Source organism: Tamandua tetradactyla, chromosome 4, assembly GCF_023851605.1.
Source record: "Tamandua tetradactyla isolate mTamTet1 chromosome 4, mTamTet1.pri, whole genome shotgun sequence".
Lineage (NCBI taxonomy): Eukaryota > Metazoa > Chordata > Mammalia > Pilosa > Myrmecophagidae > Tamandua > Tamandua tetradactyla.
In genome coordinates, this window is record NC_135330.1 from 83,393,401 (window position 1) to 83,537,579 (window position 144,179).

A 144,179-nucleotide genomic window follows, 5' to 3' on the forward strand; every position below is an offset into this window, starting at 1 on the left:
CCAGGATGCCGGGAAGCAGGCAGTGGAGACCTTCCTGGTCTTCCCTCCTTTTCTGAGCTTAGGATCTCTGTTCTGGTGTGTCCTGCAATTTTTTTCATAATTTTTATCATTGTTATTATTCCATCTAGTATATTGTTTCCTTACAAGCATCCTCAGGTAAATTTTGTTCTTCTTTGTCATTTCCTTTCCTCCAATATTTCCATCTTTAGACATAGTATTGCTTATTTTTACATAATCCCTCTTTCTATTAAGTGAATTATTTTTCAACACCTTTCAGCTCAGAGATGAATCTACATTTTCTCCTTACAACAATAAATGATACATGTGATATCTGAAAACCTGGATTTCAATATAATAGTCACTGTTAATGTAATGTGGCTCTTTGATTTGAAAAAATCATTAAAAAATAAAAATGCAGTTAATATGAATTACCTACCTTTCAATGGGATACTTTTCAAGGGAATATATCAAGCATAATTGAGATATATGACTAAAAGTAATACAGAGCATTCACTCACTCCTCTTAGCAGATAGAACTTCTCAGATCTGGATGATTTGAGTGCCTTCCCCCACACTCATTGTATGCCTTTCTATCACCCCCAGACATACCCTCTTGCCTTAGTGTTTTATTAAATGTTTATCACATTTAAAAATTAGCAAACAATATATTGAATTGTTTTTAGATCTTCCTCATAACATGTTCTGCTGGTTTGAAACTATTATGTACACAATAAAAGCCATGTTTTAATCCTAATCCAATCTTGTGGGGGCAGCCCACAAGTTGGTAGCTCCAATGAAAGTCCTCAGTGAATGCTCAGAGAGGCTGGCTGGCTGAAGCAGGGAGAGTGATTGTCTTCTCTGAATCCTCCTTAAAAGCCTTCCAGTGATTAGATTAAGCATTACTCATTGCAGAAGACACTTCCCTTAGCTGATTGCAAATGACCAACAAGGTCATGATTTAAGTCCATGAGATGTCCTCACAGCAATGGACAGGACAGCGTTTGCCCAACCAGACTACCGAGTATTATCACCTGGGCAGGTTGACACGTGAACTTGACCATGACGCTGGTATACTGCATTCTGGTAGCTTTAGCAAACTGAAGCATCCCAACTGGAAAAACCAGACCACACTAACCCAGGCTCTGGGGTCATAAGCCTCAGACCCCACCTGACCAATCTTGTCTCCCTGCTCCCTGTCCACCCCCACCTGCCCCTGCCATGCTCTGCTAGAGAAAGCCTGGGTTTGGTGCCCAGAGTCCTGCACTCCAGTTCCTACAGGGGGATCCCTTTCCATGTGGTTTGTTTCCTGATCTTCCTGGGCATCTGGTTCCTGGTCTGTGCATTGGGCCAACTGCCTTCCAGTGGTGCAGGGAGGGCTGGGCAGGAGGTGGCTGTGAGCAGACTTCCTTAAGTGCAGAACTCAGTGCAGACCTGAAATGTTCCCACCATAAGCAGTGCTCCAAGAAGGATGGAGGACAGTTCAGAAGGGCAAGGCAGAATCACAGAAAGAGAGAGCCCCCAGCTCACCCACACTTGGAGCCTCAGGGGTAGGTGAAGTCCAGCCCATTCTGCTCTGTGGCCTTCCTCTTTTGCTGCCTCTGCTGCCCCTAGGGGATTGTCTCCTTACAGGTGCCACCAACACTTGGGGGAATAGGAGCAGGGAGGAGAAGTTAGAATTATCCTCTAACAGAACTTTCCCAAAGCCCACCCTCCAGTTTCAGGCTGACTTCACCCCATACCCAAAAGTGCTGGTACCAAGAAGTCCTGGGACATAGTCTTTATAGCAACTTGCTGTACATCTTGGGCAACAAACTGTCCCACTCTCTGCCTCAGTTTTCTCATCAGTGGAGGGTCTCTTCCAGGGCACTGACTCAGTGACATCTATAAAGATATAAAGGGAACCAGATCCTCTCACCCTTTTCCTGGAGGGGAACTGGGGGGCTGCACCCCCAGCATGGCCAGAGGAGCCAAGGGCATTAGTGTTCCTGGGGAGACAGTCCCTGACTCTGAGGATTCTGGAAGATTCCAGAACTTTGTCATCTCCAAAAGCTGGTACTTTCACCCTCTGTCCCTGACCCCTGAGTTCCTAGCAGTGAAGAGTTGAAGATGAGAACGGCAAGGTGGCTGGAGTCTGCGGACAGGATGGAGTGAATATAAAGTCAAGAAAACATGGGCCTAGACAACAGAATTCCCCAAGGGCGAAGGTGGAGTTTCGGGATAGAGAATTGGGCAAGGGACTGACCAGTAGCAGGCCTGTGTAGGGGAAACGTTGGCTGACCCAAGCAATAGCCTGGATCTTGCAGAGACACTTAGGGGATGTGCACCAGTGCTTCAGGAGACAAGGGCCCAGGTGGACCCAGGGGTTTTGTCAAGCAGCCAGGGTGTCTGAGTCAGGTGTCTGCTGAGCGGGACGGCGGGGCCCAACACTTCTGGCCCAGCCTGAATCCAGCCTTCAGCACATTTCAGGCCAGAGAGGGGTGGGCAGGCCAGAGTCGCAACTGCACCTGGTGGAAAGGTGCAGACCATCCCTCAGAGTCTCCAAGTTCCAGCCAGAAGTGGATGTCCCACTGTGGTCACCATGAGAGGATGTGTTCTGTGGTGGCATCTGCCCAGAGGCTGTGACAGGTGTGCGGGGCTTGGGCTTGGGGGAGGAGCATCTGGGATGGCTCCAGTAGGGGCAGCCCCTTCTCCTCCACAACATCTGGGCTGTCCCTGGGGGAGACCACAGTTTCCGGGACCTGAGAACAGGGTGAGTGTCTTATCACACCAGAGAGCTGGGGAGGGAGCAGTTTCTGCCTGGAGGTCTGGGGTTTTTTCTGCCCAGTCCTCAAAGTATGAGAAATCCAAGGTCAAAGGCAAGAGTGGGCCAGCACCACAGTGGATGGGGGAGAGGCTGGACTCTCCCAGGCACATGCATGACATCTGTTAGGATGCCCACACCCCAGTTCAACTCTTTACTCTAATAGCTCACTGAGATCAGGGGTCTCTGGCATTTATTTGTGTTACTCAACTCTCAGCACTGGGCCTGGCTCTCAGAGTGGACAGATCCAGCCCGGAGTTCTAATGTGTTGAGTCAAACCATTAGGTCATGATCACAATGATCAACTTCACCTCTTTCTTCCTCCTACTTCTTCTCAGTGTCATCATCATTGTTGAGAACTATGAAGGATCTGAGATCTTATCCTACTTGCAAGCTAAAAAGTAAGCCTGCCACAGTTTCATGGATGCTGGTGGAAGACACAAGACTCCTGGAGCAGAGACAAGGACTGTCTATTACTCACAGCACTAGCAGTATCATTTTCTCGCACCAGCTCCTCGAGCCCCAAATCCCCCCAGGGTGATGCAAGAAGGGCCAGGTGATACCTGCCCACCTGAGCTTAGGGAACCCCAATTTTTTATACTGGATTTAAGCATGCTTGGCCTTAGGGGAACACTCTATCTTCCAAGGCTGCAAGCATGTTTGCCTTTTGCTCTGGAAGGAGATGCTATCTCTGTCTTCCAAGGCTGCTTGATATACAAGCATCCTTGGAAAGACAGTCCAGAAAAAAGTCAGTCAGTGCCATTGCTCTTGATTCTTGCTGACATGCTGTGATCTTTGGAGAGCTGTTTCCCAGCAATCATTACTTGCATCAATGAAATGAAGTGAAAAGCTATTTGTTCCTGCCTCCCATGGAAATGGCTGCACTGGTCTTCATCAAACTTAGTAGGAAAGTTAAGGAGTGTCTGACTCAAAACATGGGCTGAGCAACTCTCAAAGGAGCAGGCCAGAAAATTCACTTTAGTACATCCTGTCTGCTCCTTTATGAGCTGCTGAAATGAGAGACAGAGTGAGCCCTCGCTGGGCTGAAGACCTGGAATCGAGTAGACATTTCAAAGATCTCACAGCAAAAAAGGCAGGTGGAAAGGCAGGAGGACACTTGATCAGTGTGAATGGCAGGAATATGCAACCTGCCACTTCTTTTCTGGGCAACTCTGCAGTGTCCTCCAGGGTCAGGTGGCAGCAGGATTTAACAAGAGCTGATGTTTCCCCTAACCACATCAGGTAAGGCAGGAGCAGTCATAGTGTGTCAATGACAAAAATAATGAGGATAACAACTACCAATAACCCATTACCAGCATGCAGCCCTTTGTGTCCATTATCTCAGGTTGCTGTCCCTCCCTGCAGTCCTATGTGGTAGCACAAGACCCTTCCCCACCAGGGTAGGGGGTGAAGATGATGGAGTGGGGAGGGGGGGTGTAGGTCAGATATGACCACAATGGAAATAAAAGAAACCTTGACTCACCCAGATTCAAACAGTGTTCATTGAGCAGTTACTCTGTGCTGGCCTCTGGATTTTGAATTTTCTCAATGCGCCCATCAGCCTGATCCCATGTGGATCTTCAGGATTAAGAGTCATCAACAACAAAACATGTCCTGGTGTTGTGGAGGAGCCATGCCTCAAAGTCAGACCCAGTCCTGCCCCCACTTGGCTGGGTGGGATCCAGAGAGTACCCAATCTTCCCCGTCATCAGATTCCTCATCTCCAGATGAGGAGAGACTCTTACCTCCTTGGATGAAAGCATAAAGCACCCAGCCGGCACCTGAATGGAAACAGCATCACTATCCTCATTATGCCATTATCCCCAGGCTTCAAAAATGACCCCAAACCCGAGTCCCCTGCCCTGCCCTCCCTTCTACCACCACCACCCACCTCGGACCACATCGAGCCCAGGGAGGATTCTCTGGAGCCAAGTACAAACCTCCCATGTGAACATATGATGCTAAAAACTCAGGGGCCATGCTCATCGCACTCCCTCTCAGGATGAGCCTGAGCCCTGCATTCATCTTCTATGGGCCTCGGGGTTCTCGCCTGTAAGACAGGGACACATGTCCAAGGTCACCCCAAAAGTCATTCCAAAGACCCACATCACAAGAGGGCAGAAAGGGGACTTGCATTCATTCAAAATCCACTAGGCAAAGAAATTAAAACCACACAAAAAATCCAACAAACAAAAAAATTACAAAGAAATATAAAATTACAAAATATAGCAAACAGACAAGAAAAAAACATAAAGCAAAAAAGATCAAAAAAGAGAAAAAAACAAAACAAAAGGGGGGAAAAACACAAAATGAAAAATTGAAGGAAAAAAAAAACCTAAAGCAAAAAAGAGAAAATATGTAAAATTAAAAAAACAAAAACAATTGAAGAGCAAACCAAAAAAGGAAAAAAGAACATTTGAAAAAAACACACAAAAAGTGGGGGAAAAAACAACAGCATAAACTCCACCCTGCGGCGGTTCGGCAGATACTTAGGTTCATTAATTCTGGAGAGACCCTCTCTGTCCATTTTACAGTTAAGGAAACTGAGGCACACCTCCTTGGTGAGGGGTGGGGAGTCTGTCCCCTGCAAACGCTGGCCTGGTGAGAAGCTGAGCCCGTGGGACTGGCCTGAGTGTAGCTTTGGGTCGGCGGAGGCAGCCAGAGGTTCTGGACAGAAGACCCGCCCCAGCCCCAGTCTCTGAGCTGAGGTCCTCTCAGCCGCTGCCACTGCCCCCCAGGGCCCCAGGGCGATGTCCTTGGAGAGCGGGGCAGGGGCAGGTGCGACCCCACCCGGGGCCCCATGGGCGAGGACCGCCATAGGGTGGTTGTCAGGTACCTCTGGGACAGTCCCTGGAGGGCCTGGGGACAGGGGCTAGAGCCAGCCCGGGCTCTCTCTCAGCCCGGCGAGAGGGACAGGGGAAACTGTGACTCCTCCCCCAGGGAGCGGTGCGGCAGCTCTGTCATGGGTGCCTCTGACCCCGAGACTCATGAGGCCCAAGACAGGCCGGATGGGCCTTTGCCCAGGGCGGTGCTGGCCTCTGCTGCTGCGGTCGCTGGGCCTGGCCGTGGACACCCACAGCCAGCTGCCTCCGATGGCAGCTCCCCCCAACCCAGCACCCCGGGGCCCAAAGGCAGCAACCGGTCTGGCCCCTGGAACCTGCAAAGCCTTGTTGGACAGGTAACGGTCGAGCGGTTGCGGAGGGACGTGGGGGGTCCTGAGACCCCAGCCCGGAACGGGGGAAGGAGGGGAAAGGGCGGTGACCTGGAGAAGAATGAGCAGGAAGGAAGGATGGCCAGGAGAGGCAGAGTCCTGGCAGAGGCTGTCTTTATTTGACACGTCGGTCTTTTGCTCCTTTGCTGAATTTGTGCATGAATCTTCATCTTTTAATGTCGCGTTAAAATATGATTTGTCTTGAAAACGAAGTTTTGTAAGTCCCTTCATGTTACGACCGAGGTTAGTGCCTTGCTTGCCTCACCCTAGCTCGGGTCCGGCTCCCGGAGGGCGGGGGCAGGAAGGCAGGGGCCGGACTGCCAGGAGGGTGGTAGCCTCTGCTCCCCTAGGGAGCCCAGGCATCTGGCTCCTCTCTTTGGACGTGCCACCCCTGCCCCCTTACCTCGAGGGCCAGGTTGGGTCTCATCTCCTGAAGCTGGAGCCCAGGTCACCCCAGGTTGCCTCTGTAGAAAGGGCTCGTGCGGGGGTCCATGTGGGGCACCCCACCCCCACCCCTGGCTATATGACCCCAGACAAAGCACAGAGCATCTGAGCATATTTGTAACCAGCAGCCAGGGAGGAAGGGACACTCTTATGGGTTGCAGAAGGAAGTTTAAACTGTGCAACTGTTTTAGCAACATGCATCAACTCATAACAAGTTTGTCTAAATGTTTACATTATGTAATTCCACTCTAGGAATCTAGTGTAAGGGAAAAAAAAGTGAGAGATGTGGCCAAAGGTGTGACACACAAGCCTGGTTAGTGCAGCACTATTTATAATGGGAGAAAACTGGAAATAACCTAACTAGCAGCAGAAAGAGTGTGATAAGATGCATGACTGGACATCCTTTATAAGGAACTCGACACAGAACTTCAAATTTATGCTTCTGAAGCATAATAGCATGGGAAAAGCTTTTTTTTTTTCCTAAAAAAAGTATCCAATAGTGTGAAGTTTGCTGAGTGCATCCAATTGTGTTTTAAAAGACCGTGTGCATTTTCAAAAGCCTCTTATCTGAAAACATGGAAAAATACTAAGGATGTATCTTTGGTGGGTTGGGGTCATGTTTGATTTTGATTTTTGCTTTATAATTGGCTGTATCCTTCAAATTATTCACAAGAAGATATACTTCATTTTTGTCTTCTACAATTTTTTTTTATTGCAAGAGTACCACGTGCTTGTTGCCAAAAGAAAAATTAAGCATGGAAATATATAAAATAAAAAGTGAATGTTTCACCTTAACATTGTTTCTTCTTCCCCCAAAACCCGGTCCTCAGAGATGACACTGAGGGAAACGTGTTCTACACACTTCTGGACATTTCCTATGTATGTGTCCTGAAACACACACACAAGTAGATATTGGAGCAGTTGGCATTAAAAAAAAAAAAAAGAGTTATGTTCTACATAGCATACTGCAACTAACTTTTTTTTTTAGTTTTTATGCTAGTACCGGATATACAACCCCAAATTTCCTCCTTTAACCATGTTCAAATATGTAATTCAAAGCAGTGGAACTAGCTTTTTAAACATTTGTTACTGACATTTTATAGGTCAATCCATGTGGATCAGGAGATCTTATAACAACTTTATGAGAGTGCAAAATCAGAATGAACAGGAATTTGTTTCATCATTCCCTTTTAATGGACATGTAGGTTACTTCCATTAAAAAATAATTACAGGTAGTTCAGTGGTAGAATGCTCACTTTTCATGCAGGAAACTTGGGTTTGATTCCCAGACCATACACCCCTCAAAAATAAAAATAAAAATAAAAATAAAATAATTGCAAGTGATTTTGCAATGGAAACTATCTTGTGTGTGTGTGTGTGTGTGTGTGTGTGTGTGTAAGGCACACTTACATACACCCACAGGTTAAATTCCTAGAAGTATATTTGCTGGGTCGAAGAGAACATGCTTTTGGAATACTCATAGGTTAAGCTTAGCTAACCTCCCAAATCTATTCCAATTTATAGTCACTACAGGGAAAGGCAGTGCCCTTTCTGTTCCACCCTTGCTGATCTTTTGTTTTGCTCATGTTGTGTGCAAAAAATAGAACTGTTTGCTGTTGCTTTGTGCATTATTTAATCATTGGTGAAACATATTTTCCTTTTGTGTTTTTATCGACTAAGTGGATTTCTTCTATGAATTAACTGGTTCTAATTTCACCTGATTCAGTTGCCTGTGTTCAGATTGTTTGGATTCTCTTATGGTTTTGTAGAAGCTCTTTATATATTTTGGATATTAACCCTTGGTCTAGTATATATGCTTGAATATTTTCCCCTAGTCTGTTTTATGACTTTTGTTTATCAGATCTTTTACTAGAGGGCAGTTTTTAATTTTTTTGGGGGGGAGGGTGCATGGTCCAGGAATCGAACCCAGGTCTCCTGCATGGAAGGTGGGCATTCTAACCACTAAACTACCCATGCACCCCCAGTTTTTTATTTTTATGTGTCTGATTGGTATAACTTCTCCTTTGTGGTTTTGGCAATTTGTGCCATGATTCAAAAAGTCATCCTCATTTCCATATTATAAAATTATTTTTCTATATATTATCCTGGTAATTGTATCATTCTGGTGTTTTTTGATTCACCTGGAGATTATTTTTTGTGGTGGTAAGAATCCAATTTTATTTTCCAAATGCAGAGCTGATCATCACATATTTGTTGAATATAAATGCAACTTCTAGTGAATACTAATTTACTGATTATACACATTTCTGCTTCTGAACTCTCTCTGTGGTTCTACTGATCTATTGGTCTATGTCTATATCAGATCCATATTATTTAATTACTTTAGCTTTATAGTATGTTTTGATATCTGGTTGGAAATAACCCATCATTAATATTTTTCAAAATATCTGTGTCATTCTCCAACATTATTCTTACCGCTGGATTTTAAAACCATTTTGCTACTTCACACAAATAATTCTCTTGGTGTTGTGCTTGTAATTTCATAGAATATATAGCTAAATTTGAGAAGAATCTTTACAATGTTCAGCATTTCCAAGCATGAATAGAGAAGTATCTCTATTCACTCACTTCTCTATTATGTCAAGCTGTTTTGTAATTTCTTCATGCAAACTTTAGACATTTTACATTTACACCTAATAATTTTTATCGAACTTGTAAATTTCCCCCCAATCTCATATATATACATGTTTACTGCGGGTGTTGAAGAGGAACATTACTCTTGTATCCAGTCACTTTAGGAACTTCTGTTTTAGTTCTAATAGTTCTTCTGCTGGTTCTCTTGGGTTTTTGTTATTGTAGTTTTTAAGTAGACTATCACATCATCTGAAAAGAACAATTTTCTCTCCTTTCTTCTAATACATATGACTCCTTAAAATTTATCTCATTTCATTGGTTAGAATTCCCAGAATATTTTGACTAATAAAAATGAGAGTGTGTGACTTTGCCTTTAACTCTTAATGCTGTTGTAAGTTTCTGGGAGAAGAGCCTCAACCAGTAAGCATTTAACTTGCTAAAATGCTGGATGTTTGCTTTCTTTAAGTTAGAAACAGGTGTTGAATTCATATTACTTTCATATTAAATTGTACTTTAAAAGTCTCATGTGTATATCATATGTACAAAGATATATGTATTTCTACCCTCCTCCTGCTAAGGTAGAAAATGTTGGCCTCAATGTGATGGGTTATCATATTTAAATACACAATTTAAATATACTATGTTTAAGAGAGAAATGAGAGTTGGCAAAACTGAGGATTCTTGCAGTCACAAACTCTTGGTGTGTGATTGGGTGGCTCTTTTTTTTCATTATTTTAATGTTATGGTAGAATGTTCAGGACAAAGAGGGCAATTCGATAAGTTGAAGCATCCTGGAGTGGCTCTAGGTCCCTGGCTTAGAGAGAGAGAGCTGCTAAAATGAGGACACTGCTAGAGAACATGATGGTGGGGAAATGGAACGAGGTTTGTTCATGGTCTGTTGAGTTGGAAGTGCCTACAAACATTCAGGCAGAGGTATGTGCAGGGGGTAGAATGTATGTGAATTTGGAGAGGCAAAGAGAGGTTAGGTCTGGAGGAACAGATCTGAGACCCCTCAGCCGGTCGCAGAGTGCAGGGTCAGATGCACAGAGAGGGGGACCAAGGCTGGCGGCCGTACATGGGCTGGGGTGAAGGGAAAGGCAGACCTCCTCAATGCATCCTTCAGGGATGAAGCACCATGGGGCCTGGGCAGGGCAGTGATCTTGGCTGTGCTGAGGGCCTTGGCCTAAGAGGCTTCAGAGAGAGATTTAACAGTGCCTGGTGCAGATGGGTGCTCAGTCACTGATGCCAGATGGCTGGATGGACAGATGGATGGACGATGGAAAACAGACAGATGGACAATGGATGGATGGATGGATGGGTGGATAGATACCTCAATGGATGGATAGATGGATACCTCGATGGATGGATAGATGGACAGATGGGTGGTTGGATAGATGGATGGAAAACAGGTGGATGATGGATGGATGGTTGGATGGATGGACGGATGGATACCTTGATGGATGGACAGATGGACAGGCACATGGGTGGTTGGATAGATAGATGGAAAACAGACAGGTGGAAGATGGATGAATGGATGGGTGGATGGATGGGTAGACAGACAGGCAGTTGGATAGACAGATATGGCCAAGCCCACACTCACCCCAGGGATACCCTGGCCTCTAGGGGCTGGCTGTTCACCCCACTGTACCCAGGACAACTCCACCTGCTCAGCCATGTGCCTATCATGCCCAGTGAGTTCCTGCTCAGGCCCAGTGTCCAAGGGGAAGGCCCCAGCTACTGGCCCCACAGGTTTTGGTCTTCCCTCAGTCACCATGGTATGTCTTTGGCAGTGGGGCCCAGCTCACCGTCCTTGGTGAGTGGCTGTCACAGCCTTTCCCAGCATCTCCCACTTCTTTCCTGTCTCTAAAAAGTCGGTGTCCTTTCTCTCTTCTTCTGGCCTCCCAGCCTGAGGACCGACACTCCCTTTCCTTTCTCTGTGGGGTTCAGGGGAGGCAAACTGGTCTTGGGGTAACTGGCAGGACAGATGCCACAGCAGGCACCTCTAGAGCCCAGCAGCTGCTTACTGCCTGGCCCCAGGGGCCTGAGGCTGGGAGTTTGGCCCCAGGACAGTTCCTTTCCCACCTCTAGGGCTGATCCCAGGGTGGGAGGTCAGAGGTGTTTGTGACAAGGGACCTGGGGGAGGTGTTAGAGAGAACCCTGAGCCCCCAGTCCTGGGCTGAGGACTGAGAAGGCTGCATGGGAGGCCTGGGGACCAGCCGAGGCTAGGCTGGGACCTTGGGCTCCGGGAAGGCAGGGGGCAGCCTGAGGGGAGACCACAGAGGGCGAAAGGGGATCTGGCTTCCTCTGGGGATGCAGAGACAGTGATACTGGGAAAAGGGGCAGCAAGCCCATCCCTGCCAGTACAGGTCAGAAAGGAGTGGGGCGGGAAGCCTGGGCACCAGGGTCCCATCAGGCAGAGGCTCTCTGTCCCCGAGCTCCTTTGTTGCAGAGGCCCTGCTGTCTCCCCTGCCACAGGGCTTGTGCCCTCTCCCTGCCTTCCACAAAGAGTCATTTGACCTGCGGGTGATGGCCTGGAGTGAACTGGGAGTGCAGAGCATTACTCAGCTGTAAAGTAAGTCAGGACTTGTAGGAGCTACAGAGGTGGAAGTGGGGCCACTGTGCCCAAGTTTGGGGGTGAACAACCCCAAAAGGCAGCCAAGGAAACGGATCTGAGGTTGGACAGTGTGGAGAGGAGAGGCAGGCACAGCCTGGCAGTGCTCCTGGGAGCTGTGACTGGAAGAAGCCACCCCACTCACCCCAAAAGCTGGGAGGGCCTGGCTGGGGCAGCCCCTGGTCCCCGAGCAGGATGGGGTGCTCCAGGCCATACCACATGCCAGGCACAGATTTGGGGCTCTATACACACCACCAGGACCATCCTGTGGGCTGGACAGGGCACCCCAGGTCAGACTGCAGGGGCCCGGGCACAGAGAAAATGGCATGGGGACACGTGGATGGCAAAGGATGGGCTCAGGCCCTGCAACACTATCTTGGGTGCTGGGACCAAGGCCCAGGGATACCAGGGACCAGGGAGGACCACCTAATCCTGTTAATGGGGAAATGGAGGCAGCCAGAGGTGGTGAGTAACCAGGTCCCTGGAGGGAGGACATTTGGGGAATGGCTTCTAAAGGGAGTGTGGGTTTTTCTGCTTTCCAAGGAGCTCCACAGAAGGAAGGAAAAGGGAGGAGGGGAATGGGAAAGGATGCTGTGAACTTCTACCGAGGTTTAGGAGGAAACAGGCAGGGGGCCACCAAGGCCCCTGACTCTTCCTCTGCACACCTCACATCACCTCTTCAACTTCAGGTCAGCCCAAGGCTTCACCCAACATCCATGTGTTCCCTCCATCCCCTGAGAAGCTGGTGACCAACAAGGCCACACTGGTGTGTCTCGTCAGTGGCTTCTTCCCAGGCAGCGTGAATGTGATGTGGAAGAGAGCTGGCAGTGCCATCTTCCAGGGTGTGCAGACCAGCAGGCCCTCCAAGCAGGCCAACCACAAGGATGCGGCCAGCAGCTACCTGTCCCTGGACAACACCCAGTGGAGGAGAGGAGACACCTACAGCTGCAAGGTCACCCAGGAGGACAGCATGGTGAAGAACAGTGTGGATGCTGCACAGTGTCCTTAGCTCCCTGCACCTCCTCCTTCCCAAGAGGGCCTGGATGCAGGACCCTGCCAGGGTCACCCCCCAACCCTTCTGCCTAATCCCAAAACTTTCTCAATAAAGGATCCTCATTTTCCATCACAACCCTCCTCTAGGCTCATTTCTTTCCATGCACTCGGCAGCTCAAGTCTCCTCTCTTCTAGGTTGAACAGAATCCATTCTTTCACTTAGAAATCCTCCAGGTGAGGAAGTTTGGACGTTTCCTTGTGAGGTCCTTTCATTGTCACCCTAGAAATTCTGAGAGAACTTTACAGAAGAGGGGCATTGAGGCCATAGGGTATGGCCCCATCCCCTGCCCGGGCCTCCTTCACAGTGGGGACCAGGCCTACCTCCAGATGCCACGACACCCTCTCTGTGGTCACCATGGGTTGTAGGACCATCTCCCCTCCCCTCCCTGGACATCTGGGCACTTGCCTTGGGTTCAGGTGGGCATAGGGCCAGGGCAGGGTCCATGGTGCTGCTGTTGGGCAGGGAGTACTAAGTGCCTCAATGGTAAAGTCAGGTACAAGGACAGAGGAGAGGACAGCTTTATGAGGAGTGTGGAAGAGTCACAGAGAGAATGGAGACATAGGCTGATCATGGCTGGTGGGAAAGAATCCAGGCCCAAGTAGTAATGGACATGCACAGGTTGTCTCTGAGAAGGTGGAGCAAAGACAAACTCAGGACTGGGTCAGACAAGGTCACTCTGGGTGGGTAACAGCCTAGGATTGGGGGCAAGATCAGTGTCCAGTCTCAGGAACACAGACCCTCTCACTCACCAGTAGTGGGACAACCCCTCCCCAACTTAGCACCTCTGCCCCCAACTCCACACCCCACTGTAAGGTCACTTGCACCCCAATAGCAGACACACGTTTAGGTCTAGCATCCTTGACCTCAAGGACTGTCACTCATGGAGATGCAGTCCCCATCTGTGGCCCTGCTTGGGGGATGCACCTGCCCTGGTGCCACTCGGATTAAGCCTGTCTTTAATGGGTTGTAAGTTTTTACGGGAGACCCATGGATACAAATGTCAGGACACAGAAGAAGAAAGTAACGCCATCCTCCAATCACCCATCCCTCAAAATGCTTCAAAATGATTGCTCACAATTAACTTCTCTCTTCCACAATAATTTGAAGCAAATTCCAGACATTATGTGCTTTCATCGACATGTGTCCTAGTGAGTTTCTCATAAGATGAAGATTCAAGCAAGTAACTGCAATGTCATCTTCAAACCATAATACGACAAAGGTCAGGTACTCACTCATGTGGCTCCTAAATGTCAGAAGATTCATCACTTGCTTAATTTTTGGACTTTTGTGCTGTTGTTGATGGGCTGTGTTTTAATTTTTGAAATGAATCCTTTATAGATGGAAGTTCCTTTCAGCTGCTTTTTACTCACCCAGGGTTATTTCATATTTTAGTAACTAAAGGACATACATTGGTGCTTTCTTTGCAAATAAGTCTTTGAATTGTGATTATCAAATAGGGTTCTGAATCTTTTTTAATCACTAGGCATCAACCAAATTGCTTGGCAGCTGAAGAGCTGAAGGAGCAGAGCCACTTGTCCTGGGGCCTCTTCTGAGTCAGATGAGGCTGTGGCCTTCCCCAGGTGTGACGGTTCTTTCTTGGGCGATTTTCTTCCTGTGGAGAGCTCTTGTAGCAAGAGGCTTAACTGGGTTCAGGTTTGAGTTGTTTTACACTTTTCCTTCATTTCCTGTCTATGAGTATATTTTATTAGAGAAGGAGTGAATTTGGCCCTTTGCATCATAACCTCTTGGGTGGCGCTGGGCACAGAGGCTCAAGCACACCCAACGTCAAAAGGGAGAAGGCCCAATGAGGGTACATCATGTGTTAAATACAGGATTCCCATATGATACCCTATAATTAACACTTTGCTGTGGGGGTGTACATTCATTCCAACTGATGAAAGCAAATTGTCCTGATGGGACTATTGACTAAATGCGATGGTCAAACTTAGGGTTCCCTGTTTCTTTTTTTTTTCTTTGTTTTTTTAAATTTATTTATTTCTCTCTGTTCTCACCATTCCCCAAAAGGGGCTTTGCAAATACTTTTCCAGTCACTGATTGAATCACTCTAGGATTCATTGGGCATCACTCTGGACAAACCAACAAAATCTCATGTCCTACCTGAGATTCCAAGTACTTATGGCATTCAATCAAACTCTCTACATAAGTTATATTAGGAAATGCACTAGTCAAAATATAAGTTTTGTAACAAATAAACATTTTTTGCTTTAGTCTCATATATAAGGTGACATTTTAAAATATTAATTACCATCTATTTTCAGCACCCTGTAACAATGACATTCCTTTGTTCTTCCTCATGCAAAAACATTTTTAAAATTTGTACATTGTACATTTCACTATTATTATACACTCTAGGCATTCCTAGATTATACCATCTCAATCTTTAACATCTTTCTTTCTGATTTCATTTATGTCCCCAGCCCTCCTCCCTCTATCATTCTCACATGCAGCTTCATTCAGTGTTTTAACATAATTGTATTACAGTTAGGTAGTATTGTGCTGTCCATTTCTGAGTTTTTGTATCCAGTCCTGTTGCATAGTCTGTATCCCTTCAGCTCCAATTACCCAATATCTTACCCTATTTCTATCTCCCGGTGGTCTCTGTTACCAGTGAAATATTCCAAGTTTATTCACTAATGTCAGTTCATATCAGTGAGACCATACAGTCTGTTTCTGTTGTGCAGTTCCCCTGACATGACATTTTCCCAAGCTCTCCCAGCACTGGTTGACCCGTGCTGTCACAGGTACCCTCGTTGGGCCTTCTCCCTTTTGACATTGGGTGTGCTTGAGCCTCTGTGCCCAGCGTCATCCAAGAGGTCATGATGCAAAGGGCCAACAGCTCAGTTCACCTGCACTTTGAGGTGAGGGCCGTGTGTCTCCATGGAAGGGTTCCCTTTGTTCACTGGAGGGTGTTTGTCACTTCTTTGTACTAGGAAGACATGTTGGGTCTTAAGTTCCCTGCTTTAAAAATTGGCATCCTGTGTCCCAGCTTCCCCTCATAGAGGACAATTCATGGTAAACATGGTGAACCCTTGATGGACCTGATGTGTTTGACTGCACCTTTGTAATGTTTTTCTGATCTTGAGAAGGTCCCCCCTTGTCCTCTGGATCCTCTTTGGTGGCTTCTGGGTCCTCCTGGGAGAGCTCCAGTGGCCCTGGAGGGCCCCCTGCTCTTGGAGCAATCTATTCTGAGCCCATCTTGTGCAGTCTAGCCCCAGCTCACATCCTATCTATTCTAGTTTGCTAGCTGCTAGAATGCAATATACCAGAACGAAATGGTCTTTAAAAGGGGGAATTTAATAAGTTGCTAGTTTACCATTCTAAGGCTGAAAAGATGTCCCAATTAAAACAAGTCTATAGAAATGTCCAATCAAAGGCATCTGGGGAAAGATACCTTGGTTCAAGAAGGCCAATAAACTTCAGGGTTTCTCTCTCAAGTGAAAAGGCACATGGCGAACACAGTCAGAGTTTCTCTCTTATCTGGAAAGGCACATGGTAAACAAGGTCAGAGTTCCTCTCTCATCTGAAAGGGCACATGGCTAGCATGGCATCATTTGCTAGCTTCTTCTCCTGGCTTCCTGTTTCATGAAGGTCCCCAGGAGGCATTTCCCTTTTTCATCTCCAATGGCTGCTGGCTGGTGGACTCTCTGTTTCTCATGGCTAAGTCATCCTCTGCTCTCTCAGAATCTCCCACTTTCCCCAAAATGTTTCCCTTTAAAGAATTCCAGTAAACTAATCAAGACCCACCGAAATGGGTGGAGACCTAATCCGGTTTAACAACCACTCTTGATTGAGTCACATCTCCAGGGAGATGATCTAATTACAGATTAAAAAATACAGTACTGAATAAGGATTAGAAGGAATGGCTGCCTTTACAAAATGGGATTAGGAATAAAACACGGCTTTTCTAGGTTACATACATCCTTTCAAACTAGCACACCATCCTTGAACCTGGTGCCCTGACTCTTCTTTCTGGGACGTGGCATTTGGAAGTCCGAATCGGGGTACACACTCACCTGTCCTCTGAAGAAGTCAACATGGACAACTCAACTACCAAAGCCACCCACCATAAAGCTGGTTTGTGAGGGGTTGGAGGGCATGTGCCATGTTTTCCCTGGAAGAAAGCAGGTGACCTTTCAGACTGCAACCAGCCCAGGCCAGCGCAGCTAGCAAACCCTGGCATATGCCCACCAAAGGGAGATGGAGCTGAGACCCTTGGGGGTCACATTGGTTGTCAGGGGGAGCTTCCAATGTCCACAGCACTCCAGCATAAACTCTCTGCCCTCTTTGAGTAGTGGGGGCTCCTGGTGCAGCCCACGCCATCCCCAACATCTATTCAAGATAATAGGTTCTTCTCAATCCTGCATGGAGGAGAAGCATTGTTCCTTCCATGGAACATCTCTCCTAGGTGTGGTTAAGACCGTCCTATAACTTGTGTCCATACTGCGAGACAGTCAGTAAGGCACAGAACATAATAAACTTCCTTCTGAATGTCTAACATCCAGGACTCCTGCTGTGCCCATGCAGGACACCTGTTCCCCACTCCTGGAGTCAGCAAGGCAGATGTGTGTGTCTCAGGGACCCAGCCTGGTTGGTGACCCAAGCTTCCTCCCACCCAGCTACAGGGGAAGAAGCTGCCCTGGAGGGGTGGGCACCGGAGCACCACAGGGAGGGATTTTTGTATGAGCCTGAGTTACAGTGTGGAGTGTTTGGTGGAGGGACCCAGCTGACCGACCTTGGTAAGTCCCTTCTCCCTGTCCCTCTCCCTTGATCCTCATGTTTTGGGACCATTTTCTGCTATTTATGTTCCTTTTCTGTGTCTGGACCATGTACTCAGGGTTGCCCCACAAGCAGATTTCCAAGTTTCCGGCTTCTTTGCCTCTCTGCTTGTACCTCCTGTATAATCCAGTTCACTTTTACTCTTCCCCTCTCTCTACAGGGAGGGACACTAAAAGGTGCCCATCCTTCTGTCATCTAGCCTTTCTCTAGATGATGTCAAGTCTTGTTCTAGAGAATGGGCTCTTCCTGTGCTCCACCAGGGCATGCCGAATCCCTAAAACTTGCAATGTTCTCTTCCTCCCTATTTGGGCTCTTTAGAACAGCATTTATGGGGCTGCTCTGGGGCTCCTATTGAATGGAGATGAGGGAAGAAGGAAGTCATTGACCCACTGGGAGATTCTAGGGAGCACAGACACCCTGTAGTCCAGCCTGGGGAAGCAATAGTCAGAGGCTGAGGACAGGGTCCTGGCAAATGAATGGAGGACCAGGGCAGGAGAATGGAAAGGGAAGGGAGAGCTCACCCTGAATCACTGAGGGCCCCCATGCATGGAGCCAGCCCCCTCAACAGGACTTAGGAGTCCTGGGCAGGAAGGAGAAGGGCACTGGACCAGAGACCAGGTGAGGGAAATGGGAGAAAAGTGTGTGTGTGGGAGGTTTCCCACAGCAGGATTCCAGGTCCTGGGCCTCTTCCCCTCTCTGCTTGCACCTCCTGTGTACCTCTATATCACCTTCACCCCTTCCCCTCTGACACCATGGGCAGGGACTCTACAAGATGTCCGTTCTTCTCTGTCATCTATCCCTCTTGCGGTGACATCTTGTCCTCTTCTAGAGAATGGGCTACCTCTTTGCTCCAGAGGGGATTTTCATATTCCTCAGACTTGCTCTTTTCTCCATCTCTATTTGGGACCTTGTGGAAAAGCATCTGCAGCTCACTTGGGACTCCTGCTGCATGGTGTTGAGGGAACAGGAAGCCAAGGGAATTTGGAGGAAACAGGAAATCTCGAGGCCAGCATGGGGATGCAATGGTCAGAGGCTCAGGTGGGGGTCCTGGAAGGTGGACAGAGGGCCAGGCCCTGGAGGTAGGAATGGGGAGGAAGCTCCCCTGGAACCAATGGGGGCCCCCAGCCCTGAGCCCGCTCACTCAACAGGACTCAGGAACCCAAGGGAGGAGGGAGAAGAGCACTAGACTTCGGAAGGTGGCAGGAAATGGAAGGGCAGCATGTTGGTGGGAGGTGGGTCACTGCAGGGGACATTTTCAGACACACGTATCCCTATGGAGAGAAATACAGGCAACAACCTGAGACAGAAGGCATCACCAGCACAAATGCCAAGACCACCTGTCCAGAATAGTGGAGACCCCAAGACAGGCAGACAGAATGCTCCCCCCCTCCGATGAGCACCTTATTCAGTCAAAGGCCCTTGAGGAGGGAGATTTAGGACAAGCACAGAGCCTTGGGGAAAGAGCCCAGAGCCTGGCAGGTCAGATGTATCAGCTGAGAAAGATCCCAGAGGAGACCGCACGGGAGGTCAAGGAGCTCAGATCATCCACTCAAGGACGCTTAGCACAGACCCATGATCCATGTCAGGAGGAATCAAGGGCAGGTGGGTCGGGGGAGGCGTGCAGGTGAGAGGCCAGGGCCCAGCCAGGTCTCAAGAAGGAAGATGGCAGGTTTCAGGTTAAGGGGGCCCCACCCTTCCAAGGCATGCACCCCTAGAGCTGAGGGGACCCCACCTCCCAGTTAGAGGCAGGGGCTCCCCAGGCAGGACCCCAGGATCTTCATCTCCTGCCCCACCCTTGCCCTGCAGGTCAGCCCAAGGCTTCACCCAGCATCCATGTGTTCCCGCCGCCCCCTGAGGAGCTGGCAACCAACCAGGCCACGCTGGTGTGTCTCGTCAGTGGCTTCTACCCAGGAAGCATGGACATGACATGGAAGAGAGGCGGCAGTGCCATCTCCCAGGTGTGGAGAACAGCAGGTCCTCAAGCAGGCCAACCACAAGGATGTGGCCAGGAGCTACCTGTCCCTGGACAGCACCCAGTGGAGGAGAGGAGACACCTACAGCTGCCAGGTCACCCACGAGGACAGCACGGTGGAGAACAGTGTCATTGCTGCACAGTGTCCTTAGCTCCCTGCACTACCCTTTCCACGAGGGCCTGGCTGCTGGACCCTGCTGGGGTCACTCCCAACCCTTCTGCCTGATTCCAAAACTCTCTCAATAAAGGATCCTCATTCTCAGTCACGACCTTCCTCTCGGCTCACTTCTTTACATGCACTCGGCAGCTCAAGTCTCCTCTTTCCTAGGTTGAACAGAATCCATTCTTTCATTTAGAAATCCTCCAGGTGACGGAGGTTGGACATTTCCTTGTCACCCTAGAAACTCTGAGAGAAGTTTCCAGAAGAGGGGCATTGAGGCTGCAGCGGGCCCCCAGGCCTGGCCCCATCTCCTGCCTTGGTCTCCTTCACTGTGGGAACTGGGCCTGCGTCCAGATGCCACGACACCCTCTCCGTGGTCACCACGGCCTGCAGGACAGTCTCTCTTCCCCTCCCTGGACATACGGGCCCCCACACGCCAAGACAGTGCCCACCTCCTGGACACCTTTTCTCTCCTCTCTGGAGGACCCACCCACCACACCCTCTTGGCTCAGTGACTCCATGAAACCCCCAGAATGTTCCCCATTCTAGGAATCTGCCAGTGGTCTCTCCAAAAACCTTAATTTCTATCAGAGAACCTGTTCTCTGATCATTTTTTGCTTGTCCCTTATTTAATTTGCATTCTCTCAGGGGTTCCCTGGTTTGGGGGGTCCTTCTCAGTCAAAGTGGAGCAGTGCAAAGAAATGGCCTGCCCCAACCAGTGCTCCAACCCCAACGGCAGCCTTGAAACTAGCCAGGCCATGATGAGCCAGGTTCCTCCATACCAACTCTTTCCCCCTGACTCTGTCCAGGTCCTTACAAATGCCCCACCTGCTCCTGCCTCCTTCCTGTATGGAGCTGCCTTGCAGAATGTGACCACACTGCACACCCTGCTCCAGGGGCTCTACCTCCTGCCTATCCTCCCTTCACTGCTCCTGGCCCTCCTCCGCCCTCTCTACCTTCTGGGTTCACTTCCTCCCCTGGAATGTCCTATGGATGGGGATGCCACAGCTGAGTGACCCTATGTGACCTGCCGAAGGGCCCACTTAGATTCTTCCCTTGACAGCAGGTTCAAAGGCATAGGAGCCAGAGGAGGAAACCAGGAACAAAATTATCACACAAAATGACTGCTTCGAAGCAGGAACTTGCCTGTGATCAACTCTGAGCTCCCCAGGAGCCAATGGGAAGAGGGAAATCAGGACTGCATAACTTCTGTGAGAATAAGTCTTTGCTTGAGGGAAATTGGGATTCTTAACATAGAGGACAGATGGCTTATGTCATCATTTAAACATGGAGGACATGTGTTCCCCGAGGCCCAGCGCTGCTGGGCTTCAGGTTCTAACACACTCCCAGGGGACAGCCTTGGGACACTACAGGGTTAATAAGCCAGTGCTATCAGCCAGGGCAGGTGAGTTACTCTCACTGTCATCACCACATTACATCACTGGGTCAAGGTTGGCACAGCCCCTGCCTCCCCAGTGGATTCTGACAAGATCGAGAAGGTGGACTCTGCCAGCCTCTCGTTTGCTCTAGTGGCCAAGCCTGGCAAGTCCCTGGGCCAGCATCCCGGGTTGGGTCCTTGGTATGAAAACCCATTGCCCAAGAACACCACACTGTTGCCTACCTCCCCTGTGGTGTCCCGGCACCCCGAGCTTCTCCCTGCTCCTTGGAGCCCACGAGGGATGGAGCATTCCAGCATGTGCGGTGAACGGCGTCACCCGCTCTCTTCCCCAGAGCACGTTATAGATGGGAGCACATTTCCATTCAACCCTGGACATCGGTGGGAAGAATAGCTCCAATACACAGATGTGCCTCCCCAAATTGTGCAAAGAGGCTCACCAGCTATGAGGGTCGAGGGTGCAACAAAGGGTGTGGGTACAAATCAGGGCCCAGCCCTGCCCAGCCCTGCCCAGCCCTGCAGGGTCCTGACCTTTAGTTCCCCCCTGCCCCCCACTTTTGGGCCTCTGTGATGTGGGTCCCCAGAAGTGGTCATGGAGGGGCCAGGCTGAGTGTTCTGGTGAGTCCCTCCTTTGGCTTGTTTCCTTTCTGAGGCTGTAACAAATAACCCTCAAATGAGTGGCTTAACACATCACACATTGTGCTGGTTTGAAAAAATGTATGTACCCTAGAAAAGCCACGTTTTAATCAAAATTCCATTTCATAAAGGTAGAATAATCCCTATTCAATACTTTATGTTTGAAACTGTAATCAGATCATCTCCCTGGAGATGTGATTTAATCAAGAGTGATTGTTAAACTGGATTAGGTGACAACATGTCTCCACCCATTTGGGTGGGTCATGATAAGTTTCTGAAGTCCTATAAAAGAGGAAACATTTCAGAGAATAAGAGATTCATAGAGAGCAGAGCAGAACGACACAGCCACAAGAAGCAGTGTCTACCAGCCAGCAACCTTTGGAGATGAAGAAGGAAAATGCCTCCCGGGGAACTACATGAAACAGGAAGCCAGGAGAAGAGAGCAGATGATGCCATGCTCACCACGTGCCCTTCCAGATGCGAGAGAAACTCTGTGTTTGCCATGTGCTCTTCCACTTGAGAGAGAAACCCTGAACTTCATCGGCCTTCTTGAACCAAGGCATCTTTCCCTGGATGCCTTAGATTGGACATTTCTATGGACTTGCTTTAATTGGGACATTTTCTTGGCTTTAGAACTGTAAACCAGCAATTTATTAAATTCCCTTTTTTAGAAAGTTTAGAACAGAATTGTTTCTGGTATATTGCATTCTGGCAGCTGGCAAACTAGAACACACATGTATTGTCTTACAGTTCTGCAGGTCAGAAATCCGAAATGAGTCCCACAGGGAGACAGTCAACAAAGGTATGGGCAGATTCATGTTCCTTCCGGGGGACCAGTGGGGGAATCTGCTTCCTTGCCTTTTCCAGCTTCGAGAAGCTGCACCCATTCCTAATCTCATGGTTCTCCCTCCATCTTCAAAGCCCACATGTGTGGCTTCTTCAAACCTGTCTCTTTCACACACACACACGTCTGCCCATTTCTCTACTTCCATCTTCACATCTCCTTCCCCCACTCTGAGGCCCCCTGTCCTCCCTTTCCCTTATATGGGCACTTGTGATAACATTGGCCCCAGCTGGTAATGTGGGATGACCTCCCCCACTCAGGGGTCTCAGTCACATTTGCAAAGTCCTCATTGCCATGTAAGCCAAGTTTCCAGGGATTGGGACATGGGCCTTTGGAGGCCATTCATCAGCCAACTCAGCTCCACTTCATGCCCTATGGATTTGGGAAACCTTCTCCCACAGTCCTCTTTCTTTCTTTGTGTCTTGCCCAGGCCCTGGTCTGGCCCAGTCTTGGGGGCTTCCCCAGCCCAGGCTCAACTTCCTCTTCTCCCTGTCTCCTGAGGCCCCTCTCCTCTTAGGGTCATGGAGAAGGGACTGATTTTTGCTACAGTTTCAGGGCGCTTCCTTCCCACCCAGCCTTAGTCTTCTCACTACCCTAGGAGGAAGACCCTGCGATGATCTTCGTCTGATGGAAGGGACGCCATGGCCAAGAGCCTATGTGACCTGCCCAAGTTCCCAGCAGGACCTGGAACACACACCTGCCCACTTCTAGGTGCCCAGCTGCCATCCTAAGCCAGGTCTTTCCACTCACCTGCTCACTCTCTGGCTTCTTCCCACCTCAGCTCTGCTCTGTCCAGCTGTATGTCCTGAGAACTCAAAACTCACCCAAATCGGAGCCCCTGCCCAGGATACATGGCCTCAGGAACAGAGGAGAACGAATTCCTAATGCCCCATCCACTTCCTCTGGGTCAAAACTCAGGCTTAGGTTAGGGAATTGTTTATGCATAATGGGCAGGGGTTTCTGTCTAGGGTGGTGGGAACTTCTGGTATTGGATGGTGGTGAGGGCACCACAACATAATGAATGTGACAAATCCCATTGAATTGTATGCTTGGGAAGGACTGAAATGTGATATATATGTTTCCACAGTTTAAAAAATAATAATGACTAAAGAAATGATAACAACTAAAGGCAATACATGATCTTGATGGCATCTAATAATGGAGGAGAAAAGACCCCAAAGAACATTATTGGGACATATGAAAACAGGAATCTAGACTGAAAGATTTATATCAATATTAAAGTTCTTGAGCTTGATAACTGCACTTAAGGTGATTACAAAAGTGAATATTCTTGTTCTTAGGAAATGTACATGGCAGAATTAAGTGTTCAAGGAGAATGATGTGTAAAACTTATTCTCAAATGCTTAGAAAATTGATAGAGATAAGTAATTAGATAGAAAGATACAGATAGATAGATATAGATAGAATCGATAATAAATTTGATGATAGATGAGATGATAAATAGATGATAGATGAGATAGATAATAAATGAGAGAGAGAGAGAGAGAAAGAAAGATGAGGTGAGAGATGAGAATTCCTGGATCCTGAGAGAAGCAGCTGGAACCAGGGTGAAGGAGAGTGGGCTGCAGAGGCCCCCTGCTAGGGACTGACCCTCCCAGGTGAGGGGCCACCGTAGTGCCACAGTGATCATCAACTCTCAGCACCTGGAGCACTGGACAGGTACCTGGTACCAGGCTCTGAGATCTGGAGTAGGGCAGGTCTGGATTTGAGTCCCTGCTATAGCCCTGGGCAGGTCTCTGAAGCCCATGGGGAAGGCAGGGTAAGGGCAAAGGAGACCTGACTCCAGGGATCATCAGACCCCAAGACAAATGTCCAGGAGGGAGCAGCCATCCCTGAAGTGACAGCTCATGGGAGTGACTTGCCCTCTCAGACCCACCTCCCTGAACCTCCCCTGCCTTAGCCCCTCAGTGAAACCTCAGTTGCAACTCCTGTCCTGGGTCCAAAATTGTTCCCCCAAATTCATGTCCACCTAGAACCTTAGGACATGATCTCACCTGGAAATAAGGTCTTTGCAGATGCAAACAAGTTAAGCTGAGGTCATACTGGATTAGGGTGGGCCATAAATCCAATGTGACTGGTGTCCTTATAAGAAGAGGGAAATTTGGACACATGGACACAGACTCAGAGGGAAAATGGCCATTTGAAGACCACAGAAGATATTGGAGTGATGCTGCTACAAGTCATGCTGGGGCTTGCAGGAACTGGAAGAGGCCAGGAAGGCAATGTGGTTGAATAATGCACCCCAGTTTGGACAGGCTCTTGGTCTTGATCCCCATTTCCCTGGGTGGGAACCCATTGTAGATAAGTTCTCCTCAAGATGCAACTTCATTTAAGGTATGGACAGGCTGAATCAGGTTGGGTGTTCATGTGGATGACTGGAGTCCTTTATAAGCAGAGTGAAAGCCAGATGGAGAGAGAAGCCACAGGGCAGCCAGAAGCCAGAGGTCTACAGAACCCAGAAGAGAAGGAGAAGACAGCACCAATGTGACAGAGAAGCCAAGGACCAAGGACGGCCAGCAGCCAGCTCCAGAACATCACAGTCTTCCAGGAGAATGCATCACCTTGCTGACACCTTGATTTGGGGCTTCTCTTGACTTCAAAACCATGAGCCAATAAGTTCTCATTGTTTAAGCTCACCCATTGTATGGTATTTGTTTTAGTTGCTGAGAAACTAAAGCAGAAGGCATTGTGGGTTGAATTGTGTACACTCCCCACCAAGAAATATGTTCAAGTCCTAACCCCCATCCTACAAATGTGACCTTATTTGGAAATAGGATCTTTTAAAGTGTGATTAGTTAGGTGAGGCCAAACTGTAGAATGGACCCTAAGCTAATATGATTGGTATCTGTATAAGATAAAGAGAAGTAACATATACGCAGAAAAAATCACATGGAGTTGGAGGTATCTAGAAGCATTAGAGTGATGCATCTAGAAGCCAAGGAACACCAACGATGACCAACAAACACCAGAAGCCAGAAGAGGCAAGGAAGGGTTCTTCCTCCAGGTTTAAGAGGGAGCACAGCCCAGCCCACCTTGGTTTCAGACTTCTCATATCCAGAACTGGGAGACAATACATCTCCATATTTTAATCCCACCATTTGTGGTACTTTGTTATGACAGCATTGGGAAACTAAGACAGTTTTTAGTATTAGATAGTGTTGTGCTGCTGTAACAAATACTTAAAAACTGTAGAAGCAATGCAGAAGGAATTGGGTAATGGGTACTTGATTGCAATGGTTGGAAGAATTAGATTGCTTTGAAGAGATTGTTGGTAGAAATATGGATGTTAAAGGTGATTCCAGCGAGGGCTTAGAAAGAATTGAGGAGAGCTGTAGAGAAAGCTTGTGTCATCCTAGAGAACACAGGGCTTGTCACGAACAGGATGTTGCTAGACATATGAATGTTGGTGAGGCCTTAGAAGGAAAACACTTGGAAGGAAATGAAGAACATGTTCTTGAATGCTGCAGGAAAGGCATTTGTTATAAAGTGACAGAGAACTTGGTAGAATTGTGTTCTGATGGTGGCTGGAAAGCAGAACTTCTGAACTATAAATTTGGGTATTTAGTTGAAGAGAGTTCCAAGAAATATATGGAAGGTGTGGCCTGGTTTCTTCTTGCTGCTTATAGTAAAACGCAAGGAGAAAGAGATAAAACATTAGGTGCAAAGAAGCCAGCACCTGATGATTTGAAAAATCCTCAGCCAATCCCAGATAAGGCCAAGGGTATGGCTAGACAATTGTTTGTTAATGAGAATAGGCATGTTTTCTGAGGATCCAATCAGCCATCTAGCAGAAGCCAGGAATGAAGATGCATTTATCTGAAAAAGATCTGTGGAGGAAACTTCTTGTCTGCTGACTTGGATCCCCTGTGAATAGCACATGAGATCAACAAGCTTTTCTTGAGGATTTTATACGAGCAGAAACACTGCCAGCCTGGAACGAAAAGGACAGAGAACAAAATGAAGAAAGTATACCTTCAATGGCAGAGCCAAAGATCCACAGGCCAGGACCGATGGGATCTCCTTAGGTTGGGAATGTGGCAAGAGGGGCATTCACCCCAAGTGTGTTGGAAGGACAGAGCATCAAGGCTCAGAAGATGATTCTCAGTCCTTAAAATCTAATGGAATTACCTTTTTAGATTTCAGCCAGGCTTGAGACCGTGATCCCTATTTTCCTCCTAGTTTCTCACTTTTTGGAATGGGTGTGTCTGTCCAATACCTCTCCCACCATTGTATTTTGGAAGTACATCACCTTCTTTCTGGTTTCACAGGTTCACAGATGGAGAGGAATTTTACCCCAGGACAGAACCCATCCAAAGTCTCACCCATAATGGGTTAAGACGAAATTTTTGTTGATGGGTTGATGCTTGAAAGGTTAAGACTTTGGGGGATGGTGGGATGGAGTGAATTATTTTGCATATGGGAAAGACATGGATTTGGGGGTTCCAGAGAGGGGACCATTAAGAGTTTTATTGGGCCTCCCCAAAAGACATGTACAAGTTCTAGCCCCCATACCCATGAATGGGAACTTATTTGGAAATAAGGTCTTTGAAGATATGATGAGCTAAAATGAGGTTAAACTGGATTATGGTGGGCTCTACCCCAACATAGCCAGTGCCCTCACACCTATAGGAATGGCTGCTATTAAACAAACAGGAAACTACAAATGTAGTTTGTAGTGACACTTATGCACTGCTGGTGGAATGTATAAAGGTGCAGCTGCTGTGGAACATAATTTGTTCATTCCTTAGAAAAATAAATATTGAGTTGCCCTATGACCTGGCAATACCACCACTTGGTGTATACCCAGAAGAGCTGAAAGCAGTGACACAAATGGACATTTACACACCGATGTTCATAGCAGCATTATTAACAATTCACAAAAGATTGAAACAATCCAAGTGGCCATCAACTCATGAGTGGGCAAACAAAATGTGGTATGTACATACGGTGGAATATTATGCAGCAGTAAGATGAAATGAGGTGCTGAAGCATATGACAATGAGGACAAACTTTGAGGACATAATTTGAGTGAAAAAAGTCAGACACAAAAGGACAGATACTGTATAATTTCACTTTTAAGACTTACAATAGAAGTAAGTTAACTAAGATGGTATAGAATTGACAGAAATAGATAGATGATAGATAGATAGATAGATAGATAGATAGATAGATAGATAGATAGATATAGATAGACAGACAGATGGATAGATAGTAGATAGATAAAGTGGAATTAAACAATACATCCAGAAGTAGAACCATACAACACAGACAAAATTTGGTCTAAAATTCAAATTTTCTGTGGCACACTATCTAATGCAACCTATCTGGTCAATTTATTTAAACAGCCTAATTATATGGAACCTGGAATATGCAATAAGATCTTATTATTTTGTACAGGTCAATGTAATACTCAAATACAACCCAGAGCCTTTGAACAGAAAATAAAAATGTATTTGTAAATCCCCCTGAGGAATTGGGAGAAAAGTGGAACTATTAAAATTCCACACCTGTGCAATTCCTGATATTACTGTAGGCATTAGGGACTCCCAGTTCAGTAAGCCATGCTCTTGATCTTTTCCCCCCCCTGCATGGGCAGGCACCGGGAATTGAACCTGGGTTTCCAAAATGGCAGTCAAGAACTCTGCCACTGAGCCACCATCACACTGCCCCAAGCTCTCCATCTTGAGGCATGACCCTATGAAACTTATTTCTGCAATGGTGAACCTAGGCCTACATGGAATGATGCCTAAAACTCTTTTGTTGCTCAGATGTATCCTCTCTCTATAGGGTGATTCTATAGCTAAACTCAGTACCCTCCCTGCTACATGGGACATGACTCCCAGGAGTGTAAGTCTCTCTGGAATTGTGGGATATGACTCCCAGGGATGAGCCTGGAGCTGGCATCATGGGATTAAGAATGACTTCTTGAACAAAAGGGGGGAAAGTAATGGAAGAAACCAATGTTTCATTGGCTAAGAGATTTCAAATAGAGTTAAGAGGTCATTCTAGAGGTTATTCTTATGCAAGTTTTAGTCAGATACTTCAAACCACAGTACCTTCATGCCCCAACCAACAATACTCCTTAAAACCCTAGAGAGTGCCCTGGGTTCTATCTAAGTCACTAAGAGTTTTTCTTAGTAAGTTTCTTTTCTCAGAAATTTAGGGCCTCCAGATTGATCCTAGGCCAGATATTTCCTGAAGCCCAGAGGCACTCTCTGTCCAAGAACATCAACCAGGTTCACTCCTCTACCCCAGAAGTCAACACCCCTTTCCAGTGCAAAGAATTTAAAATGGTCGTTACCCAGATATCCCTGAAGACTGAGAAAAAGATCAAATGAGGGGAAGGAGGATTAACTGAGAAATCAGGATTTAACAAAGGACCGTGACTTCTTATTCATCATATAGAGCTTTCTTTTTCAGAGTCCAGTGTTTTGGGATGGCCAGAAGGAAATACTGAAGTTGTTGAGCTATAAGCCAGTAGCCTTGATCTTTGATAATGGTTGCATAACTATACTGCAAAGAAACAAAACAGATTTCATGTTTTGATACTATAAAACCATCAGAGTTACTGCAGTTTGAGGAAACAGACTTTTAGGCTGCTGGACCATCTAATCGGCTTCACGCCTATCAATAAACTTCCTCCCTTTGAAGCCCCAGGCTCTCATGAATTGGTATTTGAGCATCAGGCAGACTTTTGACCTGCCATGGTTTTGCAGCAGCGGTCATGGCCCATCCGGAGCCCCAGGCCAGCACTCAGTTCTCTCGGGACCACCCACTCCCATACCCTGGTCCCAGAACCAGCTCTCAGGCCCCAGCGGCTCAACTTGAAGGGCCAGCATTCCTCCAGGTGGACACATTGTGGGGAAGGATGTCCCAGAGGTAGCACAAGGCCTGGATTCCTCTGTGGTCTGACAAGCCTGAGGAGAGAAATGGGGCCGCTGCCTGTGTGGGCCAACCTAGGGACTGCATGGGAGCCCCTAAACCTAGGGCACAGGACACGCAGGAGGGGGAGGGAACCTGAGGCCCTGCCTGGTTCTGGGACCCAAGTACCTGCCCTTAGCATCCCTCCTACCCACCCTCCCTACCCCCGGGCCTCCTGCTCTCTGAAGGGCAGGGACTGAGGTGTCAGGGAAGAGTCTGGTTTCCTCCACAGCTGAAAAGCCAGGGCTCAACATAGTGTCCTTTTCAGGATGAGTGCAGGGGAGGAGAAAGGGCTGCTGAGTGGGGGCCTGGGGAGGGGAGGGGAGGGTTGGAGGCTGGTTGGGGATCTGAGGAAGGGGAAGGGAAGGGTTCTCTGGGGTCCTGGGGAGCTTCCAGCTGAGCTGAGCTGGACTGGGTGACTCTCCCGTCTGACCTGCTCTCCCTCCAGGAAGTCCTCAAAACACTGAGGGCACATGGCCTGGCCAAGCCTGGACAATGACCACCCTTCTTCTTCCCCCACCAGTATTTGCTGAGCCTAGAAGCAGTGGGAAGGAGAAGGGGCCTGCTCCACCTTGGGGCAGAAACAAATACTCCATTGCACACTTATCATATTGTGACTCATACAAACAGCGAGTCACCTGAACACAGCGCAGTGGCAGTCAGAGGGACACAGTGCAGTGACAGAAGGACACAGTGCAGTGGCAGTCAGAGTGACATGGTGCAGTGGCAGTCAGAGGGACCAGTGTAAGTCACCTGAACACAGTGCAGTGGCAGTCAGAGGGACACAGTGCAGCGGCAATCAGAGGGACACAGATAGTGAGTCAGCTGGATGCAGCACAGTGAGTCAGAGGGACATAGCACAGTGACAGTCAGCCGGGGACAAACATGAGTCAGCTGGACACAGTGCAGTGACAATCAACAGGACAGCAGGACACAGTGAATCAGCTGGATATAGTACAGTGACAGACAGCTGGACACAGAAAATAAGTCAACTGGACACAGCACAATGACAGTCAGAGGGACCCAGTGAGTCAGCTGGACATGGCACAGTAACAGTCAGAGGAATACAGTGAGTCAGCCGACACAATGCAGTGACAGTCAGCTGGACATACTGCAGTGACAGTCAGAAGGACACAATGAGTCAGCTGGCACAGTGCAGTGACAGTCAGAGGGACACAGTGAGTCCCTGGCACAGTGCAGTGACAGTCAGCTGCTGTGAGCTGGCATGTGTCTCAGGGATAGGTGCTCATTTCCAGCCCACAGCCCCCTCATTCCCACCACTCTCCAGTGTCTCTAACCCCTGCCCAGATCTGTCCCCCTGGTCTTCGTCCATGGCGTGCTCCTCACTGCCACCTGGCCCAAGAGCCGCTGTCCTAACTCCCTGCCCCCCACGGGCACCAACCCCAACATCAGGATGGGGGCCCATTGCCCTGAAGGAGGCCTGGGTCCTGTTCTCCAAGTGTCCACATCCCTGCGGCCTGCACGAGGTGCGTCATGGGTATGGTCACTAATCTGCCCGTCTCTAACCTGCATCATGGCCCACCCCTGGGGCCGCCAAGGCTTTCCCACACTAGCACTGATGGGTCTTCCCCCAGAACACTGTTGTACAAGTCTCCAGGAGACACATGTGCCAGCGCAAACCCGAGGACCCCTTCTTTTCTAGAGTGACATGGGGAAGTCTCTGCTCCTGTCTGTCACCTTGAGGAACCACAGGCAGCAGGGTGCATACTCTGGGCCTCGGGCAGTGATGGCAGGGAGGGTCAGAGGGCAAGGGCCAGTCTTGACATGCATTCTGAAAAGCCAGCTGGGCCGTTGTGAGCACATCAGACCTAAGCTTGCTTGGCCAGTCATTCCATGAGTGACCACCTCCCCTAGGGGAGCAGTGGGTCCTGGACTTCCCAGGACACTCCCACTCCATGCCTGTCCTCCTGGTGTGATATCAGCAGTGATATATCACACTCTCCCCTCCCGGAAATGCTCCAGATGGGACAATAAATCATGCCCATCCCGGGAGCCCTTGAGGACCTCCTCACTCCAGCCAAGCCCAGGGAGGCCGGCTGTGACCCGACAGCACCTCCCATGCAGCAAGCAGCACAGTGGCCAGCTGGAAAAGGCCCTCTGGGCAGCCTATCCCCAGGAAAACTGCAAGAACCAGGGAGAATATCAGTGCAGCCATGTCCACTTGGGGGGGCAAGGACAGCCAAAGGTCTGAATGACCCACCAGGGCACCTGTTCCCAAGAGGGCAGCCAGGGTCTGTCTCCACACAGCACCCCCTAACGGGGTTTCCTCTTTCTTTATTGATATCAGTGCCCCTTGCTTGGCTGTAGATCCCTCTTGCCAGCCCATCTTGGGGCTGGCGGGGAGTGGGCAGCCCCTGCTTGCCGAGTGCCTGGCCTGCGTGGAGAGGTGCTGGGATCTCCTGACCACAGAGATGATGGGGGAGAGAAAGGTCCAGAAGTTACAGCCAAAGAGGAGCCACCTGACCCTATGCAAGGGTTGGCGGCAGGTGGCCTGCCCAGATCCTGGACAGACAGACCTTCTCCCCACCACCCCGGGTCCAGGACCAGAGCAGGCTGGGAGAATTCTCCCTGGTCCAGCTGGGGTTTCAACTCAGTTCTGGTGTAGACGAGGTGGCAGTGTAGAAACTGCCCAGAGCATAGTTACACATTCAGCATCTCCTCACTGGGTTGGGGACACAGCGGTGGACAGCACAAGGACAGGGGTGCTGGAAGGGTTCATGCTTGGGGAGGCAGAAATAAACCTCATTGACGAGTGAGTGGTATTGCGTACTCAGTGATGGGATGAGTACTGGGGGGAAATGAAGTGGGGGTGGGGGGTAGGGACGTGAGGGCCAGGGCTTCACTAGGAGGCAGCCAGTCCAGGAGGCACCCTGGTCTCAGGATCTGGTCCTTGAGGCTGAGCGTTGGTGGCTGGGGTGCAGCTTCAGTTTCCCTTTCTGAACAGTTGAGTGGAAGCTAATGGAAACTTCCCTGGAAAGAATGGACAGTTTGATGGCAAATGGAAGTTTTGCAATCAGCAAAGTCCTCTGCATGCTTATTTTCATGGTGCTTGTTGTCACCGTTATCATTGAGGTGTTTCAGCCCCTACCGCCCTAGGCACTCGCTCCCAATTGCGCCCCACCCCACCCCCACCACCCAGTACAGCTGGCCTGGTGAGACCAAGAGTCTCTGACACCCAGAATAGCTGGGGAAATCCCACAGGGCCCAGCTTTGGCAGTAGGTGTTTTCTCCTCTACCTGGGGTGGAAGCAGGGGGACAGGGTGAGAACTTGGGCCCTGGAAGCTTCTGCCAGTTCTGTGAGAGCCCACCAGCCTCACCACCCGAACCCCATGCCCAGGCCAGACCCAGCCAGGTAGGGTCTTGAAGTCCCAGCTGATCAACAATCAGAAGTGTATCTTCTGTTCTGGAATATTTTATTGGGAGTGGGGGGTTCTGCCCCATCCCCAGGACTCCCCAGGAACCATTTTAAATGCCAGTTATGGGGCTGTAGCTGACCGTGGGGCCCAGTGAGGCACTCAGAGCTCAGGGGAGCCCCAGAGGTTAGTACTGGCCAGAGCTGGACATTGGGACGCTGCCCACTGCCTCCAGATGTAGAACTCCTCGGGGTGGGGGTGGGGTGCAGCAACCCTGGGGAAGGGGAGAGGACATGGCCCTCACAATCACCAACCTCTGAATCTGAGGCCTGAGGTAACAAGGAACCCAGAAACATGGCTGTCTCCAAGAGGTCTCATGGGGTGGACAGGAGCTTGGACCAGTCATTGCTCGTCTGTCCATCTGTCTATCATCGTCCATCCATCCATCCATCCATCCATCCGTCTGTCCACCCATGTATCCACCTGTTTACCCATTCATCCCTCCGTCCACCCATCCACCATTCATCCATCTGTCCACCTGTCCACCATTCCTCCATCCATCCACCTGTCCATCTGCAAACCCACCCTGAGGTCTCCTGGGAGCCAGCCTGTGTGGGATCCTGGGATCCTCACATTCCAGGCAAGGCAGGTCTAGCTCAGTCAAAGTGAAACCTGAAATGTGCTTCCTTGTTCACAATGGGAAGACAAGGGGGCCTCAGCACTGTGGTGGCCAAGAGGCCTGTCCCAGCTCAGCCTGGAGCTTGGCACAGAGGAGACACCCCACCCCACCCCGAGGATGACATAGGACAGGAGGATGCTGAGAGTCCCCCGCCATCAGCAAAAGTGAAAGGTGGCATGAGGGGACAGCAGCTTCAAAACAAGGCATGAGCCAAAAGGACGTTCCTGGGACACATATGAACCAGGAATTTAGACTGTCAGCTGTATATCAATGTTAAAGTTCTTGGACTTGGTAACTGCACTTGGGTGGTTACATAAGTGAATATCCTTGTTCTCAGGAATGTTCATGGGCATATTAAGTGTTCAAGGAACACAATGTATGCAACCTACTCTCAAATGTTTAGACAATAGATGATGGATGCATAGATGGATGGACATATAGAATAAGAAGGCAAGGGTGGTGAATCATGAGAAGTTGGTGGTTCTCAGGCATCAGTTGTCATTTTGTCCCACATCAGGGGCTCTGCACCTGTGTTCCCTCTGTCTGGAATACATGTCCTCTCCTTCCACCCCAACTCCACCTGGCCAACGTCTTGTCTCCTCCAGTTCTCGGCCTTCCTTGCCTTCCCACCAGGCGAGTCTTCTCAGTTATCCAGTCTTCCAGGACTCCCTGCTTTTCCTACAAAGCTTTGCTCACAGTTGAAATGAACTCTTTGGGGAAGTGTTTGTCTAGCACCTACGCTTCACTGTTTTGTTCCCAAGGCCTCGGATGCTAGCTGCCTTCTAGAAGGTGTTCTTCTAAACAATGTCTAGTGTTTTGGTAGACATATAAAGCACGAAGGGGAAGGAGGCAATAGTGACTCCAAGATTTCGAGGTGGGATGATATTGCTATTGCTAAACAAAAGCTGCACTTAAGGAAGGGAAGCTCCTGAGTTTTGGTTTGAAACACCTGAAGGCACTGGAGGACACACCCAGGATGAGATATTCAGGAGACAGTTGGGGCCATGGTGAGAGATAAGGGTTGCGGGTATAGATTTGAAAAAAACTTGGTGGACCTGGGTATCTGAGTGGTGGCGGGGGGTCGGGTTGGAGTTCATGGAACAGGTTTTGTATTATTTTTGCAAGTGTCTTGTAAGTTTGAAGTTATCTGCCCATGTCACCCCTAAAAAAGCCAGGGTGTAGGAGTCAGACCCCAGGGCTGGAGGGGCTCTGGGAGAAAAGGGCACCCCTGGGGGGGTCGGCATGAGCAGAGGCTCACAGGGGACAAATGCAGCACCCCTTCTTCCTGCAAGGCCTCAGTGGGGTGCTGCACACCAAGACACCCACAGGGGCCCCCGAACCCTCCTGCAAGACTCCAGCCTCCTGTGTCCCATACCACCCAAGGAGGCTCCTTCCCTGGGTCCTCTGACTCTTCTCTGGGCCAGGCCCTGCCAGGGCAGGGAGTGGGAGGGAGGGAGAGGGCCCGGGCATGTCCTTGGGGAGGGGGAGAATCAGGCAGAGCAATGGAAAGGTGCCGAGGATGCTGGAGCGAAGCCCAGGCCAGCTTCCCCAAAAGGACATCACAGCAGGTGCAGGGTAGATGTGGGCAGGGCTGTGGGCAGGGCTGAGGTTGGGGTCAGGTGGAGGCATGCTGAGTCACCCAACAGGCCGGAGAGATGCAGCCAGAGAGCCTCCAGAGGGATGGCGATGGGCTCATAGGGGACAAGGCAGGGAAAGAGACCTTCAGGCCAGACTCCCGACAGACTTGCCATTGTCAACGGCAGCTGTGCCCATGTGGGGGCCCTGCTGAGCTGGGCCATTGCCTGAAACCATGGATGAAACTCACCGACACCTGCTGAGTCATCCATGCTTCCAGGCTCAGCCTCCTATTTCACGGAGAGGGAAACTGAGGCTCTGAGTGGTCACGGCCCCTTAAGTGAGGCAGACCTGGCTTCAGTCCTGGCCTCTGTGTGATGAGTGGGGAAACTGAGGCCGCACGGGGCCTTGCCCTCTATACTCATGAGGGGTGACCTTTGCCCTTCTGCAGCCCTGATCCCAGAGCAGACGTCCCCACTCTCTGCCCCCCTGCAGTGTGTTGCTGGAAGAGGGAGGGGCTTCTGGCTGGGGGGTCACAGAGCATCCTTCCTGCTGGAGGAGCCTGGGGGACTGGGAGAGGGACACCAAACCAGGCTGGAAGGATCAAACAAAGCAGAGCTGGGCCCACACCCCAGGGCCAGACTCAGACCTCATCGCCCTTGACCTTGTGTTTGACTCTAAGCCTCAATTTCTCCATCTATACCACAGGGTGATGAAAAGAGTCTTTACCCACTGGGTGGGTTTGGGGTTAGATGAGAGGAAGCCTGCAGCAGGCCCAGCTGTGGGGACCCTCACAAACCCTAGCCACTACAGTCATCCCCGTGCTTGCCTTCAACATGCTGTGTGACCCTGAGCAGGCTCCTTTCCCTCTCTGGGCCCCCACCTTCCTGTCTGCTCTAGGAGGGACTGGGTGAGGCCCCTGAGGCTGCCAGCAAGGGAAAGCTCAGGATTGCTGAAAGAAGGGGCTGGGGGAGGCCCAGAGTCCCGAGGCAGAAGTGGGGATGGGGACGGAGGGGATTGGGGGGGCGGGGATGGAAAAAGTCTCCCCCACTGCTCTGGGGATCCTGCCTATAGCTGGGAAGCCCCAAGCTAAAGTTAACCCCACGGTGGCCGAAACCAGAACATGAGGTGTCCAAAGGGGAGAAAGAAGAGGGCCCAGGGAGGGGATGGCCAGGGCTGCAGGAGGAAGCAGCCAGAGGTCCAGAGTCCCAGCCCTGGGCCCTGCCTTGGCAAGAATGAGCCAGTGGGCACACCAGCGGGGACGGGTTCCCACTTCGCAGGAGGGGATCTGGGCCCTGCGTCTACTGCCTGGAAACACAGCCGCTCTCACAAGCCACCCTACTCAGAGTAATTTCTTGGGGCCCCCTCACTGGTCAAGGGCCCAGAGATGCCACCCACACAAAAGGGACAGCTGGGGTGGACGTTCACGGAGGGGGGGGTGCGGCACATCTGGTGGAAACAGGCAGCTGGGAAGCTGGGAACTCAGCTGGGAAGCTCACAAGGGAAGGTGGTCTGAGCTCTCTTTGTGGGAGGTCATGATACTAAGCAGAGAAAAGTCTAGAAGAATCTATGCCAACCCCTTAGAAGGGGTCACTTGGGTAGCGAGATCAGATGGTTTATTTATTTTCTCTTCATACTTTTCCACATTTTCAGATTTCTCCAAGAATGGGCATTTCTTTTATCATCCAAAAACAAAATCATGAACTGATTTGTAAAGATAAACAACTGTCTAAAAAAGGTGTCAGATTAGAATGACATCTGGAAAGTCTGGAATACAATGTCATCCCAAAGAGGACACGAGAAAAGAAGTGTGTGTGTGTGTGTGTGTGTGTGTGTGTGTGTGTGTGTCTACATACATACCTATGTTCACATCCTCACCCACACCCACATCTCTGTTTATTCCCGTATCCATACCTATAGCGCATCTGTGCCCATGTCTGCATCGCACCTGTCTCCAGACCCTCCATCTGTGCCCATATCTGCATCCACATCCGTACTTAGACCCATACTCATATTATTAATTGGGGGGTTTTGTGGGTGGTGGACCCATGGGTAATTTTTATTTTCATTTTGCATATTTGACTTTTCTAAAATTTTTAAATAAAAATTATACATTTGTCTTGTAATGATGGAAAATAAGTTTTAAACCTAACTCTGTGAGTCGAGGACCGTGACCTAAAGCACAAAGGGGCAGGAACCCAAAACCTACCCCCCCTCCAGGCTGCCCAACTCCCACCCCAGCTCCCCCTTTCAGGACCCCGGTGGACAAAGGAAAAGCTGCTGTCCCAAAGGTGTGACCCATTCCCAGGTCTCCAGACTCTTCTCATTTGCCACAGCCCCAGCCCAGGGTCTGGTACATCCAAGGCTCTCACTAAACAACATCACACGGTTCACCTCCCCACCCACCAAACACCATCCAATCACCTCCACCCCCACCCACCCATCCACCCACCCACCAAACACCATCCAATCACCTCCACCCCCACCCACCCATCCACCCACCCACCCACCAAACACCATCCAATCACCTCCACCCCCACCCACCCATCCACCCACCCACCCACCAAACACCATCCAATCACCTCCACCCCCACCCACCCACGCATCCACCCACCCACCAAACACCATCCAATCACCTCCACCCCCACCCACCCATCCACCCACCCACCCACCAAACACCATCCAATCACCTCCACCCCCACCCACCCATCCACCCACCCACCCACCAAACACCATCCAATCACCTCCACCCCCACCCACCCATCCACCCACCCACCCACCAAACACCATCCAATCACCTCAATCCCCACCCACCCATCCACCCACTCACTCATCCACTCGCCCTTCTTCCCATCACCTTTTTATTCATTCATGCACACTCTTAACCCTTTTCTAACGAAATAGTTTTAAACAGCCTTAACATGCAGAACTATGGCTTCCCAGGAGGGTTGTGAATCCATCTCTACAGATCAGCCAGATTCCGTTGAATTAGCTCAGTTAGGGGGCACTACAGCAAGTTGTGGGGTTGCTCTGGGGTTTCAAGGCAGAGGAACTTTTCCAAGCAGGAAGCTGATCATATCTCCTGTACTTAACAGTTCTGCATTTTTTTAAACCCGAGCCAGCACATTCTGATTGTGTCGCTGATATGCTGAATTCCGACATCAAACCTTCGCTGATGGGTATTCAGCTTTCTTTGTGGAGGTTGGTGACAGTGGTGACTGCGAGTGCAAGTACCAGCTGCTGCCACACTCGGTCTTTGCAGAGCTGGGAAATGGAGACGGCTGAGTCCTGGAAAAGTTGCCGCAACTTCTGCTTGTGCTCGGGCTGCTCGGCGGCCGCCATCTCCTCCTGGAGCTCGGGGAGCAGCCGCTCATCCTGCTGCTTTTTCTTTCAAGGATCAAATTTTTGAGCCTTGCTGCTCTCACGTGGAGAACCAGTGCTCGGCCTGGATCCTGGGTCTCAGCTTGGTTTTCTCCTTTGGCTGCTTCACCGTCAGCGGTCTTCCACGGCCTCGAAGCTGCTGCAGCTCAGATCCTGCTCAGGCGGGACAGACAGAAGCGCCCTGGGGAAAGGACCTGCTGGCCTGAGCCATGCCCGCGGCCTCCACAGCCCGGAAGACTCCACCTGGGACCTGCCTAACCCCAGGCCGAGCCGGAGGGCACAGTGACTGGTCCTAGCCGCCTGGACCTTCCCACCACAACCGCATGGCTCGAGGGCTCCCTAGGATGCTGCCGCTCAGCCCCTAAGCTTCTTTCTGCACGCCCGCCTTAGATGTCTTTTGATTGCTTGGACTCAACTTTTTTCCTTTGTGATTTTTGTAAAATTCATCTTGTACTCCAAATAATATTGCTGTGATTTGTGTTAATATGTTTAGATAACTTTATATACAGGCATCAACCTGATGTTTTATTTCTTCCTGAGAAAGGATATATAGTAAGGTTTGAGATGTCACATACTAAAAAAATAGTATTCACCCATATATTTGATTTAGTTTATGTAAATTTTAGAAAATAAAAACATGTCCCTTTATCCATTTCATGGCATTATCCATGTCTCTTAGAATCTTGTGCCTGTGATATGAATTTAGATGCCAGTCTAATTTCCACTGATTTTTCTTCTTGCAGGATGCTCTTGTCTTTTATTTATTCTTAGTGTTCTTGCTTTCAGTTTTCTATTTTTTCCTTATAGTATCTAGTTCTTTCACGTAGTAGCAAATGTCTTATTTTCCTAGAGGATCTGCAAATACTTGTTTCTGTTTTGCTATTCTCCTGTTGTGGTTTGCACTCCAAATATATTTTTTCTTTCAAGGATCAAATTTTTGTTTTCTATCCACTTTTTTTCCTGTAGAATTTGTGATCTTTGTAAATATCTAAGAAAGTAGGGTTGTATTGATTAGTTTAAGCAGCTAAAGTGTGTTTTCTTTTGTAGTTTTATGAGAGGCAAAGTTTCATTTTTTTGTTTGTTTTAATTTAGTTTTGCTTTTACTATAGCCAATTTTCTTTGGAACTCTTTCTATATGGAAAGGATGTCAAAATGAGCAATTAAGAAAATGGACTGCAGGTTTAGGAGAATTCAAGATCCTTAATGTGCATTTTTGGGTTGCTTTAATTTACAAGCACTTCTTAAAAGAAAGAGAAAGAAGTGGTGAATTGATTTGGATACCAAATTGTTATCTGTGAGCAGATTTTCTCAGCTAACCTCCTCATCTGTGGACCACTTCCTTATTCTATCCATTGCTGTATTTGAAAACACTGAATTTAAATCTTTTCTGAGGCTTCCCAGCATCCCATCCTTCCCTGACAAATCCACCCTCCTTTGCTATCAGAACTGCAAATATGTTCTGAGCTTCTGTGCCCAATATATTCTTTGCATGGAAACAGCTCACATCTTGTTTTTATGTCCTCCTACTAGCTGCATTGTTATAGGGATCATTTATTAATATTTGCTTATTGTGGTGTCAGGAGATGAGAAATTAATACTTGTTTCAAACTGTCATATGGAACCAGAATTTGCTCAAGCATAATATTGTAAATTTGTTTCTACATTTCTCAACATTTATTGCTAAATATACATTTTTCAGTCCTCAATTCATGGTCAACTAGGTTTTATACCACTCTTCTTTTAAATTTGCTTTCATTAATATAATCAATAAATTAAAAATTTGACCTTTTGGTCCTTGCATCTAAACAATGCAGTTATTTAAAAAGGAGTACTCTAGAAAAGTAATTACTTCCTAAAAACACTTGTTTCTGACACTGATAGATTTTTTTTATCATTTATAATTTTAAAGTTTGTCAAAATTAGGTGAGGGTGGGAATAAATTGAGAAAGAAAAGCAGAAAGAAAGAAAAGGTGGAAAGGAAAGTGGAAAGGAAGAAAAGAGAGGAAATGAAAGAAGGAATGCAAATGTCACTGGGTAATTATAAATAGAAATTTTGACAGAGCACTCAATGAAATAAAATATTTAATACCCAAACTATGATCCCGTTGGCAGTTTTACTTCCTTTCCTCTTAAAATTGTGGATGTGGTAAACATGCTTGCTGTCTCTCTTGCTGAGTTTTAATCAGGTGAGATTCTCTAATCTGAACTGATTAATAATTCTTTATCCATCTTGGGAATTACAGAGGTAAACCTTTTTATTCCCAAATTATTAATAAAGCAAGTAAAAACTGATTTATCAATCTTCACATAGAACTGCAGATGAAGCTGAAAAACAAGGCCTTGTTTTTAAAACAAAATGCATGAAATGCAAGGGCTTCTGGGCTGTTGTCTAATTAACTTGGATTGTCATACTTCTTCCCCATATACAAAATGCAAAGCCTACAAGTCAAGGTTTTGACATTCGTAGAGATCACTTGTAATGATCTGTTTATTTTAGAGCTATCCACTTGCAAACATTCACAATGGGTGACAGTTGACATTATCTCCTAAACTTTGCTAAAATTCAGCACTTCCCTTAGCTCTGTTCTAAGCATTGATAATTTCATAATTCTTTTTAAATGCATACTGTTATTTCTTTTTCTTGATTTCCTTTAGTTATATACATTCCTGATCATTTATTGAATATTTTTCTTATAAAAACATATCATCAAAATAGAGATGCTTGAGGTTGCTTCAGTGTTTAAGTTTGTTTGTTTTTCTTTTTTTCCAGCTTTTCTTCAGTTGTCCCAAAATATGACTAACCTTGTTTTATAAATACATTTGACACTGCCACCAAGTCAGGTTTAGAAACTGATTTCCCGAACAGTAAAGCATTTATAAACTTCTCTCCAATAAAAGGGGGAGGTGGGGAGGGGGCTGTAGGTACTGATGCTGCTGGTTTTAAACGGCACCTCCCCGATAATAATCTCTTGTGAAAGTTCTGCGGGACACCAGGCAGATGAAGCAAGCTTAACCTTGTTGCTCCATCGATGGATTAAAATTTTCTTTTGTTTTATGCTTCCTTGTGGAAGACAAAACACTGTGTTGTCACCCACTGCTAAAGTCAATATACAGTGTGACCTACAGACATAATTCCTGTCACCTTTCCTGCAATTCATTGTGCAGCATCTGCATGTCTCCACAGAAACATTGGCACTGAGGAGGGCCAAGTACAGAATAAGTAGTAGAGGAAAGTTATTCTGTGCATGGTTTCATTTCATTAATGCTTTTTATTTTAAAGCACTGCTTCTCTCAGGTAAGGCTTTTTAAAAAGGGTCATGATCATGCTTAATCACTAAAGGGAAAAAGAATCACTTAACAACAGACTATTACACTATACATATAGAAATATAAGAAAATAATGAAGAGGAGAAGAAATCATTCAAAGCAGACTTGAGAGATCTCTACAGTAAGAGCTTTGGGGTATTTCACTGCCTGTTGGTACAGACAATGCATGCTGCGCTCTTTTTCATCTTGAGACTCTACGGGCTTCACAGAGTGGAGACGTCTTCAGGGGAGACCAAGACAAGGCCAAGGGTACCACAGATCTGTGAAGTGCTTCCCCTATTCATGAGTACCATGTGGCAGCAAATTATACTTTGTTCTTTTTCTTTGTGTACGTAGGTTTCACTGAAAGCTTTAAAAATAAAGAAAAAACTATCACTCTATTTCTTCCTCCTGTCAAAATCCAGTAGTGACATGAAGGGTGAAAGGTACTGGGAGCCCCCAAGCATTAGGTTGTTGAGAATGATCCAAGATGGGACACCGGTGACACTGTACATGGCCAGGTGGGAGGTGCTGAATCCTTCAGCTGATGGCCTTTCACATGATGGATTTCAATGCCTATGACAGGATCCGGAGGTATTCTGAGTTCTGGGGGCTGGCACTTAGCATTAGCACACCACCATCTCGTCACACCCTCAATTTGACAAAATCCTATGGAGCAGTGAAACTCTTCCCCTGATGACAGACTAGTTTCTTGAACTTTAGATGCAGTTTTAGAGAAGATATGGGGCCACTGACTCAGAAATGCCTTGGCATCTCACACTGTTCACATTGGGTTAAGGCTGGATGGTTCAAAAAGTACAATAAGTACAATGCCCCTGAGCTCCCTCATCATCATCTGTGTCTTGATTTTTTGGTGTTTTGATGGTGGACCTCCGATCTTTGGGTTTTGGTGGCACAGAACTTACAAACCCAATATTGTCATAAAAGTTATGAATAGTGCTGGGATTAAAATGTGGTCCTCGGGCTTGAAAAAGATCAATTTCTTTGGCTAAGCAGTCAATGTCAATCTGGAGTTGTCTATTACAACTTTTCAACTGCTGCATTTCTTCGAAGGAAGATATCTGGGATATGGAATTTGATCTTTTCAGGCGCCTTCGAGTTAGATTGTTTTCCATTTCATTGACCTCAGATTTTAGTTTATCCAACTTTTTCTTCTGAATCTCAAGTTCTCTTTGAAGTTGTTCCATCCTGGCCTTCTGGTGTACCAACAAAGCTTGTGTATAGGCAGCACCATCAGATCCCATGCTCAGTTTCCGCGCATCACTCATTCTATCCACATGTGCTAAAGCAGTGTCCGTGAGGTGCTGAATGCTCTCTGTTTCTACATAATGATCAGGATGGTTTAGAAGATTTGTAAGTTCAAAGGTAGGGGACACCACCTCTGGAGACACTACTGGGGGTTTGTTGGGAGAAACTGTGATCCTGAAAGTGTACTTTGTATTGGGCTGCATAACAACCATGCGAGGGGACGTTGCAGAGTTGGCACGTACTGCCCGACTTTTGGGGGTGGTGGTGGGTAAAGGCAGGGCCCATGCTCACTTGCCCAGACATGTTCCTGGAGGTGGCAGACGCTCCAGTGTTAGTGGATATGAAGAGTGTGGGCTGATTCCGCATCCCCTGGTCATCTCCTGTGGTGGCATTAGCTGAAATATAGACCTTAGGTTGATTACGGGACATCATCTCATCGGTACTTGGAGGGCTGGCAGCTATGTAAACAGTGGGCTGATTTCTATTTAAGGTCTGGCTGTTGACTGAAGAAGAACTACTGGAGGTTCGAGGTCCAGAGGAACGCAATTTTGAAGAACTGTTTCTTTGTGGGGGTTCAAGTTTAATTTCTATCTGGTTTTTCTGAGGTCCTGTTGAAATATTTTGAATGTTATATTGGCCATGACCAGAAGACAGAACCACTAGGTGGATGGGCTGTTGGTGGCAGTGGAGTAATAGGTGAACTGATAGGCATGTAGACATGGGAGGTCTGGTGGCCTTGCGGACCAGGCTGCTGGGCTGAGGTATGTGGTAGAGGGTTAGATGTAGGATAGGCAGTCCCGGGATCAGGTTGTGAAGGTTGATAGACCTGTTGAGGGTTCATGGGGTTGAACTGAGATACCCAGCCAGAATGCTGTTGTGTCTGTCGAGCTGTACCACTAGGAGTCATATGTAAGGCCTAATATAGATAGAATTTCCCTGTGGACTGTTCAGTACAGATGGAGGTACGCCATGGATGTGCAAAGATGTAGGAGTGTTACGACCGGTCTGTATATTTGGGGTTAAAGTTACCATAATGGGATTAAATCTGGGAATCTGTTGAGAAAGGTTACATGTTCCTTTGCTACCTAAGTGAAATCCAAGATGTGGAGCTGAATTTGAAGCACCAGATGGACTGGACATTCCAAAAACATCCAAGCCTTGAGGAACTTGAGCTGGTGCTGTCTGTGGCTCCTGCTGAAAAAGTTCATTATTGGACTGGCCACCTTGAAGTTGTCCATCACTGATGCTGTGCTTTAGAGTCCGACTTCCATTCATTCTATTCCCTTTTCCTCCATGGTGGTAAACGTCCTGTGATTGCAAGTACAAGTTGAGAGAAGTCATGTGATTGCATAGTCCAGAAATTCCAGAATCATGGAAAAGTTCAAGTCTCCTTCACCATAAAGATACCTTGTACTCTGAGAGAGAACTGCACAGCAGGCATCCAGCTTATTGTTATTCTGTAACATGCACCTGGATATAACAACTTCGAGTACTTCAGGGAAATTTTGTCGCAGGTCGTGTAAAACCTGAAAATCAATTTGGTGGCTTCCTTGGGCCATTCGTATGTTGCCTGATCAGGACTATCTGTGCGGTAGGCAAGTTTAGGCCTTAGTGAAAATAGTACTCATCTCTTCTGTCCAAGGATTTTCTTCGGCCGTCGCCGCTCCCACCAGGGCCGCGGTCTTCGCCTCCACCGCAGCCGCTAGCTCCGCCGCCCTCCGCCGGGGGGTCCCCGCCGCCCGCCGGCGCTGCCCGCTCAACCCCAGCCGCCGCCGCCCGAGGTTGGGGAACCGGCCGGGCCGCCGCGCCGCGATGCCGCAGCTCCAAGTGGACGGCTGGACCGCGCCGCCGCGCCCCGACCCTCGGCTCCCACCCTACGGCGTTCACCTGCCCTCCCCCCACCCCCCGGCTCGCGCTCGCCGCTGCGCTGCCAGCCCAGTCCCGACCAAAATACCCAGAGGTAAACCTTTTGACTGTAAAATCAAACAGAAAGCTAGGGAACTTATGGACTTTGATATAATTATAAGTGGCTATTCTACATTAAAAATATGTAAGTAAATTCCAGATTCAATATTGACTTTTGGAAAAGTAACAGATTTCAAAATGCAAATCAGCCAGTGCAATATTCAGGTAGTATTCTGGAATAAATAGTATTGAGTTTCAATTTGTACAGTGATGTTTTATTTTTAATATAGGTTGTATGTTTTTTCTATGCATGCAATGAAATAAAATTGTCAGGGCTTCATATTCTGCAAAACGCAAATACAAGCTATTCTGTTTTCTGGCGGGAGAGATGGATAACCAATTAAAGGAACAGAGCTCATTTTCTCTGAATTTCCCGCTGTAATCTCATAATTCCACTTACCTATAACCAAAAAAGTACTGTCTTTGGCTCCAGCTAAAGATAAATTTTTCCAGCTATAGCTTCACAGTTAGTAGACACACACACACACACACAAAATAGGTGAAAGCAGAGGTGGTTGAGCATCTTCATGACAATACCACTTGACTTCCCTAGGTTATTTACAATATCTGATTCATTCAATGACTAACATTTTCCAGCATTTCATTGCCAGACCTCCCTTCCTTTCTCCTTTATTTCTCAGTAAGGATAACACTTCTATTTCCCAGTTTAAAAATATTTTAAGGCTTTGAAAAGTCGGAAGAGTGTCATTCCCACAAGAGAAAATAAAGTTGTTTCATTCTGTGTTTCTTCACTCAAATATTTTACACACTGAACTATCTGAGAATCTCAGCTACAGGTCTAAGTTACCCCAAAATTGTAGTTTCTGCAACAGTTTAGAGAACTGAGGTCAGTTGGGTATTTGATTTTTAATCATGAGTATTGTCTACTTTTCCAAACTGCAGAAGTGCCAGGTGGCTAATTTTGTACTCTAACATGACATAATAAAATTCAATACATGTTTCACACCGAACTGGGACTTTTTAGATTTTTCCTTTCCTTGGAAACCATCACATTTTCCTACTCTCATTGTTTTCCTTGTAATTGCCTAACTTTAATTATATTATCTTATAATGCCTAATCTAGAATGAGCTTTTATTAATTTCTCCCAATGTTACCTTTACTCTATAGCAAAATATTTTATGGAGATGAATTAGTTCATTTTAATTAATCCATTAATTTAAAAATCAATTTATCATTCCTAACTATCTATCAAATAGGAGACTTGATGTGTCATATATAATTGTATGGATTAAGAAAACCATTTATGTTTTTAAAAACTTCACAATTTAGTGGAAATAACTTTCAGTTTATACAGTGTTTTTACATGAGTATAAACACAGGGGATTAACAGAAGATCAGAATTAGTGAAGTTGGGGAGGGGTTATGGAGGAATATCTGGTTTAAAATATTTAGAAATGATGAACCGAAATAACACAGAGAATGTTTGAAAACCTAAGAGAGAAATCAGTGAAGAGATAAGGGTTTATGGTGGATTACCATTAGGTTTGAGAAACTGAAGTTTGTTTGCTTTAATTACAGAAGAGCAGCTAAGCAGAGGATTAACGAAAGATGATTTGGACACAATATCTGAGTCCACATCACAAAGCAACTAGATATTCTTTGTCAAGGAATTTGGCTTTTATCCTGAAGGAAACTAGATGCCATAAAAATGTTAAATCAGGAATAATATGCTCACACTTCTTTTCCAAAGAAACGTCACTATATAAGGATATTTATGGGATTGTCATTGGTTGAAATTTTGAACCATTAAAAAGTTAGTTGAAATATTTCTGTAGAAAATTGTGTGGAATCAGAAAATAATTCATAATAGCCAACTACTGGAAGCAATCTATTTGTCCACTAACAGGACAAGGCCTAAACAAACTGTGGTATGTCCATAGACTGGAATGCTACCTACCAATTATTAAGTGAACTAATAATAAATTGCATCACATAGATGCATCTCAAAGGTTCCCTCTAAGATATGTTAAGGTAGATCAATTAAGCCAGACCTAAACTGTTACATGAAATAAGTTTCATATTTGAGAATATATCGAATCTAACCAATGATTTTAGAAATCAAATCAGTGGTTATCTCTGAAGAACAGTGATTGAATAACTGCAGGAGTGTTGCAACTGTCAAACTCGTAAAAAACCAGAGAGCTCGCCACTCATTGAAAGAAATCAAATAAAAAATAAATACAGAAGTAGAGATGGATTTGGAAATGTTCAGGAAATTATGTTGAATTTTAGGTATATGTAGAGCATCGCCTTTAAATTTTTGATTGTGTTATATTGGCTAAGTAACTTAAGCTCAAAATTGAGCTTATAAAAAAGATTTGAAATTCATCAGTGTATTTATAACTTCTGAAGTCATGAAAGAGAAGTAAACAAGCCTAAGACAGATCCCTGGTGAAAAACAAATATAAATAACTGATGAATGAGAGGGTCAGAAAATGGAGAACTGTGTTTATTTTTCTTGGAAATATTTGCCCTATATACAATGCCTCTTTATACAGATATTTAACTTAATTTCAGAATAGTCTTTCTGTATTTTAAAATAGTGTACATTTCCACAGGATGATGATGCCTTTAGAAAAAATAAATAATTTAAAGCAATAAACTATTAGTAAGTATAATGAGTTTATTTAAGTTCTACTCTGAATACATTTAACGTTTCATCAAGGATGACTGTACAGTTTTTGCTTAGCAATAAATGGCAAATTATGTGCCATAATATTGGGGCAACATGATGTCAATGGAGCATGGATGAATGATAAACAAATTTGACCTAATGAAAAAATGAAACACATCTGGGAGAATGTGACTCTTGAGTTGGACTATGAATTAATTCGTTAATAGAGGGCAATATGATGGACAGTGAGAGGGTAGGGGACACATTCCAGACAAAGCAAACATTTGGACAAGTTCATGAATTTTTGATAGACACCTCTATAAGCTGGATCCAGAATAAGAATTGGCTGAGCAAGTAGACAGATGAGAGCATGATTTTGTGAAATGAAGGAGAAAAGGCAGAACCAGGAAAATATGGGAGGATTTCAGGAACTCAGGTAAAGGGGCATGGACAGGCTCGAGCAATGAACGGAGGAATGTAATCGAGGCTGTCTCCAAGCAGCTGGGTGACCAATTGTGATTGAAGTATAAGATATAATGAGGAAGAAAGATGTGGCCAAAATATTTGTGTAATTGAATCAATTCTATTTCCAAGAGAGGACCCAAGCATAAGAAATAGACTCATTCGGTAATTCAGCAAATATTTACTCATACCTGTCTTTGCTAGGGATTGTGATGAAGTTGATATATGATTTTTATATTTTCACACTGAGATTTGGGTTGTATGGATATAATACCTGCACACTATAAAAGTGTGTTTGATGTTTTCATGTACATTTTAGGAAACATTTATTAGAAAAATATTAATCGATTATAAACACTCATAATTCTACTGCCAAAGAAAATCATTATTAAATTACTGATACCTTTTTCAATTTCAAAACCACAGATATGTTATACCAATTTTAATATTATTTATTTGAATATGTATGTGTATATACATATATGTGTAACTGACTTGGGATCCCGTAGGTCTTATCTCAAATTACATATGAAGTCTTCTTAATATCACATTATCAACTATGTCATTTATTTCCTGCATATCATTGCATCCTGCCATAATTCCTTTAAGTTTTCATCTAAAACTAGATGCTAGTTTCATCCAGTTACATAATATATTAAACACACTATTTCATTTCAGTGTAATTTCATTGAATGATGTTCAACATGGAAAGTTCTTATTTATTCTAAATTTGGCTTTACATTTTCTAGGTATTACCATATTTTCATTTATTGTTGTTGTTTATAACTGTAGTTCCTTCCTCTGTCTAAATTTACTTCATGTACAGTGAGAGATGAAGAAGTAACCTCTTGAAAAGTCCTTACCTTCTTCACTAGTTTTTTCATACTTTTTCTGATCTATTAACATCTGATTCTTATCAAGAGTATCATGCTTTTACTACCCTTGAACCAGAATCTGTATTATTATTATTATTATTAAAAGATATATAATATATGGTAAAGATATACTCCACTTTAATAACTTTTTCATAACATTGTTAATTTTTATTTTTTCTTATAAACTCCAGAAAATTGTAGTCATATTCCAATTATTCTTTTTTAATAAAACTAATAATTTCATTACCATTATAAAATGATTTATAGAAAATTTTATGTTTATATTCTATTGATTATCTTAAAATATTTTCTTCATTCATTCACTTCTTTTATATCCCTCTTTTGATGTAATATTATGTGTTGTAAAAATAATTGTGCCAGTTTGAAAGGATGTATGTAACCTAGAAAAGCCATGTGTTAATCCTAATCCCATTTTGTAAAAGCAGCCGTTTCTTCTAATTCCTATTCAGCACTGTATGTTTAAAACTTTAATTAGATGATCTCCCTGGGGATATGACTCAACCAGGAGTGGTTTTTAAACTGGATTAGGTGAAGACGTGTCTCCACCTAGTCTAGGTGGGTCTTGATTATTTTACTGGAATCCTATAAAAGAGGAAACATTTTGGAGAAAGCAGGAGATTCAGAGAGAGCAGAGCATGACATAGCCATGAGGAGCAGAGAGTCCACCAGCCAGCGGTCTTTGGAGATGAAGAAGGAAAACACCTCCCAGGGAGCTTCATGAAACAGGAACCCAGAAGAGAAAGCTAGCAGATGATACTGTGTTTACCACCTGCCTTTCTAGATGAGAGAGAAATCCTGAACTTCATTGGCCTTCTGTGATCAAGATATCTTTCCCTGGATGCCTTAGATTGGACATTTCTATAGACTTGTTTTAATTGGGACATTTCTTGGTCTTAGAACTGTAAACTTGTAACTTATTAAGTTCCCCTTTTTACAAGCTGTTCCATTTCTGGTATATTGCAGTCCAGCAGCTAGCAAACTAGAACAATAATATACTCAAGACTTGAAATGGGGAAATTGTATAATATTGATTCTATATGAATGTAGAAGGTAAGCTCATAGAATGTGCCAAAGCATTTATGAGAAAGAATCAGAAGGGCTGGCTAAGGATGAGCATGAGAGAGGATGGAGTGGCAGTGGTTGCTGCTGGGAAGTGAGCAGAGACACAAGAAGCAGCCAAGTTTCACAAAAGACATTGGGTCCTCATGTCACTGCTCAGTTTCTATAACTATGCTCACATTTAGAAAATAGAAATAAATTTCTTTTGATTTCAGCAAATATGTGATATATGAAAGTCTACCGAATAGTAAATGCCTTCCCCAAGGAACACTGGAGCTCTGTGCAAAACCTTGAACCAATTCATTGAAGCACCTTTGGGGGACAGACATCCACCTGCAGAAATAAAGCTCTTCCTAAAGTGCCCCAGGGAGATAATATTTGTCAGGAAAGAGGGAAATGATGAGCAGGAGCCCAAATCACATATTGTCTCTGCATAATTTTGTCTGAGATAGCCTCGGTACTTGATCCTATAAAGAGTTCCAATGAAAATTATCTACTGCTGTTTTGTTGTTTTGTTTGCATTTGATTAATTTTGGGAAAGCTCAAAAAAGAAAAAAAATTTATATATTGCCACAGTAAAGTTATAAATTCAGAGTTATGAGTAAAGTTTAAAGATGCTCATAGATAACCTGGAATAAATTTAAATTACCTAAATTTATTTTTCATTTTTCCCTTTCCTAACCTCACTTGACTTCCAGGCATCTGGACATGCAGTCTCAGAATTGAAAACCAACTGTGAAAACCCAGTTTAGATCTGGGATAACTCCTTGGAGAAAAATAGCTTCATTGGGCTTACTCAACACTGTAACCATAGCTGTGGCTATATGATGGAAGGTTTCTCTGGAAATATGTCATATTAAGTAATTCCCTTTATATCATTATATTTTATCTGTTAACCACACAGAGGAGCACCAGAGAGGAACTTTCTCCACTATTACCTATGTGAACTAGCTGTGGTTTGGGGATCTCGAGGAATGTGATTGCCCTTTTCTTTTTATTCCTCAGCCTTTATATTGTCACACTGTTTGGTAATCTGCTGCTCATCCTTGACATGTCCATGCCTTCATACTCCAGTGAATCTTTTCCTGTGCCATTGAGCCTGTGTTCGTGTTGGACACATGAGCATCATTGCTCCCCAGCTTCTGTGGGAGGTCTTGGCTGGTGGTGATGCTGTCTCCTTTATTGCCTGTGTGAAGCAACTTTATGTTGTTGGGGCTATGCTCACTGTAGAGTGTTTCCTTCCCACTATTATGTCCTACAACCGCTATTCAGCCATCTGTTGGCCCCTGAGGTGTGCATTACTTAAGGACAGCAGGACCAGTATGAATTTAGCAGTTGGGTCATGGATTGGTGGCTTTCTCTCTCTGGCAAATTTGGTTGCCATGCTGCCCTCCAGTGGTCCTGACATCACTGACCATTTCTTCTGTGATCTCTATCCCTGGTGAAGCTTTTCTGCCCTGACACTACAATGGAGCAGGTGGTAGCCTTTGCTTCATCATTTCTGTCACTCTCTCCCTTCCTTTGGACTATCTTATCTTACTGTTTCATTTTGTCTTCCATTTGGAGGATTTCTACTTGCTTATCCCATTTGGTTGTTGTAAATGTGTTCTGTGGTGCCCTGGTTTTGGGTGTACATTACACCAGCATCAGAAACAGCACTCATTCTGAACATGAATTTCTAAATTTTGTACACTGTGCTCACACCCCTTCTCAATCCCTTAGTTTACAGACTGAGAAATAAGGGTGCACAAAATGCTCTGAAAAAGGAGCAAAACACTGTTCAGGAGGTAACCAGGTATAGGAAAAAATGTGATGTGGAGCATTTAGGTACTGTGATAGAATACTTAAATAATTCACAATTCAAGGGCAGTAAAAAATGAGTAATAATAATTTAGAAAGTAATATCAATAAATAAAACATCAAAATAATACTTATGAATTTTTCATATAAGTGTCACTAATGTTACATCAGGTTTCACAATATAAAATAATACAAATACCGTATATAGTTTTAATTGTTTATCAACTCATTTGTCATTTATCCTCATGAATATCACAGAAGACAGCCGTTTTTCTGTATTAGGTATAAATGAATGATTATTTCTATCATTATACATATGACGGAATATTGTGTGGATACAGACAGGAACAGTCATGAAGCAGACAATGAGGTGAATGGACCTTGGGGATATTAGGTGGTGCAAAATAAGCCAGAAACAAAGCCATAACTAATGTATAGTTTATTTTAGAAAATACTGATAAGATTTTAAGCTCCTATAGCAGTCACATTTAGTTTGGACCTTTAAATATCACTTTTAGATTTTTTGTGTGCTTTTTTTTTCTTCCTTTTTTGGCATGGGCAGGCACTGGGAATTGAACTTGGTCCCTGGCATTGCAGGCGAGAACTCTGCCTGCTGAGCCACCGTGGCCTGTCCTATTTCTAGACTTTGAGATGCTGTGCTGTATATGTACAAGCTAGTATCTTCCTGGGACTTTGGGTACATGTGTGACACCTAAGACTCGAGTTGGATTTCTGCAGCTCTGAAAGACAGTATTTCTACATACAACAACTATCAAAGAAACAAACAAACAAAAAAGATCAAGTTTCAGTCAGAGATAAGAACAAAGCCGACTTGGCCGTGACTAAGACAAATCAGAACACAGGGTAACAGAAGACAGCGTATGTATTTTAGTCTTTACCTAGTATAGGAGACCAAAGGAAGAGAGACATATTTTGTCCAAAACCTAAATTTCATGCAGCACATAAGCTAACTAAACCTGTCTGGATAGTCCATTTAAACAACTCAAACCCATGGGGTCCAGACTGGGAATGAAGATCTGTAATTCTGTAATAGCTTAATGTAATACCCTGGTACATCCCAGAGTATACTGGGTAGATAAATAAAAAGAACTGAAAAGTCCCTTGAGGGACTGGAGAAAAAAATCTGAAACTATTAAACTTTCCTACCAGGGAAACGCTTTATCTGTGTCAAACATTAGGGACTCCCTAGTCCATACACCAAGCCCTCAGTGTTGAGGTTGCTCTTATGAAGTTTATTTCTGTAGTGGAGTAGATAAGCCCACCTATAGTTATACCTAAGAGTTACTTCCAGAAAACAACTTTTGGTGCTCTCTCTATCCCCAACTGTGCAAAGAAAATAATTACCCTCCATCCTCTTTGGGACATGCTATCCATGGGTAAAAATCTCCCTTGCAATGTGAGACATAACTCCTAGGGATAAGCCTGGACTTGCACCATGGAATCAACAATGCCTTCCTTACCAATTAGGGGAAAGAAATGTTACAAATAAGGCATCAGCAGGGAAGGGAATTAAAATAGAATGAAGAGGCTATTATGGAGGCTCTTCTTACCCAAGCTTCAGTTGGCTATTGCTAATTATCATGGTTTGTTAAATCACAGCACAGTCAACACCATTCCTGCTAATCCTAAAGAACACTAGGGCACTGTCTGAGGTTCTATAGAAGCTTCATACACTAATGTTGCTTTCCAGAAATCTACAACCTCCAGATGGTTTCTAGGCCAGATAAATCCTGAAATCCAGAGGGGCCAGCCTCTCCAACAGTATCACTTAGTTCCATCCCCCTATTCAATAGTGCTGGCACCCATTTCCAACATGAAAAGTTTAAAATGGGCATAGCACAAGTATCCCTAAATGTTGTGAAAAGGAGCAAAGAGAAGGTGGAGTAATGAAAGAAAACATAGGATTTCGTAAGCGAGTATGATTGCTGAATCATTATACTGATATTTTTTAATCTCTAGTTTCTTGTAGTAGCTAGAAGAAAAAACCTGAAATTATGGAACTGTAACCCATACCAAACTTTGAAATCTGTTCTATAACTACTCATTACAATGTATGTTGAAATTTATTGATTTTTGCATATATGCTATATTTCTCAATAAAAATGTTAAAAAGCATACAGAAAGAGAATTGACTTGATTTTGGTTTCTGCAGAGGCAGATACTAAGTTTGGGAAGTCAGTGCAAGTAGTTTTTGTGGGAGCTGGTTTAAGGAAGCAGAGGGAGTAGAGTAGAAAATTGAGATTGGTGTCAGATGGAAGACAAATTTGGGTACATTAATGAGAAAGATATCAATAGAGGCAACTGTAATTCAATCCCAGTGGAGATTTCTATGGAAGATTTAAAACAGATCTCTGAATTGCCTCACTCAGTCAGCTAGAAATTGAGCATTTATTAACAGCCACATTTTCCATTGGCAGAAATCTTCTCCTGAAGGAATTAAATCTTCAGTAATCACATTCTGAGCAGTTGAAGGGCCAAGCATATTCCTGGGGTAAGAGAAAGTCACTAGGAGTTGCAGCAGTACGTCATTGACTCATCACATAATGGTATGTGGGTAGATGTGAGGATGCACTATTGGCATCTGTTCGCGCTTGCTAGCTGCTAGAATGTGATATAACAGAACTAATATGACTTTTTAAAAAGGGGAATTTAATAAGTTGCTAGTTTACAGTTCTATGGCTGAGAAAATGTCCCAATTAAAGCAAATCTATAAAAATGTCCAAACTAAGGCACCAAAATGATGTTACTTTTACTCAAAAAAAGGCCAATAAAGCTCAGGGTTTCTCTCTCAAATGGAAAAGCATGTGGTGAACATGGTGACACCTACTAGCTTCCTCTCCAGGCCTCTTGCTTCCTGAAGCTTCCCGGGGGTGTTCTCCTTCATTTCCAAAGGTTGCTGGCTGCTGGACTCTGTGGTTCTCTCACCATTCTAAAAAGGACTCTCTCCAAAATACTTCCTCTTTTAAAGGATTCCAGGAAACTAATCAAGACTCACCTGGAATGGGTGCAGTTCCATCTCCCTCTATGCAAAAAAAAAAAAAATGCCCAGAATTGGGTGAGTCACATCTCTGTGAAGATAATCTAATCAAGTTTCCAATATACAGTACTGAATAGGCTTTAAAGGAAATGGCTGCTCCCACAAGATTGGATAAGGATTAAACCATGGTTTTTCTAGGGTACATAAATCCTGTCAAACCAACACAGCATCTATTACATTAGTAAAATTAATTATCCATGAAAGAATTGCTGATTAAAGCCACAATGCCAAACCACTACATTTACACACTCAAAAAAAAATGGCTAAAATTAATGTCAGTGCCAGATGTAATCAATATATGATAAAAAATGCACTCATATGCCACAGATAAAGAGAATGTTTGCCAAAGTGTACTGAGTTTGAACATACACTTACTCTTTTTTTTTTTTTTTTTTTTTTTTATTAACGGAAAGAAAAAAAAGAAATTAACACAGCATTTAGAAATCATACCATTCTACATATGCACTCAGTAATTCTTAACATCATCACATAGATGCATGATCATTGTTTCTTAGTACATTTGCATCAGTTTAGAGGAACTAGCAACACAACAGAAAAAGCTATAAAATGTTAATATAAAGAAAAGAAATAAAAGTAGTAGTAATAGTAAAAAACAACAACAACAAACAAACCAACAAGCAAACAAAAACAAAAAAAAACCCTATAGCTCAGATGCAGCTTCATTCAGTATTTTAACATGATTACTTTACAATTAGGTATTATTGTGCTGTCCATTTTTGAGTTTTTGTATCTAGTCCTGTTGCACAATCTGTATCCCTTCAGCTTCAATTACCCATTGTCTTACCCTGTTTCTAACTCCTGCTGAACTCTGTTACCAATGACATATTTCAAGTTTATTCTCGAATGTCCGTTCACAACAGTGGGACCATACAGTATTTGTCCTTTAGTTTTTGGCTGGATTCACTCAGCATAATATTCTCTAGGTCCATCCATGTTATTACATGGTTCACAAGTTTATCTTGTCTTAAAGCTGCATAATATTCCATCGTATGTATATACCACAGTTTGTTTAGCCACTCTTCTGTTGATGGAGATTTTGGCTGTTTCCATCTCTTTGCAATTGTAAATAACGCTGCTATAAACATTGGTGTGCAAATGTCCGTTTGTGTCTTTGCCCTTAAGTCCTTTGAGTAGATACCTAGCAATGGTATTGCTGGGTCGTATGGCAATTCTATATTCAGCTTTTTGAGGAACCGCCAAACTGCCTTCCACAGTGGTTGCACCCTTTGACATTCCCACCAACAGTGAATAAGTGTGCCTCTTTCTCCGCATCCTCTCCAGCACTTGTCATTTTCTGTTTTGTTGATAATGGCCATTCTGGTGGGTGTGAGATGATATCTCATTGTGGTTTTGATTTGCATTTCTCTAATGGCCAGGGACATTGAGCATCTCTTCATGTGCCTCTTGGCCATCCGTATTTCTTCTTCTGGTAGGTGTCTGTTTAAGTCTTTTTCCCATTTTGTAATTGGGTTGGCTGTCTTTTTGTTGTTGAGTTGAATAATCTCTTTGTAAATTCTGGATACTAGACCCTTATCTGATATGTCATTTCCAAATATTGTCTCCCATTGTGTAGGCTGTCTTTCTACTTTCTTGATGAAGTTCTCTGATGCACAAAAGTGTTTAATTTTGAGAAGCTCCCATTTATTTATTTCCTTCTTCAGTGTTCTTGCTTTAGGTTTAAGGTCCATAAAACCACCTCCAGTTGTAAGATCCATAAGATATCTCCCAACATTTTCCTCTAACTGTTTTATGGTCTTAGACCTAATGTTTAGATCTTTGATCCATTTTGAGTTAACTTTTGTATAGGGTGTGAGAGATGGGTCTTCTTTCATTCTTTTGCATATGGATATCCAGTTCTCTAGGCACCATTTATTGAAGAGACTGTTCTGTCCCAGGTGAGTTGGCTTGACTGCCTTATCAAAGATCAAATGTCCATAGATGAGAGGGTCTATATCTGAGCACTCTATTCGATTCCATTGGTCGACATATCTATCTTTATGCCAATACCATGCTGTTTTGACCACTGTGGCTTCATAATATGCCTTAAAGTCAGGCAGCGCGAGACCTCCAGCTTCGTTTTTTTTCCTCAAGATGTTTTTAGCAATTCGGGGTACCCTGCCCTTCCAGATAAATTTGCTTATTGGTTTTTCTATTTCTGAAAAATATGTCGTTGGGATTTTGATTGGTATTGCATTGAATCTGTAAATCAATTTAGGTAGGATTGACATCTTAACTATATTTAGTCTTCCAATCCATGAACACGGTACGCCCTTCCATCTATTTAGGTCTTCTGTGATTTCTTTTAACAGTTTTTTGTAGTTTTCTTTATATAGGTTTTTTGTCTCTTTGGTTAAATTTATTCCTAGGTATTTTATTCTTTTAGTTGCGATTGTAAATGGGATTCGTTTCTTGATTTCTACCTCAGCTTGTTCATTACTAGTGTATAGAAAAGCTACAGATTTTTGAATGTTGATCTTGTAGCCTGCTACTTTGCTGTACTCATTTATTAGCTCTAGTAATTTTGTTGTGGATTTTTCTGGGTTTTCTACATATAGTATCATATCGTCTGCAAACAGTGATAGTTTTACTTCTTCCTTTCCAATTTTGATGCCTTGTATTTCTTTTTCTTGCCTAATTGCTCTGGCTAGAACTTCCAACACAATGTTGAATAATAGTGGTGATAGTGGACATCCTTGTCTTGTTCCTGATCTTAGGGGGAAAGTTTTCAATTTTTCCCCATTGAGGATGATATTAGCTGTGGGTTTTTCATATATTCCCTCTATCATTTTAAGGAAGTTCCCTTGTATTCCTATCTTTTGAAGTGTTTTCAGCAGGAAAGGATGTTGAATCTTGTCAAATGCCTTCTCTGCATCAATTGAGATGATCATGTGATTTTTCTGCTTTGATTTGTTGATATGGTGTATTACATTAATTGATTTTCTTATGTTGAACCATCCTTGCATACCTGGGATGAATCCTACTTGGTCATGATGTATAATTCTTTTAATGTGTTGTTGGATACGATTTGCTAGAATTTTATTGAGGATTTTTGCATCTGTATTCATTAGAGAGATTGGTCTGTAGTTTTCTTTTTTTGTAATATCTTTGCCTGGTTTTGGTATGAGGGTGATGTTGGCTTCATAGAATGAATTAGGTAGTTTTCCCTCCACTTCGATTATGTTGAAGAGTTTGAGGAGAGTAGGTACTAATTCTTTCTGGAATGTTTGATAGAATTCACATGTGAAGCCGTCTGGTCCTGGACTTTTCTTTTTAGGGAGCTTTTGAATAACTAATTCAATCTCTTTACTTGTGATTGGTTTGTTGAGGTCGTCTATTTCTTCTTGAGTCAAAGTTGGTTGTTCCTGTCTTTCCAGGAACCTGTCCATTTCTTCTAAATTGTTGTATTTATTAGCGTAAAGTTGTTCATAGTATCCTGTTATTACCTCCTTTATTTCTGTGAGGTCAGTAGTTATGTCTCCTCTTTCATTTCTAATCTTATTTATTTGCATCCTCTCTCTTCTTCTTTTTGTCAATCTTGCTAATGGCCCATCAATCTTGTTGATTTTCTCATAGAACCAACTTCTGGTCTTATTGATTTTCTCTATTGTTTTCATGTTTTCAATTTCATTTATTTCTGCTCTAATCTTTGTTATTTCTTTCCTTTTGCTTGCTTTGGGATTAGTTTGCTGTTCTTTCTCCAGTTCTTCCAAGTGGACAGTTAATTCCTGCATTTTTGCCTTTTCTTCTTTTCTGATAAAGGCATTTAGGGCAATAAATTTCCCTCTTAGCACTGCCTTTGCTGCGTCCCATAAGTTTTGATATGTTGTGTCTTCATTTTCATTTGCCTCTAGGTATTTACTAATTTCTCTTGCAATTTCTTCTTTGACCCACTTGTTGTTTAAGAGTGTGTTGTTGAGCCTCCATGTATTTATGAATTTTCTGGCACTCCGCCTATTATTGATTTCCAACTTCATTCCTTTATGATCCGAGAAAGTGTTGTGTATGATTTCAATCTTTTTAAATTTGTTAAGACTTGCTTTGTGACCCAGCATATGGTCTATCTTTGAGAATGATCCATGAGCACTTGAAAAAAAGGTGTATCCTGCTGTTGTGGGATGTAATGTCCTATAGATGTCTGTTAAGTCAAGTTCATTTATAGTAATATTCAGGTTCTCTATTTCTTTATTGATCCTCTGTGTAGATGTTCTGTCCATTGATGAGAGTGGTGAATTGAAGTCTCCAACTATTATGGTATATGTGTCTATTTCCCTTTTCAATGTTTGCAGTGTATTCCTCACGTATTTTGGGGCATTCTGGTTCGGTGCGTAAATATTTATGATTGTTATGTCTTCTTGTTTAATTGTTCCTTTTATTAGTATATAGTGTCCTTCTTTGTCTCTTTTAACTGTTTTACATTTGAAGTCTAATTTGTTGGATATTAGTATAGCCACTCCTGCTCTTTTCTGGTTGTTGTTTGCATGAAATATCTTTTCCCAACCTTTCACTTTCAACCTATATTTATCTTTGGGTCTAAGATGTGTTTCCTGTAGACAGCATATAGAAGGATCCTGTTTTTTAATCCATTCTGCCAGTCTATGTCTTTTAATTGGGGAATTCAGTCCATTGACATTTAGAGTTATTACTGTTTGGATAATATTTTCCTCTACCATTTTGGCTTTTGTATTATATATATCATATCTGTCTTTCCTTCTTTCTACACTTTTCTCCATGTCTCTCTCTTCTGTCTTTTTGTATCTGACTCTAGTGCTTCCTTTAGTATTTCTTGCAAAGCTGGTCTCTTGGTCACAAATTCTCTTAGTGACTTTTTGTCTGAGAATGTTTTAAATTCTCCCTCATTTTTGAAGGACAATTTTGCTGGATATAGGAGTCTTGGCTGGCAGTTTTTCTCTTTTAGTAACTTAAATATATCATCCCACTGTCTTCTAGCTTCCATGGTTTCTGCTGAGAAATCTACACATAGTCTTATTGGGTTTCCCTTGTATGTGACGGATTGTTTTTCTCTCGCTGCCTTCAAGATCCTCTCTTTCTCTTTGACCTCTGACATTCTAACTAGTAAGTGTCTTGGGGAACGCCTATTTGTGTCTAATCTCTTTGGGGTGCGCTGCACTTCTTGGATCTGTAATTTTAGGTCTTTCATAAGAGTTGGGAAATTTTCAGTGATAATTTCTTCCATTAGTTTTTCTCCTCCTTTTCCCTTCTCTTCTCCTTCTGGGATACCCACTACACGTATATTTGTACGGTTCACATTGTCCTTGAGTTCCCTGATACCTTGTTCAAATTTTTCCATTCTTTTCCGGATAGTTTCTGTTTCTTTTTGGAGTTCAGATGTTTCATCCTCCAAATCACTAATTCTATCTTCTGTTTCTTTAAATCTGTCTTTGTAGGTATCCATTGTTTTTTCCATCTTTTCTACTTTATCTTTCACTTCCATAAGTTCTGTGATTTGTTTTTTCAGTTTTTCTATTTCTTCTTTATGTTCAGCCCATGTCTTCTTCATGTCCTCCCTCAATTTATCGATTTCGTTTTTGAAGAGGTTTTCCATTTCTGTTCGTATATTCAGCATTAGTTGTTTCAGCTCCTGTATCTCATTTGAACTATTGGTTTCTTCGTTTGACTGGGCCATATGTTCAATTTTCTGAGCGTGATCCGTTATCTTCTGCTGGCGTCTGGGCATTTAGTCAGATTTCCCCGGGTGTTCGACCCCACAGGTTGAAAGATTTTTCTGCGCAGTCTCTGGGTTCTGTTCTTCCTATCCTGCCCAGTAGGTGGCGCACGTGGCACACGCCTGTCTGTGGGTTCCACCAGCGAAAGTTGCTGTGGGTCCCTCAACTCTGGAAAACTCTCGCCGTAGGGGAGGTTCGGCAACCGAAGCGTCTTGGAAGAATGCCAGCCGGCCCGGGGTTCCAAACGCGGGGAGGGTCGCCGGCTGTCGCAGCACAGGAGAGCGTCCGGCCAAATTAGCTAGTCGACCCGGGGCACCAAGCGTGGCGTGAGGGCGCCAGCTGTCGCAGCCCGGGAGAGTGCACTGCTCCCAGCCGACGGGGGAGTCACGTGTTTGGAAGGGATCCCCCGGTCACTGTTCTCCGCAGTCTGGGGATTTCCGACCCAACTAACTCAGTTGTTCCGGGGGGCCTCGTGTGGTGGGGGCACCAGCCGCCGCGGCCTAAGGGGACCGCCTGTCCAATTCTACCAGCTGGCCTGGGAAGGTGGAAGGGAGGGACTCCGGTCGCTTGCTGTCCCACCCAGGAAAGCCCGTGCCCCTTGGTGATCTCACCGGAGCTGGTTCTCCCAGATAGTCAGCCGTTCCAGGATGGGGTACGCTGTCCCTTTGATCTCCCTCGTGGCTCCGGGAGCTGCTCTGTATTATCTCCACTCCCCCAGTAGTTGTTCTGGAGGAGGAAAGGTGAGGGCGGCAAGGCTGTCGAGGCTGGTGGCGGAGGAGCACGGTGAAGGCGGGGAAAGAGGGCACCGTGTTGGTTGGAGAGCAGCCGGAGCAGGAGGGGGAGGAGGGGGAGAGAGGGGGTAGGGAGGTCGGGCGGCTCGGCTGCTGCGGGGCGCGTGCGCCGCGCGGCGGTCCGGGGGAGAAAGAGAGGGGGTAGGGAGGTCGGGCGGCTCGGCTGCTGCGGGGCGCGTGCGCCGCGCGGCGGTCCGGGGGAGAAAGAGAGGGGGTAGGGAGGTCGGGCGGCTCGGCTGCTGCGGGGCGCGTGCGCCGCGCGGCGGTCCGGGGGAGAAAGAGCATACACTTACTCTTAAACCAACAGTCCAACTCCCAGATATTCACACATAGAAATTCATGTGTATGTATAAACTCTAAAATCTTTAGAATGAATACTATTTCAAGGGGGAAAATTTGGAAACAACTCAGATGTTCATTGACATTAGTAGGGATCAGTACATTGTGGCTTATTCATACAATGCACGCCATAAAGCAATTAACATGGTAAACTTAGAGCAATAGAAAATGACATTGGAAGGATTAGAAATTTAGGTTCCATTCTTTCTAGAACTAATGATTACTAATTTATATATAAGTGCTTATTTATATTTAAGCAATTTTAACAGAGCTCTTTGAAGTATTTTTTTATTTGTAATTCGGTACTTCCTTCCAGAGGTGGGTAATATACATCAAATGGATGGACACAAATAGAGAGCTTATGGCTTCAATTAAAAATTTTACAGCCAAGAATTAGATACAAAAACCCAGAAACACAGAAATACAAAACTCACTAGTTTATATAGATGAACTATTTTCCTCTCCTTGCTTCACTCATTTTTTTTCAGAATTTCAGTTCTTGGAAGATGGGACAAATTAAAGGTATTTATTTTATGTGAGAGCTAACCGTTTCTCACCATGACTTGTGGAGGAAACTTAATACTTTCTTTATCCTGATGTGTAATCTTACATGAAATTTGTCCCATTTCTCAGACCCATTTGACTCTTTTATTGTGGAAGGAGTAATCTTCTATGTCATTTTCCTTGTTAGTCCAACTAGGATTTGCCAGCAAAGCTGGTATTCCCTGGATGGGTGCTGCCAGTGCACTCCTAGCCAAGATGATGAAAGGTGGTGTTGGTTGATGCAGTTCAAGGTGGAGAGTGCCACACATCTGAGAGTCTGTAAACACAAGGCCAAGTGAGTACTTGCTCCTGCCAGCTGAGGGGTGGTCCACAGGAATGGAAGACTCATGAGAGCCTTAGTCTCTGTTGCCATCTTATGTGCATCCCAGCCAACTTGGGGACCCCAGGCTGCTGCTCCCTTTGCAGTTTCGGGCAATCTGGGGACTTGGTGATACAATCTTAAGTTGAGATGGATCTACCTCATTAATGGTGAGTCTTAATCCTCTTACTGGATTCCTTTATAAAAGGATAAAAGACAGAGAAAAGCCACAGAGAAAAGCCACAGAAAATCTGAGAGAGAAAAAACACAGAAGCTTGGAGAGAAAAGCCAGAGAAGCTGAAAGAGGACACAAAGAACACAGAGAAAGACAAAAACAGAGAGACCACTGAAGTCAGAAGTTGGAACAATGAAACCCAGGAGAGAAGGCTGAAACCAGCAGATGTCACCATGTGCCTTGCCATGAGAGACAAGAGTCCAAGATCACCAGAATCTGGTCTTCAGAAAGAAAGCAGTGCCTCTTGATGCCTTGATTTGAATATTTTCATGGCCTCAGATCTGTACACCTGTAAGTTAATAAATTCCTATTGTAAAAACTAAAATATTTCTGTACATTGAATTTTGACAGCTTTGGTAAACTAAAGGAGTGTGGATTTCAAATTTCAAAAAGTACATGGCAAGGGCTTTCGTTATTGTTGTTGTTTTGTTGTTTGGCTCTTTGGGGCCCCGGGGATTTCTCTATTCACTTTATCATTGCAAAACTTTCCAAATTTGTAGCGTACAATCCAAAACAACCTGAAATACAAAGAACTAGAAAAATGTCAACCAACATTGGAAAAAACCATTTAAAAATTTTACTGTTGAGGTGACATAAATATTTGGAATATCTGAAAAAGGATTTATAGCAGTTACTATTATAATGCTGCAATAAATAAGGGTAAATTCTCTTGAAATTTATAGAAATTTGAAGTCTAGGAGGAGAAACTAGATGTATCAAAGAGAAATTTCTGAACTGAAAAATGCAAACTCTGAAACAAAAATAGGTCATTCTAGCAAAAGAATGGAGATCAAATATGAAAAGAAAGAATATTGGGATAAATAGAAATTATCTGATTTTGACAACAGAGGCAGAGAATACTTTACAAAAATGAACAGGAGTTAGGGATCTGCAGGTCTGTAACTATAGGTCTTACATTAAGTTCATTGTAGGCCCAAAGATGACAGTAGAAAGACTACTGTGCAAAAAACAATGTGAAGGACCTGTTTTCACCTGAGATGCTGAGACTAAGGATTTTGACATCACCTCTATAAGAGATTCCATTTGGAAGTTTACTTCATGAATTTAGGAATTGGCATCCTTTCTGTTTGTATGAATCAACCCCTTATATTATCTCATATACATATAAAAATATCTACGTATGTATTTATATATGTTTATGTATATCCTGTTGGTTCTACTTCCAATTCCACTTTTTCCACTTTTTTTTTTTTTACCATTTGCTCTTTTGTGCAGTAAAATGTATTTGCTCTCTGCTATAAGTTTGCTTACTCTTTTCTTCTGCCTCCCCAAATCTGCTGTTCTGTGTCTCTAGGATATTTTGAATTTGATCTACAGTAACTTTCATTTCTGTTAGATCTGTTTTTTCTATTTATTCTTTGAAAAAATTTTACACTCATCTAGTGTCTTCTTGATATCTCTTATATCTTTATTCAAATCACTGAAGTTATTTAGGGTATTTGTTGAACATCTTTGATTAATTGTTTCAAATGACTGCTTCTCTTCTGGCTTTTAATTTGACTATTTGGTTTGGCCATATCTTCTCGCTTGGTCATATGCTTTGTGACTTTCTTCTGGTTTCTTGGTATTTGATTTTCTTGACAATGTTATTCTGAGTGTTGGTTTCCCATGCTTGTCGATTTTTTTTTTTCTTTTTCTTGGGTAATTCCTAGTCAAACTAAGATCATGGCCTAACTCAGAGTGCAGCCCTTCTCAGAGGTCTGTTGGAGGCTGAGCAGAGAACAGGTTACAAGACTCAACATGACCTGTCTTCCAAGCACTTGGTGCTCTTCGGCCATCACTTCGCCACAACCTCACCTCTCTTTGGCTGTGGCAGCCTGCTGGGCAGAGTCCAGACAAAGTGAAAATCAGTCAAGGCTGCAGCCTTCAGGCATGCTGGAAGCTATGGGTGTGGAGGATGGGCATTGTGCACCACAGAAAAGACTCCAGTTTGTTGGTGTGATTGGTCTGGTTATTCCAAGACTCCTGGTAGCAAAGACCCTAGGCTTTGGGACTGAAAGGTTGAACTTCACCAGTCTGTAGCTGGCCCAGGAGTGCTCTGCTTTTTGGCAGCCACTAGTGCTACCTTGGAGATGGGTGAAAGAGCTCCCAGCTTTGCAACTCAGCTCCATTACTCCTACCTCTCGGCTATTCTATAAAGTGAGCAGCCTGAGCCCCTGTGTAGTCAGGATCAAGGCAGTGAGACACAGAGTATCTCTCTCACAGTCCAATTGTCAGATCCATTCTGCTCTGTGTTCCCTTCTCCTCCCAATGGGAGGGCATCCCCATCTCCCACAAATCTAGGCACCCACGTTAGTCTGCCTCAGCAATCTGATTGTACACTGCACACCAGAGAAGCATCTCTGTAGGTGGATAAAATGAGTCTACTGTCTCCCAGGTTCCCACACAGGAAATGGTAGCCTGTGGGACTGGGTGTATTGCCTCCCCACCTCTCCAAAGCAGGGGGGGTGCTGCTACAAAGCAGGCATATGCTGCCTTTCAGCCACCTTTTCCAGCCCTTTTGTGGCAGTAGACCTTGGGGGGATGGTCATGATTAAATTTACTCACCTCAACTCTTCAGTTCTGATTTCTCTGCATTTCCATTCAAGTCTTCTTTATATAATGTAGAGGGCCTTCTCTTGTCACCTGGACACTCAGTTGCTGCTTTGGTCATTTCCTGCCTATTCTCTAGTTGTTTTATGGTGGAAGAGTGAGCCCTGCCTATCCTATTCCAGTATCTTCCTGGAGTTCTCTTCTCATTGTGGTTTGATTTGGATCTCCCTAATATTTAGTGAAATTGCTACTTTTTTTTTCATGTGCTACATAGCCATTTGTATACCCTCTTTGGAAAAATGTCTATTAATATCTTTTGCCCATTTTTAATTGGGTCTTTTTATCATTGATTTGTAAGATTTCTTTTTATATGCTGTATGTTAAACCCTTATTGGATATGTTGTTTCCAACTGTTTTCTTCCCTTGTGTAGGCTGCCTTTTCAGCCTTTTGACAAAGTCCTTTGAAACACAAAAGTATTCGATTTGTGGAGGTATCATTTATCTAATTTGTTTTTTGTTCTTGTACTTTTCATTTATAGTCTAAGAAACTATTGCCTATGACAAATATTGAAGATTTTTCCCCATATTTTCTTCTATGAATTTAATGTTTCTGACTTTTATATTTAAGACTTTGATCTTTTTTGAGCTAATTTTTGTTTACAGTATTGGGTAGGGGACCTCTTTCATTCCTTTGAATATAGATATCCAGTTCTCTCAGCACCATTTGCCTTTTCAAAAGTCAGTTGACCATAGATGTGGGAGTATATTTCTGAATTCTAAATTTGATTCTATTGGTCAATACTTCCATCTTTATGCTGATACCATGGTGATTTTACAGCTGTAGCTTTCTAATATACTTAAAAGCAGGAAACAATAGTCCTCCAACTTCATTTTCCTTTTTCAAGTTGTTTTTGGCTATTTAGGACTGTTTTCCTTACAAATAAACTGATAACTGGCTTTTCCATTTTGCCCAAGAAGGCTGTTGGCATTTTGCTTGGTATTGCATTGAATCTCTAAACCACTTTGGGTAGAAATTAATGATATTTCATCATCCGATCCATGAACACAGAATACCCTTACATTTACTTAGGTGTTCTTTGATTTCAGTTAACAACATTTTGTAGTTTTCTCTATACAACTCCTTTACATCTTTCAGTATATTCATTTCTAGATATTTGATTATTTTAGTTGCTATTTTATATGGAATTTGTTTCTTGATTTCTCCTGAAATTGTTCATGATCATATATAATCACACTACTGATTTTTGTATTTTGGTCACATACCATGTCACTTTGGTCAATTCATTTATTACCTCTGGTAGCTTTGTGACAGATTTTTTTTTGAACTTTCTTTATCATGTCATCTGCAAATAGCTAAAGTTTTCATTCTTCCTTTTCTATTTGGATGACATTTACTTCTTTGTCTAAGTACTCTGGCTCTAACTACAGGTACAATATTGAACTATAGCAGTGACAGTGAACATCCCCATTTTCTTCCATATTTTAGAGGGAAAGATTTTAGTCTTTAGCCATCAAGTATGATATTTGTGGGGTCTTTCATATATGTCCTTTATCAGCTTGAAGAAGTTAACGCCTATTCCTATTTTTTTTAGTGTTTTTTTTTTTATCAGGAAAGGATGCTGGGTTTTGTCAAATAACTTTTTGTATCAGTGGAGATGATCATATGCTTTGTTTCTCCCTTGATTTGTTAATGTGGTACACTACATTGTTTTTTTTTTTTTTGGTTTGTTTAAACCCATTGGATACCTGGGATAAAACCCAATAAATCATGGTTTATAATTATTTTAACGCACTGTTGGATTTGATTTTCCATTATTCTGTTGGGGAATTTTTATTTTATTTTATTTTTCATTAGAGAAATTGGTATGTAATTTAATTTTATTGTAGTATTTTTATATGGTTTTGGATGGATGGTGATGTTGGTCTTGTAGAATGAGTTAGGTAGTGTAATCTCCTCTTTAATTTTTTTGAAGAGTTTGAGCAGGATTGGCATTGATCTTTCTTGGAATGTTTGGTAAAATTCACCTGAGAATCATGTATTTCCTTTGTTGGAGGTTTTTAATGACTGATTCTATCTATTTACTTGTAGTTGGTCTATTTAAGTCTTCTAACACTCAAAAGTCAGTGTAGGTTGCTCATGTGTTTCTAGGAAAAATTGTCCATTTCATCTAGGTTGTCCTAGTTCTTGGCATACAGATGTTCATAATATCTTCTTATAAATCATTTTATCTCTCTGAAGTCAGTAGCAGTGCTTCCCCCATGTATGATTTTATTTATTTACACCATCTCTCTTTTTTTTCACTTTTGTCAGTCTCGTTAAAGGTTTCCTTTCAAAGAACAAGCTTTAGATTTTTTCTACTCTCTATTTTGTTATTCTAAATAGCATTTATTTCTGCTCTAATCTTTGTTATCTATTTCCTTGTACTTGTTTTAGTGTTAGTTTGCTCTTCTTTTCTTAGCACGTGCAGGTATACAGTTATGTCTTTGATTTGAGCTCATTTTTGTTTTTAATGTAGATGCTTAGGGCTATGAATTTCTCTCTCAATACTGCCTTCACAAAATCTCATAAGTTTGTATATATTGTGTTCACATGTCATTCATTTCAAAGTGCTTACTGATTTCCCTTGCAGGTTTTTCTTTGGCTCACTGATTGTTTAATAATGCATTATTTAACTTCCATACCCTTGTGGATTTTCCAGGTTTCTGTCTGTTCTTTATTTCCCTGCTTCATTCCATTAATGTCAAAGAAGTTGACTTGTATATTTTCAAACTTTTAAAAACCTAATGATATGTATTTTGTGGAACAACATGGAGGCTTTCTTGGGAAATGGTCCAAGTGGCTTGAGAAGAATATAGATCATGCTATTTTGGGGAGCACAGTTTATATATGTCTATTAGGCCTATTTCATTTATCATATTATTCAAGTTCTCTATTTCCTTATTGGTCTTCTGTCTGCTGATGGGAGGGGTGTATTGAACTATCCAAGTACTATTTTAGAGGTGTCCACTTCTACCTTCAGTTTTTTCTGCCTCATATATTTTGGAACATTGTAATTATTTCCATAAATATTTATAATTATTATTTCTTCCTCATGGATTGTCCCTTTTATTAATATGTAGTGTTCTTCTTTGTCTTTTAAGTGAGTTGTGTCTTAAAATCTGTTTGTCTTATATTAGTATAGCTACCCTAGCTCTTTTTGTGGTTACTATTTGCACGGAATATCTTTTTCCAAACTTTCACTTTCAACCTATTTATGCCTTTGAGTCTAATATGAGTTGTTAACAATGTATACTTGGACAGTGCTTATTTAAAAATCCATTTTGCCACACTATACCTTTTGAATGCTGAATTTAATCCATTAATATAAATGCAGTACTCACTTTAGCCATTTTGTCCTTTGATTTTTATATGCCGTGTCTTTTTTGACTCCATTTTCTTTTATTGCAAAATCCCTTTCTATACAGTTAATCTTTTGTGATGTATCTGACTGAGTCTTTCCTTGTTTCTGTTGCCTTATATTTTTAAAAAACTTTACTGTGTTGTATCTGAGATTGACATTATACAACCTACATCTACCTACTAATTTGAAGAGATACCAACTTAACTTCAATAGATCACATGTTCTTTGCTTCCATATCCTTCTGTTTCCCCTTTGCATGTTGTTTTTTTCCCCTACTTTACCAATTTATAATGTGCACACTGTTATCATGAAATATGCTTTTTTTTCTTGTTCAACTCTATTCTGACTTCTATAGGAACTGAAGACCATAGTTGTTTATTGAGGACACATTTCTTTTTGTTTTTACATTTATCCTTTGTTGTTACTCTTACTGATAATCTTCATTTCTCCACTCTACCCCATGCTACCTTCTTCTGTTTTTCCTTTTATCAGCAGAACTCACTTTAGTAATTCACTTTTTGATGAATTCTCCCAATTTCTATTTATCTGTGAATATTTTAAACTCACCCTCATTTTTGAAGGACAATTTTGGCATATAATAATTTGGGGCTGGCAGTTTTTCTCTTTCAGTACCTTAAACATTCTCATACCACTGCCTTCTCACCTCCAAGTTTTCTGATGATAAATTGGCACTTAGTTTTACTGACCATCCCTTCTATCTGATGAATTGCTTTTTTCCTGCTGACTTCAGAATTTTCCCTTTATCTTTGGCATTTGACATTCTGATTAGTTTGTGTGTCCTGTACTTGTTTGAAACTGTTGTGTATCCCAGAAAAGCCATGTTCTTTACCCTGATTCATTATTGCTAGGTGGGATCTTTTAATTAAGTTGCTTCCCTGGAGATGTGACCTACCCAATTGTGGGTGGGACCTTTTGATTAAGTGGTTCCCATGGAGATGTGTCTCTACCCCTTCAAGATTGGGTTGCTTACTCAAGTCCTTAAAGAGGTAACTACTTTGGAAAAAGCTTCAGAGTCTACACAGCCAGAAACCTTTGGAGATGCAGAAGGAAAATGCTCCAGGCAAGCTTATGAAATGAAAAGCCAGGAATGAAAGCTATCAGACATTATCATGTGCCTTCCTAGCTGACAGAGTTCTCCAGATGCCAAGGACCCCAGCAGACACCAGCCATGTGCCTTGCCAGGTGACAGTCATATTCTGAATGACATCAACTTTTATTGAATGAAGGTAACCTCTTGTTGGTGCCTTAATTTGGATATTTTTAATGGCCTTAGAGCTGTAAACTTGCAACTTAAAAAATTCCTTTTTAAAACCATTCTATTTCTGGTATATTGTGTTCTGTCAGCTTTAGAAAACTGAAACACTTGGAATAGGTCTATTATGATTTAATCTGTTTGGAATACATTGCGATTCTCAGATATGTATATTTATGTAATTCATAAGAATTAGGAAATTTTCAACCATTATGCCCTAAGATATTCTTTCTACCTCCTTTCCCTTCTCTTCTCATTCTGAAACACCCATGGCATGAATATTTCTGCACTTTTGCTGTCACACAAATTCTTTAAGCACTGCTGAATTTTTTTCTGTTCTTTTATGTATATGTTCTTCTGAATGTATGATTTAAATTGTCCTGAATTCTAGTTCATTGATTGTTTCTTCTGCAGGTTCCATTCTGCTGTTTTATTGGGGAAAAAGAATATATATAATTTTTTGTATGGGCAGGCACTGGGAATTGAACCCAGATCTCCAGCATGGCAGGTGAGAACTCTGCCTGCTGAGCCACCATGGCCCACCTGGAACAATATATTTTTTATCTCTACTCTTGTGCCTTTCATCTTCATAATATGTTATATTGATTTTAATACCTTCAAATTCTTATTTATGCTCATATATTTTCTTCTTAATATTCTTTCTCTCTTTGTGCGTATTTCCTTCATTTCCTTGAATTGATTTGGGAGATTTGTTTGAACTTCTTTGATTTGTTATTGTAAATTTTTGTCTCCTCTGAAGTTTTAATTTGTTCCCTTGATTGAGCCATATCTCTGTTTCTTAGTGTCTTGTAATTTTTAATGATGTCTAGATATCTGATTATCTTGATATGTTAAGTCTGAATGTCAATTTCTCACTCTAGTTCTAGGTTTATTGTGCTAAGGCTCTTCTTTCCTGCCTGGTTATACTTGTTCCAGAACTTTAAAAAAACCTATGTTTAGCTGATTATATTTTCTCAGCTCTTTTTCATCTGTTTCTTGTCCTGAATAAGTGGTAGAATTTTTTAAGATTGCATGCTTTGTATAATTGTATCAGCACCAGGAGAATTCTCTCTTTCTTTTCTTCCTTTTGCAGCAATGCTGATCTGTTCTGTTTGCGATAGTACAGAATTCTCTCCCTAGATCCATTGATTTATTTAAATTCTCTCACACATTCATTACCCTGTTTTCCCATTCTTTTCATTTCTGAGGCCCTCTGCTCTTACAGAAATTGAGGTTAACTATCCTCTTTCTTTAATGGTTCCTTCCCTTTTATGTTAGTCCCTCTAGGTAGCCAAAATAGGGTCAAACCAGAAAGTTGTGTCACTCAAGGTAGGTCCTTTTTGTTTTTAAGTGATCCAGTCAACAGAAACCTGAATGAGGAGAATAGCACTTTCCAGCTGCAATTTTACTATTTCTCTCTCTCTCTTCTTCCTCAGGCCCCTTTTGTGTGCAGCAATCCTGAACGGCTTATCTTCTGCCCTGAGTCATTGTGGACTGGGTTCGTTGTTTGGATATGTATGGGGTTCTGTTGCTGTTGTCTCTAGTGGGAAGTTGATAAGGATTTGAACTACTGCCTCTGTGTTACTCCCCAAGATGCAAGGTACTGAATGAAGGTGAGGAGTGGACTGGTGGGTCTGGGTCATATGTTTCCTACCTGATACTTGGCTATTTATTCTATTCAGCATTTGTGGATTTCTTCTCATGTCTTTACTGACTTGCAGAGTTTTAAATAAGTGGGAATTTTCCTTTTATTTTCTTAATCTCTTGGAGATTTTATCAGGGGATGTGCTACCTTTGCATGTTGATGACATCACTCACATATACATTTTTGCTGAGTGAATATCTGGGACTTGAATTGCTGGCTTAAGAGAATGGATATGTCCAAACTTAGAAAAACATGACTGCACACTTTGAATTAGAAGTTTATGAGAATACAGCATGCTTCGTTTAACCTGGCATTCTCATTAATTTTACACATTTTTGTGAGGGTAAAGACATTGCGCCTTGTGGTTATCCTCTGCAAACCATGATGGATAATAAAGCTCCTTACTCTAGTAGGTGCCATTGGTAGCTTTTTCTCATATGTATACATTGCAATTATTTTACAAACTATTGACTTGTCCTAGTTTGGATGAACTGCTCTTATTTATGCCATAAAATGGGTTTTAGTTGAAAATATGTTTTAGCTTATGACACTGGATCTAGAATCAGTCCAATATTAAAATATTGATAAAGCCATTTCTTCTACCCCAAATCATATAATTTGGTGTTGGCGTCTAACAATTCTTGGGATGCTTATGCTTTTTTTCAACCTTTCTATACTCTGGATATTAAACCCTTATTAGATATGTGGTTTCCAAATATTTTCTCTTATTGAGTTTTTTGAATTTTCGCTTCTGTGTAAAAGTGTTTTTAACACGCATCTTGAACAAGAATGAATTTGGAGAACTCACACTTCCTGATTTTAAAGTGTATTACATAGTTATAGTGGCAATAGCAGCATGATATTGACACAAGAGTAGACATATTGACCAACGGAATCAATTTGAGAGATCAGAAAGAGACTCTTACATTTCTAGCCAATTGATTTTTGCCAAGGTTGTTAAGGCCACTCAACTGGGACAGCATTGTCTTTTCAAGAAGTGATGATGGATGAATTCAATACCTAAATGAAAGGAATGTATGAGAATTCTAATCTCACACCATATACAAAAATTTACTAAAAATAGACCAAAGACTTTACTGTAAGAACACGGATGTACTGGTCTGAAAATTTTGTGTATCTCAGAAAAGCCATGTTTTAATCCAGATCTAAACTTGTGAGATGGGAACAGCTGTTTCTTTTAGTCTTGATCCAATACTGTGGTTTGGAAACTTTTTATTATATTTTCTCCACAGTGAAGTTAAACACCCAATTGTGGATGTGACCTCTTGATTAGATGAAGATATGACTCCCCCCATTCCAGGTGGGTCTTGATTAGTTTATTGGAATCCTTTAAAAGAGGAAACATTTTGGAGAGAGTCAGCACCAACAGAAAGAGCAGAGACATAGATGTCTGGAGATGCTTTGAGCCTAGCAGACATTGCCATGTGCCTTCCTATGAGATGTTAAGCAAGCCAGAACATGGAGTGAGCCAAGGAAAACCAAGAGATGAAAGCCAGCCATGGAGAAGCAAAGTGAGGAGCCCACACAAGAACAGACACTGAAAGTAATGGTGCTCAGGAGCAAGTGACCAACAGATGCTGAACATGTGACTTCCCAGCTGGCAGAGGTGTTCTAGATCCATTAGCCTTCCCTCAATTAAGGTATCTTTACCTGGATGCCTTAGTTTAGACATTTTCATAGGCTTAGAACTATAAACTAGTAATTTATTAAATTCACTTTTTAAAGGCCATTCCTTTGAATGTCAATAGTATATGACATTTAAGCAGCTAACTAACTAAACCAAAGGACTATAAAATGCTGAGAATAAATTGTGGGAAAGCATCTTTGGAATCTTCTCTTGGGCAATGGTTTCTTGGACTCTATGTGCAAAGAACAAGAAATGAAAGAAAAAAATAAATGGTTTAATGATTTGAAACCATTATGTACCTCAGAAAAGCCATGTTTTAGTTCTGATCCAATCATCTGGGGCCAGATTCTATTTTATAAGATAGGAATTTTGGGATTGTTTCCAGGGAGATGTGACACACCCAGTTGTGAGTGTGGACTTTTGGTTAGACGGAAATGTAACTCCACCCATTCAAGGTGGGTCTTGATTAGTTTATAGAGTCCTTTATAAGGGCAAATGTTTTAGGAAACTTCAAATGCAGATGCTTGGAGAACATTTGTTTCAGAACTGACAGAGAAATGGGTGTTTTTAGATGCTTGGAGTGCTGACAGAGAGAGAAGATGCCTAGGCATGGATAGAGCACAGCAGAAATTGCCATGAGCTTTCCTACGAGATACTAAGCAAGCCAGGACCTGGAGAGAGCCACGGGAAGCCAAAAGATGAAACCCAACCCCAGAGAAGCCAAGTGAGGAATCCCCACAGAAAACAGAGGCTTAAAGCAACAGAGCCCAGAGGTAAGGGTCCAGCAGATGCCAAGCCACATGCCTTCTCAGTGACAGAGGAGTTCCAGATATCATCAGCCTTTCTTGAGTGAAGGAAACCTCTTGTTGGTACCTTAATTTGGACATTTTCTTAGCCATAGGACTGTAACTTGTAACTTAATATATTTCCTTTATAAAAGCTGTTTTATTTCTGGTACATTGCATTCTGGCAACTTTTGCAAACAAATACAAATGGTAACGCCTCAAAATTGGAAAATTTTACATCTCAAAAAGACTTTTTCACAAAAGCGAAAGAAAACCTGGTCAATAGGAGAAAATATTTGAAAACCATCTGCCTTATGAAAGTTTAATGTCAAGAATATATAAAGAAATCCTATAACTCACAGTAAAAAGACAAACAACCCAATTTAACAAAGGACAAAGACACTTCTCCAAAGAAGGTATATAAATGGCTAAAAAGCAAATGTAAAGATGCTCAACTTCACTAGCCTTTAGGGAAATGCAAAATCAAACCACAATATGATATCACTTCACACCCAATAGAATGGTTAATATTAATACAGGAGAATAGTACAAGTGTTGCAGATAATGTGGAGAAATAGAAACACTCATTCATTGCTGGTAGGAACGTAAAATAGTGCAGGCACTGTGTAAGACAGTTTGGCAGTTCCTCAGGTAGCTAAGTATAGATTTACTGTTTAATCTGGCAATCCTGCTACTTGGTATATACCCAGAAGATCTACCAACAAGGATTCAAAAAGACATCTGCACAGTGATGTTCATAGCACATTCTTTAAAACTGTCAGAAGTTGAAAATAATGCATGTTCACCAATGAATGAATGAATGAATAAAATGCAATGTATATTACAATGATTATATACCATTAAGTTATAAAAGGAATGAAGACCTGACCCATGAGAGAACATGGATGACTCTTGAACATGGATGACACTCACTTATACTGAGTACAATAAGCCAGTTGCAAAAGAACAAATATTGTATGATCTACTGATATGAAGTAATTATAATAAACAAACTCATTGAATATATGGTTACTGGGGGATAGATTTGGATTAGAGAATGGAGAGTTGTTGCCTAATTTGTGCAGAATTTCTATTTAGATTCAATGGAAAATCTTTAAATGGATGTTGATGATGGTAGCATATTATACTGAATGTAATTAATGATGCTGAATTATAGAGGTGAATGTGGTTAAAATGGTAAACATTAGCTTGAAAATGTTACTAGAACAAAACCTAAAAAATAAGACATAGGACTGTATAACATAGTGAACACTATTTTTAAACAATGGGATATAGTTCATAGATCAAGTGTAAAAATGCTCTATTATGAATTGTAACATATATATGATATTAATGCTAGGTGTAAAAATTGGGTGATATGTGGTTAAAATGCACCTCACTTAACCTATGGATGATACTCACTGGTAATGTTTAAAAGTTTTCATAAATTTTAACAAATGTAACTGCTGTTTAAAAAATAGCACAATTATGAAAAAATGCTATCATTAATTTTATCAAATGTTCCACACAAATGCAAGCTGTTAGTGGTGAGGTGATGTACGGGAAGCCTGTATTTTATGCATAATTGATCTGTAAACCACAACTTTTCTAATAAAAACATTAAAAAAATAAATTCATATGTATATATAGTACAAAATGCAATTACACAAATGATAAGAATGAACATCATTTTAAGGGGAAAAGTTGGAAATATCTCAAATTCTTAATAATAATTAATAAGCATTTGAGGTGTTAATATTCAAATATTAATATTAATACTAACAATAATCATACTAATAGTAATTATTACAAATACTAATTAGTGTTAGTTTTAGTTCATTTATACATTGTGATATATTGACACAGTTGATAACATACATCAAATAATATACACCTAGAGTGATGGAAAACAACATGATAAAATTCATAGAATTTTATTAGGAACAAACTGTGTTCTATGTACTCTTTAAAAATTTGAAACAGGTAGGATTATAAAAAATCTGAAAATTATAATTATTATCCACGCACTTTATACAAAGTAGTAAGTTAAATGAAGACGTTATAAAAAGAAATATATCCATATATATAACATTTATATATGACACAACAAAGAAAAGAAAATTAAAGGATTAATACCCACATCATTTCATTGATCCTGAGGTTTGTGAAACCAATCTGTGGCCCTTTTGTTATCAACCCAGAGGCTTAGGACACTTTAACTGTTACTGTGATCCCATCTGTTATGGTAGAGTGGTTTGTGCCCCCGATTTTCCTTTCTTTGTACATGATTATTACTATCATCAGTAAGCATACCAAAGAAAATGCCAATATTATGAAGTTAGCCTGTGTTTTTTTTTTTTTTTTAAATTCTGTTAATATACCATTGCTCATGAATCCTTATCAGTAATCTTAGCTGAAGTCAGACAAAACCTGTTCATCTTCTGGTAGATCAGGCACCATTATGTCTCCATGGATGGAGGCTCACTTGTATACAAGTAATCAGGCAACTAGATTAAAGATGGTCTGACAATGAGATTCACATTCTTAAATAGTTGTGTCAGGAATGGTGCTTGCCCAGGGGAGTTGAGTACTACATTGTATTTCCACTGAGCTGGACCGGCTGCGAGCCTCCCCAGATCCATGAGTTCCCCAAGCCATGGTGGCCAGTGCCCCTCCCCAAAAGCTGCTTCCGAGAGGGAAAAGGAAAGAGACTTTACCAGCAGCAGGGGCTGAGCCCAACCAAACGCCAATTGCGGAATTAATTAACAAATTTTGACTACTAAAAATAGGCCCCCAGCTCAGGTGAACCTGGTCAAAGTGGAAGTCGCTCATTTTTGCTCCGGTGCCAAGGGGGCAGGGCTGATGGAAAGAGAAAAAATAAATAAGCAGAGGTTTTTGTGGTTGTGTTTCTACAAAGTTTTGACTGTCTTTGGATACAGAGGCAGGGCTTCTCAGGCTGCAGCTGCCCCAGGCGTAGGCAGAAACAAGCTCATTTGAGGGCTTCTCTGGAGCCCGTGCCTTCCCCAGGGGAGGGGTGAACCCCAACTCAGCTGGAATCCCTCCCTCAAGGAACTCAGACACCAGGGCTTGGTAATTTGAAGCCATTAAAATCAGCCTACAACCTCTCCTCTGTCTCCACCATGCCCCCAGCAGGGGGAGTCTACCAAAGTTAAAGGTTCCACATCATCTTATGCTGGTGGGACCTGCAGGCAGACAAGCACCACATACTGGGCAGGATAAGAAAAAGAGTCCAGAGACTTCACAGGAAAGTCTTCCAACCTGCTAGGTTTCACCCTCAGGGAACACCACACAGGTGACTCTTTTCTCCTGATAGGAGGCTAGTTTGGTCTGGGAAAATCTGGCTGGGGTCTATAATACCTACATAGACCCTCTTAAGGTGGGGGCTGGTAAGGCATCATACAAGCAGGGCAAGAAACAAGAAAACAAGAACAGAAAAATTCTCCTCTGCTAAACAAAACATCTCTGGATGTGACTTTTAGGCATACCTATAGGTAGGCTAAGCTTGTCCACTACATGCATAAGCATCACAAGAGCAAGCCTCAAGATTAAGGGCGTGGCCTATTGACTTGGGTGTCCCTAATGTTTGACACAGTATCCAGGGGGTCCCTGGTGGCAAAGATTAATAGTTCAGTATTTTTGCTCCCATCCCTCAAGGGACATTGTGAATAATTTTTGATTACCTGCTTAATATACTCTGGGATGTATCCAGGCATTACATTAAGCTATACAGGATTAAAGGCTTTCATTCTTATTCTGGGCTCCCTGTGTTTGGATTGTTGTAATGATCTATCCAAACAGATTGAGTTAGATTAGGCGCTATAGAAAATTTAGGTTCTGGACAACATAAACCTTTCTTCCTTTGGTCTCAAAGACTAGGTGAAATTCTAAAATACAGACAATGTCTTCCTTTCCCCTGTTTTCTGAATTACCTCAATCCCAATCTGATCTGCTTTGTTCTTACCTTAAATACCAGGTCATATATATATATATATATATATATATATATATATATATATATATATATAAAACAAACTCTCAAAATCTGGAAATAACAATTACCACTTCAGTGTAAATGTGACTGCTATAAAAGCTTACAATGTAGGACCCAGTTATATATATATATATATATTTTAAATAAGATCATACAATATTTGTTCTGTTGTTTCTGGCTTATTTTGCTCACCAAATGTCTTACATATTAATTTACATCATTGCATGCCTCACAACTTCATTTCCTTTTGTAACAGCACAATGTCTGATCATATGTATACACTATTGTATGCCAATGTACTTCTCAGTCAGTGCATCTTAACACAACCTCTGTCTACTGGTCCTCAAGTATAATGTCCAAAGTCAACAGTTCAACAGCACTCTCAATATTAGGTCATTTCCTTGTTCACAATAGAAAGATAAATAAACACACCCTCACCAAATAGAAAATCAACCCCCCAAATCTTGTCTCCTCCCCCATTATGTACCCCTGCTATTGCTACAGTACTGTTGATGCTTTCCTGTTAAACATAGCCCATAGCATGCAATAGCTTATACCCTGAATTTATACACTCTTTGTACAAGATTCATACCTTTTCAGTAGTTCATAAGAACTTATTTAATCAGTGGGACACCTAAGTCTATACATCTCTATTCAGTCATGCTCACTTTCAATATGGTAATATTACTTAAAGACCCACTAGTGAACTGCTTTCACTTCACATCACAAAATTAAGTTAAACCTCATTAGCTAGTGGTTCATCTATCTCTATCTTCCATGTATCTCTAGTCCCCTAAATTCTGTATGATAAGCCTCTGCTTTTACCTTTACCATGGTCATGAAAGTGGAATCATACAGTATCTATTCTTTTGTGTCTGGCTTATTTCACTCAGCATTGTATTCTCAAGGCTCATCCATCTTGTCATGTGCTTCAGAATGTCCTTTTGTATACTACTCTAGTTCTTACAATAATTTTAGTGGTTGTAATCATGCTCTATGCAGGAGATGTATATTCAAACTCCATGCCTGTAGTGGCACTGGCTTAAATACTTCTTCCATATGATATTTTTATGCTCAAATGAATCATATTTTTACTCAGACCCAGTCTTGGTGTCCTGGCCCTACATGGGCATTAGAGCTCCAGTTCACAGTTCATGAACCTATCACTATTGTCAAACATGCCTGGGTTGCTGAAGCATTAGTCTGCACATTACAACTCTGAATTCCTACTGACACTAGCCAGACTGAGTGAGTCAATAGGATCCTGACCAACATAAGAACTCCAAGAAGTCCAACCACAGACTTTGCAGTGACAGGACTTGGTCATCGACTGCCTTTTTTTAAATTCAAAGTGTTCTATAACAAGGGTGCTAGTCACTGTCACATTTGAGTTTGACAGAGACTCAATGGTAGATGGAGGATTTGGAAACTACATAATTCATGAAGGAAGATTTTAGGTATGCTTTGGCTAGATGTTATTAACATGGGCTAGCCAGAAGCAGTCATCCTTATGATTGGTTTGGTGAACATATTTGGCTTCCTCTTGTAGGTCTTACATTGAAAGCAAGGGTATAAATTAGGGAAATTAGCTACATTGGCCAAATTCTGAGTGACTGCCCCAATAATTGCAAAGGTTAAGGGTTAGAGTTCTGTTGCTGTATATGGTCTTGCCATTTTCTGAGTATACATTTATCCTCTCAAAAGATAATGAATCTCTGTACAAATGCTTATTGAGCAATTTCATCATTAAAAATAACTACTTTGATAACTCAACATTCCAAAAGTTAAATAGGAAGCGTAAAATAGATTAATATTATCACATAATTTTTGTAGATAGATATTTGAAAAAATTGAAGAAAACACCTTAGAGTTATTTTCAATCAGTTGGGATGTTGTGAAACTGGCTAATTCAAATTAAAGTCCTATGCCTGAATATAATTCTTATTTTTAAAAGTGGGAAAATAGTAATAAATTTTCTCTCGAAAATGTTTCTTTCTTTCAAAACTTATTGATGAAACTTAAAAAAGGAAAGCTAAATCAAACCCAACAGTTAAATATATTAACTTGACAATATAAAATTACATTATGTAGTCTTTTTCCATCAACACAGAAAGTAAAGAACTGAGTTAATGATCTAGTTCTATATATTCTAAGATATTTCCTTAACTTAAAATTTTGCTTTGAGTGCAATTCCATGTCAAACTTACTTATCCATTTTAAAAATTCAAAGATGTTCCATCGTTTTTCATATAATGAGGTGAATAGCAGATGTGGAAAATGGTGTTGGTCATAACTTTTACTGAGGTTGATATTAGCACCTGCTTTTAAGATTTTGAAAGTTGGGGACCCATTTATTGAGACATAAATGCTATCTGTCCTTGGAGGGGAGCACTCTGGCATTTTTAGTAGTTTTATTTTTTGAAATCCCTGGGAAATAATCTTAGGAATTCTTCATGTCACATCTGGGACTTGAAACTCATGCTCAAAGCAAAAAATTGAGGGAAACAGAGCAAGTGTAATTTATATCATTATGGGACCTCAAGTGGCAGAATATCATGACAGAAACAACTTTTGAATATATTAATCACTCTGATAATGAAATAGTTTTTTCTATTTCCTTCAGATGTTTGACTTTTTTGTTCCATTTGTCTGCCTCCATGTTTGAGTGTGGATCCAGGAAAGGTTCTAAATATTACAAACAGGTTTTACAGGGGTAATGACTACTTAGTTCTATGGGCTTTTCCTCTGAAAAGGAAAAAACACCTTGTGTATGTGGAACACAACAGGCATAATTCACCTGAAGCATGGTTTAGGTTCTAATCCACAGCCATAGAAAAAGGTGTGGAAATTTAAAAGAAGGGAAATTAATATATGATGTGCTGGTGATTATAAAGGAAGTCCCTTGACTCCCTAAGGAACAGAGATCTCTAGAGCAAAATCAAACAACTACTATAATTAGCAATAATTTATTTTTCCTTTGAAATCACTGGTTGTCCTAGCCTTACTGGCTTGCACAGATTAACAGTCAGATATCTTTTATTTTCCTTTGCCAAAACCAAGTCATTGTTATGCAAAGGAGTACTATTGCTTTATCCAAAGTCTCTTGCAATTCTGTTTAATTTTCTCTTTGCTTTTCATCTTCCACTTTTTGGATTCCTTAATTAAAACTCTTGATTATAAACAAATGTGGCATGTCATAAGTATCAGCTTCTGGTTGTATATGCATCTATTTTACCAAATTTGATTATCAATATTATGTTGAAATAATTGCACATTCTGATAGTTAAAAGTTTATTCATTCAACCTTTTCCTCCTATCCCACATTTCTGAAACACTGCTCTCAAAACTGTGCATGTGATTAAGGAATCTTAAAACATTCAAGTATTTAGAGTTTATTTCATAAAACGACATGCTCACTGCATATGTGTAACTAATTTTATATAAGATAAATCCAATGAAATGTATAAAATATTGCTTTAAAAGTCTATCTAGTTTCCTTGAATCAAAAACTGCCCTACATATTGAAGTAGGGAAACCTTTGATTAACACCCAAGAAAGCACCTAAGCCCCTAAGAAGTGGACAGAACTTTTATTGCCAGCAGGCCCAGAGGACTGCTGTCCAAAGTCTGAGCCCTGAATGTTGTTTGTTTCTAGATTATATAGGCTAGTGAGCAAGGTGGGAGTTAGTATAGGAATGGGTGGTAAACACTGGAAAAGTACAGAAACTGAACTTGCAGGGTGGTAGTTACTATCTGGCGCTTAGCTGAACTGTTTTGTCCAAATAAGGGCAGCTCCTGGACATAACAAGAAACAGGCCTGCATCCTCCCTGTTTGCACACAAATGTCTTTAGATATGTTTGAGTAAGACTGGGCATGATTTATAGCATGGAAGACATTCTGTCTTCCTTCCTTCAAGAAAGCTTGCATTTATATACCTTTATGAATACATAAATTTATCCAGTGATGCTCACACATACAGAGTAACATGCATAAGTGCATAAAGTGATACACAAATTCACAAAGTTATACAACAAAAATACTGAAGTGATACACATAAATTCATAAATTATACAATAATACTGAGGTTAAACTTGTAAACTACCTCAATATCACATAAGGAACAGTAGAGCAAACACACTATTTTTGTTTTATTTACTTTTGTCTTTTTTTTCCCCAGGTATTAAGGAAGATTTTATATTCATACTCCACACCTCTGTAAAACTATGGAAACAATTTACAAGAGATGTGGGATATTAAAGGTGTGCTGGTTTGAAAGGAAGTATACCCCCTAGAAAAACCATGTTTTAATCAAAATCCCATTTCATAAAGGTAGAATAATCCCTATTCAATACTGTATGTTTGAAACTGTGATCAGATCATCTCCCTGGAGACATGATTTAATCAAGAATGGTTGTTAAGCTGGATTAGGTGACGACATGTCTCTAACCATTTGGGTGAGTCTTGATTGGTTTACTGAAGTCCTATAAAAGAGGAAACATTTTGGAGAATGGGAGATTCAGAGAAAGCAGAGAATGCTGCAGCACCATGAAGCAGAGAGTCCACCAGCCAGTGACCTTTGGAGATGAAGAAGGAAAACATCTCCTGGGGAGCTTCATGAAACCGGAAGCCAGGAGAGAAAGTTACCAGATGATGCCATGTTCGCCATGTGCCCTTCTGGCTGAGAGAGAAGCCCTGACTGTGTTCACCATGTGCCTTCTCACTTGAGAGAGAAACCCTGAACTTCATTGGCCTTTTTGAACCAAGGTATCTTTCCCTGGATGCCTTAGATTGGACATTTCTATAAACTTGTTTTAATTGGGACATTTCTCAACCTTAGAACTGTAAATGAGTAACTTATTAAATTTCCCTTTTTAAAAGTCATTCCATTCCTGGTATATTGCATTCTGGCAGCTAGCAAACTAGAACAAAAGGTGATTCATTTTCTCTTCCATTTCTTTAGCAGTGTCTTACATCCTTATTAAACTGGAATCACCAGTGTTGTGGATGTTAATGGCTTTGGTGAGGTTTAACAATTCTTTGATTGATATAAGGAAATGAAAGAATGTCATGGATCTGCACCAGATGAACACACATTCAGATGAGAAGAGCAGGTTGAGAAGGTTTTCTTTCCTGCCACTGGCAGAGGGGATCTTGAGGATGGTGCTGATGATGTAGAAGTGGGTTACCAGCGTGATGATCAAGAGTTCAGGATTACCAGAAAAGCAACCACAAAAGGCACAAGTTCTATTGCCCAAGTGCTGGTGCAGGCCAGGGAAACACAGGGGGCAATTTCACAGAAGTACGTGCGGGCTGCAGAAAGAGAGGCCACTGATGAGAGCTGTTGACACTGTAGTGGCCACAAAGCCACAGATCCAGGAACTCAGGGCCAGCTATGCTGACAGAAGGCTGCTCATGTTAACTACATAGTGTAGGGGATAGCGGATAACCAGATAATGGTCATAGGCCATGTTTGCAAGGGGAAGTATTTGGTGACGCTTAACAAGAAAACAGGGTGCATCTGCAACAGACAGCAGTCAATGATGTTGTCTGCCTTCTCTGGCTTTGGGGACGACGGCTGTGGTGTAACAAAGCTCCAGGAAAGGTAAGCTGTTCAAAAAGAACTATATTGGTGTTTGTAGCTGGTGGGATTTAGTCACCCAAATCAGAATAGCAAAGTTAACACTGACAGTGAGGATGTACATCACCAGAAAAGCCATGAGGGGAGGGAGAGAGATGAAGGGCCTGGGACCCTTGAAATCCCAGCAGGAGAAATTCTTGAAGAAGAGTTTCACTGTTTGTGCCCATGGTGGTACTGAAATAAAACAGGAAACAGGGCAAAAACTGAAAGCAACCGCACATTCCCAGGAATACAAAAAGAAATGGATTCGTAAGAGTGTCAATAACTGAATGTAACCATTCAGAGAGTGTCTAATGCTTTTTGAATAAGTCCTCTATGCCTAGAGTTCTGAGGATAAACCAAATCCAAAAAGAAAACAGAATACATTATTTTTTCCAGGTGCACAAAGAGAAAAAGACTCCTACCTTTCACTTTTCTTGAACATTCTTTAGAAAACTTGCAGTTGTAGGTTTTTCTCTGTTCCTTTGAGAAGAAAATCTTTTTAAAAGCTAAATAAGCATTTTCCAGATCTCCTACTCAGAAATGTCTTTTTTTCCAAGAACCTGGGAGTCATCTCTCTGAAATGCAAAATCAAGGAAGTTAGAATCCTTATCTCTGCATTTCCCTTGGAGTTTAACTTAAGTGTCTGCAACCTTTTCGTAACTATCTACCTGTTTTAAAGATATAAGAAATTTTATTATTCCTTTGGAAAGAGGCAAGTAACAATCCCAAGGACCACCACAATTGCAGGAGACATGTATTAATAGGACTAATTAACAGTTTAGGAAACTAATTTGCAAAGAATGAAACCTGGGAATGGTATCTTTAGTTCTAGTAGAGAAAGATGACATTTTTTATCCATATCTGGGAAGTCTGGAGCCATAGATGAAAGCTTTTTCTAATCTGGGTGCAGATTTTACATTTACATAATGCTGCAGAATTTAAATTTACATATTGCCCATTTGGGAGAAAAAGAACTCTCATTACAGCCTGTTTGGAGTCTGAAGGTGACATTTAAAATCTCCTAATACAATTTACAGCTTGTTTAGGGTTTTAATACTCATTTCAAAAGTTACTGTAATAATTCTAGAATAAATATTCTGTAGAATTTAGAACCTAGAACACATCTTCTTGACATTGGTGAGCCTTTGGATTCAACTACTTTTAAAAAGACTCTGAAAATGGAATGGTAAATATATTTACCAACCAAATCGATCTGAATGCACCTCCATTTTTCCCCAGGAAACTACAGAGAGGAACCAGAAAAATAACTGAGGCAGGTTGACATACCAACAATCCTTTGAAGAACTAGCTAAGACCCTAACCTCCCTGGGAAAGAAGGAACTGTGATAAACAAGTCCAGAAAGTCTGTATCTTCATCATATAATTTCTAGCAAGCAAGTAGCAAACAGTCATTAAAAATTTATGACCCATGACCCAAGGAGATCCTGCCTTGGACAACCCATATAGCTCACATCCTCTACTCCCCTCCCTCTTCATCCCTCTGAATCCTTTCTTTTTTCTAAGAGATATATAAACTGTCTCCCTGAACTTTTCTTTCAGCAGTAACTTTCTTTTACTTCTGCTCCCAACACGTCACTTAGCTCAGTAAGCTTATTCTGCATCTTGGTTTTCTGAGTCTGTTTTGAACAGTTTGGTTTCAGAAGTGGGAGTCAAAGACAAATGCTAGGACATGCTGGGACAAGAGCACAGGGAATAGCTTAGGTACCAGCAGGAATTGTTTGTGTCTCATCTTCTCTGGGTTTGTCATCTGGCTCACTTGACTAGGCCTTCTTGTATCTTTGAACTCCTGCCATTTTGGTGGTCAAGGTCAAATCTGTTTCTTGAGCTGAAGTGTGGTTAGCCCTCTGTTATGGTCTTTGTTCAACATTCAGGTAAGATAATGCACTGCTGTTTCTCTATTATTGCTTAACTGTTATTATGGGAAACAGTGAGTCAGTCAACTCTAAGGGAGTGTTACCAGAAAAAGGCCATGAATTCTTTTGCCCAACATGCTCAATAACAAATTCCTGAGACATTGGGGTTTCAAAGAGAGAAATAGTTTTTACTAGGCATATAGTAGGACAGCAGCTGGCCTAGCAGGCAAAGATCAATCTCCCTGAGTTTAGGGGATTCAAGGTTTTAAAGGATTTTAGCAAAGGGAGATGAGGTTATTTTAAACAGCAAGTTCAAAGCAGAAAAGGAGACAGTGTTATCATTATAATTTCAATAGGATCCTATAAATTGAAAGGAGGAGAGGTAGGGTACCACTTTAGTACTAAAGGTTTAAGCCAAAAGGAAGGTAGACAAGGTATCTTTCAACAGCAGAATCTAGCTGATACGATTTACAAATGTCCAGGGCTGAGGCTAGTTAATGGCTGACCTCAAATTCTCCAATACCATTAGGAAAGACCCTACAAGAAATTACCAGATAATGGGGGTAACAGCTCTTACAGTCACAAAGGCACAAGATAAGGGCTTTTATAAACATTTCAGATATCAGAGCAGGTGGATTACAATTTAGTGATTTCATGTATTCTCCTCTGTCTACTCCAATATTCAAGCAAACAAAAATGAATATGATTCAGTAATCAAAACCATCCCTTAAATCCTGATTTCTTAGTTATGATTCCTCCCTCTCATTTGATATCTTGAGGGATATTTGGGCAACAACTTTCTAAATGCTCCAAGACTGAAAAGGGGAATTGTTATTAAGGGGCAAAGGGATGGAACAATGAAACCAGTTGTTCTTGGAGAGTCCAGTATCTCTGGACTATGTAGCTTCTCTGGCGTTGAAACAATCTGAAGGTTTCAAATCTTTGTAAAACAAACTTGATTAGCAAAATTTTATAGAGCACAGGCTATCTTTCAGGGTTTCCAAGAACACTATTGGTTGGGGGTTGCCATATTGTGAGAGTTTGCAATATTTGGCTGAAACTTGCATAGAAGCAACCTCCAGAATGACCTTTCAACTCAATTTAAAATCTCTTAGCCATTGAAACTTGAATTCTTTACCCATTTTGGTCAACTAATACATGATGCCAGGGTCAATTATGTCCTGCAATGCCAGGGCCAGTGTCCCATGATGCCAGGGCCAGTGTCCTGTTATGTCAAGGCCAGTTATGTTTCATACTGCCAGTGCCAGGCTTGCACCCCTGGAAATTATGTCCCATGTCGGGAGGAAGCTCAGAGTTTGGCTTAGAGAGAGACCACATTTGAGCAATAGCAGAGATTTTCTGGAGATGGCTCTTAGGCACTAATCCTAAGTAATTTCAGTTTACTACTATAGAAATAAGTTTCATATATCAAAATTGAGGCCTTTACTTATTCATTTAGGTGCCCATCTTGCTTAAGAAAGTGTCAGAAATTTCCCAGGTGAGGAAGCTTAATAGATTGATTTTCTCACTTTGCAAACACTTTTTCATTTTTCTGCCCAAAATACTCTGAAATGCATCATGTGTAGCATTAACTTGTACAGAAATTAGGATTTTGTTCCTTATTCCAAGTTCTATATCAAATAAAGCTGAATTAGCTTGTTTAAATTTTGGACAAAATAAACATTTTTCTTTTTGTCTCACACAAAAGTTAAAGCTTCAAAACACGGACAATATTATTTTTTACTTTGTATATTGATTTATCTTAGTTTTAACCTGATCAGTTTCATCACATCTTTAATTGGAGTTTGATCTCTTCCCATTTTTTTTTTAACAATTGTTATATGGATGTAAGCTGATCCTCAGAGCTGGAGACTTAAAGTTTCAGGGATATTCTCAGTTATATAAAGAGCAGAGCATTTCAGAATTTAAAGATAGCAGTTAACACAATCTGAGCTTCAATTTTTATAAGCATTTTTAAATGAAGCTGCTTTCAGAAATAAAAACATTAGACAGTTCTTTTATGTTAGCAAAACCATAGCAGAGGTTTTGTCCTGTTTCACTTTTGCACATTTACCAGTGTTTCTAAAGAAAGAAATGCCTATGAGCTACTATGGTGAAGTAAACTGAAATTGCAATATCCACAATATCTGGGCTCGAGAGGGCTTTACTACACCTGGCAGACCCTTTAATCAGGTGCTCTGCAGGAGACCAAAGAATTTGATGAGAAAGAGAGTGAGACTTGTGACCAAAATGTAGCTAACAAGTGTAAACAAAGCGGAATTGGTTTACTCTGACAACATGGCTATAAGCAGTGAAAATGCCAAAATGTAACCATTCTAGAGCTCATATGCAACTGGAACATTTCCAGTTTCTGGTGAAAAAATGTCATATTTGTCTCTTTTCCACTGATCTCTCTCAAGAGTATGACAGGACAAATATGCTATAGTGATAACGAAGATTTGGATGGTATGTACCATATTAATTTTCTATTGCCACAGACATGGGATTCACTAAGATAAAATTAATGAATTGAAGGGTATATGTACTTTTCTGCTGGTTCCAGTGGAGAATTTGTTCTGTTGCATTTTCCAGAAATTTAAGGCTAACCATATTGCTTGGATCATGTATCAATTCCTCCCTCTTCAATGTGAGCACAAACCAGTCAAGTCCTTCTCAGTGTCATTTCCCTGACTACAAATGGGAAAGGCCCCCAGCTTTGATGGACTTATATAAACAGCTTGGATCCTCATAGAAAAATGATGACATAGAAGAAAAGGGAAAGAAAGGACAGCACATGATTTCTTTTCTGCTCTTACATAACCTTCAGTAAATTAAAGACTGTAGAGAGTATTTTTTTATAATGTATGCATTTTTGTTTTCTAATGCTGCCAGATTGCAGTGTACCAGAAATGGAATAATTTTTGTGGGGGAGGGGGTGCTTGGTCCTGGAATCGAACCTGAGTTTCCTGAGTGGTAGACAAGCATTCTACCAGTGAACCACCCATGCACCCTGGAATGGTTTTCATAAGAGGGATTTATTAGGTTACAAGTTTAAAGTTCTAAGGCTATAAAACATCCAAACCAAGACATCCAGAGAAAGGTACATCGACTCTGAAGCAAGGCCAATGCCTTTCTTTGTTCCTAGTTCCATTGCTTCTACCCTCTGATTCCAGGGGCTCCCTTTCCAAGAGACTATGTGTCCTGACTTACAGGCTCTGGGGCAAAACTCTAGATTTCATCTCTTAGCTTGGCATCTCATGGAAGAGCACATGGTGATATCTGTTGGGTTCTCATTCCTATGTAGCTTCTGTCTGATCTTTTATCTCCTGGCATCTCCTGGGGCTTCTACATTTCCAAATGTTTGCATCTTTGTAGGCTCTGAAATCTTTTCCTCTCTGTGAGCTCTCTAGTAAACTAATTAAGAAAGACCCACCTTGAATGGGCAGAGTCACATCTCTGTCAAAGCAAAAGATCATACCCCAAATGGGGTATTTCACATTTCCCGTTCAAGAGGTCACACCCAAAACTGAGTGGATTACATCTCCATGGAAGCAATCTAATCAAGAGTTTCCATTCACAACGAGGGTGGAATGAGGCTTTCATTACGTTCTATTTGAAATGAGTTGTATTGAGTTCGCTGGCAATGTTCATATCACTCAAGGCAGAGATGAGGATTTGGAGGTGAAAAAATAGACAGGTGATTTTGAGGGTTATCAAAATGGGCTGAACTCAGAAGTAAATGATGCCAGACTCACAGATAGGCTTTGATCAAAGAAAGGAGATATAGCTGAAGTATAAGTTAAAGTAAATGAAAGAGCAGGGGCTAGGCTAGGTATACAAGACAAATAAGAGACATATTAACTTTAAAATTTCGTAGATAAGGGAACTGTAAATGCTAAAAAGATTAAACATGTTAGCCTGGAATGTATTTCTGAAATGGAGCTAAAATATAGTTCACAGGTGTTAAAGATATCATACTGTGAGTTGGGGATTTTGGGTGAACTTTGAGTCTATATAAACCATTCACAGATTGGTGACAGGGAAGAAAAATGTAAGCAAGGTGACAACATCTTTATTAACTGGTAAAAGTTCCCTGGATGCTAATAAATCACAGATTTCAGAAACTTTTCTCAAAAAGTGCATAATGCACAAGAGAAGAATACATTCCAAGAGAGTAAACCATCATAGGCAGGAAGATTCCATGGGAAAACATCTCCCCTTTTCACTGCTTCATCCATAGTCCAGAGACAAAAGTAACAGTGTTGCTAACATTGAGTAGTAATATCAACACAAAAAAATGCAGGTAATATTTCTGAAGTATTACTTTCACAAAATCGTTATCTAGTGGATGGAAACCCTGCATGATTTAATAATAAATAAAAATGGATGGCATAAATAAGAAATGGCAAAATTTAAGCATATATGCAGTATTGTAAAATAAGATTGCTGCCTCAGGGGAGAGATTAATAGTTAAGATTATAGATTCCAAATAATGAGGGAGGAATCAGTATGAAACAGAAGACATCAAATTTCATGTCCCACAATACCTTTCCTGGACACCTTTATCTGTGAGTCAGTCAAAGACTGTGGATCCAGTAGACATTCTATGAAGGGCTGTTATAGGTATGGAAGATACTGGTATCTTTTTTAGAGAATGCAGTGTATATGGGCTGCTTTAAAGAAGGGGCCTCAATTCCAATAAACAAGCATTGGAATCAAGATGATTTGCCACTCTAGTCAGATCCTGTATGCTGTGGTCAGCCTGATATAAAGGAAGCAATATTCAACCCAGTGAAGCAAGGCAGACTTGTGAATGCAAGTATCTAAAATTTATTCTAAGTGGAAAAAAAACTGAATAAGGAAATCTGACAGCATGATTATAAAACGGTGATTGTGAAGACAATGAATCATTAAAAGTAAGTATTTGTACTGCATCAGATTAGTAGTATGACTTTAAAATTAACAAATCAATTAAAGTTATGAAGGCAAATACTTTTTAATGATTACTATGGAAAATGAATATTATAGGAATAATGAAAATAGTTATTATTCAATTAACTTGCATTTCAGTTTAGAAGAAAAAATTATGATCCTTCAAATAAATTGAGACTGGTACAACCAAAATGTCTATGTGATTATTCATAAATACAATATATGATTATCCAAAACAAAAGATGTAATTGGGAAGTATCCAAGCAAGGAAGGTCTGGGCGGTGCTTTATGACAAACAGATACAAAGACACACAGACCAGACACACACACACACACACACACACCATTGTGAATGAGAGGTTTGAAGCTACCAGCCTACAAATTTTATATTTTATTCTTCTGTATCTGTTTGGAAGATAGAAAGAAGAAATCTTATTCTCCTGGGACTTTCCGGCTCAGCAGAGCAGTGACAACTCTCTGTGAAGTTCTTCTCTATGTATGTGGTCACCATATCAGGGACCACACTCATTGTCTTGGCCATTGGCTATGGCTCTCACCTCCATTACCCTAAGTGTTTCTTCCTCAGCAACTTAGCCTTTGTGGACATCTGTTATATTTTCCCTACAGTCCCACAAATGCTAGTGAACATCTTGAGAGTTACCAAGACTATTGCAGGCTGCCTCACCCAGTTCTTCTTTATTTCTTTTGTGAATATGGACAGCCACCTTTTCTGTGTGATGGCATATGATAGGTATATGGTGATCTGCCACCATTTACGTTACATCTCCATAGTGAATCTTCAACTTTGTGCCCAGCTGATTGCTGGGCTCTGAGTTGTATCTCCATGTCCTCCTACACACTGACTGTCTTAATGGTATTTCTCTCCTTCAGTGCCTCAAATGCTGTCCATCATTCCTTCTGTGATCTCAACCCACTCCTGTAGCTCTTCTGCTCTGATGGGTCCTTCAACTTTATGGCCATTTATATGGTATGAAATATCTTGGCTCTCATACCTTCTGTCTGCATCCTCATGTATTATTTGTTTATCTTCTCCACCATTCTCAAGGTCCCTTCTATTTAGGTTAAATAGAGAGTCTTTTCCACCTATGGCAGCTCCCTCTCAGTTGTAGTGGTATTCGATGACAAAGCCTTTGCTGTCTACTTCAGCTCTTTCTCCTCTCCTACCCCTGTGAGGGATGCACTCTCATCTGTCATGTATAACTTGGTGGTTCTGATGCTGAATCCTTTAATTTACTGTCTAAGAAATAGGGATAGGAAGAGGGTATTCATAAGAATGCTTTGGAAGTGCACAGAACTTTATCAGCAAGCGAGTCCTCAATGAATGCGTTAACAATACTATTTTGATTGTAAAAGAAAATGAATCCACGGGGAACAAGAATAATAATAATAAGATAAATCTACTGTTTTTCTAAATTTCTCTAAGTCTGAATGTGTTACACACTTAATGTGGATTTAACTTAATTCATTTGAATAATTGTATGAAGTAAAACTATAAAACCCATTTTTCAGGTAAATAAAAGGAATAATAAGATATAACATGCCAAAGACCTAAGCATATAAGTAAAGCAAGAATCTCTGATTCTATACAGTGTACTTTAGAGATGAGATGTGACTCTACATGAAAAAGTTCCCAAACATTATACATTACAGTAGGTTGCGATGAAGCCTTAAGTTATTCAAATGCTCAGATTTTCAATTAAATTTCAATGGATTCAAGTACTGCCACCATGAATTAATGGAGTAAGGAGGCTCTGTCCTTTTTAGTTCTTTATTTCCCATCCCTCCAAATATTATCCAAAGTTACATAATTTTGGCTTTATTGTAATTACTTCTTATTTCAAACATAGTCCATAGTTCCATTCTCTTAAACCAAGCCTTTCTCAAACTTAAAAAATATATATTATAGCAAATAGAAGCAAATGCCCCTCAGAATATCTTTCACAGGAAAGAGGTCTATTGATTCCCCACTATTGGGAGAATTCTGAGTATATTACATATTTGAGGAAGAGATCAAATTCTCAGTACATTTTTAGAGATGAAAAAATGATTTTTTTCCATTTCAGACAAATAAGTGTGTTTAAATAAAACTTTAAATTATTCAGGAAAATGCCTTACCCCTAAATGCATGGGCTTTGTTTCATGTATCATCTCAAAATAAATTTAATGTACAATATGACAAAATATTTATGTTTGGGGTTATTCAGTCTAGTAAAGTCTATGTAGGATGTTGCCATTCCAATAAAACCTGGTTGTATATTCCATACATTCCAGTCTCTTGATACAATACCATTCTGCGATGAGTTAGGGCCACTTTTGCTGTTCTTTTATAGTCTTAAAATCTAAGCTTTGGAAATGGTGTTCATAAATGCCTGAATAAAAACATGTGCGCAATATGTATTTATAAATGCACATGCATACAGAAAAAAACACAATGTTGTCAAGGGAAAACAAATAGGTACAGATATAGTAAAAGTCAAGTTCACTTAGGGAAAAATACTAAGAAGTTCTTGAGTAGTGTGAATTTTTATTAGTGGTGAAAGGACACAGGTGACTCAAGATGCCAGCAGACCATGGGGGCTGCAGCAAGTGGTGCAGCTCCCCTAATACATCTTTACCAATTTAAGATACTATGGCCCAGATTTTAAAAACAAGTTCTCCAAATCATATTTGAGGGGCATTACCTTGCGCAGAGGGCATCATTTTGGACAGGAAATGCCTCTATTTAATATTACAGTAATTGTATAGGTGGCTTTGATATGTTTCATTAAGCCATGCCCACATCTACGCTAATTCCATGCTTGCTCACCATAAGCTACCTAAGTCAGGTTTATTCTCCTGAACACATTTCATAACTATAACTTTCTTGTAGAAACTGCCATTAAAGAAAAACATTATAATCTGATTATTTCTCCTGCCTTTGGTCCTATAATAGAAAGATCAGCCAGAGCCTGGCTTCTAACTGTTTTCCCTCTAGACATGCATAGGTGTAAATAGGTGGAAATGGAAATGTTGTACATGATTTCACAGCATGAGTGGCTGGTTGAAAGCAAGGCTGTAGGTGTATATAACCATGGTGACATCAGGTTGCTGGGACAGTGTTGATGGAAAATTGTGTTTTGTCTTTATTCATGAGTTGTTATTTTCTACACTGTTATGGCTGCAGGTTATTGCAGCTTTTAGCAGAAGAAGACTTTATAAATAACCAGACCAAAAACAAACAAACAAACAAACAAAACACCAGAAACAAAAACACAAAGAAAATGAAATATTGCTTCTAAACACTGAGCTTTCTGATTGCATTTGAACTGTTAAACAAACTGTCTGATATGAAAATTTTAAAAATGCAAAATATAAGTGGGTTTAGGATTTTAAACACGTGACAGAAATGGTACTGTTCTTAAAAAACACAAAGTGCAGAAGTTGTTGTAAAACACAAGCACATTGCAAAACAGCTTAATTGGTTCAATCAGTTGGGGAACACAAAGTATAGGAATAAAATTTCCAAATGAAAGAGGGAGTATATTGAGTATAGCCAGAAGCTCTCAAAGGAGGGAGACACACTGCTCAGGACTCAGCATGGTCCCAGCTCACGGCCTTGAGCTCCAGACAACAAGAAGTAAAAATACTGACATTTTTCTGTGAAGTTCTCAGAGACTTCTGAGACAACAAACTGAATATTGTGATGTCAGCTCTGGCCCAATTAACTGGATCAACAAGTATCAGCAGTCAGTTACCTCTAGATACTCTCATCATGGATATCTGAAAACAATAAGCTCTACTTGCTTAGAAGGAAAATATATGAGGGAAATTAAAGATATATCCAAGAAACCAATACAATTCAAGAGTTTCAGAAGGCAAGATATAAAATAATTTGTGTAAAGATTAAAAGAAAATAAGATAACTATTCCCTGGAGAAAGACATCAATGTTTTCTGTGATTTATTTGCTTCCTTTTGTAAGATTGGAAAAATGCCACTAAATGCATGACTGTATAGATTCTAAAGTTAGATGTAATGCCATCTATGGACCAATAATTCATTAGACAGTAAGGGCTAAGGGCTAAAATTAATTACAAAGGAGAACTCAAACAGCGTGAATGTCATACTATTTTGTCAGCACACTGCATTTGCTATACACAGGCACACACGCACATACCCCCCCCCACACACACACACATACACAACTACACAGAAGAAGCATTCAGGAGCTAGAGCGTTCTGGAAATATTTATAAAACAAATAACGGAGACTGGGGAAACTGCCAGTACTGAGGAAGGAGTGGGACCTTTCGTTGGAATGAACTGCATTACTACCAGGGATTCCTTGAAAACTTCTACCGAAAAATAAATATTTTAGATTACCCCTGAATCTTTGTAGAGTAGTCAAGTCTATTTTACCTTGGTAAGTTTTAACTCTTGATAGAATGCTTCTGCAATCAAATGAACATTGTTCTGTGAGATATATAGATATGTACAGCAGTGGAAAGAAATGTAGAAGTTTAAAACAGATCCATATATAAATATAGATAAGTAGATGTTAGATAACTGATAGGTAGATGGACAGAATAGAGATAGGTAGATGGACAGACAGAAATAAAGATTAATAGATACAGGTACAGAGATAGAAATATTGTTGGGGATTGAATGAAGTCCCTGGCAAGATACATTAAGGTCTTAATCTCTGATTCTGTGGGTACAAACTCATTTGAATGGGATATTTGTAGTCATTATTATAAATTATAAATTCAATTAAGGTGATCTTTAATCCTATATAACTGAAGGCCTTATAACCTGGGGAAATTCAGACACAGTCAGCAGAAGACAAAAGAGGAAAAAGAAGACAGATTACCATGTGACAAGTGCACAGATTATAGATTGCAGAAAGCCAACATGAGAATTCCACAGATTTTGTAAAAACCCTGATCCTTTCAATACCTTTATTTTGGACTGTGAACTTTCACAACTGTGAGATGATAAATTCCTTCTTTTAAGACAAATGATTTGAGATATTTTTCATTGCAAACTAAGACATAAGGTTATAAATACTCTCTCTCTCTCTCTCTCTCTCTCTCTCTCTCTCTCTAGCACAAACTATTTAATGTTCAAATATACATTTAAGGAAATATATATTTCATTAGGGATTATTTAATACAAAACAGACTTTTAGATGTAAGAAAATGCTAAGTACCTTACTTTCTGATGCATAAACAGGTAAAGAATGATCAAAATATATCTGTAAAGAAAATTTCACAGCCATTATAAAAAATACTTTGGAATGTAGAATGTTTGATGGTTAATGGCTTTATAAAGCACTTCAGACTCCAGAAAAAAGAGTTGACTAAATCACTAGTGATCCTAAACATTAAGTACAGTAAAAATTCCAGAAAGAGTGATTTCACAGAAAATATCAGTGCAAGAAATTCTAGGGATCCATCTTGCCAGCAGAATAATCAATCAGCTGGGAAAAGTTATTAGAATTAGTAATTTGCAGCTCTGTAACCTGATTTGGCAATGAAAACAACCACAGGAGACTGGAGAAAGGGAGAGTATGTGAAAACTCTGTGCGTTCCTAAGTGAGGATGGGCGTGATCTAGAAACCAACACCCATCCCTCCGAACCATGGTGGCAGTATGGGAACAACAGTCTACATTCTTAAAATAGCTAGATGGTACCAGAACAGAGAGAGGAAATGTCCTCCTTCAAAAAGTTGGAGGTGCATGTCTAGCTTTGTCTGGAAGATTCCAAAGGGACAGAAGCCAAGGCCACAGCAAACAACCACTAAGGATACTTTTAGAACATTTAAAGGGGGTTGCAGCTGTTTGAAATTGTCATATACCCTAAAAAAGCCATGTTCTTTAATTCTCATTCAATATTGCTGGGTGAGATCTGCCTGATTATTTCCATGGAGATGTGGCCCATCCAATTGTGGGTGGTAACTTTTGATCAGTTGGTTTCGATAGAAAAGTATCTCAACCTATTCAGAGTGGGGTTGCTTACTGGAACCCTTTAAGAGGGAATCAGTTAAGAAAAAGATGTAAGCCAACAGAGCCCACACAGTCAGAGATCTTTGGAGAAGCAGGAGGAAAATGCCCGTGGGGAAGCCTTATGAAATGAAGAGAGAAAGCAAGCAGACACTGCCATTGCCTTCCCAACTGAGAAAGAAACCCCCAAATCCACTGACCCTTTCTTTGGAGTTAAAGTATCTTTCTCTGGATGCTTTAGTTTGGCCATTACTTTGGCATTAGAACTGTAAACTTTCAGCTTAATAAATTCCCCTTTTAAAACCCATTCTGTTTTTGCTATGTTGCATTCAGGTAGCTTTAACAAACTAAAACGGGGTTAATCTTACTATTTTTAATACATGGAATTTATGCCAGCTGATTAGCTGGTTACTGAAATTATGGAAAAGAAACTTCAGTGATATAAAATAAGGGATATACATTCTGTAAACCATGTTAGGAAAAATCATAAATGAATGGCTATAGGCATCAAGTAAAAAATTCAGCAATTCTGAGGAATGGGAAAAACCAGATTTCCAGAGCTATCACAAAATACTACTGTGCTAGCTTGAAAGGATTTATGTACCCTAGAGGAGCCACATTTTCATCCTGATCCAATCTTGTGGGAGCAACCATTTCTTTTAGACCCTATTCCTCATGGTATGTTGAAGACTTCATTAGATTATCTCCATGAAGATGTGACTCAACCAATCGTGGGTGTTAACTTTGGAATAGAGGGAAATTTGGCTCAACCCATTCCAGGTGGGCCTTGATTAGTTTACTGGAATCCTTTAAAAGAAGAAACATTTTGGAGAGAGTCCCCTTTTTTGAGAGTAACAGAGCCACAAGGGAGGAGATAGCCATGAGAACCACTGAGAGCCCATGCAGCCAGAGACCTTTGGATATGAAGAAGGAAAAAGTCCCTGGGGGAGCTTCATGAAACAAGAGGCCTAGAGAGATTTCTAGCAGATGTTGCCATGTTTGCCATGTGCCTTTCCAAGTGAGAGAGAAACCCTGAACTTCAATCTGTTTTTCTTGAGTGAAGGTAACCTCTTATTGGTGCCTTAATTTGGTCATTTTTATAGACTTGCTTTAATTGGGACATTTTCATGGCCTTAGAACTGCAAACTTGCAACTTAATAAATTCCACCTTTTAAAAGCCATTCTGTTTCTGGTATATTGCATTCTGGCAGCTAGCAAACTAGAACAACTACTCAGAATGTTCAGTTTTTAAGAAAATATTATAAAACACACATGAAACAGGGAAGAATATTCTTGTCACATAAAAACAATTTTTGACAAAAATTACCCCTGAGAAGGACCAAAAGACATTAGATCATTAGAACAGTAGTTATACAGAAAAGACAGGATTTAACAAATGAATATGATTGCTGGATGATTAAATTGATATCTCTTTTGTTTCCAGTATCTTAGAGCAGCTAGAAGTAAAAACTTAAAATTGTGAAATTGTAACCCATGTCGAACTCTGAAATATGATCTACAACTAAATGTGGTGCTGTGCTTTGAAATTTATTGCTTTTTGTATATATGTTATTTTTTACAAAAAATAAGAAAAAGTCAACTGTGATGATAAAAAGTATTTATGTCTTCTAGCCTCTTATATTCTGGAGCAGCTAGAAGGAAAAATCTGAGAAGGTTGTATGGTAGCCCATGACAAACTCTGAGATCTGTCCTGCAACCATTTGTTGAAGAGTGCTTTGAAAACTATTGATTTTTTCTTTCTTTGCTTTGTATATATGTTAAATTATACAATAAAAAAGTTTAAAAAAGACATTAGGTCAGCTCTCTTAAATAGGAGCAATGAGCTTAAGAAACCTTGTGAAAATAACTCAAAGAAATCAGAAAACAATATATGAACAAAATAAGAATAACAATAAATAGAAATTATAAGGAGGAAAAATGGGAATTCTATAGTCAAAAAAGGTACAGTATTTGATATAAAAATTCAATGAAGGTTTTCATCAGCATATTTCAGCAGGTATAAGAAAGGACTTGAATATAAGACCATTGAACTAACCCTTTCTGAGGAGTAGAATGTAAAAGAATAAAGAAAAATGAAAAGAACCCAAGGGACTTGTGGGGGTACCATTAAATGTTTCAACAAATATTTCCTAGGAGTCCTGAAAGAGAAGGAAGAACAAGAGAAAAAAATTAAGTGAAGAAATAATGGACAAAACTTCTCAAATCTGATGAAATACATGAATATATATATCCGAGATGATCAAGGGGGGATGTTTTAGTCAGGAGAGACCCGTAAAGGTGAGGTTGATAAAGGGGTCTCACACAGCTGTGGGAATGGAAGAGTCCAAGATCAGCAGTGCAGGCTATGAGGATGGTGGCTCTCATGGAAGGTCAGAATGAACTCCACAGGAAAGTCTTGCTGTCTAAAGAAGCAGTGAGTCTTTCTTTTTCCTTAAAAGCCTTCTACTGATTGTATTATCTCATTGTGGGAGACATGCCTTAGTTGAATGCAGATGCAATCAACTGACTGACGATTTAATACATCAAAGTTCCAGTTCATTATCCAGCCATGAACTATTCTTGTCACAATGGTCAGGCCAGTTTTTGCCTGGCCACACAACTGGGTGTAATTACTTGGCCAAGTTGCACCAGAATCTACCCATTAAAGTCCACCTCTGGTCAACATAGCAGGTATACACATCACGTTGAAACATACTTAGTTTCTAAGTAGGACATAATAATAGGTCTATGTTTTGCCTAGCAATACTTAACTGTCCTGCATACAACTGGAATTGCACTACATTTCTCCAGAATAGGGTTCCAGTCCTAAGGTATCATTCATTCTTAAACTCCATATTGTATGACTTAAATATTATAACATGAGCAATACAACTTTTGTCATTTTATAAGAGTAAAATGAAATATTTGCATATGTGTAAATTCAGACATACTCATAACAAAACAGAGAAGACATATTCATACAATCCCAGTCCTCATCTCTGTAACTAGTCATATGGTTGCAGTTCATATTTAACACTACCTACTTCTACCCATTCCATGTTCCCTTTACCCTTAGCAAACAGTTAAGATAGCTGTGTTTGTTTTTCTTTTTTGCCAGGTGGGGTGAGCCAGACCTTCAGTCCTGAAGTTTCTGGGCCATTGATAGTTCTGCCTGTATTGGGTTGTTGCAGTTTTCCATTAACTTTAATCACAGGGCATGGCAGCACTAAGAAATACCCTAGGGGATCTCCTGTACTCCAGGAAAATCTTTCTTGACCACCATTGTGTAGTTGCAGTCCTATTTCCCCTTGATAGTCAGGATCGGTAAAATCCCCTTTCATGCCTGTTGATTCCCACTCAGAAAGATCTATCCACATACCTCTTCCCAAAACCTCTTTATCACCAATCTTCCATCTTCGTACCAAGCTGTATTAGTCAGTGAGACTACTTCTCTAGAGAAACAGAACCAATGGAGAGATCTGTAAATATGAGCTTTATAATGTTGACTCACACACCTGTGGGAATGAAAGAATTCAAAATTGGCAGGGCAGGTTCTTAAGCTGGCAGCTGCGATGAAGGGTCTGGAAGGACTCCACAGAAGAGTCATGCCGGCTGATGAAGCAGTGAAAGAGTCTCTCTTCTTCCTTAAAAGACTTCCACTGATTGTATTATCTCATTGTGGGAGACATGCCTTAGTTGAATGCAGATGTAATCAGCCACAGATGCAATCAACTGATTGACGATCTAATTAATACATGGGCCTTCAACTTTAACAACCAGCCATGAATATCTTTGCAGCAATGGTCAGGTCGGTGCTCGCCTGACCAGACAGCTGGGCATCATCACCTGGCCAAGCTGCACCAGAGCCTAAACATCTCAGGGGATAAACCCAAACAGATCCATGCCGAGACACATTATAATCAAATTTTCAAAACCCAGAGAAAGTTAGTATCCTAAAAATAGCAACAGAGAAGTGACTTCACACATACAAGGGACCTTAGATCACGTTAAGCTCGAATTTCTCATCAGAAACCATAGATCCTGGAACGCAGTGGAATGATATATTTGAAGCATGGAAAGTCCAACAACAATAAACTCTCATAGAAAATTCTATATCTAGCAAAACTGTTCTTCAAACAGAGATGGAAAAAGAACTTCTGGGATAAGAAAAAGATGAGGGAATTCATAACTACTAGATTTGTCCTAAAAGAAATCCTTGTTCAAGTTGAAAGAAAAGGACACCAGATTAATTTGAAACTGTATAATCAATAAACGTCCCTAGTAAAACAAATACACAGATAAATAAAACACAAATACTGTGGTAATTGTGGTAAGTAACATTGTTTAACTTTTTTCATGATTTAAAATTTAAATGCATAAAATAAATTATAGATCAATATTTTTGCACACATGAGGTATACGATAAAATTGGGGTCAGGAATAACTTAATGTGGGGGAAAGAAGAGAATAGAAGCATAAATTGCTAAACAAGATCTATACATGTACACCAAATGAAATGAAAGGAATTTACAAATATGGGAAATAATGGAAGGAAAGAAACATAAGAAGTTATAAGACATATGAAAAAATATTGGCAGACTGGCAGAATCCAGTCTTGCCTTATCAGTAATTAATGTAAATATAAATGGATTAAATCCATCAATCAAATGTAGAGGTTTGTCAAATTGTTAGGAAAACCAGATCCAACTATTTTCTGTTTACAAGAGACTCACCTTAAATTCAAAGACACAAACATTTTGAAAGTAAAAGCATGAGAAAAAATAATCATTGCAAATAGTAAGCAAAAAGACAGGTGGCTATTATACTACTATCAGACAAAACATATTTTATGTGAAAAACTGTTAAAAGAGAAAAAAGACATACTCATAAAAAGATTAATCAATCAAGAAGATATAAAATGTATAAACATATATTTATAGACAAATAGGGCCTAAACTGTATCATTGGAAGAATCAGGAAAAATAGTTCTACAGTATTCAAGTGAGGCTTCAATATCTTACTTCCAACAACGGATAAACATCTAGACATGAGGTCAATATGGAAATGAAAAACTTGACCAATAGTATACAACTAGACCTAACAAACAAATACACAACACTCCAAGCAACAGCTGAAGGATACACACTCTACTCAAGTCCACATGAAACATTCATCAGTATAGAGTGTATATTATGCCATAAAATGTCTCAATATATTTTAAAAGTTTTAAATCCTACAAAATATTTTCTCTGACCAAAATGGAATGAGGCTTGAAATTACATCCTGAGGCAGTCAGGAGAAGGGCTTTTGTGGGGCATAATTCAATCCACAGCAGAGAAGAGGCTGATTAATTGGAACCCTTTTGCACTCTATACGGCAATATAAAATGCTCCTGCTGCTGTGGGAAGCAATTTTGTTGTTTCTGAAAAAGCTAAGCATAGAATTACCAGACGACACTATAATTCAACTCCTACCTATTATCCAAAGGAATTGGAAACATGGACCCACTCAAATAGAAACTCATATGCCAATGTTTATCTTAACATTAACAGTAGCTAAAATATGGAAACAAACTCAGGCATCCATCCACGGATGAATTGATAAACAAAATGTAGTATGTGCATACAGTCTGACAATATTCAGCTGTGAAAATCATGAAGCAACTTCTGATATATGTTACAACATGGGTGAGCCTTGGAAAATATTATGCTAAGTGATAAAAATAAGGCTCATGAATAAAATATTGTATAACTTTACTTATATGAAATATCTAGAATAAGCAAATTCAGAGAGAGAGACAAAGTACACTAGAAGTTTCCAGGGACTAGGTGAAGGAGTGGAAGGGGTATTATTGCTTAATAATCACAGAAGTGCTATTTGCTTTAAGCACAAAGTTTTGGTAACATAAGATAATGGTAGCACTATACTATGAATATAATAAATTAATGTAATAACATTAATGCCACTTGAATGCATACATAAAATGGTTAAGATAACATATTTTTAAAATAAAATAATTGAGTCCTGTATTTGGAACAAAAGTTTTCTTTTCTATCATTTTCATTAGTTAATTTTACTTAACGCGGAACTACTGACCATTGGATTTGCATATGATCTATGTCATTTTCTTTTCCATTTCTTTTTGATGGTTAACATAGTCTCCATTTATATGCATTAACCACCAGAATATAGAATTTATCATCAAGCATTAGGCTTTTCTCACTTTTTATATGTCCTATGATTTATCAAAATCCATTTTACCTTTTTTTATTTACCCGCCAAAAGTTAAATACAGTTTTATTTCTACCAAGAAAATGTTTTGGAATGCTGGAATTTCCTAAATCAATTGCATACTACATATATTGCTGTTATAACATCTCTCCCAATGGCACTTGATTTTTTTTCCTTTCTTGAATTGTTAATGGTAAGGATGGAAGTAGAGTTGGTTAAAACATTATTTGCATTTTGCACCTTTTCCTTCCCAAATGATATTGGTTTGTTTTGTTCTTCTTAAAAGTGATGTTTCCAAACTCTTCTTACTTAAATGCTTAAATGAGTTATTTTTTCTTCCCAGATAAAAGGATAAAGTTCTAGAATGTACAATACACATTTTAATAGATATTCTTTTTTGATAATAGAAAGTTTAGCTGAATGGCCATGCCCCAATGTCACTGATCAACATACTCTTCATTTAATACACGCGCTCATGGCATTCCTACAATTTTTAGGAAGAAAATAGCTGTTGATAAAGTAAATTATTTCCACATGGTAAATTGCAAACTACCAATTGTTACATGGTTATTGTTGAGGCAAAAATATATATATAACTAAGAAAAAGCTTATGCATATAAATATATGAATACTTCACTAACTCAAGGGGCATCCCCGTGGGCGAAGCTGATCTGGATCTTGTTATAGAGATTCCATTATGGAATAAATGCCGTATTACACTGTTTCTTTAAATCAAAGCAAATCTGAATTTCAATACTGCAACAAAGTGTACGTCAGTACGGGCGGGAATGAATTTGCAGTTTGTACTGGGACTCCATATTCTAACCTAGTACTCAGTCTGGGTTTCACTGAAATGTTTGTTGTCTAAGAACTGTTATGGGGATTTCCTAACCATAGTGATCTTTGCTAAGGTTAGCAAGTATTCCTTGCTTAGACATAAGAGAAAATACCCTACGCCCATTTCCAGGTTGCTCCAGTGAGCAGTTTATTTCTTATCACTGGAGCCCATCACTCCTCCATGAAACAATCTTTCTCCCTGTGGAGATGATGCATTTTCACACACATACTACCAGAATCAAGATCAAAGACTAGATCTGAAGAGCATCCCAGAAGCTCCTTTCTATGTCGGCTTTCAGATATAACCCCCAAGATGAATGTCATTCTGCCTTTTGATTTCACTGTGTTTAATCTTTATGTAAAAGAAACCACTTGCAAGGCAAACTCTTTGTTTCTCACATATTTTGTTCAATATCATGTTTGTGAGATTAGGCCATATTTTTCTACACAGTTATAGATTATTCATTTACCCAGATGCTTAATTATAAGACCTATTATATAAAGACCTATTGAATTAGCAACTTGAGCTAAAAAAAGAAAAGCTGTGGCTTTTTCATTCTGGAGGGATAAATGGCAGGAATTAACCCAGGTATCTTGGGGTATGAAGCTAATACTCTAGTGCTGGCTATCTTTGGGAAAAAGAATACATTTTAAATCCAAAATTATGTGTGAAATGTGAAAGAGGGAATAAGTTACAACAAATTGCATAAAGATATATATATGAAATATATGGTATGCATCTATCATCTATTCATTTATCTATCTATCTATCTATCTATCTATCTATCTATCTATCTATCTATCATCTATCATCTACCTATCTAAACTATCATCTTACAAACATCACAATCAGGTAAAGTTGTACAGGACGATAAGTAGAATTTGTTGATTCAGATAGTAAAGTCACAAATGGTGGCAAGTCTTGTAAATGTCTGAGGAGAGCTTGTCCTTTCTTTAAATCAAGGAGACAAAAGCCTGACTCCCTACAACAGTTGTAGAATTGAAAACTCATTAGCATTAGTGTCAGGCACTTTTAATCCTGTTTTCTAGTATGCCACTTACCAGTATGCAAATCCTTGCTATCAATAAGAAAACTCTATCCTGACACGACTGCAAATTACATAAACCTCAAACTGAACATATCCTCAACTTATTTTTGACCAGGTCCTTAAAATTCCCAGGAACACTACATCACATTGCAGTGGAAAGAGACAGCATTCTCTAATGCTGTGGCTAACATATGTATATTACTATGTGAATGGGTTTGGGTAAATGAATTAACCTAAAGCTTAAACTTTATTCCCTTCAAAGTACATATGCCTCAGAACTTGCATTGCACATAAGTAAATTCAATTATAACTAATTTCAAAAACAATCAAACAAATGAAAATGATAAAACTAGATAAAAAATAAATGAAAAAACACATTTTGCCATAAATTGTTTTCCATAGCTTCCTGCACCAGTGTTACTCACCCACATGCTAGTGTGCAATGCCACGTTGACATTGCCCTTGTTGATAACCAGGTCTGCATCTTTCCTTCTTGCTCTGGGTGGATTTAGGACAAACATTGGTGAACAAAATGGAGCAGAAGTGACACTGCCGGACCAGTTCAGAAAAACCAGGTGTTTCTGCTTGACAAGGTCAGAAAGGCAACATAACTTCCGATTTGTGGGCTGAGACACGTATTATTGAAGCTATAAGCTTCGATATAACATTTTCCATCTCTCTGAGGCTGCCATGCTATTTAGAAGTCCATCTGGACCGTGTATAATTTTCTGATCCACAGAAAATGGCAGTTGAATGCTATGGACAATTTAATGCAACTTTAAAATATTTTGGCAATATTCAACCTTTACCTTATGAGCAAACTGGATTTTACAACTTAGTGCTTCCATAGTTATAGTACGCCACTACTAGCAAGAAGTAATAACAGTAATAAAATTAGCATACCTAAGGAAGTTGATTAAATAAACTGATTTATTAAACAAACATAAACTGTTATAATTAAAAATTACTGCTTTTCAAAAACATTTTCATTGAGAAATATATGTACAAAGAAAGCTATAATTTTCAAAGCACATTTTAACAATGTTTTGGTTACAGAACATATTTCAAAGTTTGGTGTGGGTTACCATTCCACATTGTCAGGCTTTCCCTTCTAGCTGGAAGGAAATACTAGAAGCTAAAAGAAATATTATAGTGACTCAGCAGTCATACCCATTTGTTAAATCCTATCTTCTCTGTTATAACTCCTCCTTCTTTGATCGCACTCCCAATTTATTAAGGTCTTTGGGCCATACATATTCTAAGTTTTCATGTTGAAAAAGAGTGCCAACAATACAGAATACGGGGATATTCTTGGAAAATATAGTTGATATTCCTGGAGAAGCTGGCCCCTCTGTATTTCTGGACTTATGTGGAGGTAATAGTTTCAGGAAAGCAAACTCAGTACCTGAAATTTCTATAGAGGCTCAGGCAGAGCCCTTGGTGTTTTTCCGGGTTAGCGGGGATGATGTTAGCTGGGGTATTTTGGTGGTTTCTTAGAAAGCTAAATTACTACTTTTATGCTTTATTTTCCTACAGTGAACATGGTAGAATTCAGTTTGTTTGGGTTTTAAAAATCAATTTTTTACCTTGAAATTTGAAAAGCCTTTCCAAAATATACATATTAAATCTATCCTTCTTTGAGGTAGAAGGATGATTAAACAAAGATGATTATAGTTAGGCCCCAAACTAAGCAAAGTGAGTGTTTACAATTAATTAATAAATTAATGAGTTTTGCAATTCTTACCCTTCCATTGTAAATGATCTAAGGTAATTATCAATAGATTGTTATAAAAAAGCATCCTGCTCCAATTGCCAGAGAATCTATACAGATTCAAGTAAAATCTTCCAAGAGGAGATGAGGAGCTGAGGAGAAACTTATTTTGAACATATGGTCTTTAAGAAAACAATGATTAACAATATACTCTCAGGATGCTGTCAGTATATTCCATTGCTCAGTGCTCATATATACAGGTTTGGCTGATTTACGATTCAGATATTGTAAATAAGGAATACAAATATCAAATTTCTTTTGAAAAACTTATTGCAGAAAATATACCTATTATGCCTAATATACAAATTCAAATATAGGATTTGAACATTTTTCAGAAAATATCTTATAGTAGAGGGAGGTAACAAAAGAGAAAGCCTTTGATATAAGATGGCTTGGGTTTAGTACCATCGTCTATTGATGAAGAAATATCAGCCACACTTTTAAATGAATCGATAAGAAAGTTTTACTCTAAATTATGCCAATGAACTAGTGGCATCTTCTCAACTGCAAACCTTTAGTTCTGAATCCTCACCTATGCCATTGTCCTGAAAAGTTCTTGATGAAGAATGCCCTAACACTTTTCCTCCAAAGAATGGATGAGGTGCCCTTCATGACATGGATAATTATCAGTTATAATTAATAATAATAACTATAAAGATAAATTTAAAAAATCAATATAACAAGAATTATGAACAAGTAATTTTCCCCAATTGAAGAATTTAAACATAGAGATTCTTTTTCAATCTTTATTCACCCAAAATAATGCCTTTAGGAGTACCTATTATCTTTCTGGTAGCAAGCACAAATTCAATTCTAAATTAAAACTATAGTTGATTTATAAAACCCTAAAAATAGCATATTTTTTTCAAAATAAGTACTTTTCTCCCTCTTTTCCTTCATATCATGTTTTTACTTCATCCCAGGTCTCTTCCTCCTTTTGGTGGTAGGTAGGCTGTTTACCCTCCATGGTTTCCACTTTGTCTAAATGGCATTTAATTTTCATCAGTCCTTCTCTACCTAGAAGGGTTACTGTATCTCTGGTCAGTAGAATGAACTTCTTCTTGTGCTGCATCTATTATGAATCTGTGCCTTTAACAATAGCTTTACCTTCAGGGTTGTGTCCTACTAATTCCAGGCGTCAGTTTGGGATAAGACAGCACTGCTCTGTCCATTATTTTCTGGTTCTCACTGTCTCTGGTTGTCTGCTGAGTGGCCCAGAATGATACCAGAGGGTTCTCTGAGGAGGCAGGGCTCTTTGGCTTTATTGTCACATCTTAAATTCACACCTTCAAGAACAAACACTTTAAGAACAAACACGCTTATTCCCTTACTTTCTCTTCCTTACACTTCGGCTCCAAGTTTCTCCCTCATATTCCATATCTAATATACTACAGTAATCTAAAACAATAAATCTGAACTAGCTGAAGAAAACCACAAAAAAATTACTGGTTCTGTAGTAGAATGCTCACCTTCATGTGAGAGACCCAGGTTGAATTCCTGGACCATGCACCCATCCCAAAAAATTTTACTAAGTTTACTTGAATTTTTGGAGAAGTGCAGTGATGATAATTATTTCAAGATTGTAATTTTTGTTCAATCTCAATGAAAAACATAGTCAAATGCCAAGGAAAATTTTCAAGGTAGCAGTAATATGTTTAAAAAACATTGGCCAGTACACATATTACATAGTATATCTTACTACCCTAACCCTAACCCTAACCCTAACCCGAATCTTTAGTTGATAATAGCAACATTCTTTATTTTCACCCAGTAGTCCTTTATCAGAATCTCACTCATTGAAGAAATACATTATTGCATGTTGAAAGGGGATAATATGACCTGAAACTTCTCATTTCTGGCTACAGGCTGGTGTCAGTTCCAATTAATAATCATCAAATTTTCATTATAAGCAATATATTCATTTAGATATTATTTTCCTATACTATACGAATATAACGAACATGTGATTCCATAGAAATCATTGTTGGCTGGTAAATCAGTCTTCTTATCAAGACATGGTGTATTACCCAACAGGTTAGTCATAGGATCCTCATAGGTACCTGCTGTCAAGTAAGTATTAATCCTGAAAGGAATATGGGAAAAAGCACATTTGGCATCAGAAAATGCATATACCTATGTTGTCAATTGATGTCTAATTCTGACTTCCTGATAGGGAAGTTGGGGGTGGGTGTGCTTTGTTCTAGCCTGCGGATGTCAGAGATTTGGGAAGTAAATACCACCTCCACATATAAGCATAGCAAAAGAAATGATATGGAAAACCACCTTATCGTTAAGGGAGAATGCTAGTGATGAAAACTGGAGAATTATTCTTCTGATATGAGGGAGACAAGTGGGACACCAACACGAAAAATTACTCTGTCAAGGGGGCAAAAATTAAATGGAGACTAAATTTAGTCTAATCTAAGGCAGTCATATTGGGCTAGAAACTTTAGGTTCATGATTGGAATAGCTTTTCCCCAAAAGTGCAAGAATCAGGGTTGAAATTGGAAACTGTTAAATTATTTAATGTCACAGCATGAGAAAGTAAATTTTTCATTTTTGCTTTTACATGAAATTTTGTCTTAGTTCTTATTTATAATATTCATTAATGAGATAAATTTGTTAATTCAGGGACTTCCATGGTGTCTGAGAAGCCATCACAATATGAATAAAATAATCTTGGTTTTCAAAAGTCAGAATTGCCTTTGCCTTCATAACATTACCCCAGGGCACCAAATGTGTACCCGTATAAAGCAAACTAGTACATCCTAACAATGAGAAAATACACAGAGCATATTCAGATCATGCTAAAAAAGAGGTAGAACTTATTAAAACATCTATTCAGAGGAATCATAGGAGAAAAAGTATGAAAGGTAAGAAGAGAGCAGGTTAAACATTTTCCTTTAGGTATTACATCAGCACTTAAGATTTCATCTTCTACCAGGATATATACTCTGACTATATGTGGGAAATGAAAAGTACATGAATTTATATTCCATAATAGACTGCAGAGTAGGTCTGGTGTATTATTAAAGAGTTATTGTAAAAAACACCACATTATAAACAGGAAAATTTACCTAGCAATTTTAATATAAGGAGGGAGAAGACATATACCCACAGGGAAGAAGTGGTTATTTCCTTTATGAAGAGCACTTGCTGTTTCAACCAGTTGATATAGATCTTACACAATTTAAATATAAAAAATATAATCCTTCATCAGCAAGAAAGAAGCAGCTTCCACAGGACTGAACAAGGCACTATTCATATTTGATAATCTATTTCAATTCAAATCTATTCTTTTAAATTTTAGGGACAAGAGTGAATAAATAAGGTCAAACACCTAAAATCTTGAGTATATTTTAATTTGAGAATGCAGTTTCTAATAAATTACCAGTCGATATTTTACATTCTGAGTAAATCTTAATATGCTTCATGCATTTGAAATAAATAAAATTTTTACCCAACTGACCTATTATTAGCAATTATAATAATTTGGTAACAAGATATTTATTTTAAAAACAGTCTCAAGAAAATTAGAAGCAAAGAATGATATATTTTTTAAGAATTAATTTGATATATTTTGTCATATTGATAATAAATGAACTGTTGCTACTACGTATAAAAACATTTTTCTGAGAATGCAAATCCTATTGACTTTTACTTTCACTTTATGCTTTGAATCACCCACTCCATTTTCTTGGGACATACCCAATTCTAATAGTAACTTCTACTTTTAATTCAATTCATAATCATATGTGGAGTACCATATTAGGGGCATAGTCTTCTGCTATATTCTTTATAGAACAAATCATGAGATGTAATGTCAAAGATAGAAAAGACATATGAATAGGCAAATAGTAGTTCCAAGAATGGGTCAGTGGAAAATAAAGTTAGATTTTATATGTCAGAGATTATACTGTGGCCTAGATAAGTTGGAAGATTTGTACAAGCTCATTAATCTGATAGTTAATTGAGTTGGGGTTTTCAGTTTGACTTATATGTTGTTAATATATTTCATTTTCACAACAATCTGTGAAGTGCCTTTTTACTTCACCAACATTCTTAAGTGACTTGGTACTTTTTTCTCTGAAATAAAGACAGGAAGCAGAGGTAGAATATTTGTAGGTAAAGTGGTTTATCTTAGGTGTATAAAATAGCATATATAAGCTTTACCTAACAATATTTATTTCCCAGTCCAGTATTCATTTCATGATATGGCTCTGTCTAATCCCTTTTCTTACTAAGTAGAAACAAAAGCCCTTGATGAAATATACAGTCGTATTTGTATGAGATAGCAGGAAGACCAATTGAAGAGAAGAAAACTTTCAGGCTTCAAAAATAAAAGAATATGTTCAATAATTAATGTATTAACTAACAATAAACCACATATGGCATTAGACAGTATATATATTCATGGTCATAAAACAAGAATCTTAACTTGCAATACAATCAGAACACTATACATCATATACTTAAGAGATAATAGTTGAGTTCTCCCCAGTAGTGGCATATCTAGTTCCCCTAAAGAACCAGCAGTAAGGTAGATAAGAGAATCTCCTATCTTAAAAAACAGGTTTAGAAATTTAATTATTTTTCCAATATCATACCTAGGGATTTGAAAGAAGCAATGGCATAGAGTTGAAATCAAGACTCTTTGTAAACTAGTGGAAATTATATGAATGCTTTGAGTCTCAATTTCCCTACATGTAATGAGAAGTAGGGTTATATTTTTAAAACAAAAATAAGGATATGATTAAGGAACAATTCACACACCAGCACTAATACAATTTATGCTGGTTTGAAGCTATTATGTACCCCCATAAAGCCATATCCTTTAATCCTCATTCAATATTGCTGCATGGGAACTTTCTATTTCCAAGGAGATGTGACCCAGCCAATTGTGGGTCATAGTTCTTGATTAGATGGTTTCCATGGAGATGTGTTTCCACTTATTCAAGGTGGGTTTGCTGACTGGAGCCTTTTAAGAGGGAACCATTTTAGAAAAAGCTGGAGAGTTGCCAGAGCCATGAGGGCCACCAGAAACAACAGACTGGGAAGGGCCCCAGGGAAGCCATGAAGAGAAAGCTAGCAGGTCTTGCCATGCACCTTTCCAGTGGAGACAAAAACCCTGAAGGTCATTGGCCTTCTTAAACCAAGATATATTTCCCTGGGTGCCTTAGATTGGACATTTTTATAGCACTGCTTTAATTTGGATATTTTCATGGCCTTAGAATGGTAAACTAGCAACTTAATAAATTCCCCTTTTTAAAAACTATTCCATTGCTGGTATATTGCATTCTGGCATCTTGCAAACTAAAACAGAATTCATGGTACTAATACAATTGATACCATTAAACTGGGAAGGTCTCTCTGAGAAAGTGATGTCTGATCAAAATTCTAATTAGAAAAATTAGTCATGTGAAGAACATTCTAGACAAAAGAAAAAAATAGAAATCTTTAAGTTGTACTTTCTTACAAAGCTAAAGAAGAACTGAATATATAGGGGAAAATGAGGAAAGAGTGATGCAGTGCAGGTTAAAAAATAGGCAGAGGCCAAATTATATATCAGTTTTTATCTGAAAGAAGGAATTTGAACTTTGTTTAAACGTAATAGGAATTGATGGAAGTGTTTACAACAGGGATGTTAAATGATGGAATTTTCGGCTTTTAAATTCTTTCTTTTTACAGAGCAGAATCACTTGTGTTGGGATAAGTTTGTGCTGGTTTGAAGCTACTATGTACCCCATACAAATCATGTTTTAGTCTTGATTCAATCTTGTGGAGGCAGCTCTTTCTTTTAATCCTAATCCAACATGTAGGTTGGAAGCTTTTGCTTATATTAGCTCCATGGAGATGTGACATGCCCAAATGTGAGTGTGTCCTTGTGATTAGATGGACATGTGACTACACCCATTCCAGTGGGTTTTGATTAGTTTACTAGAGTCTTTAAAAGTGGAAACGTTTTGGAGAAAGCTTAGAAATGACAGAGCTGACAGAATCTTCAGAACAGAGCTGACACAGATGCTGACACTTGGAGAACAGAGACACAGATGTATAGAGATGCTTGGAGCTCAGAAGACATCACCATGCTAACCAAGCCAGAACCTGGAGAGAGCCAAGGGAAGCAAAGAAATGAAAGCCAGCCCCAGAGAAGTAAAATGTGGAACCCTCACAGGAGCAGGCGCTGAAAGCAGTGGACCCTAGGAACAAGGGGCCAGCAGATGCCAGCCACATGACTCCCTAGCTGACAAAGTTTCCAGACCCATTGGCCTTTCCTGAATTAAAGTATCTTTCATGGATGTCTCAGTTTGGACATTTTCATAGGCTTAGACCTGTAAATTTGTAACTTATGAAATTCCCTTTTTAAAAGCTGTTCCATTTATGGTATATCACATTCTGCCAACTTACAACTAAAACATGAGTCTATTGTAGTAATCCCAGAAATAAGAAGACAGATCGAATTAAGGAGATAGAATTGGAGATGGGAAGCAGCAGCATATTTTTAAGTTCGGGGAGCAGCAAGATAGTCTTATTTAATGACAACTATTTCTTCTTCAGACCATGCATTAGAGCATCTGAGTAATGCTCAAAAAATTTAAAAAAAAAATGCATTTCTTTGGTCTCAGGTTAAACTGGTAAACACATAGAGCAAACCAGCAATGAATTATGCATAAATTTCCATAATGTATTTTCCCTACTTCTCCAACTTTTTAACACAATTAGAAATTAGACTCTCCTTTATCATAAAGAGAATGTGGGAAGAATGTCAGAGGTAGTTCAGGGAGTTACCGTAATGATGAAGCTTAGATTCTAACCTTGGTAATGAGGGGAATATGAATAAAACTGGTTAATAGAAAATAAAAATGCATTGTGTAAATTAAAGAAAAGTTTCAAGGATGCATTTGAGAATTAAAAGATGGATTATATTTGAAAGAAAGGAAAGAGACTTGCTAAGTGGAGAGGTTGTCACTGTTCCATTTCTGTTAATACTTTGGTCTTATATGCTCCATTTCTCCTGATACTTTGGTCCTATATAGCACAATTATCTCAACCATCCTACAGTTGCCATCAAAACCAGGAAAGATCAAATCCTTTTCCACCTGCTATTCTAATCTCTCAGTTGTAAATTTATTCTGCAGATCAGCTACTATCACATATTTAAAATGAAAATCTGATCAATATTAAGAAAGAGACAAGCTGCTCTCTCTTTTCTACACCATTTTGACCTCAATGTTTAACTATATGACATAAAGTCTGAAGAACAAAGACGTTATATAGGACTTGAGAAAATTCCTTCCCGAATTATCAATATTGTGAAATTCCTTAACTAACATAGATTATTCTTTTATGCATTTAATTTACATGTAGATTTAATTGTGACCTACTTTACAATCTTTTCCTACATTTCTAAATAAATATATGTTACCATTTTTAATGGACCCTTATGTCCTCAGAATTATGGCAGTTTTGTTAATTTATTTAAAATTCCTAATTTTAAAGATAAATCTTCCCCCCCACTATAAACTGGTAAATTGAGATACATGCTTAGCCAGGATGATGGCATATATTTTATGTCTTATAATCGAAATCACGACTTTTCTTATTCTGTCTTTGAAACCTTTCTGGTTTAAATAAAATTCTTTATTTAAAATTTAAATAAAACAATAAAAACCCTTAGACACTACACTTAGGGATATGTGTATAAGAATCATTGATTTTTAAATGACTATACAACAATGTTTATTGCAGCATTATTTAAGCAGAAAATTAGAAAATGAATGCCCATATGAAGAAAAAGTTTAATAAATTTATTGTTGACAATTCTTTACACTATAAGGGAAAACCTACACCATCCTTCTTGAGGATGAAAAGAACAAATGGAGAATGTCCCTAGCTATCCCAGTTGATACCTAAACACTGTAATAACCCTATTAAATAATGCTAGAAAACATTATATAGACCATGGAAAAAATTTTGAGCTGAGGTCAGCTCAAATTGCTGGCAGAATTTCGAACAGTTAAATGGGTTTTGTTTTAAAGCAGGGTTCAGCAAAGTTTTTCTGTAAAGGACCAGCTAGCTAACATATTTACTTTACATATTGTTTGAAATTATAACTCTGGGATAACCAGAGAGAATATTTTAATGAAGTCAAATATAAATAAAACTTGAAAGAAGATATTAAATAACTGTGTGAGAGTATATGCATTTTTCCTCCTTTATATTATCACTGTTAGTCTTTAATTTTTATCTACTATGCTCAGAAAAGAGCCTTATTTCTAGACAGAGAACTTTGTTTTCTAGCAAAAAAGAGATATTTTCAGATATGCAAAAATCACAAAATCTGCTATCTAAAGAAATTCTTTAAGAAGTAACTAAAATACACTTTTCAATATAGAAAGACACTAATACATATTAGAAGTCTAACAATGAGATATGGTTAAAAAGAATTAGTAGAGAATGTGGAATAATAGTTTTAAAAACTCTTAAAATAGCTTGCTGGAAGTCTGTTAAAAATTCAGAGTAAGTTTTTCTGGCCCTTGATAGCAACATGGTGGCAGAATTTGAGGCCACAGTTTCTGTCCCCCTCCCCCCACCACAGAAACTTAAAAAAATCCTAACTCTGGAATACAGTCAAAATGTTGCATAACCAGGTAAGCACAAACTCAAAGAAAACAGCAATTTAAAACTGGTAGGAAAACTGTGTTATGAGTTTGCTTGCCTTTCCCCCACTCCCTCTTCAGCTTGGATATCCTGATCCCATGCTCCCAATACCTGTCCCAGATTGTGGAGGGAGCAGAGTAAACCACGTGGGTCTATTGGAGGGTATGGATGTTTGCTCCAATACCATCAGGGGCAGCCGGAAGGACTAATCTCGGATGCTCACTTCTGGCTCATCAGTCCCAGAACTTGCTCTGAGCAGTTGAAGCAGGTGCTAAAACACCGGAAGAAAACAATAAAGCCACAGCTGCCTGGGCCAGCTCCCTGGGGCAAAAGATGGAAGCTTAAGACAAACTATAGCACTCGGGAGCAGGAGGAAACATGAATTTGCTCTGAGCAATTAGGCAAATATCCAATGTAAACTAAGAAATGATAAATCCATGAGTGCATGCACAGGTCAAGTCATATACACAGAGGAGACCTAAAAAGGCCCTGGTATTTCACATCAGCTTCTTCTCTAGGCTCAAAATAAAACTGACTAAGTGTAGAAGGAGCAAAAGCACAGAATTCATGTGCAAGAACTGTGAAAGGTGTTTCCTTTAAGGTTTTATTTTAGTTGATGTGGTAGAATTTGACATTAAGGGATAATACATTAAAATGTTCAAATGACCAGATTTCAAAAAAAATCAAAAGCCCTACTAATAAATTTGAAAAGGTGGCCCATTCAAAGGAACAAAAGAAAAGAAAAGAAACCACTAAGGAAGAACAGACATTCAATATGCCAGAAAATAGTTTTTATAAACTGCCTTAAATATGCTCAAGGAGCTAAAGGAAAATACAGAGAACTAAAGCAAATCAGGTAAATAGTATAGGCAGGAAATGAGAATTTCCATGAAGTGACTGTAATTATTAGAAGAAACCAAATAGAAATACTGGAAGTAAAAAGAACAGTGACTGAAATTAAAAAAAGAAAATCCCTTTGAAGGGTTCCATCATTTGGAGCTGATAGAAGATAGAATTGCTAAATTTAAGATAAGACAGTTGAAATTTTCCACTCATTAATAGAGAGAAAAAAGAAAATTGAACACAGTCAAAGAGATTTGAGAGACACCATCAAGCATACCAATAAACACATTACATTGTGTAATTATGAGAAGTTACAGAGGAGAAAAAATAGAGAAGGGGATTGTGAGAATGCTGAAGAATTAATGGCTAAAATGTCTGAAATTTAATGTAAATTTTGAAGATATATTTCTAAGAAATCCAAATAGGTTGAAAGCAGAGATATTTAAAATCAAGTCAATACATACTGTCTACATGAGAACCATTTCAAAGCTAAAAGATATGGATAAATTAAAAACAAATGAATATGAAAAAATTGCCATACACACAGCAAGCATAAGAAGCATGGAGTGGCTATAATTATTTTCAGATACAATTGATTTTAAGATTAAATGTATCACTGAAAATAAGGGATAATTCACTAAGAAGTCATAAATGTCAGAGACCTTTGTGTGTACCTAATATAGGGGGTCAAAATAAAGAAGCGTGACTTTAAATGACCATTCTACAATGATAGTGGGAAATTTTCATACCAACCTTTCAATCATTGATGGAACAATTAAAATATCAGGAAATGAATAGGTTAAAAAAAGGTAATTTGAACAATCCTGCCTGTAAGAAGCACATAATACTCAAACTTTTCATGTGCACTTGGTGCATTTAAAAGATAATCCATGTGTTGGGTGATAGAGCAGGTGTCTGCAAAGTTTGAAATTATACATAATATTTCTTCTGAATATAATTAAATTAGGAATCAACAAAAGTAAAATATTTAATAAGATCTCAAATATGTACACATTGATTAACATATCCTTAAACATGGGTCAAAGAATAAAATACAAGATAATTTAGAAAACACATTGTTATGAATGATGGTGAAAATGCAAAGTATCAAAATATATGGAGTTATCTCCCTAGCAGTACTTAGTGAGAACTGTAGACTTTTAAATGCTAATGTTAGTAACAACAAAATTTTTAAACAAATGACTTTAGTTTATGATTTAAGAAGGTAGAAAAACAATAGAAAACGGGATGGAAAATATTACAAATGAAATAAAGTTAAGAGCAGAAATCAACGAAATAAAATATACAAACAGTACACAAATTAATGCTGCTAAAACCCATTTATTTGAAATATATCAATGAAATTATTGAACAATTATAAAGACATAAAGAAAAAAAGATAAAGAAAACACAAAATGCCACATTAAATATGAAAGAAGGGTAATCATGAAAGATTATACAAATATCAATAGGAAATTATGCAAATATTTATGCAAATAAATTCAAACACAAGTAAAATGGTCAAAATTTGTGCAAAATGAAACATAATTTGAATAGCTCTATGCCACATACATTTGTTGAACTGGTCTTCAAAATATATCTGCAGGATGGGCCACGGTGGCTCACCAGGAAGAGTTCTCGCCTGCCATGCTGCAGACAAGGATTCGTTTCCCGGTGCCTGCCTATGCAAAAAATAAACAAACAAACAAACAAAAAATATATATCTGCAAAGACAATTTCAGGCACCGATGGTTTTACAAGTTTATTCTATCAAGCATTTAAGAAATAAATAGTGGCAATATTACATAAACTCTTTCTGAAAACTGGAGAAGAGTTAAACCATTTATAACGTCAAACCATTTTTGACCAAACCATTTTTATGAACCACCAATTTGACTCATGAATGTAGAACTAAAATCCTTGAAGATAAATTAGAACATGAGACCCCAAATTATGGAGAGAGAGGTAAAGTAGAGATTATCCCCAGAATGCATGGTTGGTACATTCAGCCAACTAGGATTAAAAGGGATATGATTCAATTTGGAAAAAAGTACATTTATGAAAATTCTATAGGTAAAATTATAATTTGTGATGCAATGTGGGAGACTCTCAAGATTCAGATCAAGGAAAGTATGCCTGTTCTCACTGTTTCTATTAAATTTTGAACAGTAGGTTCTCACCAGTGCAATTGAGCAAGTGCAAATGAAGTAAAGATTGCAAAGATAAAAGGAAAACTGTCTCTTTAGATAAGCATTATGACTATTTACTTAGACCATCTTATGGTATGTACAAAACAACAACAAAAATAATTACAGAACTTATAAAGTTTAAGTACAAAAGCTTTATTCATCAAAGCTATTGAGGGACTTGTCTTGTTTTTTCTGTTTCTGTCATAAATTCTCAGCCCACTGAATGCCAAAGACCCAGGTGGACTTATGGAACACCAAGACTGTTTGAAGGAAACAAAAATACACCATTTTTTAGATCACAAAATTGTAATGTGATATGAGTGTAAAATATTTATTTAACGTTGTTAAACCACTGATATATGAGTTATTGTTTTAACCTTTAGTTGGTATTTCCAGGTGAATGTGACAGTAATTCACATTCTAATTATTCTTCTTGATGCCGGGATAGGGATTGTTAGATGAGTCTGCCCTAGTGGGGGAAGGGCATATAACTTGTCCCAGACTATACCCTGTGCATTGAGTTGTTATACAGTGCTTTGTGGAACACAGGCTCAGGCACAAGAGAGGTTCTCAACAAATGACCACTTTATTACTTACATTGCACAAAATGTTTAAAAAAGATTAAGAGATGCCATCCCCATTGTGGCTAGTGTCCCAGGAGGTCAACCTGCTGGGGTTAAGGCTAGTGAGTGGTGGTTCTATAGGAACTTCATATTGAGGTTTCAATATGTATACATCCTTGGATTGGGGGAAGGGAGCCACTGCCACTGAGAGTCCCTGCCCTGATAAGGAGCTGGGACTGCTTGTTTTTGGTTTCAGCTTCCAGGTATGGTCAGATTTCTCCATTAACCCTAAGAGCAGCACAGGGCTGTGGAATGGAAACATAATGAAACATCTCCACACATATAAGCAAGACCAGAAAAGGGAGAGTAAGCAAGAACTAGGAGATGGTTAACTAAGGTGACCCCGCATATATAACTGAGTCAAATTATGAGAACAACTCTCATTTGCAAATATATGCAAAGTCCTGCTTTGATAACACAAATGGGCAATAACAAAGAGTACAGTGGGCAGACACATGTGAGATGTGCTATAGTAGAGAGAAGCAGACTTAAGATCCATAAAAGGAATGCAGTTTTAGAAAAGTACTGCCTAATGTTGCAGAACCCCCAAATAGGGAGAAACAAATTTAATTACAAATAGAAGCCGACATTGGGCTGTGACTTCATGCCTGGGAATCTTATCTCCTTACAGACCTGGAAGGAATTGAAATAAGAAAAGGATTATGGAAGAAAAGTTTCTTTTTTTGTCATAAAATCTCATTTAAAATATTTATTTGGAAGTGGCTTGGCACTTTGAATCAGTGACATATATCTGTGATATCTGAGTGGATATCATAACAATAATGATATGATCTAGATTTTGCCAGTAGAAATGCTTTTATTTTCACAAAAATTACCCTAGGAACACAGAATTCCGTTTCCAAAAAGGGATCTCAGCATGCATTACAATGAGGAGACCAAGCATAGCACGTTCATATGACAAAATAAATGGTGTATTTTTCTCAAGGATCCATCTGGATAAATTATATGAATAAAGATAAGGCAGGTAAGTTGACTTCAGTTAGTAAGGGCCTGAAATTCAATAACTAGAAAGATTTTAACTTTTTCTGGGAAGTGTTACCAGATATTTAATTAGTGTTAATCTACTGAAGAACTCCCCCTTCATTGGAGGAAAGAGTTTCCTGAAGTTTTTTGCCAAGAAAGGGCTGTAGATAAAAGATATCTACCCAGAGAAAGTTGTTTTGAAAAATAAACCTTAATGATCTCCAAACAGAAACACTCAGGTAGAAATTAAGTTGATGCACAAGAAAGATGATGTCCCTTGGAGCATTGTTTCCTACTTAAGAACACTTGGTATTTAAATGTAAGCAAAGTATATTGCAGAATTTTAGTGCATCCTAAGACAAAAGAAGTGTAAATTTTTCAAAATGTATACATTATATAAATTCTCCTTAACTGCTTCATGCAAATCTATAAAGGCAAGTTATCATATTCTAAAAGACTTATTTAAATATAGTTTACACTTGAGAATCAGGACATTAATAATAAAACATAAAAACATGAAATTCTGAGAATAATTTTTCCTTAAAACAATTTTTTCCTGAAAATGAGTTTATTTTAATCAGCATATGTAGCTGAGTTCATTTTAAAAGATTTATGTACCCTAGAAAAGCCATGTTTTAATCCTGATCCCAAGCTTATGGGAGAAACCACTTTCCTGATCCCTATTCAATACTGTAGGTTGGAAATTTGATTCTGTTATCTCCATGGAGATGTGACTCACCTAATTGTGGGTATGAACTTTCAAATAGAGAGCTGTGATTCTACCCATTCTGGAAGGGTCTTGATTAGTTCACCAGAATCCTTTTAAAGAGGAAGCATTTTGGAGAAAGCTTCAGAATGATGGGAGAGGAGCAGAAACACAAGAACCAGAGTACACCAGCCTGTGACTTTTGGAGATGAAGGAAGAATACATCCTCTGGGGAACTTCATGAAATAAGAAGTCTGGAGCGAGAAAGCTAGCAGACCTTGCCGTGTTAGCTGCATGCCTTTCCAGTTGAGAGAGAAACCCTGAACTTCATTGGCCTTTCTTGAGTGAAGGTAGCCTCTTATTGGTGCCTTAATTTGGGTATTTCTATAGACTTGCTTCAACTGGGACATTTTCTCAGCTTTAGAACTGTAAACTAGCAACGTATTAAATTCCCCCTTTTTAAGCCATTCCATTTCTAGTATAGTGCATTCCTGCAGCTAGCAAACCAGAACAGTAGCCTTCTGTTTCTCTTAATTATGAAGTCAAATAAATAGATATATTCCATGTGATTATACTTATAATAACAGTGATTAACTTAAAGAGATTTAAAAAATGAGGTCAAATAGAAATACAGAAACATTAAAGAGTACTTGTCCCATCTCTTTTATTTTTTCATAATATTGACTCAATATTATCTGGTGACTAGTCTAGAAGATGGTGGAAAATAGAGTAAATTTTAGGAAAAACATAATTGGAGATGTTTGTTTTTGAAGTTTAGAGAGCAAACCTTGTGAAACTGCAATGAGAATTTTAAATTAGTGTTGTCTGCTTGATATCTGAGAACATTCATATAAGTAATATAAAGACAGGTGTGCATATTTTTCTAATCCACTTACCTGATCTTACTATGTATATGATCAGAGAAACTAATAATTGAATTTGATCAAAGCTGTACTTTTATAAGACAAAATTATGGAGAGAAAGTAAAGAAAGGGCATTGGATTAGGTTGCAAAGTGATTATGTGACAATGAAGCATAGAATATGACATGGGCAAGGATGTACTTATTCCTTCCATGAGAATGGATTGATTTGGTGAAAACTGTATTTATTGAAGTGAAGGGAAAGTATTGAGCCTCACTTTGAATGAAGAATTAAGTAAAAGGCACAAGAGAAAGGTTTGTCTTTATGGAGTAGGCTACTCACAATGAAAAAAGGAAATTATGAAGCTAGACTAAACAATTAAATATACCTATATCATAATTCACTTTTAATTAGGTAAATTAATTAAATATCATTTCTGCACTATAAAATCTAAATAACAGTACAAACTTGGTATCTCTGTTGTCCTTACAAAGTACAGCTAATCATCACCATTCTAATTTATGAATTGATTTTAACTGCACACCCACTCATTGCTGATGTTTCAAATCACATTTCCTAGAAAAACAGCAAAGGAATACTTGAAATAATTTAAGAGTTCATATAGGTGTATCCATGCCTCTAATCCAATTAATAGAAGAGGAAATGTATTTCAAACATTTCAAGGAATTAGTCATATTGAAGTTACCATATCCACAGAAAGAAAGCAAAACAAAATCAGCAGAGTCAAATATCACTACAAAGATTCCCAATCTCCAGTGGTTTCCTTTTGGACTAGTTTCAGTCATCTATCTGATTATCCTGTTAGGAAATAGAATCATTATATTAATAATAAGAATTGACGCTGCATCCAGAACCCCATACATTTTCCTCAAAATTTTTCCTTTTTGGAAATCTGCTATGTAACTGTTGCTGGTCCAAGAATGTTTACAGGTATCGGGACCCAGAAAGTCCAAGTGTCTCTTTGTCTGTGCTATGCAACTGTGCTTTGCTCCTCTGTTTGGAGGCACAGACTGTTTCCTCCAGAGTGTGATGGCCTATGGCCGCTATGTGACCATTGGTAGCTGACTTCACTGTCCTCTCATCATGAGCCACAGCCTGTATCCAGCTGCTGACTGGCTTGTGGGTCAGTGTAATTCCACATGAGATTGGGCAGACATGACAGATTTTCACAACTTGCTTGTGGGGACAGATGTGTAAATGAGACGGCAGTTCATGCAGATTCTCTGTTATTTGTCATGGCTGCATTACTGTTGATTGTCACTTCCTATGGCAAAATTATCTCAATATTCTGAAACTGTCACAAGCAAGAGGGTTTTCCAAAGCCTTTTCCAAACCAGTTTTTCTCACCTGATTGTTGTAGTCTTATTCTATTTAACAGCTAAAATTAATTATATACAAGACAACTCTAATCAATCTTTTCAACAACAAATTGACTCCAATATTGAATCCCATTGTTTCCAGTGGAACAGAGGAACAAGGATGTCGGTGCGGTGTTGAGAGAGTTCCACCTAAGTTGCCAACATGATGCAATGACTCTAATTGAAGAAATGACAGAAATAATTTTCTTATTTTTTTCATCTAGGTTTTCCCTGCTTTACTAAAAAATAATGATAATTTATAATATGCTAACAAGCTCACATTGTTCGAAGTATCTTTGTTTCACAGGTTTAAGGAAATTGCCTTTCTGTTATCAAGGCAAAATTGAACTGATTTGCAAAGATCTAATGTTGAAAACCAATGCATCTTGTCACTGTAAGCTAGTGATTTAAGAGATTACTTGGAGAAACAATGAGAGATGACTGAGTGTGTCATTTAAGAGGGAATTAATTTTATGCTCTGTGATGAATTTTATGTATTGTTCCCATTTCTTCAGATGAATTTGCTGCACTTCTCTTCCCCTCTGCGTGGATTCAACCCATGAGAAACAATAGTAGCTGTATTAGTTAGGGTTCTCTAGAGAAACAGAATCAACAGGGAACACTTGCAAATATAAAATTTATGAAAGTGTCTCACGTGACCGTATGAATGCAGATTCCAAAATCCACAGGGCAGGCTGCGAAGCCGATGACTCCAATGGATGGCCTGGATGAACTCCACAGGAGAGGCTCACCAGCCAAAGCAGGAATGGAACCTGTCTCCCCTGAGTCTTCCTTAAAAGGCTTCCCATGATTGCATTTAGTATCACTAATTGCAGAAGACACTCCCCTTTGGCTGATTACAAATGGAATCAGCTGTGGATGTAGCTGACGTGATCATGACCTAATCCTATGAAATGTCCTCATTGCAACAGACAGGCCAGCACTTGCCCAATCAGATGAACAGGTACCACAACTTGGCCAAGTTGACACCTGTCCCTAACCATGACAGTAGCTAAGATGTTGGAAGCAGAGAGCATGAAATTTCCTCGTATCTGCCCATGTTCCCTCAAGACTATCTCAGCTCTTATGATACTCTGGTAATGTTTTCTTCCCTAAATAGATTGAAGGCTTAGTTGGGAAGTATCTACCGATCCTTCCAAGTTCCTGGTATTTTCCTCATAAACACTCCATATCCATGTGTAGTGGGTTGACTGGTGGCCTTTCAAAACATATGTCCAACAGGAACACACAAATGTGACCTTATTTGGAAAACATGTCTTTGAATTAAGGATCTAAAGATAAGATCATCCTGGATAAGATTGGACCCTAAATTTAATGACCAATACAACTTAAAGAGACAGAAGAGTAGAAAGAATTTAGAGAACCACACAGAAGAAAAGGCAATGTAACCACAGCAGTTATACTGCCAAAAGTCAAGGAATTCTAACAGCCACCCAAAACTGGAAGAGACAAAGTGAGCGTATCTTCTGAAGCGTTCACGTGCTGTGGAATTGCCAACACTGATTTCAGACTTCTGTTCCCAGTCTTATGAAAGCATAAATTTCTGTTGTTTTAAGCCACCTAATTTTTGGTAAATTCTTATGATACACCTAGGAAATTAATGCATTACATAAATAGTCCTTTAAATAATATTATAACATAATTTTATTTGAATAGTCTGGAATGAATTCTGATTCCTGATCCGATGCATTTGATATACCATTTGTCCACTTCTGTGGTTGCCACCTTCGTGGACAGTAGTTTGACCTTTTATTTGAAAGAAAAAAAAATTTATCCTCTTACTCTACAAAATTATTTGACGAAAACCTATCTTTTAGTAATAACAATATTTATACAATGTTATTACAACTACATCTATTCAAGAAGGTTTAATCAAGTTTTTCTTTGTAGTGCAAATACAACACTGGAAGCAAAGTGAAAGCATTCTCAGTTGGAGAGCAGATTAAGTTACTTTAGTACATTTAACCAAGATGTTGTACAGACATCCAAGGCAGTATTTTAGAGTAGCTCTGTTTAAGAAATCAAAACTTATTCTAATATGTAAGAAACAAATGGAAATGTATTTATAACACTTTCTTCCTTTTTGTAAAAGAAAGAAAGATACCCCATGATTTCATATATTTCACATGTGTATGTGTTCTAGTTTGTTAGCTGCCAGATTGAGATATACCAAAAACAGAATGACTTTTAAAAGAGGGAATTTATTAAGTAGCAAGTTTACAGTTCTAGGCTGTGAAAATGTTCCAATTAAAGCAAGTCTATAAAAATGTCCAGAAGGCACCAACAAGAGGTTACTTTCACTCAAGAAATGCTGATAAAGTTCAGGGTTTCTCTTTGAACTGGAAAGCCACATGGCAAACACAGTGATGTCTGCTAGCTTTCTCTCTAGGCTTCTTGTTTAATGACGCTTCCCCAGGGAGGTTTTCCTTCTTCATCTCTAAAAGTCTCTGACTGTGTGGGCTCTCATGATTTTCATGGTTCTGTTGCTACTCTCTTGTGGCTCTCTGCAAAATGTTTCCTCTTTTTAAAGGATTCCAGTAAACTAATCAAGACTCACCTGGAATGTATGGAGTCACATTTCCCTCTAATCAAAGGTTAATAACCACAATTGGGAGAGTTGCATCTTCATGGACATAATCTAATCAAGTCTCCATCTTACAATGCTGAATATGGATTAAAAGACATAGCTACCTCCATGAGATGGATTAGTATTAAAACATGGCTTTTCTAGGGGACATTGTGCCAGTTTGAAAGGATGTATGCACCCTAGAAAAACCCTGTTTTAATCCTAATCTCATTTTGTAAAGGCAGCCATTTCTTCTAATCCCTATTCAGTACTGTGTGTTTGAAACTGTAACTAGATCATCTCCCTGGAGATGTGACTCAATCAAGAGTGGTTGTTAAACTGGATTAGGTGGAGATGTGTCTCCACCCATTTGGATGGGTCTTGATTAGTTTACTGGAATCCTATAAGAGAGAATGACAAGAGAGAAAGCCAGGAGATTCAGAGAGAGCAGAAAAGAATGACATACCCACAAGAAGCAAAGAGTCCACCATCCAGCGACCTTTGGAGATGAAGAGGGAAAATGCCTCCTGGAGACCTTTATGAAATAGGAAGCCAGGAGAGAAACCCACCAGATGATGCCATGTTCACCCTGTGCCCTTCCAGCTGAGAGAGAAACACTGACCATGTTTGCCATGTGCCCTTCTACTTGAGAGAGAAACTGTGAACTTCATCGGCCTTCTGAATCAAGGTATCTTTCCTTGGATACCTTAGATTGTACATTTCTAAAAACTTGCTTTAATTAGGACATTTTTGTGGCCTTAGAACTGTAAACTTACAATTTGCTAATTCCCCTTTTTAAAAGCCATTCCATTTCTGGTATATTGCATTCTGGCAGGTAGCAAACTAGAACAGACATAATCCTTTCAAACTGGCACAGTATGTCAGTAGTGGATGCATATATATATCAATATCTAGGAAGATGTGGTTTAGAAGGGAATATTGGCTTCCTCACAGTGACAGAATTTCAAATACTCTCTGCTTTTCTCATTATAATCTTCTTTGTTATTTGAGTTGGCTACAATGAGAATACAATAGTTTTATTGAAAAAAATAAAATCAACTTTTATTCTGAAAATAATATAAAACAAAGCATAAAATGCTTGCATTTATTCCTCTCTTTTTGCCATTGTATGTCTTAAAGAATATCATCTAGCAGAGATGCAGTTGCTTGGAGAAAAGTTGCTTCAGAGCTGTCAGTGACATAGACGTTTGAAGATGTTTGGAGTGCTGACAGAGAAAGCAGATGCCCAGACATGGTCAGAGCCAAGCAGATATCACCATTTGCCTTCCTGTGAGATGCTAAGCAAGCCAGAACCTATAGTATTGTCCAGGAAGACTTAAGTGGAGACCCACAGACATTTAGAGGGGAAACCACTGGCATCAGAAGCTCACAGCCACAGAACTGGGAATAGATGCATCCTTTTTTCCTTCACAGCCCATTCAGTGTGTCTGTGCATTAAGCTGCACTGAATGACAAGCCCAGATTGGGGTGGGGAGAGAGGTGGTGTATTTTCAGTATACTTAGGAACTAAGTATCTCTTTTCCACTACCAATAAAATATTTGTAAAAGTGTGTTCATCTAATTACTGACACTGATAATTTTGTAGCTTTTTTATTGTATAATATAACATATATATATATATATATATACACACACACACACACACACACACACACACACACAAAGCAAAGAAAGATAAATGCAATAGTTTTCAAAGCACTTTTCAACAAGTAGTTTATATGACAGATCTCAGAGTTTGTCATGGGCTACTATACCATCATGTCAGATCTTTACTTCTAGCTGTTCTGGAATATAGAAGGCCAGAAGGAATACATACCTTTTTATTATCACATGTGATTTTTTTCTTTTTTTGTTAAATCCTACCTTCTCTGTGTAACTCCACCCACCTTTTATCTCTCTATCCCACTCTTTAAGGATATTTGGGATATGGCCATTCTAACTGACAATGATAATTTAATTAACTTAAATTTAAATCCCAAAATCAACAAAGTGAAAAAAAATAGTAATATTTAAATTTTAAAAATCAACTGAGAATTATGGAAATTAAGGACTTCATAAGAAAGGTTTATATGAAATAAAAAATTAAAAGAAAAATATAAGTACATTCATACTTAAATTACAATAGGTATGTTGATTTATTGGATACCCTACAACACTAATCTAAAGAAAAACATACATTTTTGAATACCACCATATTATTGATCAAAAGAAAATTTCTATCCATAAAAATTTCATTATTAAACCTAAAAGAAAATAAACATAATTGCATTGTAAAGGATACATCAGACTACATAAAGTATGCGCACTAAACATTTCATTTAAAGGTAAATGTAACAGAAATGCAGGCAGGCACTGGAGGTCTGAGAGATGTTCACCAAAGGGAACTCCTGAGGATCCTTTCTTTGTATGTAAAAGGTGCATTCTGACTTGAAAGTGAAATCGACTTAGAAGGTGGAATGGCATTAAGAGTCCTCTTGGTCATGGGATCATATGAAGCTTGTCAAATTCCTTAAGGTAGTTACAAAACATTGATGTATAAGCATATCTGGCATCTCCAGAATAGTTCACAGGGATAAAGACAGATCTTCTGCAGTTCAGATGTAAATCGAAATTTCAAGAAAATATTTAGAGATCTTCAAAGCCCATCAAGCATCTTATTGAATGCCCATATTCAAGGATTAGCTCCTCATAATTATCCATGATAAAAATTCTACATACATAAAACTTAATGTTGGCCTTTTTCTCTCTGTTTTCAAATTGGTCAAAGGGAGCACATCTTGGGAAATAGAAGGGCCCTGAATTCCAAGTGTCCTTCAGCTGAAAAAATGCTTCACTGTCAAGTGGTCTTAACAGTGACTTGTCATGTTCTTATAAAGTTCTCTATATTCTTCATCAGTCATATCATCAGAATTTCTGTTGCAGAGAGACTTGGTTTTTTTTTTTTTTTCAGTTCTTCTTGATCAACATACTTTTACTTGTTTTTCTTCTTATTGTCACTAACCTATTCTTCTACTTATTCATCAAAATCAATATCTTCCATTTCTGTCTCATCATAGGCTCCTTTTCCTCTTTTTTATTACTTTCATTTATTTATATTTTTTCTTTTATACTCCTTTTCCTATTTTATCTCTTCATCTTTATCTTCCTTTTCTTCAGCCTCATCATTTCTCGCTTCTTTTTCACATTCTTTCTCCCAAAAAAGAGTCTTAGAGAGCCAACACATTGAAAATGTTTTTTCACTATCTCCTTTACCCATCCACATTCTCAGTTTGTTCTTCCATAAGATGCAAAATAACTTCTGTCTCATTGCCCATAGGTTCAACTGTGTCAGTTCTAACTGTGATTGACCTTCCTGACAAAGACACCCAGGTATTTTGTTCATAATCATTATGTTTGGTAAACATGGTCACTTTCTCATGAACCAAATATACAGAATAAAAAGCCAATACCAAACTGGCCAATCATAGAGATGCCTGCACCAGCCTGCAAAGTTGTCATGGTCAAGGTAATTGATCAAGTGATCCTTTTATTTCCAATTCCAGTATCCACAATAGGGAAGGTTTGATCTTGTTTGTTTGGAACGAGAATACTACGTAGGTTTTTCCCAGATTCTGGCTTACCAGAATCTGTCAAGTTTTAGATCTGATTTTTGTCCAGAGCATCTGACATACTTGAAGGAAGCCTCTTCAGAGATCTCTTTATTGTAGTTGAAAGTATTGATGAACAGTAACATCAACTGGGTGATTTCTCCTTGAAAGGCAAAGTCTCAACATCTTCCCCCTCCATTATTTGGCCATGGATCAGGGTTTCCTCAGGCAATTTGGCCAAGGGACCATAGAGCAGAAGAATGAGTATGTAGAAGCTGTGGTCACCACTCACCACGTAGAGGTGGCCCGCCCAGCATGCGAGACCTATTACAGAAGTCACCTTAACTGATCGTAAGAACCATCCCCAACCTCCACAGTGTTACATGTTTTCTTAAGAGATCGTATATGTAATCTCTGTTCACTTTTAAAATTCTATTCCTTTTTTATCAATAAAGTTGAGTATCATTCCATATATTTATGGGATACTTTCTCATCCTTTCCTGTGACATGTTTACTCTCATGTTTGGTCCATGTTTTTACTTGGATTTTTGACTTTACATATGATTATACTTTTATAATAGTAAAAGGATGCAAACACGAAGAAGTCAAAAGAAGAGACAAACAGGGTGGGGTCTCAGAGTACCTCAAACCTGTGAAGTAAGGACTCATCAGTCCTCTGGGATGTTGTATGGGACTTACATAAAATGAAAGCTCCCTTGTCCATGTCTATGAAAATTTTATTTATAATGACAATTAACTGCATATATGAGATATGATTTATATTTCCTTTTCCCATTTTATTGATTCTCTTTTGACTTTACATTTGGTGTTTTTCTCTTTTACCATGTAGAATTATTTATTTTTACATAGCAATTTTTCTATTTTTGTGTCCTACACTGTTTTAGTTAGCAAGCTTCCAGAATATGATATACCAGAACTGGAACAGCTTTTACAAAGGAAAATTTAGTAAGTGACAAGTTTACAATTCTAAGCTTATAAAAATGTACAAACTATGGCATCCAAGGAAAGGTGTCATAATTCAAGGAAAGTTGATGGGTCAGGAAATCCTGTCAGCTGTGTAGTTTTGTGGCCGGCATCTGCTGGTTCCTTGCTCCTGGGCTCCATTGCTTTCAGCCTCTGTTCCTGCTGGGGTTCCTTACTTTTCTCCTCTGGGGTTTGCTTTTATCTCTTAGTTTCCCTTGGCTCTCTCCAGGTTCTGGCTTGCTTAATATCTTATGGTCACATCTGCTGGGATCAAACCATCTCCAAACATCTGTAATGCTGTTCGCCAAGTGTTTGCATCTGTGTCAGCTCTGCTCTGAAGTCTCTATTGACTCTCTCTCTCTCTGAAGGCTCTGAGGCTTTTGTCCTTTCAGAGGGTTCTCCAAAATGTTTCCCCTTTTAAAGACTCTAGTAAACTAATCAAGATCCCCCTGGAATGGGTTGAGTTACATCTCCATCCAATCAAAAGTTTACATCCACAATTGGGTGTGCTATATCTCCTTGGAGATCATCTAATCAAAATTTTCTGCCCTACATTATTGAATTAGGATTAAAAAAATTACTGCTTCCACAAAATTGAATCAAGGTTAATGGCTTTTCTAGGGTGTATAATGTTTTCAAACCAGCACAATGACAAATGATTTTTTGAAATTGAATCTTCTTCTAGACTTTTGATTCTATGCCATCAGCAAATCCTTATATTCATGTACAATACTTCACTGTGCCAATTATGAGCCAGTGGAATTCCTTTTCAATGTAGATATTTTCTTGGATGTGCACCCCAGTAGCTCAAATCTGTCTGCATTCTCAACCACTCTCTGTCCTCTCACACATCTAAGCTCCCCCATGAGGCCTCTCTCACATGCTGTCCTTCAACAACCATGCTAGGAGCATCACTGCTCCTAATGCTTTGCATTAAGTTACCTAACCATCTTCTGTATTACAATGCTACAGGGGTCCCTCTCTAGGCAATGTTTTCTATTTGTAATCATAAATTTTAGAAATCACTATTTATTAAATAATAGGAAGTAACATCTTAATTTGATACCAGTTATTTAGCTTCAATCCAATATTTTAAAACAAATTTAGTAGCGTAAAGTATTGTCTTTCCAAGACTGGAAACCTAAAAGAGAGAGCATTTTCCAGACAACTTTTCCTTATCTTGGTTTGCCTTATTCCACCATCTTCTAAGTTTAACTGATAGTATTCAACTTTAAATTTGAATTGAAGACTGATGCAATAAGAGGAGGATGGCAAAATGCTATAAGGAAGAGAAAAATGTTCTGTCTATTAATAATAATATTTTATGAAATATTGATTTTAAACTAGATTTAATACCTCCAACAGCTAATTCATAGGCTGGCCAAGTTGCCATGAAGAAATCACTAATTGATTATATATTTTCCAGATAAAGTATTCTTTGTTATCAGAATATTTTTTAGGACAAATACAAGGGGTGGCTTCTGACTATTATAGACATCTATTTTAGAGGAAAGAATAAACAAAACATGTTTAGTAATATGAGATGGGAATTCAGTTTGAATAGGAACAAATAACAATAGGCCCTTGCCAATCATTTGTAACAGACAATGTAAGAGTTGAATTCGTGTCAATTTAGGATGGTCTCAAATGATAATGCTTGACACCATATTCATGTTTAAAAAATAAAATGTACTGAACACTCTATTCCATGAAGAGGCTGAAGAGAAAGAATATTCTGGGTAGAGTGAACACTATCCGAGAAGATAAATAAATAAAACGTATAGTGCCAAAAATCTGATTTTAGTTAGAAATTTAATGTGTCAGGCGGGAGCAATACCACTGGATAGAGTGACTATTTTACTTAAAGGAAACTTAATGTTCAGAGAGAACAGAATATTTTAAAAGTGGGTTCAATATATTTGATAGAACAACTGGTTTCAACTAAACTAATTTAAATACTTAAGCCCTTTCCACTGTGAAAGAATCACCATCATTCCAAGTAAGAAAAGTAAGTATGAACTATTTTATGTTTATATCGAACTTTTCATAATGTTTCTAAATGTAATATTAATATTTCATGGACTTACAAAATTGGTATTTCATTAAAGCATATTTATATATTTCTTTTTCTATTAACTATAGTATAAAATTAAATTATGATGTTAAATATATTACATCAATTTGAAAAACTGAAACTTTGAATAACATAATTTTTATAAACATGGTAAAAATATTTTAAGAAAATTTCAATATCATTATGAACCAAGACTTTTAACCTATAAATACTGGATTTATATATTTGCCTTGATATTATTTTAAAATGACATTTAAAGAAAACCAATCATGACATAAATTTACAACATTTTGGAAATAGAAGGAACACTTATTTTACCAAAAGCAAATATTATGTAAAGTTAAAGACATAAGCTAATACAATTTTTCAGTTCAATATTTTTTAAATTAAATTTTAATTTTAAAATTTAAGCTTCAAATTGCTAATTTATGCCACATAGCTGAGGCTTAGATTGGGTAGAGGCATTAAAAGTGACTAATATTTAACCAAGTGAGAACACTGTGACACATTCCCTTAATCACTTGTATTTTTGCAGTGAACATATGGATGCTTGAGTTTGAAGTAAGCTAACATTATGTTTTATTAATCTTGATTGAAAAGAACATAAACATTTGTGATTAAGACGAGTAACATGGATGGTTTTACTCCTTCTACTCCATCCCCCTACTGACAAAAACATGCACAATTCTTACATAGTTCCTGTTTTACACTGATAATTTCACCATCTAAAGTTGGTTTATAATTAGAATTATATTTTATTAATACTGGAAGTCATTTTATTCAATCAATGAGAGTGAAATTATTTATATTAAATGCTGCTACTCATAAACCTGATACATAAACATTTTGCTGTTTTGTTCCCCAGTGTCTTAATTCTCCTATAAGAATGACAGTTTCCTCTTAATACTGTTGACTTCATTCATTTCAGAACCAATTATTGAGTAACATAATTAGGTTCACAAAAATTTTCTAGGGCTTTTATTGATTCCAAGTAAGAAATTAGTCACATCCCTTACCTTTCAGATAATTTAGAGTCAGGGAGGAAAAAAAGTATAGGAAAGTAATTAGTCAATTTAAGTGTTGAACAATAAAGCATTGTTGAACTGTTGAGTTCTCAGACTACAGAAAATAATAAAACAAAATATAAGCAGAGAATTTAATGAGAATTTATAAAACTAGAATTCAGTAGTTTGACATAGTTAGAATGCTTTAAGATCTTGCTTCTTTCCCTTAGTAATTGCCCAGTATGCAGGAAAATAAACTAGAGAGGGATTACGTTTCATGCTATATAGAACACTGAAAAGAATTCAGAAGGATAAATAAAATTTGGCTTTTATTAGTAATAATAACTGGCCTTTATATAGCCTTTCATAAATGCCGCAACTTAACTTATATTAAATGACATAAATCACATAACAACTGTAGGTGTTGACAATTACTAGTCCTAGCTTATCAAACCATGGCACAAGTGAAGTGATTGCATGATATAATTTGCATGGTATCACACATATAGCAGGCAGTGGAGCCATAATTCAATTGCAGTCTTTCTGGGGAGGACAGTGCTCTTCAACCAGATGATATTTTACTGACACTGTGTTTAGGGGCCCAGCTGCAAACCCAACAGGATGGGACTAATGGTGAGGCAAGAGACACCTGAGGTGTAAAATTAAAACAGCTGTCCCTTTAATGATTGTGCAAGGACAGGAATGGCTCTGAAAATGAGTACCTCCTTACATTTTGTAACCTTAGGGTCTTACTCCAGTCCTGGCTCTGATGAAGGGGAAAGTAGAGAAAAGTAATTACCAACAATTCAATAATTCATTATTAAATGCCTGTGATACTAAGCAATATATTATCACTTTGGCAGATACATATTTAAAGAACATAATATCATAATCATAATTATAATTAATGATACATAAATAAGGGATCAGTTTTCATTGATATGTAAAAATTTTACAAATATTTTTCAATTAAGTCTAACAAAGAAGGAAGAAAGCTTTAGAAAGTTTAAATAATTGCTTAGTGTAATCCAGATAATCAGTCATGGAAAATTAAAGTACATTTAAAGAGTTGACTTGCCATCATGAAATCTATATGATATTGAACAAGCTATCTACCTTAACAAGTCTCAATATCCTTATTTCTAAAGAAAATTTAGTTTATAAATTTTCATCTGAAGTTTCGTGTTCTTTTTAGAGGAACATCAAGGAGAGTAGAGGGTGCCTACAGCACCAAGGGTTTAATATAGCAGCCAATATATTTTCTCCTCTTGCCCACACACATAGAGACAGGTAATGGATACATTTCAAGCATACTCCACCTGTTTTCCTAGAGTTATCCTGTGCATTTGTTTTGATCTGAATCAATCTCCCCAGGCTAAATTTCCTGAGCAAAACCCACTTAATCTCCAAATTAGTATTCAACCAAAAGATATTTGCATTATTTTCCTACCTCAGTATACTATTCTTTCAATATTTGAAATGTAAAGTATATAATATCAACTGTATACTAGGATCTCTGTATTCTAGATCATCAAGTAAGGGGAGGAAAATGATGATTGAAATATGTAGATGAAAAATAATGTGAAAATACAATATATATATATATATTTCTTAAATTGGAAGGATTGCAGGAAACAAGAAAACCAATCACACACCCAGATACAACTTGAGTGCAGGCAATGAGAAGAACCAGGGAAAGTAAATAAAATGCTCATTTTAAATTTGTCCTTTCTGCAGAGGAAACACCAAGAAAAAATATCAGAAGACTATCTGAGTTGACAGAATTTGTTCTTTTGGGCTTGGCTGATATTTCCTATCTCCAGTGGTTTCTATTGTGATTATTCTTGGTCATTTATATCATCATACTAATGGCACCATATTTTTATAACAAAACCAGATCTTACTCTCCAGACTTCTATATATATTTTCCTTGGCAATTTTTACTTCTTAAAAGTCTGCTATGTATCAACTATCCCCTGAATTCCAATGAGTTTGGGACCCAGAGAAGAAGAATTCCTTTAGTTGCCTGTGCTATAAAAATGTACTTCTTCCTTATGCGAGAAGCCACAGCGCGCTTACTCTTGGAATGGATGGCCTATGACCACTACAAGGCAATTTCTAACCCCCTGTACTATTTTCTAGTCAGAAACCAAAAGATGTGCATCCATCTGGTGACTGGCTCTTGGGTCAGTGGAATTTCGGTCCAAATATGGCAGACAGAGCGGATTTTCTCTGTGTCCACTTGTGAGTCTAACTACTCCAACCATTTTTCTGTGAGGTCACCCCAGTCAACTTGGTCTGTGGAGACGTTTTTAGGAATGAAAAGTTGGTCTATATAGTTGTTGTGCTGTTTTTCGCAGTTCCATTTCTGTTAAAACTTTGCTACTACACCAAAATCATATGTCCTTTTCTGAAATTACCTGTAGCCACAAATCGGACCAGAGCCTTCTCACCTGCTCATCTCATCTGATGGTGTGATGTTCCTCTATGGATCAGGCATGATTACATATTTAAGACCCAAATCATTCATTTATCCGGGACTGACAAAAAGCTCTTTATTTTCCATACTATTGTGACTTTCATGCTTAATACTACGAAATACGGTCTAGTGAACAAGGATGCCATAATGGCACTGAGAAAATTTCTATGTAACTAATTTAGTTTATTAAGGACTGTTATATTTACAAGACTTGCTTTCTCATATATTTATAATAAAGTTTCAACAGATGTTTACTTAGTTTCGACTATATTTGTTGCCTGACAATTCAGTGGTACTTATTTCTAGATAAGGAATTTAATATTGAGAGACTTTTCCATAGTAAGTTATCCAAATTATACATGTATCAGCGAATTGCAAATCATTCCATAAATAATTCCATAATTGTATTGTGCAAGGACTCTCACAAAAATACTTTTGATAATGACTGAAGTAATGTAGCTCCTTGTATATTATTATATCACTATTATATCACTTCTTACAATCAATATCATTGATTTCCACACAGTTGTAGCATCTATTTTCAAAACCAGATGTGTTGGTTTGAAAGGATGTATGTCCCCTAGAAAAGCCATGTTTTAACCAACATACCTTTTTGTAAAGGCAGAATAATCCTTATTCAATACTGTATGTTTGAAACTGTAATCAGATATCTCCCTGGATGACGTGATTTAGTCAAGAGGGGTTGTTAAACTGGATTAGGTGATGACATGTCTCTACCCATTTAGGTGGGTCTTGATAAGTTTCTGGAGTCCTATGGAAGAGAGAACATTTTGGAGAATGAGGAGATTCAGAGAGAGCAGAGAAGAACAACATAGCCATGAAAAGCAGAGAGTCCACAAGACAGTGACCTTTCAAGATAAAGAAGAAAATCCTCCCGGGGAGCTTCATGAAACAGGAAACCAGGAGAAGAAGCTGGCAGATGATACCATATTCTCCATGTGCCCTTCCAGATGTGAGAGAAACTCTGACTGTATTCGCCATGTGCCTTCTCACTTGAGAGAGAAACCCTGAACTTCATTGGCCTTCCTGAACCAACTTATCTTTCCCTGGATAGATGCCTTTGATTGGACATTTCTATAGACTTGTTTTAATTGGGACATTTTCTCGGCCTTAGAACTGTAAACTAGCAACTTATTAAATTCCGCTTTTTAAAAGCCATTCCATCTCTGGTATATTGCATTCCGGCAGCTAGCAAACCAGAACACCAGGTTAGCAATGTTCATTAAGTTAAAATATACATGCATGTTTGCCCATCAGTGACATCTAGACAAATCATTTTTTGGAGAAAAAAGGACCTCTCAATGGGGATAGAGTTTTATAAACATGTTGGCATATCAATAGCAGTGAGTATTTAATATAGCTTATATATATGTACCAGATTAAATAGTTCAACATAATATAATACTATGACTTGATTGAACTAATATTGTCATTTAAAATATAGCAGAGGCATGAGTATATTCACACTGTTTTAATATGTATATTTCTCAAGATGATAAAAGGGATAATAAAATTAAAGGAAAAGAAATAAATTTGAAATATAGTTAATATCGCTGCAATAAAAATATCAGATGTATACTATATACATGGCAACACATTGGAAATGATGATTGTAAATATAATCATCAAATTTTAATTGTGGCTATTTAAGCATATGTTTTTCAGTGATTTTTAGTTTGCTCCTCTGAATTTTTGAGGTTTATTACAACAAACCTATGATATCCATGTAATCAAAAAAAGTAATACATCTGTATACATTATATATAAGGAAAAGGATAGTACTTAGTTGTATGTAGTGTTTCCCAATTTAAAGTAACATAATCTCATCATTTTTCAGATTCCATGCTTACTAATGAACTGTTCATGTATGTAGGTTCATACATGAACAAATCTCTAAGAGACACGATCTGTTATGAGGAAATATAGATAGAAAGTAATATGGTTAAACATGTACCTGCTTTTAATTATTTTTCCCAGAAATGAAGCAAGCCAGAATTGCTCATATTACATGGACATACCTAACTGCAAGTATGTAAGGAATTGCCTGTACTTTCTACTCAGAACAATGTAGCCAGAATACGTTTTCATCATCCTGATGGTGAAGTCAAGAAGAAATTATCTACCCTGCTCCAGTTCAAGGCAAGAAAGGAACAAATCATTAAGTGTCTCAGACAATACATCTATACAAAACTAAAATCAAAGGTAATGGAAATTATTGGAGGCAGGGAATTATTTTTAATTTCAAATAATATAACAAGAAAAGAAAAAAAAAGCTATTCTACTCAATACTATCCCTGTTTTCTTGGGTAATAGCTTTTCAGTGCTGCAATCACATCCTAGTTCCTAAGGTTGTATATGATGGGATTGAACAATGGAGTTGCAAAAGAAAAGAGAGAACATTTTGTCAATTCCTGCAGAATTATTTGATTTGGGCCTAAAAAGGTGATAATACCAGGACCAAAGAACAAAACCACAACTCTGAGGTGGGAAGAACAATTGGAGAAAGCTTGAACTGACTTGTAATTGATGGCAACTTTAAGATGTGGAGATGATTTTGATATGAGCCTAGTATCCATGAAAAAGTAATCACGGCAAATAATACAGCACCTATGTAGACACATCTCATTAAGTGAAGTATCACCACAGGCCAGTTTGACCAATGGGGGGAAGTCACAGAAGAAGTGGTTGATTTGTCAGTGAGGACACCTGAAGTATTTGCCCATTCTAAACCAGGACCACTGATCCAGGACCCAAGTGCTAGCTGGGCACATGCCTTTGGTTTCCTGACCCTCTGACAGTGCAGAGGGCTGCAAATGGGCACACAGTGGTCATAGGCCACCACAGCCAGGAGGAAAGACTCAGTGGCTCTCAGAATCAGGAGGAAGCACTTTTGGGTGGCATAGCCCAGCAAGGAAATGTTTCTATCCTGAGCCCAAAAGTTTGCCAGAATCCTGGGGACAATGACTGACATGATACAGATTTCCAGTGAGGAAAAATTCGCAAGAAAAAATACAGGGTGTCTGAAGCTCAGAATTTACCCTCATAATTATTATATTATCATTTTCTATAATGATAAATGTGTAAATGAGAGAGAAAATTCTGAATAGCAGTCTATGGAAATTTGGATGATCAGAAAATCCCAGGAGAACAAATCCCATCACTGAAGAGAAATTGGCTTCTGCTCTTTTGTCTCTAGGTAACATCTGTGAAAACAATGAATTCAAGAAGTAAAAATCACTTTATCTGCTTGGGTTGTACTTTCCTTGATTATTAAATAAGTAGAAAATGCTTCAAAAAAATCACAAAGTCCCTAAGAATTTGTTCTGTAAAACATCTGAGTTTGATTTTGACGTGTTGTTAAAAATGTGGTTCTTATATTCAAAATCATGCATAACAATATATTCTATCTAAAATTGGTTCTGCTGAAGGATGGCTATATTTTCTTTTCATTGGTTTTGAGCCATGTACTGTTGTTGTATATTGTTATTCAGCATTGACAATAAGGCTATCAAAATTGGATTATAATTATATTAATAAAATTAAATGTTAAAATTCAATAATAAATTATGTTAAAAAATTAAAGTAATAAACAATAAAGTAGATATTATTACAAATAAACTGACAATTTTGTTTGGAAGATTTTTTCTCAGTTCTCCTTTTTCATGTTGCTTCTTTGAAAATAATTGTGTTCATCCTCATTTTGATTTGTTTCCTTTAAGATTTTTAAGAGTTTTTCAGTTTGCTGAAGCTGCTGGGATGTAATATACCAGAAGTGGATTGGCTTTTATAAAGGTGATTAACTAAGTTACAATTACAATTTCAAGGTTGTTTTAAATGTCCAAATTAAGGCACCAAGAAGAGGATAACTTCTCAGAGGAAAGACAGTAATCTGGGTTCCTCTGTCATACGGGAAGGCACATGGTGATATCTGCTGGCCCTTTGCTCATGGGTTTTGTAGATTTCAGCTCCTCTCTGAGCTTCTGTGGGCCTGCACTTACATTCCAAGAGGCAAACTCGGGATTTCATCTCTTAACTTAGTATCTCCAAATTTCAGGATACTTGGTTTCATTTCTCTGCTCTTCGTGTCAGTTCTCCAAGCATCTGTGCTTTTGCAAACTGTCTGCCTTTTAGAGGACCCCAGTAAACTAATTAAGACTCACCTTGACCAGGAGGGTCACATCTTTATGAAAATAACCTATTCAAATGTCACACTGACAACTGGATTTGTCACATCTCCATGGAAACAACCTAATCAAAAATTCCTAAGTGACAGTAGGTCAGTCCCCTCAGGATTGGTACATAACAGCTTCAAACTAGCACAAAGAGATAACACATAAACAAGTTCAATGAATACGCTAGAAAAGCTTATCACAGTGCTGGATCTCCCTGAATTCTTCTATCTAGTACTTCTTACAGTTTTTTCATATTAAATGAATGATGTCATAAAGAATTGATCAACAGAAGATAAAACAGATATTTACAAACTTTTTAATATTGGCTTTGTATTTGGATGCTAATTCCTGAATTCAATAGTTATATTTTTTATCAGAGAAAGAGAAAATGAAAAGATTTGTGGTTCAAGCAGAATTTGGAGCCAAAACCAAGCTGTCCTTCCAAATCTGTTCATACATTCATTTTGCTTGGAATGCTTTCCCTTTTTTACAACAGTGTTCTATGCGTTGCACATAAGCTCCAGTTTCCTTTTTTTAGGATCTTCCAGACCACCCAAGGGGCACAAAGCAAGTTTCAATACATTTAAAAAGGTTGAAATTATACAAACTAATGCCTCAGTTAAAAACGGAATGAATTTGGAAAACAATTACATGCAGAATCCTGGAAAATTCACAAATATAAAAGTCTAAATAACACACCCTTAAATAAAAAGTTGGTCAAGAAAGAAATTGTAAGGGAAATCAGTAAATACCTCAAGATAAGAGAAAATGAATACAAAAAATATGAAAACTTATGTGATGCAACAAAAACAGTGTTGACAGGGAAATTTATCACCTTAAATGCCTATATTAAAAAAGAAAGAGCAAAATCAATGAATTAATTGTTCACTTGCAGGAAATAGAAAAAGAACAGTAAAATAATCCTAAAGCAAACAGAAGGAAAGAAATAGCAAAGAGCAGAGAAGAAATAAATGGAATTGATGACATGAAAACAATAGAGAGAATAAACAAAACCAGAAGTTGGTTCTTTGTGAAAATCGTTAAAATCAAGAGAACCATAGCGGGGCTGACTAATAAAAAGAGAGCATCCAATTAAATAAAATCAGAAATAGGAGGGGAGCATAAAAACAGAACCCACAGAAATCAATAAAATAATGAGAGGATGCTGTCAGCAACTAGTTGATAACAAGCTAAACAATTGAGATGAAATATACAACTTCTTAGAAAAGCATTAACAACCAACAGAGACTCAAGGAGAAATAGAAGACCTCAGCAAACCAAACACAAGTAAAGAAATTGAATCCATCATCAAAAAACTCTGAAAAGGAAGAGTCCAAGACCAGATGGCTTCACATGTGAATTCTACCAAACATGTAAGAAAGAATTAGTATCAATTCTGTTCAAACACCTCAAAAAAAACGGAAGAATAGAGAAAGCTACCTAACTCGTTCTATGAAGCCAAAAACACCATAATGCTAAAGCAAGACAAAGACGCTAGAAGAAAAAAAGAACTAAAAAACAATCTCTTTAATGAATATAGATGCAAATATCCCAACAAAATACTCGCAAATCAATCCAGCAGCACACTGAAAGAATTATATACCATGACCAAGTGAGATTTTTTTCAAGGTATGCAAGGGTGATTCAACAAAAGAAAATCAATTTATGTAACATGCCATATCAATAAATTAAAGAGAAAAAAACCTCATGGTCATCTTGATTGATGGAGAGAAGGCATTAGACAAAATTCAGCATTTTTTTCTTGATGAAAAAACTTCAAAGTTTAGGAATAGAAGGTAATTTCCTTCCATGATAAAGGGAACATGTGAAAAAACTAGAGCTAACATCATGTTCAGTGTGGGAAAGATTGAAAATTTTCTCTCTAAGATCAAGGATAAGACAAGGATTCCCACTCTCAACATTGCTATTCAACATTATGATGGAAGTTCTAGCCAGAGCAGTTAAGCAAGAAAATAAAATAAACGCATTCAAATTGGAAAGGAAGAGGCAAAACGTTCACTGTTTGCAGAAACCTGACCCCATATGTAGAAAATCCTGAAAAATTTACACTAAAGCTTCTATAGCTCACAAACAAATGCATCAAAGTGGCAGGGTACAAGACAAAAATTAAAAAATCTGACAGTATTCTATACACCAGCAATGTACAATCTGGGGAGAAAATCAAGAAAGAAATCCATTTTCTATAGCAACCAAAAGAATGAAATATTTGTAAATAAATTTAACAAACTACATAGAATGTCTATGCACAGAAAACTACAAAACAGTGCTAAGAGAAATCAAGTGTGACCCAAATAAATGGAAGGAGATACCTTGTTCATGTTGAGTGAAATAAGCCAAAAATGATTGGCAAATAATACATGGTCTCACTAATATAAACCAACTAAAATGAGCAAACTCTTAGAGTTGAATTTGAGGACATAGGTTATCAGGGGTTAGAAAGTGAACAGAGATTGGACAGTTGATGAACAAGGAGTATAGAATGTTCAAATAAATCTCATTTTAAATATTACTGGATTGTAAGCTCCTACAGTAGTTACAGAGTTTTAACTGTCATTTCTAAATTTTGGATGCTGTTCTTTTTGCATAAAACCTGGCAGTTCCCTGGAACTTTGGGTTTCCATGGGACACTTGGGATGCAGACTCAGAGTTCTGCAGTTCTGAAAATCAGCATTACTCCATACAACAAGTGTTAAAGAAGCTAAAATAGAAATCAGACTCCAATTAAAGGTGTGTATGTAATGGACCTGGTTAGGACCAAGGTAAATCACAATACAATGTAAAGTATGGTTGTCTGTACTTTAATACTTCAACCTCTGTGGGAGTCCAAAGGAAGAGATGCTAATTTGGTCCAGAATTTAAATTTAAACTTTCTGAGGACACAATCTAATGTAATCTGTCTGGTCAATTTATTTAAGCAGTCTAATTACATGAAACCTAAAAAAGGGAATAAAATCTCATCATTCTTTTCAAGCCAATGTACTACCTGGATAGATTCCAGAGTATTTTGGGTAGAAATTTTTAAAGTATTTGCAAAATCTCCTGAGGGATTGGGAAAATATGTGGATTTATTTTACTTCCCAACTGGGGAAATCCTGATATTCTTTCAGGCATAAAGGACACCTAGTTTAATACAGCAGGCTTTCCATCTGGAGGCTTGTCCTTATGAAACTTATTTCTGCAGTGGGGAATCTAGATCAACATGTAATAATGCTTCAGTGTCATCCCCATTGAACCTGTTTTGTTTTGTTATTTAGATGTGGCCTCTCTTTAAGCCAACTCTGCAAATAAACTCACTACCCTCTCCCATAGGTAGGACAAAACTCTGAGGGGTATAAGTCTTATTGGAAACATGGAAAATAATTCCCAGGGATGATTCTGGCCCTGCCATTGTGGGAATGAGAATGATCAAAAGAGGGAATAGAAATTTAGCACAATGAAATTTCTTTATCTAAGAGATTTCAAATGAAGTCCAGGTGTGGTTCCAAAGGGTACTCTTAAGCAAATTTTAGCCAGATATTTCAAATTACCACACTATTCCATACTCCAACAACAGCATTCCTGAAAACCCTATCGAATTCCTTAGGCTCTAAGTCTCCGTAAAAGTTTTTCTTACTAAGTTTATTTTCTCAGAAATTTAAGGCCCCCAAGTAGCTCATAGGCCAAATAAGTCCTGAAACCCAGAGGTACCACTCTCTCCAAGAACAGCAACCAGGTTCATTTTTCTATCCCAGATGGTGAACACCTCTTTAGAGAATTGAAAAGTCAAAATTGTCACAGTCCAGATATCCCTGAAGATTGAGAAAGATAAAACGAGAGGAAAGAGGTTTAAATAAGAAATTAGGATTGAAAAAACGACTGAAACTACTGACTCATTATATAAATCTCTCTTTTTAGAGCCTATTGTTTTAGAATATCTAGAAGAAAATACCTGAAGTTTTTGAACTCTAATCTAGTAGAGCTCTACTGTAATCTTGATACTAATTGTATAACTATATTACACACACAAAAATGTCAGTTGCCATGCTTGTATGGGTCTACTTCTGTGTATTTTATTTTGTTCCACTGATATATATACCAGGACATTGTAGTATTGGCATATATAAATATATACACATATATGTCCTAGTTAGCCTATTTCTGTTGTAGGTCTTAAAATTGGGTAGATTACAATACTAGTGTTCAATAAGAATGAGGGTTAAGGGGTATGGATCTTTAGGGCTTTCTTTTCATTTAATTTTATGGGGTAATGCATAATTTCTAAAAATGATCAAGTTGATGCATACACAGCTATGTGATGATACAGTGAACAATTGTTTGCATACTTTGGATGTTTGGATGGATTTTATGGTGTGTGAATATTTTCAATAAAATATATAAAAATTTTTAAATATTCCCATTTACACTGTGAATACCAATAGAAAAGATCTTATAAAGCTTTTTAAAAAGTAGGAATTAGAATTATTAAATAGTCCCTAGA

General features: G+C 39.6%; 1 long non-coding RNA gene and 2 pseudogenes across 1 annotated transcript; 1 reads left to right on the forward strand and 2 right to left on the reverse strand.

Moving 5' to 3' along the window:
- Positions 1 to 4,290: 4,290 nt before the first annotated feature.
- Positions 4,291 to 5,463, reverse strand: LOC143679101 (uncharacterized). The gene is made up of 3 exons (XR_013173554.1): positions 5,355 to 5,463; positions 4,692 to 4,850; positions 4,291 to 4,581 (listed from the first exon to the last, which is right to left on the reverse strand). It is a non-coding gene; the product is annotated as an uncharacterized LOC143679101 (long non-coding RNA).
- Positions 5,464 to 42,533: 37,070 nt separating this feature from the next.
- Positions 42,534 to 44,718, reverse strand: LOC143679102 (TGF-beta-activated kinase 1 and MAP3K7-binding protein 2 pseudogene; annotated as a pseudogene).
- On the forward strand, positions 44,610 to 91,960 carry LOC143680320 (olfactory receptor 1C1-like; annotated as a pseudogene).
- The last annotated feature ends 52,219 nt before the right edge of the window (positions 91,961 to 144,179 follow it).